The sequence below is a fragment of the Brachyhypopomus gauderio genome, chromosome 6 (assembly GCF_052324685.1).
Source record: "Brachyhypopomus gauderio isolate BG-103 chromosome 6, BGAUD_0.2, whole genome shotgun sequence".
NCBI lineage: Eukaryota > Metazoa > Chordata > Actinopteri > Gymnotiformes > Hypopomidae > Brachyhypopomus > Brachyhypopomus gauderio.
Genome location: NC_135216.1, coordinates 19,684,324 through 19,810,713, shown reverse-complemented (window position 1 = coordinate 19,810,713; position 126,390 = coordinate 19,684,324). Strand labels below are relative to the sequence as shown.

Here is a 126,390-nt window from a genome sequence, read left to right as displayed (position 1 = left end):
GCAAGCTGGTACTTAGAAGCACAAAAACAACCATCAAAAATCTGTAGATGAGGATGATGACCCTGTCTTTTGAAGTGATAAGCCAGGTCCTTCAGGTGCAGTGTTCATAGCAGGTGGAGGTTCCAGTTCAAGCCCTCCTCTACCATTACTTCATCAAGGTGTTTCCAGCAAGCAGATTTAGCAATTTACCCAGATCTGTGTGTATTGAACATTCCTTAATCACACAAATGTGCGCTGTGGGAATATGTTGGTAAAAGCCATGATTGCTATTTTTGTATGATATCAACACTGTGGACCTTTGCTATGCGCAGCTTGTAATTGTATGCAATCGTTTTATCTCTTACCTGGATTTATTGTCTGAATACTGAACATCCTTGTGTTACTTCCACTAATACCTGGTTTATAAACACCTGTTTCATGGATCAAAGGAACAAATGATTCAATGAAAACCAACATAGAGGATCTGGGTTGTGTTACACTGTGTTCTTGATTACCCAGAATGCAGCGGGGAGGGTGTTTGGGTTGTGCTGGGCTACACAGTGTTCTTTGTTTATACTAATCATATCACTAACTAAATTTCACCCCTAACACTTAAGCCTAGCTCTGTCAGCTACAGAAAAATTCCACCATTGTCTGAGTGTTCGTTGGTGAGTACCCACATGGAACTGTGAAATTGGTAGAGCTGAGAAGAACACGCGCAATAAACATCTCTTTGTAATTGCACTTGCTAACAGGCACTGGTAAAAGTGCAGTTTTGTTTACTGATGGAATCAATATCTTGTGAAAGACCAAATCTGCTTGCATAGCATCAGATTTGTCACAAGTGAAGTCAGTTCATATCACACAGCTGTGTATATATAGACACAAGTGTACTCTGACTGTCAGAAGTGTCCTGTGTGATCACATCGTTGGAACAGGAAGAATTTATGTAATTGATTTCTTAAACTTGATATATGGTAAGATCATATGAAGTATCTGACCTTCTATCTAATGTTATGCTGTCAATGCCCTCGTTTCAGGATGAAGATCATTCTGGTCCTGCTGAGTTTTGCTGCACTTCTGTCTAGTGGTGAGTGGTGTCACAGTTGATGAGATTCTATCAGTCATGCCACTTTCATTTTGCCCTTCACAGATAATGCAGAACGATCCATTTCTTGGTGCTTTGGTGAATATTGTATATTCAGTTTAATATCCAGGGGGCAGTCATGGCCTGGCGGTAGGGAACTGGTCTTGTGACCGGAGGGTCATGGGTTCGATTCCCAGACCTGAGGCCATGACTGAGGTGCCCTTGAGCAAGGCACCTACCCCCAACTGCTCCCCGGGCGCCGGGCTAGGGCTGGCCACCGCTCTGGGCATTTGTGATCCACAGCCCCCTAGTAATCACTAGTGTGTGTGTGTGTTCTGACTGCACAGATGGGTAAAAAGCAGAGGACAAATTTCGATTGAGGTGAAAAATCACAATTGACAAAATATGGCACATTTACATTTTTTTTTTAACAAAGTTTATCAGTTTTAAAATGAACTAAAAATGGTCAATTTCATTCTGATAATTGTTGTCTTGCTTCCATCTTGTTTGTGTCATTTGTTTGTATAATGTATAAGTATAGTTATTCGGTATATAATATATACTTTAAAGTAAAATCTGTTACACCTGAGTCCTTCTGTATATACGTACCTCCTCCTCCCCATTCCAGCATGGGCGGGAAATGCACGAGACTTTGACCTGTTGTCTGTCTCAAAATAATAAATGCAGATGCCGTCATCTTTTAATAAATTAGGAGGAAACACAGAAGCTATTGTGGGACAATCTAGAGAGGAACTAATTATGATGGAGGATGTTGCTTAGAGATGATAGAGAACGGATTAGCGGATCCAGTGTTAGATTACACTAGAGTGTCAAAGCTTTATTAGGTATATTTCTACAAAAGGGCTCGCCTTGGTACATGAATATTAAAGAGCAATTAAATTCCTTTCGTACCGTCTTGAATTCATAAACTACTAACTTCATTTATAGAATATATTTTGTCTAATTGGTTCATATAAAATTTCTTAGAAACACAATTAACAAATTTAACAATTTATTGGTTGTCCTGGTAAATGTTCCTTAGATGTCTCACTCTGTAAAAGAATTAATGTAATGCTGGAATTTATGACATTTAGGAGTTTTGGAAGAGAAAGACGAAGGTCAGACAGGTCAGGTCAAAATCCTTCAGCTGGAACAGCCCTGGACATTGTACAGCCCGTGGGCCACACCTGGCCCTCTAACTATCTCTGACTGGCCCGTGCAAGATCGTTGATAAGTTAGAAGTCAAAAGTAAATGTGTGACTATGTCACTATGTGTGACAGTTACTGATGTATATGTGGAGAGTGGTGATACAGCCCAGTTACTGATCTATATATGTGGAGCTGTGGTGATACAGCCCAGTTACTGAACTATATATGTGGAGATGTGGTGGATATATACACTGCTCAAAAAAATAAAGGGAACACTCAAATAACACATCCTAGATCTGAATGAATGAAAACTTTGTTCTGTACAAAGTTGAATGTGCTGACAACAAAATCACACAAAAATCATCAATGGAAATCAAATTTATTAACCAATGGAGGCCTGGATTTGAAGCCACACACAAAATTAAATGCCTGGGCATGCTCCTGATGAGGTGGCGGATGGTCTCCTGAGGGATCTCCTCCCAGACCTGGACTAAAGCATCCGCCAACTCCTGGACAGTCTGTGGTGCAACGTGACGTTGGTGGATGGAGCGAGACATGATGTCCCAGATCGGATTCAGGTCTGGAGAACGGGCGGGCCAGTCCACAGCTTCAATGCCTTCATCTTGCAGGAACTGCTGACACACTCCAGTCACATGAGGTCTAGCATTGGAGGAACCCATGGCCAACCGCACCAGCATATGGTCTCACAAGGGGTCTGAGGATCTCATCTCTGTACCTAATGGCAGTTAGGCTACCTCTGGTGAGCACATGGAGGGCGGCCCTCCAAAGAAATGCCACCCCACACCATTACTGACCCACTGCCAAACCGGTCATGCTGAAGGATGTTGCAGGCAGCAGATCGCTCTCCACGGCGTCTCCAGACTCTGTCACGTCTGTCACATGTGCTCAGTGTGAACCTGCTTTCATCTGTGAAGAGCACAAGGCGCCAGTGGCGAATTTGCCAATCCTGGTGTTCACTGGCAAATGCCAAGCGTCCTGCACGGTGTTGGGCTGTGAGCACAACCCTCATCTGTGGACGTCGGGCCCTCATACCATCCTCATGGAGTCGGTTTCCAACCGTTTGTGCAGACACATGCACATTTGTGGCCTGCTGGAGGTCATTTTACAGGGCCCTGGCAGTGCTCCTCCTGTTCCTTCTTGCACAAAGGCGGAGATAGCGGTCCTGCTGCTGGGTTGTTGCCCTCCTACGGCCTCCTCTACGTCTCCTGGTGTACTGGCCTGTCTCCTGGTAGCGCCTCCAGCCTCTGGACACTACACTGACAGACACAGCAAACCTTCTTGCCACAGCTCGCATTGATGTGCCATCCTGGATGAGCTGCACTACCTGAGCCACTTGTGTGGGTTGTAGAGTCCGTCTCATGCTACCACGAGTGTGAAAGGACCACCAACATTCAAAAGTGACCAAAACATCAGCTAGAAAGCATAGGTACTGAGAAGTGGTCTGTGGTCCCCACCTGCAGAACCACTCCTTTATAGGGGGGTCTTGCTAATTGCCTCTCATTTCTACCTGTTGTCTATTCCATTTGCACAACAGCAGGTGAAATTGATTCACAATCAGTGTTGCTTCCTAACTGAACAGGTTGGTTTCACAGAAGTGTGGTTGACTTGGAGTTATATTGTGTTGTTTAAGTGTTCCCTTTATTTTTTTGAGCAGTGTATGTATATATACACTGTATATATACACTTGTATATATACAAGTGCATTGAAATGTAATGTAATAGGGCGTTTGCATTTCATTTTGGCACGTATTCTGCATGTTTGTATGGAAAAGCAATGCATTTTGTGGATTGCATTTCCATTTTTGCCTAGTAGGGATTACATTTCAATTTGGCACTGTTTCCTCCCCATACCCAATGGTCTCCTTCATCCTTTCTTTCTTCAGTGAATTAGCTTAACTGAGAAGTGGTCCAGCTGCAACATGAATTTTAATTGCATAGGATTTTCTCCATTAATCTGGAAAGGTTTTGACAAAAATACTGCTGTTTTAAGTCCATTCATATTCATTACATATTGTAACGGCGTCGAGTCAGAAGGACAAGAATGAGCCATGACACCAATGTTAGCAAACTGTTATTTTATAAGCAACACACTAAAAGCATAAACAAGTGCCAAATACACTGATTCTAAGGGGAAAAGGGAGGGGGAACACTAACGCACATACAACACACATCCAGGGAAAAGGGGAACTCACCGCGTGGCCTGCTGAGAGGCCTGTAGACTCCACCCCTCAACGCTGCCCATTGGCGAACAGTACAATATTCAACCACCGCAGAACGTGATGGGGGCGGAATAATAAAAAAAAAACCCATTAATGTCTGCCACCCAAAATCCAGATCCAGAGTGCTAAAAATGTAGAAATGACGTCAACTACAAAATGCGTCATCAGTGGCATATGGAGAAAGTTGAACTGTTAAGCACATTGATTTGTACATCATTTAATGTGACTATTAATCATTAGCGATAGAATAGTCGGCGACGTTCCTAGCAAATTAGACTTAACGTTACCTCAGGAAAATGCTCAACTATTTCAAGGTTCACCTCACCTTGAAACCAATTCAGAATGAGACCGAGACCGAATTTGAGTAACTAGCTATGTTGCTAGTTAGCTAAATTTCAATGAACTTTATAACCAAGACTTGATTACCGCATAGAGCATTATTTAACCCATTATGTATTTAACAGTGACCGAATTAAAGTATTTTAATGCATCGGAAAATATTAGATATTAATATTTTATTGTTTACATCTTTATCAAATGAAACATTCAAGTGAAATGTGTTTTTTGACTGGGCTAACTAGCTAGTTAACTAGCTAATGTTGGCTTACATAAATTAAGGACGTTTTCTTACCTGATGTCACCAATAATGCTTCACTTAAATTGTCTAACTCTGTGCCCCGTTTCAATCTTATTTTGTGGAATCATCCAACGATAATCTGCTCAAAATAATAATTTGGCAGGCAGATGTAAAATAATCCAGGTAGCTAGCTAGCCACCATATCTCGTAGGCTGACCGAATGTAATGTCTATCGTCAGCACACTCACTGAAATTTTCAAACATGACCTGAGAGGCGCAAACAGTTGTCATTGGCCAGTTTCCTGGTTAAAAACAACACGTTGAGCTCAAATCACATTTATGCCTCTAGCCTAGAGATAACATTTATATTTAATTGGTTGTACATGTTGTGTTTTCATTCCAGTGTGTAACTATAGGCACACACATTTTTAAGTTTAAAAGCCTGTTCCATTACAATGTACGTCTACCAGTATCAGTTCATCTGTCTCTCAGTGTGTTACAGGTTATTTCCTTGGTTATGTTCAAGTATAGACCCAGTGTTTAGAAATGTTTCTTTTAAAAGTCCAGCACCCAAACAAACTGCCATTTTCTATTGCCATTGACTGCACAAGAACTAAAATGAGAACCGACATCAATAGAGATGGAACAATCAACAGAAATCTCCTACAGCTATTACTACAGTTACATACTTTAGATATGCCAATGTAAAAATATGTCTGAACTGACATTACAGAATGAAGAGTGACTTCCTAGTCATCATAAAAATGAGCATAATCATGATTTTCAATTGCAGAATTTATTTATTTTTTCTTCAAATCAATTACCATCACGTTCTGTGGCAAATTAATATGTCCGGACCCTATATGTTTTGATCTGTGTATATTTTTCTCCTGAACATCAATGGATCCTCTGAATTACAAGGACGCCTAACAACAGGGTTCCCACACCTTGGTTAACATCAAATTCAAGGACCTTTAAATGACTTTTCAGGACCAACTTCCTCAAATTCAAGGACAGCACCTGCCAGCATTTACCTACTGTTACCCCTGAATATGTTATCAAAAAACGATGTTATTACAATGCAAATTCAAAAGATTGAAAGTCATTTCAAACCATGCATCCTGAAATTTTCTGTGCACGACATTAAGCGCTGATTCAACAAAAACTTCACTCACACTCAACATGACTGGCAATTTAGCAATGCACCTGTGAGAAGGTGATGTTCACGTAAAGCGGCTACATAGAGGAAACACTAGCTTTCGGTGCTGAACAAACAAACAAATTTCTCTACAGGAGAATGACCAAACTTTTGCAAAGTAAAAGTCAGCATAGGCCCTGTAGAATCAATGTAATTTTAAATGAACTTATGCTGGCAAAATAATGGCATGTTGACAGTAGACAAATAATAATAACAATAATACACATATGCATATACACATGTAGTACGAACATAGAACAGAGGCGCAAAGCCATATAATATTCAAGGACCTTCAAGGACGGCTGTCTTTTATGCCTGTTTTCAAAAACTTTCCAGGGCCTTGAACTTATTTTTCAGATTCACAAACTTTCAAGGATTTCAAGGACCCGTGGGAACTCTGTAACAATCAAATTACGAGTATTGTTACGCTTTTAACCTTTTTTTACCTTAGCACAGCATGTTCGTTGATTGCAAAAGAAAACATTACCAGTCTTGTCTTTAACCTTTTATTAAAAGTATACATATTTATAAATACAGAGCGCTCTGGAGAGAGTTCATATACACTACACTACCCTGTAGTTTCTGTGCAGGTCTCTGAACCTGTCTGCTTTTCTTCCATTATATATGCTTCCCTGCTAAACATAGGAGCTGCACGTTCCATATGTTAAACATACACCTGTTTCTCTTATTTTGGAAGTGAGGTCTCCTCCTAACCTTACCAAGTCGGGTCACAGTGAGCCTTCTCTCACACATCCCATTTTTAGCCTACTGCAAATGCATAGAGTATTGGAAAGAGCATGCAAGCACTTTCCCAGTCATTCTTGATAATATGCAATTTGATTAATAGTATAATCATATATGTGATATATATCACATATAGTGATTAATATTAGAAATTTGATTAATACTTTATGACTAGTCAAATTATATATGGATTATGATGAGCTGTTTGATTAATACTGTAATGCAAACAAAATATGAAGGGATTAAAATGTAATTCTCAACAATTCCCCCCTTTTGATCTCCAAATAGATCAAACCTTAGGTTAATCCAAAACTACCTTCTCATCTTCTGACTCCAACTATGACATCATACCCAATCATCTTTGTGGTTCCTCCTTCTCAATCTTACTGCTGATTAAGCTTCCCACTAAGCTTCTTCTGCATTGGAATACAACAACATTCACATGTAATCATAATAGCCAAAAGTATGCCCACATAAGTTAACGCAGACATAATAAGACAGTTAATTCAATTATCTGCTGTCGCTTCCATTTAGTATAATTTGATCCACGAATGGCTTATATCTTAATTTCTGACGTATTGTCCAGTGATGGTCCTAGTGTTGGGGCAGGTCTAAACCATGCTATGTTTATCCTAATTAGGCCTAAGGGGTCTGAGCCCGATTGGCCCACTCCTATTACTAGATATACAGTACGCGACCTGTACTAGGGATGTGCCAGTACTCAAGGTGAAACATCCCAATTCTATTGATAGAGTAACTAGGTTCTTGGTAGGATGTGCGTCTCTCTGAAAAATAATGCTGAACTTTGAACTTTATTCTTGCTAAATGGCCATTCCAGCCGGCCAGTAGTATGATTATCAACTCCTGAAGCTTTATGTGAAACTCTCCAAGTGCACTCCGTTATGCAGCTGCTATTAAAACAATATTGGCCTTGACCCACCATGGACCCACATGCACAGGGGGCAGTCCCCTGTAAGGTCCTGGTGACCATCACACTGCTACTACTTTCAATGATAATACAAAAACATATAGTCAAATAAACAATGTTACACAAGGCCTGTAAAACAACATTATAAAATATTAAGTTCTCTCTGTGTCTTTGAATGGACTGGTCCACCTGGGCTCTGACCACTTCCTTCTGATGACCTTGAGCAGGACCCATTTGGTGACGGGCAGGTCTGCTCATGACGTTGGTTCTGACTCCTCTCCTTGTACCTGGACAGAATAAGCTTCACAAATTGCTTTTTTAGTTCATTGTAACCTTATTTGTACGACCCCGAATGTACCTGTCAGGTTTCGCAAGCGCATTGGGGGACCCCCGAAAACTTCTCACTGTCATGAGCTCAAACGGAGTGAATCCTGTAACAAAATTCACTGAAGATCTTCTGGCCAACAATACAAATACATTTGTGCACATACATTTACCTTTATCTTTACCATTTTCCATTTTAGCCTGAGATTGAGAATGATAAACCAACCCATATTTGTGTTTCAAATCCAAATTTTGTTCCACAAATTTGAGCTCCTAGCTAGTGTAGTGCATCCCATTATCTGAGCACACTTAATTTAATATACAATGGTGCAGTATCCAGTAATTTTATCAACATTTTGCAGACTGACCTAGAGTCCTCTGTCCTGGTGGAAATGCTTCTACCCAACCTGAGAATTTATCCTCAGCCACTAACAAATACCTTAGTCCTCGTATTGGTATTACCATACCCATGTAGACAATCTGAACTTCTTCTCCTATATCCATTGCATTTGTACATAATCTTACATATGTGTATTTCCTTACACTATTCTCTGCTGCCATAACAATGCAAATTTCCCTACTGAGTGATAAAGAATTATCATATCTTAGCTTCTGTGGTCCAGGGAGCTTGCTTAGACCTTTTCTTAAAGCATGACAGCTGTTATGCACATTGCAAATATCACATTACTCTTTCCAGTCTGATATTACATAAGTATGGGTGCCATCAGTAACCAAAGTTTTCCTTCATTTATTTTTACCCACGTGCTACCCCGTGTGCCTCAGTTAACACTGGTTTGATCAATTGAGTCTGTAAAATTGGTTTCCCATTTGGTCCTATCCAGACTTCCTTATTTCTTACCATATTTACTCAACAATGCTATTTTATTTTATCTATTTATTTATTTAATTTTTTCTCTGGGGTCAATTTTTCCTGTACTTTAAGTAGCTCTGTGTCCTGTGGTCTGCCCTGCAAACCATCTAATGGGCTCCTACTTGCCTCTGTCTCTCAGCTTGCCCCCTTTTGTTATCTTGTCACTGTGTGCGTACGACTTCTGCTTCATGCTGTGTGCATGGTGTTGTCTAACAGGTGTATCTCCCCCTTTTACTGAAACACCATTCAGGAATGTGTTTCAGAAACTTCTAAAAAGAATAATAAGTTTTAATCAGTAACTGCTAAGTCCACTGCCTGTGCCAATGCCTGTTTTAATTCAAATTTTTAGTTGAATTGTCTTTCTTTGTGATGGGAAATACTAGTCAAATGAAGTTGTTTTAATAAACTAGGGATTACAAGATTTAAATTAGCTTACAGTTAGAAAGTTAGTTGTTACCCGATGCCTTGTTGTACTGGCTTTCCTTATCATGCTTACCTACTCCTTACCCATGTGACCAGGGTGTGAAGCTAATTAGATGTGTGGAGTGGCTGAACCTCCCACTATCTACCAGCACTGCTGGGCATGTCTCAGCTTTGCAGGGGTTGCCGCACCCTCAGGTGTGTGTGTGCTATTTATAACTATCTCCATCCAAGTCTCTTTTAAAACGCAGTTAACACTTCACCCCACGGCCTGAGTTCCCCTTTTCAACCTTAAGTATTACTATCCAGTGTCAAGGGTAACTCGCGCATTTTAAACTCCACGTCGTCGGTTTTATCTATTTGTATGGTTCCTGCTTTTTACATTAATTCCTGGATAAATTCCTTTTTACCTCTTGCTGCACGTTAATAGGCGTTACAGAGTTTAACTCATAATAAGATTTTGATTAAAATAAAAGAGAAAAAAACTTTTTTGTTCTTACAGACATAAACCTTTATATAATCAACCAAATGTTTAATTGCAGATAATTGCTGTAATTGTACATGAATCTGTATATGATTTAAGAAAGCAGAAAAATACCGTATAAATAATACTGTATTTTTTCTGTAGAAAAAGAGAAAAGTGTGTAACTTGTAATTATTATCGTACTTGAAAGATATTTTGTCAAATTACAAATATCTGTAATTTTACAAAGTTTTGTGTACAATTGGAAAAAAATGTTAAACTACATTGAAATATTTACAGTTATTTTCCATAAAATTAGGATTTTTTTTTACAGTGTAATTGTTAAATTACTTGGGAAACCGCGGCTACGCGATCAAGATGTGGCTAATGACCCTTTGTAATCCACAAGCTGACCGGAAGCAGAGATACAATTCTCTACATTCTCGCACCCGGTCAGTCGTGGAAAGGGCGATTGGGCAGATGAAAAGCCGGTGGCGCGGGCTGGACAGGACCGGGGCAATGCTCCTGTATGGGCCAGAGAAGGTGTGTCGTATTGTGAGGGCATGTGGGGTTCTGCACAGTGTTGCACACACGTATGCCGTGCAATTGTTAGAGGTGGTGGAGCAACCAACGGACCCAGAGCCAGGACAAATTAATGCACAGTCTAACCCAGGTGCCATACAAGCAAGGCAACAAATCATAGCTACAATATAAAAAGGTAAGTGACAGCATTCAGATTTTAATTTCAATTCTTTTATTGAGTCGCTGATGCTAGTGAGTGCATCACTGATATTTTTGGGTGCATTATATTATTCTGCCAGTGTGCATTGTGCTGAATCCACAACATTTAAAGCTTCACACACGCCGTCCCACTCAGACCTTTTGCGCTTTACCGTAATGCTACAACGTGCCAAACAAACATTTTTTCCACATCTCTACCTCATTCAGGAGCGTCTCCACTTTCACATTCGGTGAAGTTCCTCTTCTTTCCCCCGTTTAGACATGGTTTGTGATAGATCAGAGAGCCTTGCGGTGCAGGGCAAATTTAAATGAATTTGCATATTTATAGGGGGGCATGCCACAGGAGAAGTCCGCCACTTGGGATGTACAAAAGAAATGTGCGTGGATTTGTATGTATGCCAATTTTTTGTAAGAAATTCATGCAAGTCTTTGTACATGAGGCCCCTGGGGATGAACCTTCAGCTAGGCTGTTGGTTGTAGTTTGGCAGCATAGTTCTTGTCATGTGTTGTGGGTGAGAGAAAGCACAAGGACCTCAAAACTTGTTTGCGACAAAATATTAATGGTTTAGCACCCAAACATATTTATTTGAATCCTTCTGGTAACATTTTAGGGAAGACTCTTTTCTGTCCTTGCATGACCCTGCTCCAGTGCACAAGCATGGGCCATAAGGTCATGGTGGGGTGGGTTTGTGTGGAAGAACTTGACTGGCCCATGGAGAGCCCTGACCTCACCCCATCACACCCCTTTGGGATGAACTAGAGCGGAGACTGTGAGGCACACATGATCTCACAGATGCTCTTCTGGACGAATGAGTCAAAATTCCCACAAATGTACTTCAAAATCTTTTAGAAATCATTCCTGGCAGAGAAATTGCAATAGTGGTAAAGGGAGGACAGAATCCATATTAATACCAGTGGAGTTAGAATGGGATATCATAGAAGCTTCTGGGTAGGTTTCCTGATGTGTACCTTTCCCAGTACTGCTGTGCATATAGAATAGCTGCTTTTTCATCACTTTCTTTCCATTGACAGCCCAAAACTTTAAACTGTTTAGCTAACAATATGGTACAGGGCTAAAAAGGATCTATCTAGCTTAAAATACCTTTACAGTTTTTCCCAGCAAAATGAGAAAAAGTAAAAATGTTTAAAGAGTATTTCAGCAAAACTGACATAAAAAACGAACATACATTGATCTCAGGCATCTTCTATGACCCCCAACATTTAATTACCTATATGCCAGTGGAGAATCGTCAGGGCCCTCTATGCCCTCTCAGAGGGCCTAAAAATATTTTTAAAACATAAATATGCTGTATGTAACAGGGTTGCCAACTTTTGAAGATCGCTTGGAGTGAGATTTGAACCTGGAGGAGGTGGCGAGTGTAAATTGTTGACGTGGGGTGGGGGAGGGGGGAGGGGGGGCGAACGTAAGATGTTGACGGGGGGGGGGGGGGGGGGGGTGTGACAAACGTAAAATGGTCACAAATTATATCGCGATCAATTGCCGGTGGTTGGCGCCAGAGCGAACTAGTAACTCATTGAATCATAGATGTGGATAAGAGGTAAATTAACTAGATTTTTTTTTGGCGTGAGATATCGGAAGTGTGGCATGAGAGCGTGTGAAAACGGTCAAATGCGTGTGTCTCACGCTCAATACGTGAGAGTTGGCAACCCTGATATAATTTATCCAAGTTTATTTTATCTACTTACAGTTTGACAATCGACAGCTAAACAATTACATAAATATAAGCAAATAAATGGGAATGGGGGGGGGGGGGGGGGGAAGCTGGCCCAGGTTTAATGGTCATGGTTCGCTACTGCTATATGCACTTTAAAAAGTAATAAGTTGGCTTTACTTAAAAAAATATGCATACTAGTTGCCTCAAAAACTTAGTATTTTGATTTAAAGTAACCAGATTATTCTGAGTGGGCAATACTTTGATAAACTTGATTTATATAAGTAGTCAGTAATTACCATACTTGTGTTGTGACGGGCAGGGTGAGCGAAATAAAATGGAAGCGATCACGCCAAGTCTAAGGGAAAATGGATGGATTAATAGAGACAGTGCGCAAACCAAAAACCCGTGACATGATCCGAAATAAGGATATAATAACCAGCGGTCAACTGGGACAAAGACAAGATGGCGTCATTTTCGCCGCTCGGACCCTCACGCCGCTCCAGTCTTTAAGAGTTTTTTCACAGACACTCGCGCCGGTCGCGACGCAACCTTACCGGGGGGGCGCGCCCCCCACTTTGGGAACCACTGCTGTAAGGTAAACAAAATATGAAGGGATTAAAATGTAATTTTAACAGTAAATAAATAAATAAAAGCTGAATAAAGCCAACCTACCATGTTTATTCATTTATCTGAGTGTTTTAGGTTTTTACTTTGAAGTGGAAAAAAGTCCTGAATGAGAACAGGATCCCATTTAAGGTGCTCTAGGTAACCCAGATTCGACTATTAGTCGACTAAAGGGAAAATCTGATGAATCAGATTTAACTATGAAAATCCTTAGTTGGACACCTCTACTTTGATCCATTCTGTAATTCATCCAGAAAAAGAGATTTATTTGTGGTGATCATTTTTTTCTTCTTCTTCATCTACCCAGGTCTACCTCTCCTCCTCTTGCCTGGAAGAGGGCCATTTTTATCACTCAGCATAATATGTACCGTTTAGGTACAACAAACTGTTTGCCTCTAACTTTGTGACAAGGGAAAAACATCATTTAATTCAAACAATTCATTCACACAGAGTGTGGGAAAATGGCTGTTACAGAGCTCATGTGCTCGAAGATTCCCATCATACCATGATGTCATAAGTCTGCAGACAAATACTATGTCAGTATTTATCACCACAATCAATGCTATTTGTCTGAAATCTGGGAGCCCTGAGCAAGATCCAACTGAAATTACCATGTCAGCACTGTACTTAATATAATCTATGCAGACAGTAGGTGTCACTGTCTCCCGATGGCAATTCTTCTGATAAAGATAGGTCTGCATATTTTCAGAAAATGAAGAAACCATCATACCTGACTTCGTGTATCTCAACAGATGGCTTGAAAAATGAGGTGGTAGCTAAATGGAAGGCTACCATTTTCTGGTGTCGGACAGCTAACGTAAGGGAATGTTCTTGAAGTTGCGAGCGTGACGTACATCTTTAAAAAACTTGTGCTTACTCTCAAAATGCATTGTCCAAACATCAGATAGTGGACCAAAAATGTGTATTAACTGAGGGTAGTGCTCAATGTAGTAGTGCTTTGGTTGTATTTTTTTGCTTGGGAAAGCCTTTTGGAATAAATATCCATGTTCTGCAATCAAAAAAGCACATAGAATCCTGTGTGAAGCTTGCAGACAGTGACATTTCAACTACATCTTTTAGGATCATTAAAACCTCCCAAGTTTCTTCCCTCTCTGGAATGTGATGACCAATCATTAGAAGTCGGAGAAGTGTCAAATTTTCATGCCCATTTCCTCCAATTGTTCCCTTTGTGGAAAAGTTCTGTGATGAGCTAGGGTTGGTTTGTTCGGTCTGAAAAATATATGGTAGAAAAATAACTCAGCGTCAGGTTTTATATTTATTGTGTCATTCTATGTCAAATCAACCAAGAAATTGTGTAAATTTGTGTAAATGAATTTTTTGTGTAAATACTGCATTTTAGCACTGTCACTGTGAGGCGGCCCCCTACCGGTCGCCTCCATCCACAGCGGCTGTTGTTGTTGTTACATCGTGTGCATCCCTTAGGTGGCCGAAGCCCGTGATCCGTCTCACCTGAGGGTCGTTTGTTTGCCTATATATGTCTTGTCTTTGTACCAGTTGACCGCTGGTCATTATATCCTTAATTCGGATCTATGTCACGGGTTTTTGGTTTGCGCACTTTCACTTAAACCATCCTTTTTCCCTGAGACTTGGCGTGATCGCTTCCATTTTATTTCGCACTCCCTGCCCGTCACAAGCACAACATAAATTTTGTTTTGCTTCTTTTTTTAATGTTATTTTTCAATTATATTGGTGATTTTCAGTGGTGAATAAAACCACTATATAAAAAAAGGCCATTCCAATTTTTCTACCATATAACCAGCACATATCAAAGTATATAACAGAACAAAAAAATTGAAAAAATATAGTATTTTGTGTGGTATTTTGTGAATCAGTGTCCAAACAAGGGTACCGTACGTGTGAAATCGGATTTTTCACAGCAAATTGTGCAAAAACTGGACCACATACAGGCAACTTAATTATTACTTCAACATTGCTACTGGAAGTACTTTGAAACATAAAACAGATCAGCCTTCTTCTACTCCATCCATGAGATAATGACAGGTGACTCTTAGTTGATTTTTTTTCCAACTTTGGGAATTTTTTCTATTGACACAACAGAACTTACAGCACCAGAAATCTAAATATTTCTAAATAGTTTCTAAATATACAAAAAATATTTCAGCCTTCTAGCTTTAATAGTTTTTAGAGATATTCACATTCAAATATTGCTATTTAGCCACTTTCGCAAAAGATGCATCTGAGGGGGGGGGGGTGGGGTTACAAAAACAGCTGTAACTCTTGAAATATTTAACATGGATACAAATGGGGAAAGTTTGAATGGATTCTGAGATGGTCAATCTAAATTTTGGTTGATTTGACATGGAATGACCTGGGTCCCTCGATCCTCGGTTGTGGGCACCCTGGCATGGGCCGTCTGGTCATGAGCTGATTGATTGATAGAGTACTTTATTCATCCCCAAGGGGAAATTACAATGTTTAAGCAGCTGTACAGATAACAAACAACACAAATGTAATTATTATTACAAATAATTTGTAATTAAAATCTTGAAATATTAGGTATATTACAAAAAGTGCTCTACAAAAATAGCCCTGTATGTGCAGTTGTTGTGTATTTACATACATGGCGTGGCGTCTAAATACTACTATCGGGACAGGGACGCGGGGAGAGATTGTATTCTCCCATGGGGGTCGCTCTCATGGAAATCAGCACTAGTGTTAGTGCCTGAACCCAGTCCATGTCCCCCTTTGCGCATGCTTTAGCTAGCTTGGTCTTAATGGTCTGGTTGGCTCTTTCCACCAACCCCTGCGACTGGGCGTGGTAAACAGTGCCAAACTTGTGTTAAACCCAGTCTTTGTTCTGTCGTGGTCTTTATAAGGAAAATGCTTGTGAATTTATGAATGCCATTACTCCGTGTATGGTGCTGATTACGAGGGGATGACATATTACTAAGTGTGCGGGTTTTTTTTTTTTCTATTGCCGTGGTGAGTCCTGCCATGTAGTCCTGTTCCTATCACTGGTTGATCCAGCTTTAAACTATGAAAAAAAAAATTTCTTGCTTCCTTCACCCTCCCCCTTTTTCTGTAAGAGGCAATCATGAACAAAATTGTCTCTTACAGAAACATTAAGGTGAATTGTTTTAGTGTAATCTGGTGCAGCTAATTCAGTGGCGCTAGCAAGTGCTTGTTTCAAAGTTATTAAGTCCCGCTCTGCCTCAACCGTCCAGTCCAGCGCCACTTTCCCGTTGTTCTGGTTGTGCATATTGTTTCAAGAACCTTTTGTTATCAACCCGCTGCACCCCAAATGTATGAGTTTTTAAATCAGTGTTTCTTCAAATTAGTATTTGCAACATTGTCAGCTTTCAGTTCATGTTTAGTTAACGCTAATTTATTCTTACCGGTTCATATATCGCTATAATGTGTCTGACATTCCCATCCGATCAGAGTTTAACTATAAACCGTAATGTTTAAATATGTTTTCTGACCGTTCAGAGTTTATGGTTAAAATTATAATTTTAACTATTAATGTTATTTATTTATAGTGCTTGAGAAGCATTATATTGTTATTCCTCGTACTTCTTATTATTATTATTCTCCAAATTTCTGCAATTAATTCAGCCCGAACTGCTTAATGTACACTCTGTTCCAACTGTGTTTCTAAGGTCTCTGTTCTGACAGGTGTGCTATCTGTTTTTGGAGTCGATTATAGTTGTAGATTTTAATAACATTGAGTAAAAAAAAAAAACCCATTAGAATTAATGGTGTAATGTTCATAATTTCAAATATTAACTGCCAGAGTCTGCTGGCACAAAAAATGATCAAAACTCTCCTGGATAAACTGCTTAAAGATCCTTACACCTTCACCTATAAGCTCCATTTTAAATTTTAAATGGGAGAGAAACTTGTCCTTTCTGGCACGCAGAGATATCTAATCTGATCAATTCGTTTTAGAGTTATGAGCATTTGTTTGTCACTAGACACAGAAAGCTGCCCCATTAGCTCCCATGTTAATTTCTCACAATCAGAATTGGCTTTTTCACAATTTGCCTCTGTGTCTAACTTGTCATAAATCAGACACTATTGGGTCAAATCACACAAAAATACATCAAAATCATCAGCAAGCGGTTCTCTCTCACACAAGCTCTTCAGTTAAGCGATAAGTTTAATGGGTCCCAAATTACGACCGTTTGTTTGTATGGTCCAAATCACACTTAGATTCTCCACTCAGAGACAGTGAGTGTGTCAGTTATTTTTTAATGTCTCTGTCCCCCACTCAAGCACTCGCACATGCATACATCTCTCTCATACCTACTCCACACAGACACACACACACACACATACATACTGTACATCTCTCTCCCATACTCACTCACACAGACACACACAAACATAAATACACTTTTCTCACACGCAAACGCTCACATACATACTGTTCATCTCTCTCCCATACTCACTCACTTCTCCCACAAACAAAGGCGCCATCAGCGCTACACGCGGCGAGGAGCACTGCGATTGCACGTTTTTTTCTGTTTAGCGAGGGGGCCGAGGAGTTCCCGGAACGATGGGCTACCTGCTCTTTAACAGATTACTGCAGTTACAGGGCGTCCTCCTATCGACTTTGAGTCATAGGGCAACCCTCCTGTCTATATATCGAGTTTGTAACACGTATACAATTTTAACACTAAATTTACAGAGAGTATTTCGCCTTGACCATTCATTGACTGAACTTTAATTTAGCCTAAGATATATCAGCCAATAGGAGAGAATGGCTTCTTACCTTTTTAACAGGCCACGCGGCTTAGTTCAGTCACCTCATGGACGGTTTGACCTCCTCTCTTGTCCTAATTGTTGAATTTGACTCCAGTCAACAACCATCCTCTGCTACCATTTGGTTGAATATTTTCTCCTGACCCAGATAGGTCCCAACACTGCCCCGATGAACCGATTGGTTTTGACTGAGTGACCCAAGCACCCAAGTCTTGACACCAAAAGTTCTTTTAGATCAATTTATATGGAATATAAGCAAGTACAAAATAGCCAAAGTATACGTGGTACAAACTCTCCAGTGCACTGGTGCTAGTTGCCTAGGGGTGAGTTTCCCGAAACGTTTTTAGCGCTAAGTACTTCATAACCTCGTATGAAACGTATGAGATTACAAAGTACTTAGCACTAAGAACGTTTTGGGAAACCCACCCTAGAACTCTACCTAACCCAAGTGGATCTCAGCAGCATCCGAGCAAAAAGTCTCCCATGCTGGGTGATGTCCTCCCTTTCATGCTCTTTCTCTCCAAGTTTCGATAACTCCCCCACCTTTGCTGCTCTCCATCGAAACCCCCCCTGCTCCTCTTGAGTTGTCTGCCTACTTATCTAAAAACTGCTTGCCTTGCATTTTGCACTGAATGGGCTCATTCTGTTCTTCTCAAGGCCACTGTGGCCTCTTCCCTTCTGCTCTCCCTCAGTCTTCCAAGAAAACATTAAGTTTCATTTCGCATTTAAGTTTCTTTTTTCCTACAGCTCCATAACTGTGAATTCAACGTCATCAACTTCAGAGTGTTTATCCCCAGGTTCAGCATTTAGACAGTGGCGATTTTTTCCAAGTGAAGTTATGTAAATTATTTCTGGTTTGAAAGCCACTTTACTGTATATTGAATGTACTTTGCTTTTATGAGCATTAAAGGTTGAATAAAAGTTACTCTGAAAATTACACCCTTGGTATGGACAAGTAACCTTTTGCTTTAGCTTTACATGTCTTTGCAAATGGGTGAAAACTGAGTTTCATTGCAAGCCTCCACAAATCCACACAGCTGACAGTGGAAGGTTTCACAGAATTTCCACACATCCTTTTGGCTGTGCCATGTTAAGTGTACTTTAAGTGCATTAAAATATTTAAAGATACACAGGAATTCCATATGTAGGCATGGGAGTAGTGATATCAGAGTGTAGGATCCATGTTTTAAGCGGTAATGCTTAAGTAAGCAGCCTCTCTTTTCAGTGCTGAATGTGCAGTACTTCAGACCCACTGCATTGGAAGATGTTGATTTGCTCGATAAATCTGGAAAAAAGAAAATGCAATTTTAGCATCACACACTATGGAACATCAAAAATTATCAAAAACATTAGGTATATGGGTGATTCCGCCGAATCAGTACGTTTTGGGGTTTTGGAATTTTTATCACATTTTTTTAAATATCAGCTGAAAGAAGACATCTTAAAGTGTCAAGAAATGACATGGGCCAAACTCAGGCTATCTATTTTATTTACATTATGACATCTTTCATCTTTCATTTTATTTACATTATTTACATCTTTCGTCAACCCTGTTACGGACAAAGTGGTTGTCCATATATTTAGGAGTACTTATGCATAACAATTTACACATGAGTGGGTAGTGAATCTGTCCCTTTTTTTTTTACTGTACTGTCTTCAGATCATTAATATATTCTTAAACATTAAATTTTTGCTATCATTTGACCATCTACAGCTAGATTGTGCAAGTAGACCACATATTATGGATATATTAGTGCTTTTATGACAATAAAAACGGATAAAAGCCATTTTCCAAACTGTTATCTAATGTTAATCGCAATGGTTATACTTGGGTTATAATTGTTTTTGTAATTCTTTATATTTTTATGAAATTCATAGTGGTAACAGGACTGACATGCAAGTAACAGGGTGGACAGAAGTAACAGGGATGATGGGACACATTCTGCTGAACACTTCACATGTTTATTTCTTTAAATAAAATACTGAAATGTTGTTTTATTATATTTTAATAGTAACAGAACAGTTACAGAATCACTGACTTTTAAAACGTAGAAAAATGTATCACAATGAATGCTATTAAGGAACAAATCTTATCGACTCACAAAAGAAAAGTGAATGTGAAAATGATGGAACATGTTCTTCAGAATTCATGAATTTTGCTAAAGCATTTGTTGTTTTCTAATTTCATAGTAATAAATCGGTAACAGTATCATTGAAATGTAACACTTGGAATGTAAATTAATGTAAACGAGAAACAAAACTGTTGACAAAACAGAAATGAATATGTAAACAAAAATAATAAGTGCCCAATGCACAGGCCCTAATCATGGCACACATTCTTCAGTACATTTAACACTGTGTTATGACAACCTTAAAATATAACTTCCAACCATAGGCATTACTGCCATACCACTGAACAATGAACCAACCAGTCTAAACTATCTGGAATGTGGTGTTATCTGCATCTCAGCACATATATGCAGTACACACACATGTGCATGTGCATGCACACACACAAAATCGACTTCGTAAGATCCAGCCATATATCTCCTTGGATTGCGACATGGCGACTAATGATTGGTAGGGGGGCTGGGATGAAGCACAGTACATCATAGAGGTACCAGAGAATGTCGTCACAAATGGGCCAAAAGAATTTGTTTGGACCTCCTCTGTGCATACATTTGACCTGGACGTCAGTGTCATCTGTTGCAATGACAATGCCTGGGTAGATATCCTTGTCATATCTGACCACGCACCATTTTCCAATGATGTCTGTGCTACTGTGCCAATCAATCTCAGTAGATGTGCTTGGAGTTGGGTCAGACAGAAAGTTGAAGACCTTTGACCCAGGGCACGGGCAATCAAGTTTCTTCATGGTAGCTGCACACATGCAACTGACATCACGGCAAATCAGGGTGCCTATCTTCTGTGTCACAATCTGATGCAGGCACATTGTTGAGGGAACTCTTGGGATATTTGATGGCATGGCCTGCATTGACTTGTCAACATCCCCCTCTTCCACATAAAACAGCTTTATGGAGGTGTTGGTACTGACTAGGGCTGAAAACAAAGATTTTGCATCTGAAATGTCAGTGCCTTTGCTGACACTGCAAGTAACGCATTCAATGAGCTTTGGACAACTCACCAGTTCATGTATGAACAGTCAAGTAGTGCTGGAGCCCAGCTTTATTTTGGTCAATCAGCAAATAAACGGACTAAGTGGAATAGCACCAGCGCGAGTACGAGTCAGCGATTCACCTCTCCTCTGTGTGCTTCGTGTTTCACTCGTCTGTTAACTGTCCGAGTTCACTTCTATCCAGGACAGAGTGGATATTTAAGGTTGAACTAACTCCGAAAAGCGTTACAAGCATAGAATTTGACTGAATAGATCTGTTTTTATGGATCGGTCACATTGTCACCGATACCCGAGCTAGAAATTTTTCAGATATTAATATCAGAATCGGTGCATCCCTAATATTGACACATGTGCACATGTTTTACTTCCAAGCTCCGTGCCCCCCCTGCAATAGCTCCGCACCCCACCTAGGGGGCGCACCCCCCACTTTGGGAACCACTGCTTTACAGGGTTTTTTTTTATGTCAGTAACAGGGTTGACTTGAACCCAGGGGACACGGATAAGAAATTGCATGTATGCATATTCAAAACATTTCTTACCTACTAGATTACTCCTAGAACAACATAAAAATGTGGAAATTATATAATTTTACCAATAATTAACAATTAAAAAGACCCCTTGAAAATAACTTTTGCTCTGAGGGACAGGCCAAAATACCCACCTTGTCAACAAAAATGCAAATTTAAAATGGGAAAATAATAATCAATCACTTAATTTCTAAGACCAGCTTGATGACAAAAGATCATGCTACAATCATGCTTGTATTTGTTATTGTAATGATTTATTTCTTTGGGACGCAATATATATGCAATTTGTACCGATTTGGCGGAATGACCCATATAATAATTTTCTAACTACAAAAATACATATCTTGATGCATTTTATTAGAATGGCAATACACAATACATGATGTAGAAAGTATAATGTCAAAAAATTGAAGGCTGAAAACCTGTCCTTTAAAATATTGTAACATTTTTGAAATATGCATTTAATAATATTAAAGTAATAATAATAATTAGGGGTGACCTGCAATAGTCGCAAATTCAACTATAGTCGACTATACCCCTTGTCGACGTCATAGTCGAATGTACCATTCTAACTGCATGGGGGTGCCCAAGGTTGCTGCTAAGCATTAGTTTTTACATGAAATGTCTTTGTTTTCGTTATATATAGCCTATTGTCAAATAAAATCATCCTAATTTCTGTTAGTAAATATTTTTAAATTGTGTGCGCATTAATAGGCATCTTCCTTACTACACATTAATAAATCACACCCTGCAGTTGCACAATCCAAATGAGTGGAGCTGAACATGCTACAGTATAGTCGGCGTCTGCTGAGATTATAATGGCTACTAAAAAAAAACTTCAAAAGTGTGGGAGTATTTTGAAAAAGATAAAGATTAATCAAACAAAGTAAAGTGCAAGTTATGTCATCAACGTCGTTCATTTCACATGACAACAACCAACATAGCATACCATCAGTTTTGGGAATAACGCCGTTAAAAATAACGTCGTAACGTCGTCATTTTGTCAGTTACGGGATAATATAATTAGTTACTTTTCCTGTCGTTACAACGCCGTTTACGTTACTGGTCATTAAAAGTGGTGCGTTACTATATATTGATATACTAATGCGAGCGGACCGCTGCCCAGGCTAGTGAGGAGTAACAGATCCCGATAGGTCACAGTTCTCGGTGTAACACCTGTTTAACTTAACAAGTCAGTAAGCGATTGGCTAAGGCAGCGTTATGATAGCCAATCAGAGCCAGTGTTTTTACACGCGCGCCGAAGCACGCGAGTGACACGACACAAACGGAGAAGAGGCCGAAATGGCGTCAGGTGCAAGCCGAAGAAAACTAGAACTTTCAAGGCGATATAAACATTATTTAAGAAAATACTTGAAGTCCCTGAATGTCTACCAGACTGGGTATTTGATTTATTTAATTAAGAATAGAGGTTTTATTGTTAAGTTTACTTCTGTTGTAAACAAACCAGTTGTCTCAGGTTGAGAGAATTTAATTTTATTTCATAGATGTAAATGCACTTTATATAGTGTAACTGTTTACTTTTACTTTTTTTCCCCAAAGATTTGGGATTTTAAAGGATTTTATCCTGCACTGGTCTGTGGATGTGCAATAAATATCAAAAGTTAAACAATTTTCTGATCTACTCATTTCAACTGACTGTGGAAAAAAAAACTTAATTGATTGGCATATAACCTTTTTTTAACTAACGCAGATAGTTACTTTCCCTGGTAACGAGTTACTTTTATTATAGAGTAATTCAGTTACTCAGTTACTTTTTTGAACAAGTAACTAATTACTTTTTTAAAGTAACGTTCCCAACACTGCATACCATTTAAAACGCGTAAGGCGAAAAAAAACAGTTCAGCTGTTTGTCGTTTGTCGTGTCGTGTCATCGCGTCTCGGCAAGTAGGCCTATAAACATTTTTTGTTGTTGTTTGCTTTTTAAACGCCGTTACTTGAACTTTTACTTATAATTTTTTGCTGTCGTGTGGCAATTTTTTAATATTTTCAGGCAGGCATATTTTATGTAAAATGGACACAAATTAAGTGTTATACCGCAATCGATCGATCACCTGTGGTTGGCGCCAGAGCGAACTAGTAACTCATTGAATCATATATGTGGATCAGAGGTAAATAAACTGGATTTTTTTTTCGGCGTGAGATATCGGAAGTGTGGCGTAAGAGCGTGTGAAGACGGTCAAATGCGTGTCTCACGCTCAATGCGTGAGAGTTGGCAACCCTGCCATTATATCTTATTAAACATAAAGTTAGGATTTACAGTGTGGAAACCAACTTGACACAAACCTCTTAACTGTCACGTGTGGCGCACGGCGACGGACGAGACAGAATCCGGCATTTCTTGACACACACGTAACTTTTATTTTCACATAAAGTAGCACAGACAGCGCACAACAACACTTAAACATCCAACGTGAACTTGACTCAAACATGAAGACTCTGACAACAACGAGCACAGGACACTTCGTGAACGCACATTAAATAGACAAACCACATAAACCCCAAGTGATGACGAGCCGAGCCACAGGTGAGACGGATTATCACAAGATGTAACCGCACCCACGGAGATACACAGACGATGTAAACACATGCCCAAAGGGAGGGTTTGGGTACCGTAACGTGACATTAACCACTGATATGTTTACAGATTGACAGCTGAGTTCAGTGACTTGTATCTTAATTTTGTTTTTGAAACCCAAATGTGCAGACTAGAAAGGGTTAAGAGTATATACTGTATCTCCATAGCTATGTTCACATTATAATCTTGAGATTTGTCATTGCTGTTATAAAAATCAAAATCATGGATTTAATCCTGCAAAAGAATGATTAGATATAGAGGGAAGCAGTGAGATATTGCGAGTTTTGTGACATATAATTGCTATAACCGCTTTATTGGTTTGCCTTAAGGGACTTATTACATAATTTGTTAAATTTACTATATTGCACTTACTTAAGGGCAAAATTGTGTGGTTGGCTTTAATTTTAATAATATGAAATATGAATTTATCAAGGAGTGGAGTGTTTTAAGGTGTCAGCCAAAGACTATGAGAACTTTGATCGTATGTTGGAGTTTGGAGCCCAAGTATTTTTGAGTTACTTGGACAAACTCAGAGAAGTAACTGAGAGACTGGTGAGAGATAACCAACTGAGAACAAACAGGTAAGACCTGTATGATCTAACAAATTGCTGCGTGGCGTTTAACTAGTACACTGATAATACTTCCTATTGGGTTGTTCTACAGAATTGCAGTCCAAGGCTACTGGAACTCATTCAAAGAGACAGCCAGTAAAATCAGTGTTGAGGAAAGAGGTAATGGTGAGCAGGACGATGTAATCGTAGTAGTGCGGTAAGTACAATGAGTAAGATCAGATAAAACTTTGCTACACACCTTTTAGATTTGAACCTAACAGAACACAACAGGGTTATTTTCCTTCTTGCCAACACTTAAATGGTAATGTGTAGGTTGTCTCTCACTCCTTAACACCAGATTAAATCACTGCTCAGTTTCTGTCCACAGGACAGGACAGCTGGCCCCTCGATTTGCAGGCTAATCAACAGCCCCTAATTTTAACTGAAAATGTTTGCTTTCTCTTTATTCTTGTTTGTTTGTTTCTGTTTGTTTGTCTGTTTGTTTGTTGGAAGGGAGCTGAACTCAATTGCCATTTCCTTGTCTTGTCATAGTTCTGCTATTTTTCTGAAAAGTGAAAGCAAACTAAATTGTTTATTCTGCTAAATTATAATAAAACAAAATTAATAAACAGGAAGATCTTAATAAGCTTAAGATAAGTATTTACTTCTAAGTATGTATGCTTTTTTGTTTGTATTTACTTACATACTAACATATTTACATACATATCTTTGTGTGCTTAGTTTACAAATTGTATCCACTGAACCCATAATCAGAAGTCTTTATAGGCTAACTAAAACACTGTCTGATAGCATTGGTGTGTTACATTTAAAAATGTTGCTATAAAAATAGTAGTAGTATAGTAATACTAGTAGTATTAATAGTAGTAATAGTAATAATAATATTAGCAATAATACTAGTAGTAATATTAGTAATTAAAGTAATAATAGAGTAGTTATAATAGTAATAATAATAATAGTGATAATACCTGTAGTACTAATAATATTAGTAATTATAGTAGAGGTGTATTCAACTAAGGATTTTCATCTACGAATCTGATTCGTCAGATGTTCCCTTTAGTCGACTAATAGTCGAATCGGGGTTTTTTTTTTTATCCAGAGAACCTTAAACGGAATCCCGTTCTCATTTAGGACTTTTTTCCACTTCAAGTAAAAACACTCAGATAAATGAATAAACATGGTAGGTTGGCTTTATTCACCTTTTATTTATTTACTTATTTATTATATGCGCAGTGCGCATATCGAACTGTCAGAAAGGCACTGTGCAAAATGTCAAAAATATTTTAAATAAAATATGCCTGCCTGAAAATATTTTTAAAAATTGCCACACAACAGCAAAAAATATATAAGGAAAGGTTCAAGTAACGGGGTTTAAAAAGCAAACAACAACAAAAAATGTTTATAGGCCTACTTGCCGAGACACACCGTGACGAGACAACATGACCGAAACGACAAGCGGCTGAACTGTTTTTTTTTCTCGACTTAGGCGTTTTAAATGGTATGCCATGTTGGTTGTTGTCGTGCGAAATGAAAGTCGTTGATGACATAACTTGCACTATACTTTAATTCATCTTTATCTTTTTCAAAATACTTTTGAAGGTTTTTTAGTAGCCATTATTATAATCTCGGCAGATGCTGACTATCCTGAAGCGTGTTCAGCTCCGCTCATTTGGATTGTGCAACTGCAGGGTGTGATTTATTAATGTGTAGTAAGGAAGATGCCTATTGTTAATGCGCACACATAATTTAAAAATATTTACTAACAGAAATTAGGTGATTTTATTTGACAAAAGGCTATATATAACGAAAACAAAGACATTTCATGTAACTAATTCTTAGCAGCATCCTTGGGCACCCCCATGAAGTTAGAATGATACATTCGACTATGACGTTCATAGTCGACTAGGGGGTATAGTCGACTATAGTCGAGTCAGCGACTATTGCAGGTCACCCCTAAATTATAGTAACGAGTAATAATACTAGTATAGTATTCTGAGTGTATAATATAATGTTATGTTCATGGAAGACTTTCATTTATTAATTTCTAATTGGCAGCACTATCAGAAGGCTGGCAGGGTTCCCGCGGGGTCTTAAAAAGTCTTAAAATGTCTGAAATTCAAAACTTTAAATTTAAGGCCTTAAAAGAATTTAAAAACAGCCAGATTTTCATCCAAGGTCTTAAATTTAATTTAGTCAGGTCTTAAAATTTTACCTTAGTTAATTTTAGAAAAGTGTAGTTTAATCGAAACGTCCGGAAGTCAGTTCTGTGTTGTCTGTGTTTGTGCAGGGCTACAGGTGTTGGTACGTGTTAATTAATTAAACTACAAAACCCATAATAACCGCAGGCAGGAAACGGCCCTTGTCACGAAAAGCCTTCACGCAATTTTGTGCCTCATCCTCGCCGTCTTCGCTATCGTCAGTGCTGGGTCCCGCCGGACTCCACCGCAGTATCACTAGTGCTTCGGCTAATGATATTCGGGCTACGTTAGGATAGAGTGACGGCAATGTTCCCTGGTTCGAATATCGCGAAAAAGTTTTCGTGTGGGCTAAACAAATCGCATATATAGCTAGATTTGGCTTGGCAGACTTCATCAAGAGAGAGTTGATACGCTCTTACCGGGCCGTATGTGTTAATGTTCGATGAAAGCTTTAATTCAACCACAAAATCCAAACAGCTGGATCTTCATGTTCGGTTCTGGAGCAATGGATATGTGCAATCGAGGTACATGGGCTCTCATTTCATGGGCCATGAAACAGCGCAGGATCTACCAAAATTTATCAAAGTAAGTGATCCTTACTTATGCTCCACAGTCTTCTTTTCAATGTGTTAACCATTTATTATACAATTAGGCTACAATACAAAAACATCTCAGAACCATGTACTGTCCATGGCATTGAGTTAGAGAAATGTTTCAATGCATGCTAAATCCCAGCTAGAGGAAATAAAAATATATTTACTGTGTTAAATCATGTAAAATGTAAAAAAAAAAAACAACTATGCCCTGTAGATGGGTTATGTCATGTTTTGAAACATGTTCCACTGTCCCATGCTCTGTTTCATGGATTGCACATGGTTTTATTTACATTGTACTGATGTATTGCCTTTTAGTGGGCATATATACATAGGGTAAAAACAGGTAGTGTCCCAACGTTTTCAATGTTAACATTCAAATTCATATTCAGCATGGCTAGACAAAGTAAGTTGGTTTCATCGGGATAATAAATAGAAAAGAAGGTAGGGGGTTAAAAAAGTTTTGTGTGTTTTAAGATACAGATGGCCTGGGGAAAGAAAATTCTGAGCCTTTATTTAATTAGTTAATTTTATAATTTCATTTATTTCAGTAATTTAACCAAAATGTAACATTTAATAAATTTTATCAGCTGCAGGGTGTGAGGATTTTGGTCAAACCATGCCTTAGACATACTTGAAAATAGGCTGAGTCTACATGTTGTTAAATGTATAATGTGTGTATGATTATTTAATTTGATGGTGTACGTCTATCTTTTTATTTCTTATTTTCCAACAAGGAGGTGGAGGCAGAAAACATGCAAGAGGACACAACTGGCACACACAGACTCATATGTGACTGTCACAATGCATGGAGGTGTCACAGGTTCCCCTCACCAAGGAGCAATTAGCATCTGTGGGTGCAGCACGGTCAAAATACTGACTCTTTCTGGATCAGGAATGAATCAGGAAAGAAAAGGAATCCCAGAGCCAGAAAAGAGAGCTGACTGAGCAGTCTTTAGAGGACCTTAAGAAAAGGAAGAAAAGCTTGGAAGACGTATCCACTTGTCTTGCTAGAGTGGCAGATTCTCTTGCAGAAGAAGCTGAGGGCAAGGCTGGATCCAAGATGGCTCAGCTCCTTTCCAAGTCAAATGCTGAGATTGGTACTGAAAAGGAAGAACTCGGAGATATGTAGGGTGAGGTTGTATGTAGATATGCTAGTGTTGTGTTGGTAAGGTTGCTTGGGTTGAGAATATTTCTATTTTGATTATCTGTTTTAATATTGAATTAATGTAATCCTGTAACTAAATTAATCAAAATAAAATGAGTATCTGGGATCATTGGATTGTTTGTGGTAATATGTTGTGTTGGTCTTAAATTTCACTGAGAATGGTCTTAAAAGGTCTTAAAAAAGTCTTAAATTTAACTCACTGAAACCTGCAAGAACCCTGGGCTGGTTTTACACTTCAAGGATGATGTACGAAACACAGTACATCTATTAACAACAGAGAAGAATGTTCAGCAGTATTTTCCGTAAGTGCACCTGCCTTTCACTTCATATACACAGATTTATATATGTTAACATGTTGGTACATTGGACATTAAAATAAAGTATATTGATATATTTGAATCCCAGAATTAAAAATCCCAAACATATTTGAAATATGAAATATTTTTTACATAAACCTCCAAAGTCTGTGTGTGTGTGTGTGTCTTGCCTCACATCCCAATGCATTTAATGTCTGGTTAGCCTCAGTAGCTTAATAATAAATCATTGTGATGTGCCCGAAGCTCAAAATTAATAGAGTTGTTTAGAAGCAGCATGATGCTTTATGACATTTTCAACATTTTTTTGCAAATATATAAAGGGACAGTGTTTTGATCATGCTGTCATTATTTTTCTTCAACTTAGTAATTCACTGGTATTTCTACTCACAGCTTTTGTTTTTCAAACATTACAAACTAAAATAATAGACGTGGAAAGCAATTCTAAAATCACAAACTTCAGAAGAACCTAAACTTCTAAACTTCTGAACATCTGTCTGTATTTTACACAAGTATACAGAAAAAATATATACTTTATATGTATATAGTATACAGAATATTAATAAAACTCTACTTAGAACTGCAGCCCACAAAAAATAAGTACTTGCATTACTGGAAAAAAGGACAATAAGTAAATGTGCTGAACGTCAGTACAGAGCCGTTTCAGAACATGGACCTGGTGTAGGGCAGATTATCTAGGTTCTAATGGAACTATAATAACTATATAGTTGGAACTATAATATATCTTTTAAAACTTACTAACAGGAAGGACATATAGTTGGGCAATGGCCAGTGACCCATTTTTAACATGTATATAATTCATGAATAGATAAGAGATTAACAGAAGGCACGCTGTCTTTTTGAATAAACAAGTATTAATATCATTGCCATGTTCCAAGTTGTTTCAACTAAGAATTTGCATATGATTATACAGTGTTACATTGCGTTTTTGCTTTACACACATTATAACATGACACATAATGGGTGTTTATTATGTGTTACCCCTATAGTATTTATAACAATCCCATATATAAAAAAAGTTTGCAATTACAGCCTTTGCTTACATCAACAGGACTGTGGACATGTTTGAGGGTGTCATTCACAGAGAGAAACTGAATGAGTTCTGGGGGTGAGCATGTTCTTCCTATTACACTATTACACTACGGCTCATTCAGACAACTTGATGCTATTGTTTCTTTCAATAGTAGTTTCACTTTCTCTTTTTCACATCTAATACTATTCAACATTGTTTTGTGTATCACAGAGATATGGAGTCACACTACTTTCCTGATGCACCATCAGTGAGGAACAGTCCCTGGGACTTCCTCTGTTACATTCTCTCCACCACGTAAGAGTGAACCTTTTACTCCTTAAAATGTTATACATTTGTTTAATAATGACATGTAGCACAAGAGAAGTCTAAAAGTAGTGCAGTTCTGATCCTGGTTGGTTCTGCCTTTCTCCAGTGTGTTCAGTGCATTTAGCTATTCGTCATTATCAGTAGTTTTGTGAGAAGTGTAGCTGAATCACTATGCAGCAGGCAAATAGTCTAAACCTCTTACAACTACTGACCCTGACTCTAACCCTGACCCTGATCCTAAGCCTGACCCTGACCTTCCTGAGCACTTCTGATGGCTTTTGTGACGAATGTCACAAAATGATGAATATTTACTAAAAAGGAAATAACATAACACAAAACTACAATATAGGAGGCTAAGAGGGACCACACTAATTATTAAGGGGGTAATATAGTTGGGAAGGAATACGTGACAACTATAGAAAGACGACAGGTACAGGATCATAACACCAACGTAAGACTAAAGGTAAAAGGGAGAACCATTAAACAACAAGGGAAGCAGCGACTAACGGGAGAGAGGGGAGAGAAACAAAACCAGACAATGGATGAGAGACTTAACTTGGCTACAACTGAACATGACGAGGGAAAAGACTACAATTTAAAACAACAAAGGAAAACGTAACCGAATAAGCAAACTAGATACAAAGGAATACAACCTGAGTTTAACATAAGCGATAGGGAAAACAAACCACAATACAAATGAGACAGGCAACACGGAGCGGAGCAGAAGGACAATGGGGGAAAAAGATAAACTAGTAGAAGCAACCAGAGAACAACTAGGAACATTAAAAGGTCAATCGAAAAGCAGGGAATACAACAGATCATGAAGGGGAGACTCACGTACCATGACCGATGAGGGTAGACAGGGCAGGGGAAACTAAATACACAAAAATCAGGGAAGTAAACAAGACACAGGTGGAACACTGAGGACGGGGGCGTGGCAGGCAGAAGGGAAACCAAGGAAACTAGGCAGGACAAGGGAGGAGGGCGGAGCTGGACGTGACAGCTTTGAGATTTTGGCTACAGATGTGTATATCGTCCTCATCTAACTGGCTGCAGAGGTTGTTTATTTATATGAAATGTCATTAGGTGTAAACAGAACAGTGATTATAAGTTCCTTTGAGATCATTATGGACTCCTTTGAAAAGCGTTTTATTACCATAACTAATGCAGCCAGCCGAAAAAACAACTTTTTGAGAACATTTGACTTCATGCCAAAATCATAGAGTAAGATACTAGTTGTGGTGATAGCATTCTTAAAATGCATTTAGACTACTAATTTTATTTAAGTGCACTCCCTAGAATATAAGCGTACTTCACAGTTAATATAAGTGAATATAAGTGCACTCCCTAGAAAATACGTGCACTGGCATCTGCATCTAGTTTCCAAGTGTATCTAGTGTCCAAGCATCTTTCCCGAAAGCAGAAATATCCTGATGAGAATCAGCAGTAAATGGGCCAGTGAATGCTGAGTGCACTGTAAAAAATGTTTGTTGAATTTACGGTAATAAACTATAAAATAGCAACAGTAAAAGATCATAAAGTAGAAAACAGTATATCACTGTAACAGATGCAATAGTTTACTTTAAAAAAAAACGGTATATAAAATTAATTTTTACAGTCATAATATGTAGAAAGCACACATTTTTAATGTTAATTTCAATATTTTAGATAAAATATATTGGAAAATTCCGTAATGTAGTAAACAAGGAATTACCCTAAAAAAAATTTATATATTCAGTCTAAATTACAGATTTTGCTGATGAGTAGCCTACATTTCAATTTACAGTGAAAACCATTCATCAATCAGCAAAATCGCACCTTGATTTCTACAGAAAGAAAATGCTAAAAATATGGCCAGTGCTGAAAGGTAAAGCATGTTGAAATATAGGACAATGTACTGCCATTTTAGAAATTGTCTTTGTGAATATGGGTCAAATATTTATACATATAAGGAATACTGTGTTCTAAATGATGAAATTTACGGTTGTCAAAAAAGATACCGTAGTGTTTTTTTACATTGTCACCATTTTTTTACGGTGAAGTTCTGGCAACCACAGGTGCCAGTCTTTTACCGTAAATTTAACGCATTTTTTTTTTAAATATAGGACAATGTACTGCCATTTTAGAAATTGTCTTTGTAAATATGGGTCAAATATTTATACATATAAGGAATACTGTGTTTTCTGGAACATAAGGTGCACTTAAAGTTTTCGATATTCAAGTCTTATGCTATCATTGCTGCCTTCAGTCGAATGGTGACTGTAGAGACGCTTCTCCCGGCTGTTCTTTACTCAATTACGTTTTACGTAATGTTCTCTGGTTAGTTTATTGCTGACAGCGTACACATTACGTATCTGTGTCAGGGACAGATTTTTGAATTCAGTGCACATACAAGGCGCACTGCTGATTTTTGAGAAAATTTAAGGCTTTTCTGCTTAAAGTCTGTAAAATTGTGTAGCGTCGGTCCACTGGGGGCGGCGCTACTTCCCATGAGCTCCCGCGGCTCCGTTATTGATACCCGTTATGTGTAAGTGTTATGACATGCTGTTGTTGATTATGTATTTGATTATATGTTTTGATAGTCTCCCTGTATTAGTTTATGTAGTTGTACATTGTCTGAGTCTACCTACCGTGTTTGTGTAATGTTACAGTGCTAATGACCTTAAAATGTGGCAACCAATGATCTATATTATAGATAATAATATAGATCATTGGTGGCAACAACTGGGAGGCCCGAGTGATGGCGGCCTGCCAGTAATTTACTGTGAAGTTGGACTTTACAATCAAATACTGTAAAATAATAATGGTTGTAATGTGTTCATCATAGAGATAAACAGTAAAACAGTTGTTTTTAAAATTATTCACCGTAAATACGTTTATTTTAAAAAGTTGTTAATTTTACAGTGTATTATTGTAAGCTGTAAAGTCATTTTCCGTAAAAAGAACAGTTCTAAATGATGAAATTTACGGTTGTCAAAAAAGATACCGTAGTGTTTTTTTACATTGTCACCGTTTTTTTACAGTGTATTATTGTAAGCTGTAAAGTAATTTTCCGTAAAAAGAACAGTTCTAAATGATGAAATTTACGGTTGTCAAAAAAGATACCGTAGTGTTTTTTTACATTGTCACCATTTTTTTTACGGTGAAGTTCTGGCAACCACAGGTGCCAGTCTTTTACCGTAAATTTAACGCTTTTTTTTTTTACAGTGTGGGACAGGAAGGAAACAAAACCTATTGGACCTTGTGTAGCAGTTGCAGTGTTTTGGGTTTTGTGTGTGTGGGAATGTGAATGCGTCTATAGAGTGTTTTCCATCCACCGAGTTTTTGCGCATTTTGAAAATGCGCATGAAAAAAGCTGGATGGAAAAAGACCAAAATTCGAAAAAAGCTCCAAATATCGCAAAAATATTTTTACGCTAGGAGGAGGTGGAAAAGTTAGACTATCGCATCGCCAAAATCCGGAAAAACTGGATGGAAAAGGGTTTTTCGCATAAACGATGACGTATCATGCCTCAAGTCATGTGGTTCTGTACATGATCGCGATGTAAAGATGACAAATGCATACAAAAACAGTTCTGGAGAGAGCAAAAATTGAATTTAACTTCTCCATGTATAGAAAAGAAAAAGAAAAAAATGTTTCAAAACCTCAACGTACAAAAATGCGTAACTGCCAGATGGACGTAAAACCACTATTGTTTGGCGTCCTCTCACGTGATCTAAAGTTTATTCGCATAACTGTAATGAATGGAAACAAGGCTTAATTCGCATTTATTTCTGCCGAAACTTGGAAATTGCGCATTATTTTTTCGAAAGGTTTGGATGGAAACCCGGCTTATGTGTATATATTGTGTGTACATATATTTCCAATGTATGTAATGTAATTATGGTAATTTATCATAATGTAATATGATATTTAATGTAATAAGGAAATTGATATGATCATTTGTGTGATTTGATTTATTTGTAATTCTTTTTTGTTAATTTTGTACATAACCTTTCTGAACACTGAGCCAACATTTTCTTTGCACCATACAGCACGATTGAAACATTTTTAGTGAATGTCTTTAAAACTGGAATGGAGAAGATTTCACAAATTAGGTCTATAAATTTTGAAGGAATGAAAGAGAGGTAAGACCAATATTTAACAATAACATTACTAATAATGTAGGTGTTTATTTGTATGGCCTTTGACCTTTATAGTATTCAGACACCCTTCCTGACTACATGAGACTAATATTCCAAGTAAACCATGTTTATGTTTGTAAGCCTGTGGTCCACTTGGAATGAGATCGAAATGAAGGCCACGGAGTTTACAGACCTGGAGAGAAGCAAAGGGAATGATGATGAGTTTCTTCTGTCAGTGAAGTGAGCAGTATTTGAGTATTTGTCATGATCGTCTACATTTTTACAATTTAAGCTTTGATGAATAACTGGTTAGTGTCATTTGAATCCTGATTTATATCTTAAAATCTTAATTTATTGGAAGAAGCCCATTAAGAGTAAGTTCCAGTATATAGTATATTTACAATATTGAATATATTTATTTATTTTATAGAATATTAGTTGGTATTATGTACTGTGTTAAAATCATATTATTTGTATTATGTACTGAGTTAAAATCACATAATTGTGATAATAACGGGCAGGGAGTGTGAAATAAAATGGAAGCGATCACACCAAGTCTCAGGGAAAAGGAAGGTTTTAATGAATAAAGTGAGCAAACCAAAAACCCGTGACAAGATCCAAATTAAGAATACAATGACCAGCAGTCAACTGGTACAAAGACAAGACATATATAGACAAACAAACGACCATCAGGTGAGGCAGATCATAGGCCGCGCTCATCTGACGGACGAACACAAAGCATCAACAAGACAACTGCCAACAAGACATTATGTAGTAACTGGTTTATCAATATTCTGTGTATTTACAGATTTATCAGTACTATATGTATTTACTGATTTATCAATACTATATGTAGTTAATGATTTATCAATACCATATTTTGTTAGTGATTTGTCCATATTGTATGTAGTTCAGACCCTCCAGAAAGTCGCGATGTTGCGATTTGCAACTTCAACGCAACTTCAGGCAAACCCCGCGAATTCAGGGTGGTGTTGCAACTTTAGCCAATCACCGCAACTTTCCCGCAAATTTGACCAATCACTGATGTCGTCTTGATGTGACATCGACAAACTCCCGCCTTACTTCCATATATACGTTCAAGAGGACCAGACTGAAAGCAGCATGAGCGACGAAAATAACGGCAAAAAGATCGGGAAAAGCAGTATCCCGGTACACTACATGAAAGTGGGGATAAACTGTTTTTTTTTTTTGTTTTCAGTGTTTTATTGTTTCACAACGATGGGTTCATACATGTATTTCCAACAAGTTTAACATTTCTAGCACTAGCCCATCCACTCCAAGTGATTTTTCATAGTCTTTTAAGAGACGGAAAGTCCAGATCCGGCCCGTGAATTGATTATCTATGGCCCCCTGGATGATATTTAATTACTATTAGAACCGGCCGCCCACAGGCCACAGCCGCCCGATGGTGTTTTGCACGCACAAACACTACATTCCCCACAATGCAACGGTAGCCCGTGAAGTCACTGCAGCGCACGCAAGCGGCGAGGGTCTGAGATAAAGTTTATAAGTTTAAACTGAGATAAAGTTTAAAGTCAGAGATGAAGTTTATTTATCTCTGATCCATATCTATCAGTTACTAGTTCACTCTGGCGCCAACCACTGGCGATCGATCTCGATATAATACTTAATTTGTGTCCATTTTACAGGCCGCCCGGTAACAACTTACGTTCGCTAACCCCCCCGTCAACAATTAATGTTCGCCACCCCCTCCAGGTTCAAATCTCACTCCAAGCGATCTTGAAAAGTTGGCAACCCTGAATAAATAGGTAAATAGATAATTGGACTACTCAATAGAGGAAACCATACAACATTTACTCCCTATTGCAATGTACTCACAAAAAAGCAAAAACACACCGCAACTTCCATCGCAATTTTTTTGAAAAACACCCGCAACATCAAACATTTTAGCCCGCAACAATCACAAAAAAGGCCCGCGAAATCCTGGTGGGACTGGTAGTTAATGATTTATCAATACTATATGAAGTTAATGATTTATAAAGCTCATATGTTGATGCATAATATAGTTTCATAACATTTTGTTGAATTAATATCACGCTTCACATGTTGGGGCTCTATTTTTAACTTGTGCTTTCTTGTCATGTTCAGTGTTGTTGCTAGAGTGTTTATTTTTTATCAGTAAAAATTTTTGAATTACACTCGATCTCCAGAGTTTATGCAGAAAGTTGAACAGAGTGATAAGTAAGTTTCTCTTTTTAAACTGCTACTGTACTAAAGCAAAAATACCCGCAGGATGGAAGCAATAGTTTAAAAATTTGCAAGGTTCCCATTTCTACAGAAATTTCAATTTTCTGTGTGTTTTAAACTCTGTTAAGGTGTAAATCTACCTGAAATATATTTACCTGAATTTGAGGAAAGAATGCCAGAATAACTATTTGATTTTACAGAGTATTTGAAGACAAAAGGTTTGTGGACATGACTGATTATATGTCCTCAGAGCTGGATCAATTATTTACATCAAGTTTAATCGAAGCAGTTTTAAGGTAAGAAATTCTAATAACTAATATTTATCAGTGTCCAAAAAATTCATGATACAAACCTTTGGGGGAAAAGGTCATGTGTGCACTGTGTGATTGTGTGCTTTTGAGACAACATTGTTTAAAGTGATATACATGCACTGTACTGCCAAAAGTATTTGCTCACCCATCCAAATGATCGGAATCAGGTGTTACAATCACTTCCATGGCCACAGGTGTATAAAATTAAGCACCTAGGCATGCAGACTGTTTTTACAAACATTTGTGAAAGAATGGGTCGCTCTCAGGCGCTCAGTGAATTCCAGCATGGAACTGTGATAGGTTGCCACCTGTGGAACAAATCCAGTCGTTAAGTTTCCTCGCTCCTAAATATTCCACAGTTGTTACGGCCCAGATGACCCCAGCTCGCTAGTCGGGCCGCGACATAAAAATATAACAAATAAAGAAGAGAAAAGAAAAATATCGGGCGACACTGAACTGCGTTCATCGGCTACTTGCCAGTCATTTATTTGTTGTGTATATGGATATATATATAATGTGCAATACCATAGTACTTATAATATAAATATAAAATACAACACACAAACTTCAGGCTGGGCCAAGGCCAACATAACACACAAACATCTACAACCCCCACATAAACCTAACTAACCTCGTCAAAGAAAAATCAAACCAAACATACAATAACTTAACCTAACTCCCTATAACTTAAACAGGAGAAAAACAACTCCCAAACGAATCAGCAGCCCAGCCCTACTAACACAAAACCAAACTTCCCCCTTACAAATATAATCCTCACAAATCTTCTATATAGTACACCATATACAAACACTACAAATAAACCGAAGCTAGAAGCAGTATATCTCGAATCGCATAGCGATATTTTAGCAGTATGTCTCAAATCGCGTAGCGATATATTAGCAGTATGTCTCGAATCGCATAGCAATATATTAGCAGTATGTCTCGAATCGCGTCGCGATATATCTAATAGACCCGAAGGATAACCATCGGTCCGAATGATCTCAGAACAGTCAACACAGCTCAGTATCCCCAATGACCAGGTGGAGTCCACTGCTCAGGACACCACAAGGTACAGCTTCTTTCTCAAGACGAGCTTATAAAGACCCACCATCCAATCTCGTCCCGTGACACTGGCACCTGATGTCAACTACGTTGTAGCGCCCTCTTCTGGAGAACCTGCAAACAATACATACAACACAAAAAGAAAACACAGAACCCCTAACCGTAACAGTCAACTGTCAGCTGTATTATAAGAATATGGAAGTGTTTGGGAACGACAGCAGCTTGGCCACAAAGTGGTAAGCCACTTACCAGGCACGACGATCGGGTAATGTCAACATAGAACATTTTAATAGTGCTCAACAAAGTAAGCGTGGCGCGGACAGCGCAAGCACTCACACACACAACACACAATGACATGAGCTTTAGACAAAGACGAGCACAAGACATTGCGCAAACGCGCATTATATGGGTGATTAACACATACCTTCATGATCTCGAGACAAGGGACAGGTGTGACTACGAACACGCTCACAAACGACCCACACCCACGGAACTACATACATGGATATAACGGCACGCAGACAACGTAGCGACACACCCACAGGCAGCCCCGTCAACAGGGGGGACAACCGGAGCTGTTGTCCCGGGCCCCAGGGTCAGGGGGGCCCATCAAAGAGCCCAGCAATTAATTTTTTATTTAAAGTCTATAATTTTAAATAATCTTGAAATCTTTCATTAATATAAAATTCTGTACTCAAAATAATCTCAATGGCTAAAATATTTGTGTAACGATCTGCGCTGGGCAGAACAGGGAGGCGGACACAAACGCTGAGGAGAGCGAGATTTATTCAAGGAAATTCCAAAGGCAGAGTTGAAGTCACGGGCATGGGTCATATCGGGCGGGCAGTCCAGACAAGAAATATACGCAGGCATACTAGGGATAAGACAACTGAACACAACGGAAAACACGGAACAGGCAGAGAACAACGTAACATGAAAAGCACAAAGAGCGAACTCACAACCGGGAAGCACGCTGGCTAACAGCACAAAATAACCGACACCAGACACAGGAGACACCGGGACTATTATACACAGAACTAACTGGGAACAGGTGCTAACAATGACGACAGGGGTGTGGAAGGCAATGGGAAATCACAGAGACAACGAGCAGGGCGGGATAAACAGGCATGTAAATGCAGACACAAGGGAATCCGGAGTGACAGCCAGGAGAGGGGGCGTCTGTGCTGGGCAGAACAGGGAGGCGGACACAAACGCTGAGGAGAGCGAGATTTATTAAAGGAAATTCCAAAGGCAGAGTTGAAGTCATGGGCGTGGGTCATAACGGGCAGGCAGTCCAGACATGAAATACGAACAGACATGGCAAAACAAAGAACAAAACCAGGCAGGGGAACAAAGACTAGGCTGGATGTACTCACAAAGATGACAGAACAGAAACAGCGAACTCCACAAGGGCATACGGAACGAATGAACAAAAAGACCGATACAGACATGGGAGATACCGGGACTATTATACACAGGACTAGGCAAGGACCAGGTGCGAACAATGATAACAGGGGCGTGGCAGACAATGGGAAATCACAGAGACAATGAGCAGGGCGGGATAAACAGGCAAGTAAACGCAGACACAAGGGAACCTAGAGTGACAGCTAGGAGAGGGGGCGTAGCCCTACGTGACAATATGTTTTTTACCTATCTGCATATTTTCCATTAAGTGCATACACCCCCGTCACCCACTGAAAAATGGTTTGATCCAGCACCAACCGTAGCCGGCTGGTACCCGCCCAACAGCGGGAAATACAGTGGTGGATAGTTAAAGTAATTACAGAAATCTGGAGTGCAGAAAAGAAAGGAAAAACATTTACCTGACGAATTTTAATGTTGCATTGTCTTCCAGGTTTGAAAAGTGCTGGAATTTAGGCTAAAGTACTTGAAATTTTCTTGTCATGAAATTTTCTTGTCCCGGGCCCCAGCAAGACTGTCAATGGGCCTGCCCACAGGGAAGGGTCCGGAGCTGTGACTGTGACAGTATTAAAATTACAATGTCACGTCCAGTTCCACCCTCCTCCCTGGTCCCGCCTAGATCCCCGTTTCCTTGGTTTCCCGTCTGTCTGTCACGCCCCTGTCTTCAGTGTTTGCACCTGTGTCTCGTTCTCTCCCCTGTCTCAGTGTATATATTCCCCTTGGTTTTACTCTCCTGTGTCGGCCATTGTGTATTGTGAGCAGTGTTGGGAATAACGGCGTTAAAAATAACGGCGTTAGGTAACGGCGTCATTTTGTCAGTAACGGGATAACATAATTAATTACTTTTCCTGTCGTTACAACGCCGTTGATGTTACTGGTCATTAAAAGCGGTGCATTACTGTATATTGATATACTAACAGTAATCCGAGCGGACTGCTGCCCAGGCTAGTGATGAGTAACAGATCTCGATAGGTCACAGTTCTCGGTGTAACACCTGTTTAACTTAACAAGTCAGTAAGCGATTGGTTAAGGCAGCGTTATGGTAGCCAATCAGAGCCAGTGTTTTTACACGTGTGCCGAAGCACACCAGCGACACGACACAAACGGAGAAGAGGCAGAAATGGCGAGTCAGGAGCAAGCCTAAGAAAAATTTGCATTTTCAAGGTGGCGATATAAACATTATTTAGAAAAATACTTGAAGTCCCTGAATGTCTACCAGACTGGGTATTGGATTTATTTAATTAAGAATAGAGGTTTAATTATTAAGTTTATTTCTGTTGTAAACAAACCAGTTGTCTCAGGTTGAGAGAATTTAATTTAACTTGATAGATATATCAAGTGTTTTAAGTAAACAGTTATATAGTGTAACTGTTTACTTTTGCTTTTTTTTCCTCAAAGATTTGGGATTTTAAAGGATTTTATCCTGCACTGGTCTGTTGATGTGCAATAAATATCAAAAGTTAAACACCTTTAACTGACTGTGAAAACTGCTTTTTCAAAAAATCCTTATTCATTGGCATATAACTTTTTTTTTTACTGTAATGCAAATAGTTACATTCCCTGGTAACGAGTTACTTTTATTATAGAGTAATTCAGTTACTAACTCAGTTACTTTTTTGAACAAGTAGTGAGTAACTATAACTAATTACTTTTTTAAAGTAACGTTCCCAACACTGATTGTGAGTACTCCCTAGCCTTGCCTTGTCCTGCTCTGCCTGGTTCTCTTTGTTGTTTCCTATTAGCATTTTCGTTCATGTTCCGTGTTGGTTTCGTTCTTCTTAGCTCTGTCGTTTTCATGTGAGTTTCCCTTGCAGTTCTCCGTTATGTATGTGTACTTGTCTCCTAGCCCTGATCCAGACATTTTGTTCGGTGTTTCATACTTTCAGTTTCGTGTGATTCATTTCTTGTTCCCTGTCCACTGCTAAGTATTCCTGGTTAGTCTCCTGTTCCCCCCCGCTGTATCCCTAGTGTTTTCTTTGTGTCCATGTAGATCTTGTGTCTAGTTAGCTCCTATGTTTTGGTGTTATACTGGTTAGTTGTGGATGGTCTTACGTTGGTTCTTTACTTGATAGTTGTTGTTTGTATGTTTACTTTAACATGTCTTCCACTTTACCTTGTAGTTTCCTTTTGTTTAGTTTGATTTCTGTTTTATATAATAAATTATACTAAAGCCTGCAATTGCGTCATGCCCGCCCCCTGGGGTTGTTACAGACAAATTATTAAAATAATGTAATAAGCTAAAAATGTAATAAAGTAAATAGGCAGAATTATTAAAATAATTAAAACAGACATAATGTAACTAAAATAATGTAATAAAGTAAATAAGATGTAAATGTTAGTTTCTTAATTAAAAGCAGATCTGAAAAGGAAGGTTTTTGATCCCAAGCACACTGCCAGGGCAACAAAGTAGTGGCTTTGTAAGAAGCATTTCAAGGTCTCCAGATCTCAACCCCATAGAAAATCTTTGGAGGGAGTTGAACGTCTGCGTTGCTGGCCGACAGCCCCAAAACATCACTGACTGCTCTAGATGATTTGCATGGAGGAATGTGCCAACATACCAGCAACAGTACTGAGCATCAGAATGGGAAAGAAAGATGATTTAAGTGACTTTGAACATGGAATGGTTGTTGGTGCCAGATGGGCACCAACAACCAAGTATTTCAGAAATTGCTGATCTACTGGGATTTTCAAGCACAACCATCTCTAGGGTTTACAGAGAATGGTCTGAAAAAGAGAAACTATCTAGTGAGTGGCAATTCTGTGGGTGCAAATGCATTGTTGATGCCAGAGGTCAGAGGAGAATGGCCAGACTGCCGTTCAAGCTGATAGAACGTCAACAGTAACTCAAATAACCAGTTGTTACAACCAAGACATCTCTGAATGCACAACACATCAAACCTTGAGGCGGATGGGCTACAGCAGGAGAAGACCACACTAGGTGCCACTCCTGTCACTTAAGAACAGGATACTGAGGCTACAAGTTGCCTCAGAAAAACATTGCCTGGTCCGATGAGTTCTGATGCTGCCACATTTGGATGGTACCGTCTGAATTTGGCGTCACCAGCATGGATGCATCCTGCCTGGTTCAGGTTTGTGGTGGTGGTGCAATGGTGTGGGGGATATTTTCCTGGCACACTTTGGGCCCATTAGTACCAATTGAGCATTGTGTCAATGTCACAGCCTAGCTGAGTATTGTTGCTGACCATGTCCATCCCTTAATGACCACAGTGTACCCATCTTCTGATGGCTACTTCCAGCAGGATAATACGCCATGTCATAAAGTGCAAATCATCTCAGACTGGTTTCTTGAACACGACAATGAGTTCACTGTACTCAAATGGCCTCCACAGTCACCAGATCTCAATCCAATAGATCAACTTTGGGATGTGGTGAAATGGGAGATTCGCATCATGGGTGTGCAGCCAACAAATCTGCAGCAACTGCGTGATGCTATCATGTCATTATGGACCATGTCACGTAGGGCTACGCCCCCTCCCCTAGCTATCACTCTGGTTTCCCTGCTCCTTGATACCGCCCAGCTTGTCTGTTGCCCCAGTTTCCCCTGTCCGCCATGCCTGTGTTCTCATCGTCTTCACCTGTGTCTGGTTTAGTCCCATGTGTATATATAGTCCCTGTTTCTCCCATGTCTGGTGTTGGTTATTTTGTGCTGTTAGCCCCTTTGTGCTATTTGCCTGTTTGTTCTTTCATGCCCTCGTGGAGTTCGCTGTTTCTGTTTTGTCATCGTTGTGAGTACGTTCAGCCTAGTCTTTTTTCCCCTGCCTTGTTTTGTTCTCTGTGCTACCATGCCCGTATTCATTTCATGTTTGGAGTGCCTGCCCATTATGACCACTGCCCGGTATTACGACCAGGCCCGTTGACAGTCTTGCTAGGGCCCGGGACAAGAAAGTTTCATGTGCCCCCCCGGCTTATGTCATTTGAATTTCCTCTGCAGCAGACAATCCCTGTGTTAGGTCATATAGTATATAATATAGCCACACATCAAAGCTGTTTCTGACAGCTGACTGGTTTATACTTGACACGTTGCGAACGGTGCAAGGGTCCGCGCGGCGAAAACGACGTAATTGCAGTAGCACCACCCATGCGCGAGGACCTCAAGCGCTGTCTATTCGCTAGTTTGTGCACCTCTCGAATTTTGTAACTTTGCACGTGCCACACTTCAGTGCAATGAACAAAGTCAAGTTTACAGGGTTCATACACCTTTATAAGGTGGAATTCAAGCACTTGTACGTCATTTTAAAGGTCAATTTCAATATTTCCCAGCACGTTAAACTTAATAAAGTTAAATATTTATACATATACTCAAAATAATTCGCTTTTTATCACATTATTTAATGGTTGTTTATTTTCTAAACACCCAATCTTAACGTCTTCACGTTCTCTCATGTTTCGTCCTGGAATTACAAGAGGCTTGTATTTGTTAACGTAATACAAGAGAACTGTTCAGTCAGACAGCTATTTGTTGTGAAACGAAGTAGTTACAATTTCAAGCATTTTCAAGTACTTTAGCCTAAATTCCAGCACTTTTCAAACCTGGAACACAAAGCAATATTAAAATTCGTCAGGTAAATGTTTTTCCTTTCTTTTCTGCGCTCCAGATTTCTGTTTACTTTAATTATCCACCACTGTATTTCCCGCTGTTGGGCGGGTACCAGCCAGCTACAGTCGGTGCTGGATCAAACCATTTTTCAGTGGGAGGCGGGGGTGTATGCACTTAATGGAAAATATGCAGATAGGTAAAAAACATATTTTAGCCATTGAGCTTATTTTGAGTACAGAATTTTATATTAATGAACGATTTCAAGATAATATTTAAAATTATAGACTTTAAATAAAAAATAAATTGCTGGGCTCTTTGATGGGCCCCCCTGGCCCTGGGGCCCGGGACAACAGACCCGGTTGTCGTCGTGTCCCCCCCCCCCCCCCCCCCTCCGTTGATGGGGCTGATTACGACTCTGCCTATGGAATTCCCTTCAATAAATCTCGCTCTCCTCAGCGGTTGTGTCCGCCTCCAGGTTCTGCGTCACGCAGTTCGTTACAGACCAGATTCTCTGACAAAAATTTTCAGCTCAATCGTAAAAAAGTAATTTAGTTGCAATTAGTGGTGGGCCGTTAATTTGATAATCTCATCAGGCGATATAAAAATTATCGCCGTTTATCTATTCTTAAAGTTGGGTTGGGAACTGGGTCAAAATGGGTAAGCAAACTATGATGACTTTCAACTTGATAGTTTAGCTCGTCTGTATTCCTAACCAAATTGCACAGTAGGGGCAAGAACGAGTTTTCAAACCTGTGAATTACATATCGTATGTGTGTTTCAGTGCTTCTCAAATAGTGGGGCACTATGTGCAGTGCCTGGGGGGGCGCGCATGTGACCTGGTTATACTTGACGCGTCACGAGCGGCGCGAGGGTCCGCGCGGCGAAAATTACGTAATCGCAGTGGCTCCGCCCGTGTGCGAGGGCCTCGCGCGCTGTCGATTCGCGAGGTCGTGCACCTTTCGAATTTTGTAACTTCGCGCGCGCCGCGCTTCAGCGCAATGAACAAAGTCATGTTTGCAGGGTTCGTACACCTTCATAAGGTGGAATTCAAGCACTTGTACGTCATTTTAAAGGTCCATTTCAATATTTCCCAGCACTTTAAACTTAATTAAGTTAAATATTTATACATATACTCGAAATGATTCGAAATAATTAGCTTTTATCACATTATTTAATGGTTATTTTTTTCAAAACGCCCAATCTTAACATCTTCACGTTCTCTCATGTTTTGTCCTGGAATTACAAGAGGCTCGTATTTGTTAACGTAATACAAGAGATCTGACTGCGGTAAAGTTGGTTTCATGTTCGCATATTTGCATATTCGGAATTCTTTCTTCAATAATTTTAAGACAGTATCAGCAAAAGTGCCAAATTGTGCAGATTCTCATTTCTGGCAAACAAAACAAATACCTACAACTTTGTTTACGCCAGGGATAGACATATTTTAAGTTGTAGACAACATTTTATTTAAAATGTACTATTGTGACCGCTACAACGTCTAAGGCACCGTCTACAAATTACATTAACACGGTTAACACGGATGCAAGTAGCGGTAGTAAAGGCCCCAGAGTAGAGGTCTGCGCGGGACTGCTTTTTTAATCCCGCTCTCGCCCGCTCCCGCTTGTTTTAGACCCGCTCCCCGCCAAAAAATTGCTTGTTTTAATCCCGCACCTGCTTGTTTTAATCCCGCTCCCGCCCGCACCGGCCAAAAAATCGCTTGTTTTAATCCCGCACCCGCCCACCACATACACATTTCTGTCGCCCCCGCCCGCAATCCTAATATGAATTGAATTAATTAGATTTAGTACTTGAAATTTTCTTATGTATTTATTAAAACAGCAATATAGCGATTGATCGCGCAGTCCCATTTCTTATCACAGTCCAAACACATCCCATTAGGTGACGTACACCACCACTTTCTGACATGTATCACAACAAGCCGATTTCCATCTCCATTAATTACAATGGAATATGACTTCCATACATCAGACTTTCCTGTAGTTGGCTTAATTGTGGTGTATTCGCCTGTTTTAATAGAATTTTCCACAGCTGAAACTGGTTGACCGTCTACAGCAGGGGTCGGCAACCTATGGCACGTGTGCCACCATTGGCACACCGAGGCATAGTCACTGGCACGCGACACGCTGGACTAGCATCAGCAAAAATATATATTTTAATATAAATTATTATATTAATGGATTATACTTTCGCGAGTGACCGTAGCGCGTGACTCCGCACGCACACCTCACGCGAACGGCGGAGGCGTTTAAACTTGGCGATCGATCGCGATATAATACTTTGTGTCGATTTACACCCCCCCCCCCCCCCCCCCCCCCTACTCGGTCAACAATTTAAACTCGCCGCCATAGTGGCACACTCATTGACTGGACATGTTAAAGTTGGCACTCCATGTCTCAAAGGTTGCCGACCCCTGGTCTACAGTCTCTGCCATTTCTGTATCAAAATGACAAAATGACGCACACTTCATGTTCACGTGATCAGTTGCTTAGCCAATATTTTGAATTAGTTTATTGCTTACTTACTGAATGATTAGTTGTTTTCGTCCTGTTCCTTATGCATGGAAATCATTGCGTTGTTATTATTATAATTTTCTAGACTATTAATTTGCGGGATTTTTCTACATGTATATGTGGTCCCGCTCCCGCATCGCCTGGACTAATTCAACTCCCGCTCCCGCCAATAACAATTAAATTCTGTCCCGCGCCGCAAGATATTCTGTCGGGACCCGCGGGATTACCGTGGGAGTGCAGACCTCTACCCCAGAGCACTGCAGACTGTTTTTTTCAAGCTATTGAAATTCTTAGATAAAAACTCACCACCACAAATAGGTAAGAGGTAGAAATACCCATATCTGAGTTGTAGGTTGTTGTTTAGGATGCACTTTAACTTATGTGGTCTTCTGATGGACCATTTAAAGTGTTAATATATTGTGCTCCTGAATTAATGTTGGTGATCAAGTTGAATTTATTATTATTTATTGATTTTATTTAATTTCATTTTCAGTATCAAATGCCAGTCAGTTCAAAAATGTTTCTAGTTTAAATAGGGATATCATTTTTTTCAATTTCATGCAAACTGATGCACTTCACTTCATGATGCAATTGTTTCTGTTACAAACTAAAAATCAAAGTTAATAAAATAAATTGTTATTTCTTCAGTGTTAATAAGAACCTTATTAAGGTGTACTTGTAACAATTTTATAGATAAATTATACTACAGTGGGCGTATAAAAACAATTTTTTATCCTATTATGTCATGTATGGGGTTTATACGCCCACAAAGTTATATATAGTCATGGCAGAGAGTAGTGACCATGGTAGTGGAGTGAGTGTGTGGGTACATCCTTTTTTGGGGGGGGAGAGGGGGGGCGCAAAGTGTTTTCTTCTTCCTAGGGGGGGCTTAACAGAAAATAATTGAGAATCACTGGTTTACATGGATGCAGCCACGAAGTCGCCAGGTTTGCTTCATGGAAAATTAAGTGAACGTAAAGTGTTACCGGAGCGGAGCTCGGAGCGGTCGTTTTCTGCATGGTCCTAGCGCTAGATTCGCGCTATTTAAATATTTCTTTTTAACCGTTAAAACTGCAGAGGACCAAAACCGGCTTCTAAAAAAGTGCCCCCCCCCAAATTACGTCCATGAGGTTAAATGTACTAAATGTTGGCTTACATTTCAAATATCATGTTTAGCTGAATAAACATGTTATCAACCCCTTTTAATGTACAGTATGTAGGCTTACAAATTCATGTTTAACTGAATAAACCGTTGAACACGAGTAACCTACATTTTATTGAGCATGTTTTTTTTTCTTCAAGTATCAAAGTAGAACAGCTTTCTCAAGCAGTCATTGATGCATTTTGGAAACAGGAGATGAGCCCCTGGTCTAATGCACCCTCTGTATTAAGAAACCCTATCTCAAAGACTGACTTTTATGGCGCATTTCCACACGGGCCTGCTTGGGGTGATACGGATCGATTCGCAACGGAGCGGTACGGTCGTGTTGTGTTTCCATTACAATGGTGGACCACCACAATGCCGGTGGAGTCGCTGTTGGCGCGCGGGTTGTAGTGTCGTGACATCACTTGTATGCGACCACAACACCGTACAACAATGGATGAGATGGCGATAGCGGAGGAGTCGCTCTCCTGTGACGCAACCTGTGACGACACTCCCTGGCCAATCAGTGTCATGCTGTTCCTCCACGTCACAGAAGTTTTCCGCTTTGGAACGGTTAGAACCTCGAACGAGTAGGTTCCAAAAAAAGTACCTGAAGGTATCGGCAAACTTGTTCCTGGTACTAATGGAAACACTCACAAACCGTCACGAATCGAACCGTACTGCGCCAAGAAGGTAATTAGAAGGTAATCAGTGAAACATTTGGAGTGTTCATGTTGGGTCGGGTTTAATCGTGTAGCGTGTATTGGCTGCATGTTCCTCTGAATCAGTTCATTCTGTGTTTGCAGATCTTGTTTTGCTTCTTAGAGCATGTGGTGTTCATTATTTTCATGCTGTTTTCTTTTTTAGTTTGCATTTGGATTATTTTGAGGACATCTATAAGGACATCTTTTTTGTGCCTGTTTACCTTCTGGGACTTATGGTGCTGGGAAAAGAATGGAATTCTCGGAGGTAAGACGACTTCTCTTTATTCCTTAAAATGTGAATGTACCTGAATAAGTGCAGTTAGTCTCTGACCTCGCTGATTAAAAAAAAAAAAAACAATGCATCAAGCTGTACTGAACCACAGAGCACATCTACTGTCACTGATAAATATACAAGTCGCTCTGAAAATACTGCATGTAAAGTGCTGTAAATGTATGTTTATGGATCTAACATTGTGGTTTTGGGCTCTGTGCAAAATAATCACATGATTCCCTCTCCTTACACAAGCTTTAGACAAGATATTTAAAATTGGCATGGCAGCTACTGCAGAAAAGCTAATCGAAATGGACGTGGTACTTAAACTTAAAACACTCAAGTATAGAGCTTCAAAAATAGCCTACATCTTCAATGAAGACTTTGAGGGTCTCAGGTGAGTTTAATAAGTAATGCACATATAATATTAATGTACTATAATGTAATCACAGTGACAAGATAGCATTTCATTTAATATATGATTTATGATGATATTGCTGCATAAAAGCTCCACCAAAATACTACTGAAATTACTGAGAACATGTCAAGTATTATTTGAGAGAAAAAAAAACCTCTAAAGAAATACCTGTTCACTTCTGCAACACTATGGAAACACTCATTTTAGTTTTCCTCAGATTTGTATTAAAATATTGTACACAACATCTATATAGGCAGGAAGTGGCACGCTTCCCTAGTGTTCATCCTGACACTGATCCAGTCCACAATCTCCTCAGAGACTCCCCATGACTGGACAGAGCTCTGCACCACTTTGCAGTCATTTTACTAGAAATGTCTTTTGATGTATTTGATGTGTGGGCAGTTGTGGCCTGGTGGTTAGGGAACTGGTCTTGTGACTGGAGGGTCGTGGGTTCGATTCCCAGACCTGAGGCCATGACTGAGGTGCCCCTGAGCAAGACCCTTAACCCTCAATTGCTCACTTGTATAAAAAAAACGAGATAAAATATAAGTCGCTCTGGATAAGGGTGTCTGCCAAATGCCATAAAATTTAAATGTAAAATATATCAATATTACGTTTTTGATGAACACATAGGCTATAGGAGTTAAAGAAGTTTATTATGCTTTGAACACTAATTTTCCTTCCTCTAGAGAGCTTACTTTAGACTACTGGAAACCTTTTCAGGATGAAGCATATAGGGTCCTGAATGAAAAGAAAAGGGATTCAATTGGATCTTTCCTTCCAGGAATAAGGTTAGATGACTGGTAATATATACAATGTGCTGGAGCTGTTTTCCATAAATTCCATAAAATAGATTTAAACAGATTACAAACTTGCTAAACTTCAGTTTTTCTCCATTAGAGCTTCAGCACAATTGGTAACAAACTACTCAAACCATCTAATCAACACCCTTGGTGGAAGTATTGATGATGATGCAGCAGAACGCCTTTTAAAGTAAGTGCTGTGAAACATCAAACCACATAGTTCACAGGCACACATTTCTAAAGCTAGAGGAATTATTATAGTGCGGTCTGTATTGAACATCAAGATGTTTGTCTGCTGTTATTTTTGTCTTCTCTGGGTGACTCGCAGAAACTTGGAGAACATGAAGGCTGTCTGCACTGCAAAGCTTCTGGCCAATGGGATGGTTACTCAGGAGGAGCTGGACGAGTCTCAGAGGTATAAAACAAAAGACCGTTGCTGCTTTTGTCTAAAGCTGTTCTAAACCATAGAATGTAAATCCTCAAATTTATCCACATCTACTGAAAACTGAGCTGTCTACTAAGGTCCTGAATGTAGTTTGACTAATTTATTTAGGACTGTGTTTAATGTATAGTGGTTTCAGATTGTATATTCAGACTGTCGGTGTGACGGGCGAGAGGGCAAATAAAAAAGGAAGCGATCACATCAGTTTCAGAGAAAAGGGAGGATCTAATGAATAAAGTGCACCAATGCAAAACAACAGACAGACAAACAACCCTCAGGTGTCGGGTTTCCTAATGGGCCACACCCACCTGAGGGACAAACACAATTTCACAACAACAGGACAACATGAAATACTGCTGCTGTTGACGGGGGTGGCTGGCAAGGGGCCTCCAATGTGAAACAGTCTTTTTCCCAGTTTTCTTGCTTCTCTTGTGTTCTGGATTTATTCTGAATGAATGTAATTGCCATTTTTACAGTCTACACTTGGTCACCTACAATGATAAATTAGGAACATTTTAGAGACTTAAAGATTAAATTAATGAGATTTTAAGATAATTAATTATTCACATAAATATTCAGTCCCTTTGCTGTGATACACCAAATTCTTTTTTCTTTTCAATGTACAGAATCTTTACAGAAGGCTTTTTTGAACCCTTGGAAAAGCTACATTTCAAAGATGCAAATGAGATTAGTGACTCGTTCTGGTAAGAAATGTTTTGATGTTTAATTGTTCTTTTTGGACACCCTGTTAATACGCATGTGCAAGTATTGTTGCTAGAACATTTTAAATGTACAAGACAAAACAAAATGGAGTTATGGAATTACTGAAGAAAAGGAAAAGACACTCTTGAAATGGCGCACTTCCTGCTTCCTGTTCTTTAACCTTTTTTCTGTGATGATGTAACACAAGGTTCGGACACCAGTAAATTGACAACACCACAGGAGAGCAATAAGACAGATCAGACGTACTTGAGGGTTTATTAAAGCAAATAACATCAGACACATGGGAGGATTGGAGGGGTAGCTGCTCACCTACAGGGGCAACTCCACAAACAGGGAGCATAGCAATCATACAACCCAGCTACAAAGCCCACTACAAAACCACCCAACCTTTTGGTGTGAAAAGGGTTAAAAACATTACAGCTCATCAGAAGTAAACCTCTACAAAACCTGGAATAAGCCTGTAGTGAACAGCTAGATTCCGCACCCCAGCCAGTGGCCCCAATGCACAAGCTTAAACCCCACTAATTAAATAGAATTACCTTTATTAGCTTTAAAAACAACGTACATCAACATACATCAAACACACATTGCCAAACCCAAACTACTGTCACATATGACCGTGTCCCCCTCCGTTAGCTGTCACTCCAAACCCCTCGTGTCTGTGTTCCGTATCTGTTCATCCCGCCCCGCTCGTTTGTCTCGTAATTCCCTTGTTTATTGCCACGCCCCTGTATCATTGTCTACACCTGCTCGTAGTTAGTTTCCATGTATTTAAGCCCTGAGTCTCCCTTGTCCTTTGTCCGGTATTTTGAATTTATTTGTGATCGTGTCTGTCCCATCGCTGTTCTCTGTGCCTGACCGTTTCGTGTTTCTCCTGTTTCCCGTGCTCCCTGTGTTGTGATGCCTGTCTTTGCATGTTTTACGGACTGCCCTCCTGTTATCGACCCTGCCTGGCTATCCGACGATGATTACGGTATTCCCCTGAATAAATCTCGCTCTTCTCAGCACTTGTGTCCGTCCTCTCGCTCCGTGGCGCGAGCCACGTTACAACTACTGCCTGTGCTAAGCCACTGGCTAGAATAATTGGTGGCACACAGTGTCTCAGCACCGCTTGGCCACCCAGTCGGAGACAAACAAAAACCAACTGAAGTAAATACACACACACACACACACACACACACACACAACCATGCACCAAATCACACGTTGAAACGGCACCCACTCATACACACTCCCAAATCCCAGCGAAATCCAACCCCAGAGATCAGGCAAGTCACTGATAAGTTAAGCAGACCAGTCAAACAGCCTCAACACACACACACACACCAACGATACCTCAGACACAGCAAAAGAAATCAACCTGTACGCCACCAACCTTACCCCTGCACAGAGGAGACCAAAAAAACCCTGCCAGTACCTCAAACTTCCTGCTTTTGAAGGGGAGCAATCATTTCAGACTGGGCACTTCCTGTCACTCAGCGCCACAGCTCCCCTATTGTTCCAGCCCAGGCATTACACCCACCCTGAACACAGTCCATACTGTTACAATGATGTTCACACTCACTCTGTCATCACTCACCGCTTACATATTCTGAATACTTTTTTCACCTTGTGGTTAATTTTCTGTTTGTTCAACCTCCATGGGTTTTATTTATCATGTATTTGCTGTGCTAATTTAGTACTTAAAAAGTACTTAAATACTTTTCTATCTTTCTTTCAGGGCCTTGTATAAAGTGACACTGGCATTTCTAAATTACATATATTCACCGCTGAGTCATACTTGGAATTTCATATCTGTGTGATTTTACAGCTTGGACCATAATGTCCAGCTGGACTATAATCTGTTGTTTATCATGCATCAAAGATGATTGACACAAACCATTGAAATGAATGTACTGAAAAATATAATAAAATCATATCACAAATAATTTCATTTTATTACATTTTGTAATATTTAAATTTGTTAGTCTTTAAGTATTGTGAATTTGTGACAGAGATACAGAATGCACACATAATAGTTGTAAAAGTTCTGGAACAAAATATAAAAATCAAATGTAAATAACAGGTAAACCTATTGTATATGATCATGGTGGACAAAACCATACAGAACACAGTCTACACCAGGGGTGCCCACAAGTTTTCGGCTTGCGAGCTACTTATAAGATGACCGAGTCAGAAAGATCTACCGGGGTGGCGGGCGAACGTAATTTGTTGAGCGGGGGGGGTGGCGAACGTAATATGTTGAGCGGGGGGGGGGTGGCGAACGTAATTTGTTGAGTGGATTGCAGATTGGCTACCGTGAATGTCAATCCAAATACAACCGTCACTGCAGATGTGCGATTCATCTACTACTATTTTATGTGACGAGATCTATGCACGTTCCTTCGCGATGATCGCGATCGACGTAATGAGCACCCCTGGTCTACACAGAGTGGAAGAATATAGTGTGATAATATAAAATGGCCAAATATCTATGCAGTGTGATGCATGTTGGTATATCTTTGTGGAGTATGTCAGTTTGTAGCCTCTTCCCATGTCAGAGAGGCTGGGGTCAAAGCCCCACACAGAAAGGCTGGGGTCAAAACATTGCAGGTTGTTGTTGCCTTCCCAGTACAACAAAGAGCCACATCATACATGGGCATGTAAATTGTTGACGGGGGGGTGGAGGAGTGGCGAGTGTAGATTGTTGACGGGGAGGGGGGGGTGTAATGGACAAAAAATAAGTATTATATCGCGATCGATCGCTAGTAGTTGGCGAATTAGTAACTCGTGTGAGCGTGTGAAGACAGTCAAATGCGTGTTTTCCACTACGCTGGTTTAAAAAGTATTAGAGGCTCGCTAGGCTTGTAAACAAACCGCGCAGCACGAAGATGTAGCAGTGTGTCGCCCTCAGAGCTGATGAGGTAACCGGGCCACGGCACAGATCGTTAGTGCAGGTGAGCGCGCGGACCGGCTGGGGAGCCGCACAAAACCAGGCAAAGACGCGAGCCGCAGGTTGGCCACTCCTGCAGTAGACCATTGTGGGGGACAACAAACAAAATATATTAAGAACAGTTTCTGACTACACATACACTACACTTACACTTAGATTACACTTTGAATACTCTTACACTTCAGCTAAGTTTCTCTGCTGTGACGGGCAGGGTGAGCGAAATGAAAAGGAAGCGATCACGCCAAGTCTCAGGGAAAATGGATGGTTTAATATGAAAAGTGCGCAAACCAAAAACCCATGAGTCGATCCAAATTAAGGATATAATAACCAGTGGTCAACTGGTACAAAGACAAGACATATATAGACGAACAAACGACCCTCAGGTGAGACGGATCGCGGGCCCCGCCCACCTGAGGGACGAACATCACATGACCACAACAGGACAGCTGCCGCTGTGGACGGGGGCAACCGGCAGGGGGCCCTCCACAATGTGACAGACCCCCCCACCAAAGCCGCACTCCCCTCCGGATGTGCGGCTCACAGCGACAGCACACAAAACAGAGCAAAGGGGCGGGAGGGGGGGACAAGACAGGGACCCGTTCCCTGCCGTCCTGGAGCTACAACACAAAACACACACATTAGCTCCCCTTCACTGGCCGGAGACAAGGCAGGAACCCGTTCCCTGCAGTCCTGGTGCTGGAACATAAAAAGACAAACAGGTTAGCTGCCTCCTGGGTGGGACCCTGGACCGACTGGGCCGTCAACAAGATGAAACCACGCCCCGGTCGGTCACAGGGCCCTCACGCCCTAACTGGCCTTAGGCCGCTTGAGCCCCACCACTGTGTGCAGACTGGGAGCACCTAGCTCACCACACGTCACAGGTGTGGATGTGTGCAGGCTGCCACACTGGGGTGCGGCCACAGCACCCAACGACCACCTCCCGAACCTACCTGTCCACTCGGAGCTGACCCCTGCCTTCTGCTAGGGGTCACCCCAGCCTCCTGGGGAGTCAACCCCTCCCAGGGCCCCTCATCGCAAGGTGGACTCCTCCACCCAACCCAGGAGCACCAGAGACCAGGGCCCTGGCAAATCTGCCACAAGAACATGCTGGTCACCCCGAGCTTGAAGGGGAGGGTCTCCTTAAGGAGATCCCCACAAGGTCCGGGAGTGCCGGAGTCCACCACCAGGAGCAACCTGCAACACATTACACACACACGCACACATACTACACACAACACAAAAGCGCACTTGCCCTGACTGTTTACAAGCTCCCTTTACCCAGGGGGGAGGAGACCCCTTCTTGGCATGAGGAGACACCCTGCCACTAACACCCCAGGCATCCTCTGCCTAAATAAAGGGGTTCAGGGGCTCCTACCTGCTCAGGGGTCCCTCCCAACAGGTCAGGTCTCCTTGCGGAGCTACGCCTTCCAAGCCACATTCCGTGGCTCAGGAACCCCATAGCCCCCCCCCCCCACCCCCCCCAAATATATTTAGGGGCGGCCCCACCGGGGAATAACAAAATAAATGTTCTAACACAACACAAAACGCAAACACGCACTTACCCTGACCATCTCGGCACCCCGCACCTGGGGGGAGGGATATTCATCTCAGCAGGAGGGGACACCGAACAGCTCACCTGCTTTAACAGGCGAGGGGCCCCTACCAGCTCCGGAGAACACCCTTGAATCCCTGGTCAGGTCCCTCCATGCCACCCACTGTAGCACAGGACTTCATCTGGACCCCCTCCCAACACACATTAAAGAGGGAGGTGCATGAGAGGAATTACACAAAACAAAACGCGCTACACGCTAGGACAAAACGTACACGCAAAGACAAAACACAAACAAACGGACAGGACCTACCAATGCGCGCGCTCTGTAGACCGTGACGCGCCTACTCTAGCTCTCTCTCTCACCATTTTCGCAATGGGATCCGCAGATACCTGGAGAGAGAGCTATAAACGAGCGGCATACGTGTCACGCCTACAGGGACGCGCCTCTCCGGCTCGCAGTCGCTCACCCCCCGTCACCACGGGATATCTGGTGAGCGAGGAGAAAAAGCCGAGAAGCCCTCGCGTCTCACACACTCGTGCGTGCAGCGCACACCAGTCAACCCGTCCACACACACACACACACACACAAACACAACCAGCGAAACATTCACACACGGGCAAACACTCGAACTTGCTCAAGTCCGCGTCGTTATTTTAACAATACAACGTACACACATACATACACACGATAATGAACGCCGGACGTGCATAATGCGAGGCACCAGCAGTTTCACTGGGAGAGAGCGGAGTTCAATGGTCCCCAGCTCTAGTCACGAGACGAGCGGAGACAGACTCGGCACACTCTCAGACAAACTATACGACAAACACACACCACGTAGACAAACACTCACCACGAGACATGACCACGAATGAGGGAGAAAGTAGACTGGCGGCTTCCGAAGGGTGGCTAGTTATTCTGTGACGGGCAGGGTGAGCGAAATGAAAAGGAAGCGATCACGCCAAGTCTCAGGGAAAATGGAAGGAAAAAAAATAAAAAAGTGCACAAATATAAAAAAGTGCGCAAATCAAAAACTCATGACATGATCCAAATGAAGGATATAATGACCAGCGAAATGACTCATTTCAAAATAATAAATAAGATATATCCTGTAGCCAGAGGTGGGTAGGAACGCATTACATTTACTCTGTTACATTTACTCAAGTAGACAAAAATGTACTTGTGAGAGAAAGTATGATGACAAAAAAACCTCCCGAGCATCCATGGCCTCACACACAGCCAATGTTTACATTACAAATGTGTAAAAAGGACAGTTATATAATGCGCTGTCAGTTGTGTCTGCCAAAATGTGTGGACATTTCAGCCTACAGTCAAATTTGAGGAAACATGTTGTGATAAGTTTGCCTTATATAAAATTTTGACTTCTTTGTGTCATGCTATATATCTGTTACAACTGGAGGCATAATTTTGTATGATGTAATTATTCAATGTAACACAGTGCAATACTAAAAACCAGTTCGAATCTGAGTGTACACACTAGCAATATACAATGATTAAGTTGAACAAAAGTTTACTACAAATTGATTCAGTTGGCATCAAGTTGTAGCTACACGCATTTGCTGACTGTCTCTTCAGTTAGTGCCTTTGTGGAACACACTAAAAAGTTACACAGACCTAATAATTAAGAACAAACAAAATACATATTATTTATAATAAATAATATTTATATATTATATTTATAATGAATTCTTTTTGTTATCATTAAGTCTTTGTTTTCTAAATTATATCATGTTTTCCATGATGTAATTTACTGACACGAGACAGTACTCACTCTGATTATAAGTTACTCAAGTAGTGAGTAAATGCAAAGTACTTTTTAACTTTTTAAATTTTTGGATGCATACTTTTACTTGAGTAAAATTTGGTTCAAGTAACAGTACTCTTACTTGATGATGCTGATGAAGAGGGTACAACAGGAAGGATCTCTTCCAGAGGAACAGGGGCCCACAGCAAGGCCTTGTATTTAAAGGTAAGAAAGTTAAGTTGCCACATTTTGCACACACTCCGTTTTAGTGTTAGTTGCACGTAAATTATGAGTGGGATGTTCTGTGTTGAATACATAGTTGGAGTTTTTTCCTCTGAATAAATATATGTGGATGTGTGTGTGTGTGTATTCTTTTCAGTTATTGGAGCAAGATTTCAGTTGGTTCAAGTCAAGACCCTAAAGTGAAAACCCGTTATGAAGGAATTTCCAAGGTATTTAATATGAATTTCTATCCCTCCACCCATTTGTATCCTCTTATCCAGGTTTAAGAGTGCCAGACTGCATTTATAGTAAAGATCTGAAGACTTAATTGCTGGACACACTGAAGAACATGTATACTACACATGTATACTACACATGCTTAATTAACAGTAGGTAGTGACTTGCATATCTTATTGTGCACACTTGCAGCTGTGACAGCTGATCAGTATGTTTCTGTAGTTTGGATTAATATGTTTCTTTAGTTCTGATCAATATGTTTCTTTAATGCAGGCTCTCTACAGATTCACAAATTAGGTGTGCTGACAGAGTTGTCTGCTAATACAGGAAAATTTTATCCAGTGGGTTACCAGTAAGTAAAATTAAGCATGTACAGTTGTGATCAAATTTATTCAACCCCCACTGAAATAAAGTGTTTTGGCCAGTTTGACATTGATTTTGATCATTTCAGTCATCTTATTTACAATTATATCAAAGAGGCACTTATAAATTAGACAAACATAACATAATATTTATGATGGAATAACCACAAATGTCTTTACTGTGCTCACATCATTATCAGTTTTATTCAACCCCCTAGTGACATTATTTTTTAGTACTTAGTACAACATCCTTTTCCAGTTATGACAGCTTTCAAGCGTGAAGCATAGCTTGACACAAGTGTCTTGCAGCGACCTATGGGTATCTTAGCCCATTCTTCATGGGCAAAAGCCTCCAGTTCAGTCACATTCTTAGGCTTGCGCACTGCAACTGCCTTCTTTAGGCCCCACCAGAGGTTCTCAATTGGATTTAAGTCTGGTGATTGCGATGGCCACTCTAGAATGTTCCAGCCTTTCATGTTCAACCATGCTCTAGTGGACTTGGATGTGTGCTTCGGATCATTGTCCTGTTGGAAGGTCCAACGTCTCCCAAGCCGCAGGTTTGTGACTGACTCCATCACATTTTCCTCCAAGATCTCCTGGTACTGAAGCGAATTCATGGTACCCTGCACACGTTGAAGCTTTCCTGTACCATTAGAAGCAAAACAGCCCCAAAGCATAATTGACCCCCCGCCATGCTTCACAGTAGGCAAGGTGTTCTTTTGTTCATAAGCCTGGTTCTTCCTTCTCCAAACATAGCGCTGGTCCATTGTCCCAAACAGTTCTAATTTAGTTTCATCTGACCACAGTACACTGTTCCAAAACCTTTGTGGCTTGTCCACATGACTTTTGGCATACTGCAGTCGACTTTTCTTGTTCTTTGGAGTCAGCAAGGGGGTGCGTCTGGGCGTTCTGGCATGGAGGTCTTGGTTATGCAGTGCGCGCCTTATTGTCTGAGCTGAAACTTCAGTGCCCACATCTGACAGGTCTTTTTTCAGTTCCTTAGCAGTCACGCTGGGATTTTTCTCCACATTACGCTTCAGGTAGCGCACAGCAGTCGCGGTCAGGATCTTCTTTCTGCCACGACCAGGTAACGTTTCCACTGTGCCCTTTAACTTGAACTTGCGAATGATACTTCCGATAGTGTCTCTTGGAATATTTAACAACTTCGCAATCTTTTTATATCCATTGCCATTCTTGTGAAGAGCAATAACCTCTTCTCTTGTCTTCTGGGACCATTCTCTTGCCTTCACCATGCTTGGAAACACACCAGTAGATGTCTAGAAGGAGCTGAGTATCACAGTCCTTTTAAATCTGCCTAATTGGTGCTTATCATGCTTGATTGCTGCTCGTTGACATCCACAGATGTTTTCAATACCTGATGGAAAACACTGGAATGAACCTCTGTTCTTAGGAGTGGTAGTCGTAAAGGGGTTGAATAATTGTGTCAATGAAGAAATCACAAAAAGGCCATTTAATACTTTATGACAAAAAAAATTGATGCTATCTTAGTTGCATTTAGTTCTTTAACAAGTCCTTGTAAGATTTCATTATGAACACAATTACAAATGTGCACTGAATTCCATAAAACCCTTCGCAGCATTGGGGGTTGAATAAATTTGATCACAACTGTAGTTTACATTGGCTTATTTTGCAAATGCTGAATTCATCTTTAATTGAGAAATCCAGTTGACAGCCTTTCCAAATCATATTCTGCTGTTTGGAGGGTTTGTATATGTATTGTATATGTATATCTGTAGCATCTTTGTATGTGATAAATATTATCATACACTTATCATACACCAAAATCCATGTCATTACCTGGAAATGGCTTTTTTTTTATCTAAATGTGTCCCCCCACACACACTTCATAAAAGCTTTGTTCTCCTCTATAGGCACTGCAGCTTCAAATTCTCATCACATCCTGAACGTTTGTGACCTTGATGAGACGCGCCGGTCCAGGAGACTTTCCCTTCGAAGTCGCAGTGGTTCTCCCACCCGCTCCTCTCCTGGTCTGATGAGCCTGCGTTCATGGCGAAGGCACGCGAAGGCACACTGCACCCTAGATCACTTCCATTTAGCTCCCCTGTCTCTCCACTTAGTGCTCCTGAGGACCCCACAAGCTCCACGTCCCCTAGACGCAGGGGGCGCCCTCCTTCCTCCCCCTTTGGTGCTACCTCAGTGTATTCCCCTCGACAGGGAGTCACTGCAGATCCTACCTCAGGGGTTTTCTTATCCCCGGGCCACTCTGCCAGGATTCATCAACATTTCAAGGTCACATGAATCTGCAGAGGTACCTCAAGACTTCTCTGCTTCCTTGGAACCAGATGATGCTGCAGGAATGCCGGATGAGGGTGTTTCCATGGTTACGGTCATTACTGATGACACAATCCCATCTTCCTCAGATCAGGAGCTGCTCTCTACACATGATGCTGATGTGGAAGTGGCCTCCATGCTGAATGCAAAGCTGGAATTTGATGAAGTTCTGCTGAACGAGGATGTTCCTTTGCACTGTGGTCCACACGCCAGTGGAGTAGTGCGTCTTGAGGTCGTAGAATATTCTGAAGGTGACAGACGAGCTCCAGTTACAGGAGCTTTACTGGCTTTGCAGCTCATGAAGGACAGAGTGAGTTGGACTCGGGCGATGAGGACTGTGATCATTACATTAACTTCTCTCGCACAGTAGTGGTGTGTGAGTCTAACTTTTTCTACTGTTGGGACCAATCTAGGCAAAGACATAAAATGTCAAGTAAAAAAAAATAGCATTTTGTGACTTTTTTGGGGGGTTTTAACTAGGGGTGGGCATAGATTAATTTTTTAAATCTAGATTAATCTCACTGAAATCTTGAAATTAATCTAGATTAATCTATATTAAAATGGCTCATATGCGTGCTACCCAAGTAATGACTAAAAGTCAGTTTTTGAGATAGGGTTTCTTAATACAGAGGGTGCATTAGACCAGGGGCTCATCCCCTTTTTCCAAAATGCATCAATGACTGCTTGAGAAAGCTGTTCTACTTTGATACTTGAAGAAAAAAACATGCTCAATAAAATGTTTGAGCATTTGAGCAGAAAGACGAACGGTTTATTCAGTTAAACATTAATTTGTAAGCCTATACTGTACATTAAAAGGGGTTGATAACATGTTTATTCAGCTAACATCCATCACTCCCCCTGCAAACCCAAACCTTTAGGACCTATTGCACTACACTATTAATATAAGCACTATTGCACTCATTGCATCTCTCATTTGCAGCTTTGCACCAAAAACTTGTATTGCTGCTATTAATATTTTTAGTTTAGTTATAATACTTTAATACTATACATAATGTAAATAGACTAGATGTTATACCATGCCACATAATCAAAACAGTCATACCATCATGCCATCATTGCCTCACCTACACCATGGTGCTGATATAAACCAATGTCAGTATCTGTCCCGACAGACTACTGAAATGTTTTATGTATACATGTTGTGCCTCACTGTTTTTATTCTTTTAATCGTGTTATGTGACTAAGAGGTACCACTCAGAATCTCGTTGTATCATGTACAATGACAATACATTCTACTCTACTCTACTCTACTCTAAACATAATATTTGAAATGTAAGCCAACATTTAGTACATTTAACCTCACGTACGTAATTTGGGGGGGGACTTTTTCGAAAGCCGGTTTTGATCCTCTGCAGTTTTAACGGTTAAAAAGAAATATTTAAATAACGACGAATCTAGCGCTAGGACCATGCAGAAAATGACCGCTCCGAGTTCCGCTCCGGTAACACTTTACGTTCCTAAAAATGAATTTTCCATGAAGCAAACCTGGCGACTTCGTGTCTGCATCCATGTAAACACACGTACGATTTGTAATTCACAGGTTTGAAAACTCGTTCTCGCCCCTACTGTGCAATTTGGTTAGGAATACAACCGAGCTAAACTATCAAGTTGAAAGTCATCATAGTTTGCTTACCCATTTTGACCCAATTCCCAACCCAACTTTAAGAATAGATTAACGGCGATAATTTTTATATCGCCCGATAAGAGTATCAAATTAACGAACGCCGTTAATGGCCCACCACTAGTTTTAACACAGTGGCAGGTCATTTTGACCCGAGGAAACCCGGAGGGTTTTAACCACTTCTGCCCAGCGCGTTCATTTAATGCAAAAGATAGCAGGAACAGCAGACCAAAATTATTGCAATACCAAAAAGGCCTTTGATACAGAGATATCGCCGGGGATCTCATACATTCAAAACATGTACATCAGAGTGATCCGAAAGTTACTGGTAACAGGCAGGTTTTATATGCTACTGCTCCACCCCTACAGTCTTCTTCCATGGTCACAGTGTATCAGCCTGATAGGGTGTCATTACAGGCACTTGTTGCAAGTCACCTTCTGTGGAGCTTATCAGTAGGCCTATAGAACATATTCTACAGACACTTCACTCCCTATAGACCAAACTGTTCTCTGTTGCAACAATATGCTATATGGCCCTTGTGAGGCCCTTCTAAGATTATGAATACACTTTTATAGCTTAAAACATTTAAGGCAGCAATTATTTATCTAATTAGCACTTATATATCTAATTTTAATATCAATTTTACTGATGAGCAAAATGTACTTTTACTAATGTTATTGCTAAGCAAAAACTAATTTTCTCAACAATACTTATACAAATTTTCATTTTTTTAGCGGACACAGTTGTGTGTATCATAAGCTACGAACCCTATCAGCTATACCCGGTTTAGCTTTGAAAAATATCAAAATATAAAAAGGAATATACACCTGTGCTAATTTGAAATGGTCAATCCTTCTGCTTCTTATAGCCATGTGTTTTTTTTTTTTTAACAAACATCCAAGCATATTCTTCACAGGTCCACTACCTCAGCGGCTCATGACCAGTGTTGGCTAGTATAATACAAAGAACTGTAGCACAAATGTACAGAGTTCGCTTTGGTTTTACAGCATTAACGTCTGCACCATGACTGCAGATGATTGGTTTCTGCTTTCAGGCTTTTGCTCCGCCCACTTTGTGCTTTTGTATTGAATGGTTTCTTTACTTTACAGGAAGGAGGACTGAGCCCCACACTCAGCATCAACAACTCTTCCATGTTATTTAGCACGTGTGTATAGTTGTACAAATTTTTTTAAACCTGTTAAATTTTTCTACACACTTTTTTATTTATTTATGATGTTCATAATAAACAATGGGACACAATAAACATAATAAAGATCCTGAAATGTTTGACCAAAAGTTATGTAACTCTGAATGGCACTAGTATTGTGCCTTTGTTGTATAGCGCCTTAGTCTTGCCAGTTAAGTAGCGTGTTTTCAGTTATCTATTGATCTAGAAGAGTGTACCTAAAATGGCCTCTAGAGTGCGCTGGAGAACAGTTCATTTGATTGAGCAGTAACCAATGTACTTGTAAAAATGTAGGATCAAAGGATGAAAAAGCTATTTGAGTGCACTGTGCATATCAGTGTAGGTATGAAAACCAGAACTGTAGTGGGACAACTTTACACAAACCACAATCGATGGACCGATCAAAGGCCACATCACACAACATTAATCAATTATTCACTATTTGCAGATTTCCAACGTAACGCAATAAAGGAAAATGCATTTTCTTTACAAAGAAGCTGTTACTACTTAAAACAGATTTGTTTTTACATTTGCCACATAATTGAATGCATTATTCTGACAGGACAAAGACCTGTGAAAGCACATGCAAGCTGGTACTTAGAAGCACAAAAACAACCATCAAAAATCTGTAGATTAGATGAGGTCGATGACCCTGTCTTTTGAAGTGATAAGCCAGGTCCTTCCAGCCCTGTGCAGTGTTCATAGCAGGTGGAGGTTCCAGTTCAAGCCCTCCTCTACCATTACTTCATCAAGGTGTTTCCAGCAAGCAGACTTGCAGCAACTTACCCAGATTTGTCTATTGAACATTCCTTAATCAAACAAATGTGCACTGAGGGAATATGTCAGTGAAAGCCATGATTGCTATTTCCATCAGTACTGTATGATATCAACACTGTTAAGCAGGTGGACCTTTGCTATGCGTAGCTTGTAATCGACTGTTTTATCTCTTACCTGGATTTAATGTCTGAATACTGAACATCCTTGTGTTACTTCCACTAATACCTGGTTTATAAACACCTGTTTCAATGATCAAAGGAACAAATAATCCAATGAAATCCAACAGAGTGAATCTGGGTTGTGCTACACGCCATGGTGTTCTTGATGACCCAGAATACAGCATCGGTAAAAGTGCAGTTTTGTTTACTGATGGAATCAATATCTTGTGAAAGACCAATTCTGCTTGCATAGCATCAGTTTTGTCACCAGTGTAATCATGGACCTGGCCATGTTCCTATCACACAGCTGTGTATATATAGACACAAGTGTACTCCTGACTGTCAGAAGTGTCCTGTGTGATCACATCGTTGGAACAGGAAGAATTTATGTAATTGATTTCTTAAACTTGATATATGGTAAGATCTTATGAAGCATCTGGCCTTCTACCTAATGTTATGCTGTCACTGCCCTCGTTTCAGGATGAAGATTGTTCTGGTCCTGCTGAGTTTTGCTGCACTTCTGTCTAGTGGTGAGTGGTGTTACAGTTGATGAGATTCTATCAGTCATGGCACTTTCATTTAGCCCCTCACAGTTAATGCACAATGATCCATTTCTTGGTGCTTTGGTGAATATTGTATATCCAGTTTAACAAAGTTTATCAGTTATAAAATGAACTAAAACATTGTCAGTTTCATTCTAGTGTGTTATCTTGCTTCCATCTTGTTTGTGCCATTTGTTTGTATAATGTATAAGTAGGTATTAGGCATATAATATACTCTTTGAAGTAAAATCTGTTAGATCTGAATACTGAACATCCTTATGTTACTTCCACTAATACCTGGTTTATAAAAACCTGTTTCATGCATCAAAAGAACAAATGATCCAATGAAATCCAACAGTTGGGCTCCATGGTGTTCTTGATTACCCAGAATGCAGCGGGGGGGGGGGGGGGGGGGTTGTGGGTTGTGCTGGGCTACACAGTGCTCTTCTGTAGATAAGATGACACAGACAGATTGCTAACCATATCACTAACCCCTAACTTTAACCATTAACACTTAACCCTTAACCCTAGCTCTGCCAGCTACAGAAACATTCTATCAGTCATGCCACTTTCATTTAGCCCCTCACAGTTAATGCAGAACAATCAATTTTTTGGCACAGCCGACAAGATAAAAATGAAAAATAGGTGCTTTGGTGAATATTGTATATCCAGTTTAACACAGTTTAACCACAGCCTTCAGCTATAGGAAGAGTCAGACAGGTCAGGTGATGAGCCTTCAGCTATAGGAAGAGTCAGACAGGTCAGGTGATGAGCCTTCAGCTATAGGAAGAGTCAGACAGGTCAGGTGATGAGCCTTACGCTATAGGAAGAGTCAGACAGGTCAGGTGATGAGCCTTCAGCTATAGGAAGAGTCAGGTTAGGTGATGACAGCATAGTTCTTGTCATGTGTTGGGGGTGACAGAAAGTACAAGGACCCTAACACACACGTTTGCTACAAAATATTAATGGTTTAGCACCCAAAGATATTTATTTGAATCCTTCTGGTAACAGTTTAGGGAAGAATCTTTTCTGTCCTTGCATGACCCTGCTCCAGTGCACAAGCATGGACCATAAAGTCATGGTTGGGTGGATTTGTGTGGAAGAACTTGACTGGCCCATGGAGAGCCCTGACCTCACCCCATCACACCTCTTTGGAATGAACTAGAGCGGAGACTGTGAGGCACACATGATCTCATAGATGCTCTTCTGGATGAGCCAAAATTCCCTCAAATGTACTTCAAAATATTTTAGGAATCATTCCTGGCAGAGAAACTGCAATATAGTACAGGGCTAAACATGATATATCTAGCTTAAAATACCTTTACAGTGTATCTAGAAGGATGTAACTAGCAGTAAATAGGTTAGGATTAGAATGCATTAGCTTCATCTCAGCTATGTTGTGCCAGAAAGTAACACGTCATTTCTTACAGAGAAAATGAATTTTCCCAGCAAAATTAGAAAAAGTTAAAATGTTTAAAGAGCATCTCAGTAAAACTGACATAAAAAATTTACGTACATTGATCTCAGACATCTTCTATGACCCCCAACATTTAATTACCTATGGAAACCAACTTATGACACAAACCTCTTAACCACTGATATGTTTACAGATTGATAGCTGCTGAGATTCAGTGACTTACATCTTAATTTTGTTTTTGAAACCCAAATGTGCAGACTAGAAAGGGTTAAAAGTATATACTGTACCTCCATGGCTATGTTTACATTATAATCTTGAGATTTGTCATTGCTGTTATGAAAATCATGAATTTAATGCTGCAAAAGAATAATTAGATACAGAGGGAAGCAGCGAGATATTGTGTGTTTTGTGACATATAGTTGCTATAACCTCTTCATTGGCTTTCCCTAAGGGACGTGTTACATAATTTGTTAAATTTACTATATTGCCCTTACTTAAGGGAAGACTTGTGTGGTTGGCTTTAATTTTAACAATAATATGAATTTATCAAGGAGTGGAGTGTTTTAAGGTGTCAGCCAAAGACTATGAGAACTTTGATCGAATGTTGGAGTTTGGAGCCCAAGTATTTTTGAGTTACTTGGACAAACTCAGAGAAGTAACTGAGAGACTGGTGAGAGATAACCAACTGAGAACAAACAGGTAAGACCTGTATGATCTAACAAACTGCTGGGTGGCGTTTAACTTAGTGGTGTCAATTCTAGGTTCAGAGATTAAAAGTCCTCACCAGGATTTTGCTCAAGCTTGCTAGATTTTCTAATTAGCAATCCAGGTAAAATTAGTGGAATCAACACAATCCAGGAAGCCTGAGCAAAATCCTGGTGAGGACTTTTAATCTCTGAACCTGGAATTGACACCTCTAGTTTAACTAGCACATTGATAATACTTCCTATTGGGTTGTTCTACAGAATTGCAGTCCAAGGCTACTGGAACTCCTTCAAAGAGACAGCCAGTAAAATCAGTGTTGAGGAAAGAGGTAATGGTGTGCAGGACGATGTAATCGTAGTAGTGCGGTAAGTACAATGTGGTAGATTTAAGATTAAGATCAGATCAAAACTTTGCTACAAACATTTTAGATTTGAACCTAACAGAACATAACAGGGTTATTTTCCTTCTTGCCAACACTTAGATGGTGTCATGCAGGTTGTCTCTCACACCTTAACACCAGATTAAATCACTGCTCAGTTTCTGTCCACAGGACAGGACAGCTGGCCCCTCGATTTGCAGGCTAATCAACAGCCCCTAATTTTAACTGAAAATGTTTCCTTTCTCTTTATTCCTGTTTGTTTGTCTGTTTATTTTTGGCTGTTTGTTTGTTTGTTTGTTGGAGGGGAGCTGAACTCAATGTCATATGTCGTCTTGTCATAGCTCTGCTATTTTTCTGAAAAGTGAAAGCAAACTAAATTGTTCATTTTGCTAAATCATAATAAAACAAAATTAATAACCAGGATGATCTTATTAAGCTTAAGCTAAGTATTTACTTCTAAATATGTATGCTGTATTGTTTGTATTTACGTACATACTAACATATTTTTCATACATATCTCTGTGTGCTTAGTTTACAAATTGTATCCACTGAAGCCATAATCAGAAGTCTTTATAGGCTAACTAAAACACTGCCTGATAGCATTGGTGTGCTATATTTAAATATTTTGCTACAGAAATAGTAGTAATATTAGTAGTAATAATAACAGTAATAATAATAGTAATAATATTAGCAATAATAACAGTGATAATACTAGTAGTAATAGATATAATAGTGATAATATTTGAGGTAATAACAGTAGTGATAAGTGATAATACTAGTCAATACTAGTAATTTTAGTCAATATAGTAATAATAAGTAATTATAGTAATAATAAGAGTAGTTATAATAGTAATAATAGTGATAATACCTGTAGTACTAATACTATTTGTAATTATAGTAACTAGTAATAATACTAGTATAGTATTCTGAGTGTGTAATATGTTATGTTCATGGAAGACTTTCATTTCTTAATTTCTAATTGGCAGCACTATCAGAAGGCTGGTTTTACACTACAAGGATGATGTACGAAACACAGTAAATCTATTAACAACAGAGAAGAATGTTCAGCAGTACTTCCCGTAAGTACACCTGCCTTTCACTTTATATACACAGATTTATATATCTTAACTTGTTGGATACATTGGACATTAAAATAAAGTATATTGATATATTTGAATCCCAGAACTGAAAATCCCAAACAGTGAAATGTTTTTTACATCAACCTGCAAAGTCTGTGTGTGTCTTGCCTCACATTCCCAATGCATTTAATGTCTGGTTAGCCTCAGTTGCTTAATAATATATCATTGTGATGTGCCCGAAGCTTATAGTTAATAAGAAGGAGCATGATGGTTGATGACATTTTCAACATTTGTTTGCAAATATCTAAAGGGACAGCGTTTTGATCATCATGACTGTCATTATGTTTCTTCAACTTAGTAATTCACTGGTATTTCTACTCACAGCTTTTGTTTTTCCAACATTACAAACTAAAATAATAGACGTGGAAAGCAATTCTAAAATCACAAACTTCAGAAGAACCTAAACTTCTGAACATCTGTCTGTATTTTACACAACACTCATTCTAAAGATTACTAAGAATTCTACTTAAAGTATATAGAAAATATATATACTTTGTATGTATATAGTATACTGTATTATACAGTCTGTAGTAGGGATGCAAATGATTAATCGACTTTCGATTAATTGTCGATTAAGACGTTACTCGATCAAAATGTATTACTCACGATTAATCATTAGAGAGCGCTCCTGTATTAACTTGAACAGAGCGTAAGAACGAGAGGTGAACACGTTTCGCGAAAGACCAGAGTGGAAAACAAAATGAAGCGGGCGAAAAGACGTGCGGTGTGGAACCATTTTGAAGCGTGTTCGGGAAACGAGGCAGAAACTGCGTAATCCAGAAAATCCCAAGGAGGGAAACTTTATTTACCACGCAACTCAAACAATAGCACTGTTCTCTTCCCCTCCCCTGGCGCGCGCAGGCGCCGCTCTCCCAGTGTCACTTAAAGGGCCAAGTGCCTGTCTGTTAGGGAATTCGCTGCGAGGAGTAGTAGTCGCTACAATTTCAACATTGTTAATTTAGGCTAAGAAGTTAAATGTTCTGTGTGTAATGCGGTATTGAAGTACAACAGTTCCACTAGCTCACTCAATTATCATTTGAACACCATGCATGCAGCTGTCCTGCATATCACCAGTGCACCTGGTCAACCTAAAATCACAGCTACACTGGGAAGGCGAGCGTTTTCGAAAAGTTACATTACTGTGACGTGCCACTACGCTGACGAGAACTGGCAGCTAAAATCTGCAGTGCTGATTACGACGAACATGTCGGATAGACACACCGCTGACAGTTTAACTGACAAGCTCAATGATGTTGTGGAAACTTGGGCACTCTCCGGTCGCGTTACAGCATGTGTTCACTACAAAGCTAGAAACATTGTCCAAACATGGGCTCAATAATATTCTGTTTGGTTCTCTATTTAATTTCTTCTTTTTTTTTAAACATTTTTTTAAATGTCTAATGTTTCAAATTGAACTGAGCCAGTCCTTAATTTATTCCTTTTTTTAAATGAATTATTTTGTTATACCATAAAAATTTCCTCATGCATAATTACTTGAGCAATATATAATATAATACAATATAATTATCATAATATAATATATACTTTTTGAACAAAGTGTTTTAACTACACTGCTCAAAAAAATAAAGGGAACACTTAAACAACACAATGTAACTCCAAGTCATCCACACTTCGTGTTCAGATAGGAAGCAACACTGATTGTGAATCAATTTCAACTGCTCTTGTGCAAATGGAACAGACAACAGGTAGAAATGAGAGATTTTCAACTGATTTCAAAGATTTTTATTAATTGAGATCTAGGATGTGTTATTTTAGTGTTCCCCTTTTTTTTGAGCAGTATATTTAGCTGATATTTTTAAAAGCCCTATCGAAACACTGAAATTCAGGTGAAAAACGCCGCTTATCGATTAATCAAAAGTCGATCGATAAGATCAGTCAACTAACGATTAATGAATTAATCGATAATTTGCATCCCTAGTCTGTAGCTATATAGTATACAGAATATTAAGAAAACTCTACTTAGAACTGCAGCCCACAAAAATTAAGTACGTGCATTACAGAAAAAGGACAATAAGTAAATGTGCTGAACGTTAGTACAGAGCCGTTTCAGAACATGGACCTGGTGTAGAACAGATTTGGAACATCTAAGTTAGTACTATAATAATATAACTTAAAAAAATTACTAACAGGAAGGACATATAGTTGGACAATGGCCAGTGACCCATTTTTAACATGTATATAATTCATGAATAGATAAGAGATTAACAGAAGGCACACTGTCTTTTTGAATAAACAAGTATTAATATCATTGTCATGTTCCAAGTTGTTTCAACAAAGAATTTGCATATGAATATACAGTGTTACATTGCGTTTTTGCTTTACAGACATTAGAACGTGACACATAATGGGTATTTTATTATGATACCCTTATAGTATTTATTTATAACAATCCCATATATAAAAAAGTTTGCAATTACAGCCTTTGATTACATCAACAGGACTGTGGACATGTTTGAGGGTGTCATTCACAGAGAGAAACTGAATGAGATCTGGGGGTGAGCATGTTCTTCCTATTACACTATTACACTACGGCTCATTCACAGCCAGACAACTTGATGCTATTGTTTCTTTCCAAAGTAGTGCCACTTTCTCTTTTTCACATTAACACTATTCAACTGTTTTGTGTATCACAGAGATATGGAGTCACACTACTTTCCTGATGCACCATCAGTGAGGAACAGTCCCTGGGACTTCCTCTGTTACCTTCTCTCCACCACGTAAGAGTGAACCTTTTACTCCTTTAAATGTTATAAATTTGTTTAATAATGACACGTAGCACAAGATAAGTCTAAAAGTAGTGCAGTTTTGATCCTGGTTGGTTCTGCCCTTCTCCAGTGTGTTCAGTGCATTTAGCTATTCATCATCAGGCCTGTAGCCAGCACTGTGATGGGGGGGGATCTTTTCCCCCCAAAAGTGGACTTCATTTGGCTCTCTACTCCAATGCCCCCTAAATACGCGAGCACATGTCAAACCTTTTAATTTACATATATTTTATTCATTATAAGCAAGGTTGCCAACTTTTCAAAATCACTAGGACTGAGATTTGATTTGGGGGCGGGGGGGAAGGGGGGTGGTGTGTGTGTCAAACGTTGACGGGGGGGTGGGGGGGGGGGGGGGGGGGGGGGGGGGGGGGGTTTATGTCTTATATGTTTCCTCCAGTGGCGGACTAAGCAATTTGGAGGCTCAAGGCGAATTTAGCTAGGGGGCCCATCAACATTAATATGTAATATGTAAAAGCCAGGTTCACACTACACGATTTTAAGCTGGTTTTTCAGTCGCCGACTGTTTTTTGTAGATCGCCGACAGAAACAGTGGTCAGAGGCAAATCGGGGATCACTCGGCACTCGCTCAGTCGTGTAGTGTGAACTGCTGAAAGACGCTCGCCGAGCCGTCGCCGAGTGGTCGCCGACTCATCGCAGACGACCGGCAGATATCTAGCATGTTTAACATCTAGCCCAGTCGGCGACTGAGTCAACAGCAGCGTCTAGATACAGCCAATGGGAACAGGGGCTAGCTACAGCCAATGGGAACAGCGGCTAGCTACAGCCAATGGGAACAGCATCTAGCTACAGCCAATGGGAACAGCGGCTAGCTACAGCCAATGGGAACAGCGGCTAGCTACAGCCAATGGGAACAGCGGCTAGCTACAGCCAATGGGAACAGCGTCTAGCTACAGCCAATGGGAACGCGGAGAGAGAACCGCGGCACCGCTGAAGATATCTCTGAAGAATGTAAAAAACTTTCAAGAATGCTTTCAAAACAGTAACCCAGCAAACACACAAAATCCTCACCTTTCTTACAACTTTACTACAACACTGTGTTTAAGTTATTGTGACAGCACTGGAGAAATAGTGTGATTGATTATATCTATGTTCACTGCAACGGAGAGATGAAATAAGTCTGGCAATTTGGGACTATGGAGTGTTTAAACTATGGAGTGTTTAAAAATAACAAAAATGTGGAGTACATGTACATTGTTTTTTCTTCTACGTGGTGTTGCTGGTTCTCGCGAGAGTTTCGTTTTCGTGTTCCCGTGTTTTTGGATGGCAGCCAGATGAGTCGGCGATTCCCCAGTCGTTTAATTCGTGAGCCCGCGTCGCTGATCAGTCATGTAGTGTGAAAGCCACAACAACTGAAAGACTCGCGATTACAGCACAACCATTCATGTAGTGCGAACGGCACAATAACCTGACGACTGAAAAGTCGTGTAGTGTGAACCTGGCATTAGCTAGACAAAGGGGCCCTACAGTGGGAGGGGCCCAAGGCAACTGCCTAGCAACACCTCTATGCAAAGACCGCCTCTGGTTTCCTCGATCGATCGCCGGTGGTTGGCGCCAGAGCGAACTAGTAACTCATTGAATCATAGATGTAGATCGGAGATAAATAAACAGGATTTTTTTTTTCAGCGTGAGAAATCGGATGTGTGGCGTGTGAGCGTGTGAAAACGGTCAAATGCGTGTGTCTTACGATCATTGTGTGAGAGTTGGCAAAACTGTTATAAGTTTGGTGTGAGTCTGTTGTTGCTGTCCTTATTTGTTCGTCTGTATATTCACCGGAGATGAACAATTCATTCATTGAATAGCCTACATATCTTGAGGGGCATGTGTGTACGGAGGGAGGGTGCGGGGGCGGGATCGAACGAACCCTTCGATCCCCCCTGGCTACGGGCCTGATCATTATCAGTCGTTTTGTGAGAAGTGTGTAGCTGAATCACTAGTCTGATCATTCCATCGCTATGCAGCAGGCAAAGAGGCTAAACCTCTTACAACTCCTGACCCTAACTCTAAACCTGACCCTAAGCCTGACCCTGACCCTCCTGAGCACTTCTGATCGCTTTGAGATGTTGGCTACAGATGTGTATTTCGTCCTTGTCTAACTGGCTGCAGAGTTTGTTTATTTATATGAAATGTCATTAGATGTAAACACAACAGTGATTATAAGTTCCTTTGAGATCATTATGGACTCATTTGAAAAGCAATTTATTACTATAACTAATGCAGCCAGTCGAAAAAACTACTTTTTGAGAACATTTGACTTCATGCCAAAATCGAGTAAGATACTAGTTGTGGTGATAGCATTCTTAAAATGCATTTAGACTACAACTGGTCATTTTAGAGAGACACATTCTGTCATCACTGCTCTGTGGCCTACCTCTGACAAGAACTTATGTTTAGTGCGTTTTACAAGTGAGTGTTCGGTGACCCATAATCTATTGCCTGGTGGAGAAACACACAGGTCCAGAAGGCTCCAGCAGAGGAAACATACCAAGGTTATCATTATTAACGAAACTGAACAAAAAACCTAAAACTGAAATTGAAAAAACATTTTGTTAATTCAGTTTGTGGTACCAGGTATTATAGGAAATTGTAACTACTTCGTTTCACAACATATATCTGTCTGACTGAACAGTTCTCTTGTATTACATTAGTAATTCCAGGACGAAACATGAGAGAACGTGAAGACGTTAAGATTGGGCGTTTTGAAAATAAACAACCATTAAATAATGTGATTAAAAGCGAATTATTTCAAATCATTTCGAGTATATGTATAAATATTTAACTTAATTAAGTTTAACGTGCTGGGAAATATTGAACTGGAACTTGAAAGTGACGTACAAGTGCTTTAATTCCACCTTATAAAGGTGTATGAACCCTGCAAACATGACTTTGTTCATTGCGCTGAGGCGTGGCACGCGCGAAGTTACAAAATTCGAGAGGTGTACGACCTCGCGAATCGACAGCGCGAGACCCTCGCACACGGGCAGAGCCACCGCGATTACGTCATTTTAGCCGCGGACCCTTGCGACGCTCGCGACGCGTCAAGTATAAACCAGGCTTAAATCGATCGATCACCAGTGGTTGGCACCAGAGCGAACTAGTAACTCATTGAATCATAGATGTAGATCAGAGATAAATAAACTAGATTTTTTCAGCATGAGAAATCAGATGTATGGCGTGTGTGGCAACCCTGCAAACCGCAGCTCCGAATCAAGCTAATCACCGCTGATAGCATGCTAGCCAGCAGTACTATGGAGAAATGTTCTATTTATTCTGCATGAAGCAGTACGCCACCATAGCTTGTGCACTGGTAAGGGTGTTTATCATCTCCTCCGTACTGAGGATTGCTGCGACCACATTTCTAGCTGCCTCTCTCATAACGCACTCATAAAGCCTGCTGCCATACCCGGTACCACAAACTGAAAGCACAAAATGGCACGAGTGCGTCGATGACATCAGGTTTCATTCCATATATTCAGACTTTCATTCCATATATTCAGACTTTCGTTCCATATATTCAGACTTTCGTTCCATATATTCAGACTTTCATTCCATATTCTCAGGTTTCATTTCATATATTCAGACTTTCATTCCATATTCTCAGACTTTCATTCCATATATTCAGACTTTCATTCCATATATTCAGGTTTTCATTCCATATATTCAGACTTTCGTTCCATATATTCAGACTTTCGTTCCATATTCTCAGGTTTCATTCCATATATTCAGACTTTCATTCAATATTCTCAGGTTTCATTCCATATATTCAGACTTCATTCCATATTCTCAGGTTTCATTCCATATTCTCAGGTTTCATTCCATATATTCAGACTTTCATTCCATATATTCAGACTTTCATTCCATATTCTCAGGTTTCATTCCATATATTCAGACTTAGCAGTCATTCTATATATATAGTTTTTTCCTGAACGGCTTGCCATAATATATATATATATATATATATATATATATATATATAATATATATATATATATATATATATATATATATGTGTGTGTGTTGATGACCCCTCCTTTTTTCATAATATTTTCACTGCACTCACTGATCACTCTGACACCAAACTAATAATAGGAGGAGACTTCCAACTTGGTACTTCATCCAGATATCGACAGGCTCAGTACAGCAATGAATCAAAGGAACTGGCAGTCTGCAGACACCCTAAAACAATATATTGTCGCGTCCGTGAACAAAGGAGTCTGACGAGAGGAGCTCATTCTCAACAGCAAGTGTCTTTTATTAACAGTACACCACTCATTTCACCTCGAACCCTCTGCTCGTGCTGACAGCCACCTCACTCAGCCACGTTCACTTCACGGTGAAGGTGTCAATTTCCACATATCAGACACTTCAGCATCCCCGAGCGTGTTCCCCATGCCCCCATAACTTTCAACAACAATGTCAATAACTAGTTTCCACACATTGGCCAGCATCCTCTCTGATGAGGGCAGGGCCTGTCAGTCCACACCATCACAATATGAACGAATTTGGGCTCTCTGGCATTCACATCTCCCCACTCTCCACACCTTCTTTTTGGCAGTACACCTCTCACATTCTCGTTTAGACAACTTCTTAGCAATTCCATTATGACAGATGTCACAGACACTTCATCCTATCACTATCAGTGATCTCTCTCTTTGACACAGAAAAAAACCACACCAGAAACTAGGAACTGGAGACTAAATACATCATTACTTAAAGAACAAGATTTCATTAATTACTTCAAAAAAAAAAAAAGGGCAACATATTTAGAAAATAACGATCTGCCAGGAACCTCACCGTGTGTTCTTTGGGAAGCAGGGAAGGCAGTAATGCGGGGGGAAATAATATCCTACTGCACACATAAGAAAAATAAAGAAAAAGCATTGGTATCAGAATTGGAAGAAAACATCAAATCTTTAGAAGCTGCCCATGCTGCTTCACCACAAGAACACACACTGAACAATAGTGATGTGTCGGTCGCGAACGAATCGGTTCAAAGAGCCGGCTCTTTTAAGTGAACGACGAGAGCTGGTTCCCCTCTAAGACCGAGCCGGTTCCCCTCTACATTCAGCAGCAAAATTAATTTTTCCAATACTCACTTTATTGGAAGTGCATTTTTAACAGTAACAATGTATTGAAGCAGGTTCGGTAACCGAGGCAGAAACTGCTTAATCCAAAAATCTCGAGGATCTCAAACTTTATCGATAACGCAACCCTGGCGCGCGCAGGCCCCGCCCCCCCAGCGTCACTTAAAGGGCAGGCTCCTTGAGTGGCCAAGTGTCCGTTAGTGAATTCACCGTGAGGAGTAGTAGTCGCTACAGTATCTCCTGACATTACGTTTTTGTAGCTGCGCTGTATTATTTGTACATTTATTTGTAAACGTAATACAAGCGAACTGTTCAGTCAGACAGCTATTTGTTGTGAAACGAAATACCATTACAATTTCAAGCATTTTAAAGTAGGCTATGTTAGTCAAAATTCCAGCACTTGCAACACAAAGCAACATTAAAATTCATCAGGTAAATGTTCATTCCCCTGTTTTGAGGGGTGTTTCTTTATACTACCACATATCGTTACGGGAGGACACTGCAAAGAATGTCTTGTAAAACGTGCTCACGCTCTCACAGGGTCGCGCGCAGCGTGCGGAGTCGAGCACTACGGTCAGACGCAAAAGTAGAATTGAGACAAGAAGAAAGCAAAATATATATATTTACTAGGGAAAATAAAAATAGTAACGCACAGTTACTTGGATAAGTAACTTTAATCTAATTACTGCACTGGAAATAGTAGCCCAACCCCCCAGCCCCCCCCCACCCCGTCAACAAAGTATGTTCGCCACCCCCCCTAATAAGGAGCCATTTGGGAGCCGAAAGCCGACTCTTTATGAGGAGCTGAGCCAAAAGAACCGGCTCCCTAAAAAGAGCCGAAATTCCCATCACTACTGAACAAGCTGAGAAAACTCAAACTGGAATTAAATAAAATAATAGATAACAATACACAATTGTTACTCCTCTATTAAGAACTCAACAGGTTACATTATTCATGATCCACAACAAATAAATAAAGCTTTTAAAGAGTTTTATAAAGCTTTATATTCATCACAGATTAATCCATCTGACTCAGCTATTGAAGAATTTATTAATAATATAAATCTCCCCAAGCTGGAAAATGAACAAGTTGTTGCACTGGATTCACCACTTGCTTTGCCTGAATTACACGAAGCCCTACAGCATCTACCAAATAATAAAGCTCCTGGCCCAGATGGATTTCCGGTAGAATTCTACAAAGAATTATGGGCTGTGCTAGAACCAACCCTTTTTAAAATGGTAACTCAAATTCAAAATGATCATATACTGTCCCCAGACATGAATTCTGCTAACATTAGCGTACTTCTTAAGCCAGGCAAAGACCCTACACTTCCTTCCAGCTATCGCCCCATTTCACTCATAAAAGTAGATCTTAAAATTATTTGCAAAGCACTTGCCAGAAGATTAGAGAAATCATCCCACTTATAATACATCCAGACCAAACAGGTTTTATCAAGGGTAGACAATCAGCCAACAATGCACGCAAACTAATAAACATAATAGATTACTGCACAGTAATTAGAGTCTACCATTGTTGGATTTGGCTCATCCTTCATAAACTGGATCAAAACCTTACATATCTCTTCTAATGTACGCGTTAGGACAGATGATATCACCTCACAAAGCTTCACTCTGCAAAGGGGCACCAGGCAGAGCTGCCCACTATCACCCTCACTTTTTGTTCTCTTCATTGAGCCATTAGCAGCAGTAATTCGACAAAATGCAAATATTACAGGAATTAACACAGGAACCACAAACCATAAGATACGTCTCTACGCAGATGATGTATTACTTTTCCTACAGAACACACAAGCACCTCTTCCAAATACAATCAAACTTAGACAGCTTCTCTTCTATATCAAAATATTCCATCAACTGGGGTAAAGCAACAGTTTTGCCTATAAATTGTAGTTTCCAGAATACGACCACCACTCCACTAAAATCACGCAATATTAGATATTTAGGCATACATGTCTCTGCTAAACTTTTAGACTTAGTGCAGTTAAATCATATCCCTCTATTAAAAACAATAGAAGATGATCTCACACGCTGGAACGCTATACCTATATCACTCATGGGGAAAGTAGCTACCATTAAAATTATGGTTGTAACGATCTGCGCGATGCAGAGCAGGGAGGCGGACACAAACGCTGAGGAGAGCGAGATTTATTAAATGGAATTCCATAATCAGAGTCGTGATAACAGGCACGGGTCATATCGGGAGGGCAGTCCATACAGGAAATATAAACAGGCATACTTGGACAGGGAAACTATACACAAAAACAACAAGGCAGGTTAACTAGAGAAGGACACGGATGACGGAAAACACAAAAGAGCGAACTCACGAACAGCAGCAATCACAAAGAATTCTACAAATGGCAGCGATAACAAGGAACAGGCATGAACAAAGTGAACAAAATAACCCATACAAACATGGGAGACACAGGGACTAATATACATAGAACCAAACTAGAAACAGGTGATAACAATGATGACAAGGGCGTGGCAGACAATGGGAAACCAGGGCAACAGACAAGCAGGGCGGGATCAACGGGCAAGGAACAACACAGACACGAGGGAACAGGGAAACCAGAGTGACAGCTAGGAGAGGGGGCGTAGCCCTACATGACAATGGTTCTACCAAAAGTCAACTATTTATTCTCACTAATCCCAAATAAACCCTCTTCTGCTTGGTTTAAGTCCTTAGACTCAAACATCTCAAAATTCCTATGGAAAAACAAGCCATCAAGAATAAGTCTGAAAACCTGGCAAAAGCCAAAACTCAATGGTGGCTTAGAACTACCAAATTTTTATCATTATTTCTTAGCCAGTAAAATACAGTACATTTAAAAATGGATCAAATACGACTTAATAGACAGCCCATGGTTGGACCTAGAACAAGCATTCTGTGGGAAAATGAAACTCTCAGACCTACCTTACATTAGCTCTAATATTAAGCGTCATGCCTGTTTTAAAAGCCTTAGTGTTACGGTGACAGCTCCGGACCCTTCCGTGTGGGCGTGCCGCTACGTTGTCTGCGTGTCGTTATGTCCATGTATGTAGTTCCGTGGGTGTGGGTTGTTTGTGAGCGTGTTCGTAGTTGCACCTTTGCCTTGTCTCGAGATCGCGAGGGTCTGTGTTAATCACCTATATAATGTGCGTTCGCGCAATGTCTTGTGCTCGTCTTTGTCTAAAGTTTCGTGTTTGTGTGAGTGTCAGATACCTGTACTCATCCTCCGCACGGAGCTCACGTCTGTTGATTGTATTAAAACGTTTCATGTGCACCGTTCGACGCTCGTCGTGTCTCCTCCTTCGAGCGTGTTACAGAAAGACGAGCCACCAAAATGCCAGGGTACACGTCGGCACAAGAAGGGAAAGAAGAAGGCCAAGCGACACCATGCCTCTTCCCCTGCGCGTCGCCGCGATGTGCCGGTCCCAGTCGAGGGGATGCAGCAGGACCCCGTGTGTGCCAGCCTGCTGCGCCAAGCCCAGGCGGCTGAGACCGAGGTGGAGGCAGAGTGCTTCCGGCTGGCCGCACTGAGAGTGTGGAGCGAGCTGAACGGCGCCCCGACCCTGGCATACTCCGAGGAGGAGAATAGCGCACCGCTCCTGGTATTCCCTGAGGAGGAGTCCAGTGAGCGGGGAGGAAGAGGAGGGCGTTAGTCCTTCTCCATCCGTGTACTCGGCTCTGACCGAGTATTACGGTGAGGGACACGAGGACGTCAGCCCTTCTCCCTCCGTTTACCTGCTTCCCTCGGACGGCACCGTGCAGTCCGCTAAGGACATTCCTCGGGGCCTCTTGGAGGGGAGCAGTATGGACTGCTCCCGCTGCCCGACCCCGGGGGAACCCATGTCGATTGGGCGGAGCATCTCTGAGAGTGAGGAGGAGATGGAGACGTCGAGGGGTGAGGCGACTGAGTGTCAGATTCCTGTACTCATCCTCCGCACGGAGCTCACGTCTGTTGATTGTATAGATTGTTTAAATACTTTACTGACTTCTCCACTCATCCCATGCAAATTAACACCCATTTGGAACAATCCAGACATTTGTCAGAATAAGTACTACATTTCATATCATGGCATGATACGGGAATAAAACATTTTGAACATGTTATTAAAGATGGTAACTTTGTCACATTTCAGGAACTTGTATCAGAATATGGAATAAACAACAGTAGATTTCTTGAATATCAACAATTGAAATCCATCATTCAACAGAGATTCAACTGCAATCAACTGAATTTAGAAATATCAGCATAGGTAACTGAATTTTAAAATTTATACACTCCTAAATTATTATCAAAACTGTATAAATTATTGTTAAAATTTTATTACATTTACATTTACATTCATGGAATTTAGTAGACGCTCTTATCCAGAGCGACTTACAAAAGTGCTATGTAGTTGCTTGGAATCTCCAAGGTAGTATAGATAGTCCTGAACACAAGGTACTCTAAGCTGGAAAAACCACTAGATGAAAGTCAAATGATACCTATATTATACCTGAATATACACATCACCTGAGGAAAAAGACAGTAAGCAATACCTGTAACAAACACCTGAGGAAAGAGACGATAAAGCACAATAGACGAACATTTTATGACTCAGTCTCCCTCCCGATAGCCAAATGGGAATGAGATATTTCTATTAATCCAGATCAAAACTTCTGGACAGATATATGTACAAATATCTTCAAAATAAGTAAAAGCCCCCACTTTCAACTTATACAATACAAAGTCTTTCATAGAACACATTATACAGGACAAAGGATGTTCCAAATGGGCCTAGTACAGTCAAACATATGCACCCACTGTACAGGCAGTGTAATTGATAACTATATGCATGCTGTATGGGACTGTAGGCCTGTTCAGGAATTCTGGCAGAAGGTATGTGTAGACTTGTCCACATGGTTTAAATGCTGCATCCCAACATCCCCCAGACTATGCATCCTAGGAGACGTCAGTGAATTGGCTATGGAGGCAAACACATCACACATAGTTCTTACTGCTCTATGAATCGCCAAGAAAACCATTCTCATTAATTGGAAAGCAAAAAAGGACCTGCATATTACTCATTACAAAAATTTATTACTCAATCACATTTGTCTGGAGAGAATGTCTGCTTCCTCTAAAGACCAGTTGGAGGAATTTAATTCTCTTTGGTTCCCACTGATCAGTTCTATTAGCTAGTCGAGGTGGTTGGCTGGGGCATCAGCTCCCGGGTGGCCTAGTTGGTGGCTGGGGGGGCCTAACTGGCCACTCTGGGGGGACTGCTCGTGCCGGCCACTTTCTAGGCTGGAGGGCCGGGGCTGCCGACCCGGGATGTTTGTGTGTTTGCCCTGGTTGGTGGTGGGCGGGGCTCGGGGGGCACTGCTTCTGGGCTCTGGGATGTGGGGCCGGGGGTGAGGGGGAAGCAGGTGCTGGCTCTTAGCAGGGTGGCTGGCCTCCCTTGTGGGGCCAGGTGGCGAGACCCAGGGCCTAGTGCCTGGGACCACCCGACCTCGTGCTGGGGCCCTGCCCGCGTGGGGGGACCTGTGCCACTGTGGGCGCACCGCTGGGAGGGGTGGGTCGGTCGGCCATGTGTCGGGGCGTCGGGTCTGGGCTTAGGGGCTCTGAGGTGCCTGGGCGGTGGCTGTTGGGGGTATCTGGGGTGGGCCGGGGACGCTGGGTTCCGGACTCAGACCAGCATGTCTTCAATCCTGTTGATGTCTGTTGTTGTTTGATCATAGTGAAGCTCGGTGCCCAATGAGCCAGCTAGCAGGCAGACTCTCCTCTTCCAGAGGACCATTTCCTCTGGACCTATGCATTCCCACCCACCCACCCCCCACACATACATACATACACACACACACACACACACACACACACAGTCCTTTTACATTTAGGGTCCTGGGGGGCAGGCATGTTACGTGTTGACGAGGTGGGCCTGCTACCATGATCTCAACCGTCTCCTCTCCACTGTCTGTCCCTTAGTTTTTACTGCACTTTAGACATTGAGGGCCTTTGAGGGGACGGTGTGGACAAACACTGACCAGTGGCCCGGGGCTTTGCCCACGTTTGTCCCAGCACCTGTCCCCTCAATTTTAACTACACCTTAGTATCATACACTACCATACATGCATATACACCAACACCTACACACAACACACCACTGGGGGTGGAGGGGTGGGAAGGCCCGTTTCCTGCTCCCTGAAGGGACTGGGCTGGTGGCATGCTGGGGCTGCTGCCGATCCTTGCTGGTCCAGCCATTTGCCCCCGCCGCGGAGGGTGTGTTAGTTTGGATGAATGTGTGTCATGGTAAGGGTGTATATAAGGGGTTGTGTGCATGTATGTATGGGTGTAGATATGGGGGTAAATGTAAATATGAGTTTGAGTGTATGTGTGAGGACAGCTGGTTCTGGGTCAGGAACTGGTCATGCAACTAAGCATTAAATTTATTAAAACTATCAAACTCGCTCTAAAAAACAAATTAAAATGAACTAAATTAGAAAAGAAGTCACAATGAAATAAAACTAAACTATAATGAAAAATCCAGAACTATTCTAACCTAATTTGAGAGATAGAAACTGACTGTGAAGATGACATTTAAAGATGTTTATTTATACAGCACCTTTCATACTGGAACGGAGCAGCAGTGTTTGAGAAGTTAGGGAAACAGAATGCTGCCAATAGCATAGCTAAGAGCATCTAATGTCCAAGTGCATCTAGTGTTCACAAGCATCTAGTTTCCAAGTGCATCTACTGTTCACAAGAATCTAGTGTCCACAAGCATTTAGTGTCTAAGTGCATTTAGTGTCCACAAGCATGTAGTTTCCAAGTGCATCGAGTGTCCAAGCATCTTTCCTGAAAGCAGAAATATCCTGATGAGAATCAGCAGTAAATGGGGCAGTGAATGCTGAGTGGGACAGGAAGGAAACAAAACCTGTTGGACCTTGTGTAGCAGTTGCAGTGTTTTGTGTGTGTGAGAATGTGAGTGCGTCTATGTGTATATATTGTGTGTACATATATTTCCAATGTGTAAATATGTAATGTAATTATGGTAATTTATCATAATGTAATATGATATTTAATGTAATAAGGAAAATTATAATATGATCATTTGTGTGATTTTATTTATTTGTAATTTTTTATTTGTTAATTTTGTACATAACCTTTCTGAACACTGAGCCAACATTTTCTTTGCACCATACAGCACCATTGAAACATTTTTAGTGAATGTCTTTAAAACTGGAATGGAGAAGATTTCACAAGTTAGGTCTATAAATTTTGAAGGAATGAAAGAGAGGTAAGACCAATATTTAACAATAACATTACTAATAATGTAGGTGTTTATTTGTATGGCCTTTGAGCTTTATAGCATTCAGACACCCTTCTTGACTACATGAGACTAATATTTCATGTAAACTATGTTTGTTTGTAAGCCTGCAATCCACTTGGAATGAGATCGAAATGAAGGCCATGGAGTTTACAGACCTGGAGAGAAGCAAAGGGAATGATGATGAGTTTCTTCTGTCAGTGACGTGAGCAGTATTTGAGTATTTGTCATGATCGTCCACATTTTTTACATTTTAAACTTTGATGAATAACTGGTTAGTGTGACTTGAATCCTCCTGATTTAAATCTTTAAATCTTCATTTAATGGAAGAAGCCCATTAAGAGGAAGTTTCAGTATATAGTATATTTACAATATTGAATATATTTATTTATTTTATAGAATATTATTTGGCATTATGAACAGTGTTAAAGTCTTATTATTTGTATTATGTACTGTGTTAAAATAAGATAATTGTGATAATAACAGGCAAGGAGTGTGAAATAAAATGGAAGAGATCATGCCAAGTCTCAGGGAAAAGGGAGATTTTAATTAATAAAGTGAGCAAACCAAAAGCCTGTGACAAGATCAAAATTAAGGATACAATGACCAGCAGTCAACTGGTACAAAGACAAGACATATATAGACAAACAAACGACCGTCAGGTGAGGCAGATCATAGGCCGCGCCCACCTGAGGAACGAACACAACACAACAAGACAACTGCCGCAGTATACGGGGTGACCAGTAGGCCCGCCGTACTGTGACATAATGGGATTTCCTGTTTCAATCACTTTTATCAATACTTTATATAGTAACTGGTTTATCAATACTCTACATATTTACTGGTTTATCAATACCTTATGTATTTACTGATTTATCAATACTATAGACTATGTAGTTAATGATTTATCAATACTATATTTAGTTACTGATTTATCAATACAATATGTAGTAACTGGTTTATAAGTACTATATGTGGTTAATGTTTTATCAATATTATATGTATTTCCTGATTTATCAATTGTCACGTTACGGCGGGCCCCCTACTGGTCGCCCCTGTCTACAGCAGCAGCTTGTCCTGTGGGTGTGGTGTTGTGTTCGTCCCTCAGGTGGGCGGAGCCCGTGATCCGTCTCACCTGAGGGACGTTTGTTCGTCTATATAGGTCTTGTCTTTGTACCAGTTGACCGCTGGTTATTATATCCTTAATTCGGATCAGTTCACGGGTTTTGGTTTGCGCACTTTACATATTAAACCATCCTATTTCCCTGAGACTTGGCGTGATCGCTTCCATTTATTTTCGCTCACCCTACCCGTCACAGAATAACCAGCCACCTTCGGAAGCCGCCAGTCTCCTTTACTTTTTCCTTCGTTCGTGGTCATGTCTCGTGGTAAGTGTTTGTCTACGTGGTGTTTTGTGTGAAGAGCTCCGCCGTGCTTTTGTGTTTTGTGTGTGTGTGTGGCATGGCGAGGACCAGGGCAGTCTGCCCTGGGAAAGCTCTTCATGTCCGTTGTTTGTTTGTCGGAAGAGTTCCGCCGTGCGTTTGTGTTGTGTGTGGCACGGCGAGGACCAGGGCACAACTTCCCTGGGAACAACTCTTCATGTTGTATGGTTGTTGTGTTGGGGTGAACGGTCGGAGTGATCTGTGTGCGTTGCTCGTTTGGGTTTGTGTTTTGTGTGTGTGACGCAGCTGCCGCTCGTCACCGTCGCCTCGCTCCCCGTTCGTCTCGTGTTTATGTGGGGAGCGACTGCGTACTTGAGCGGCGCGTCACTATTGGGGAAAGGAGCGCGCACAAGTGTGGGTCACGTCCGTTCATTGTTTGAACACGATAATTTTTTGTTTGTCTGGTCTGCATGTTTGTTTTGTCCTAGTGTGTTTGTGATTTTGTTGCTTGTAATTCCACGCATGCTCCTCCCCTTAAGTGTGTGTTTGGGGGAGGACCGGCTGTGGTCCCATGGCACGGAGGGCGTCGCTCCAGAGGGTGGCCCTGACCAGGTAAGTGGGGGGTTCTCCTGAGTTAGGATGGAGACCCCTCCCCCCTGGAGGAGGGATCAGGGTAGTGCGTGTTTGTGTTCTGTGTTGGTGTGTGTGGGTGTGTGTGCATTTGTGTTTTATGTGCAGGTGCTTCTCCCTGGCGGTGGATCATGGCGTTCCTGGGCCTTGTGGGGGTCTCCACCTGGCAGGAGCCCCCTTATGTTGTGGGGTGACCGGAGCCCAGTCTTAAAGAGCCCCTCCCTAGAGGGTTGGGGCCCCCGGATGTTTGGGGACCATGGGGCTCCGGTCTGAAGAGCTCCTGCACAGGACGGAGACCCTTCCATGGGGTCCTGGAGGTGACGTAGCCACGCCCCAGGGAGGTAACCTGCACACACATACCCGGACGAACAAGGAGCCGTAGCCCGTCGTCCTCGCACCTTGGGGCTAAGCGGCTTAATGCCGGTTAGGGCGTGAGGGCCCTGTGACCGACCGGGGCGTGGTTTTGTCTTGTTGACGGCCCAGTCGGTCCAGGGTCCCGCCCAGGTAGGTGAGCTGACAAGTGTTTGTTTTTTGTGTTGCAGCTTCAGGACAACAGGGGGTGTGTCCCTTGTCCCTGCCTTCCTGCCCCTTTGTTTTGTGTGCTGCCGCTGTAGGCCGCACAGCCAGTGGAGGGGAGTGCAGCTTGGAGGGGGGATCTGTCACGGTACGGCGGGCCCCCTACTGGTCGCCCCCGTCTACAGCAGCAGCTTGTCCTGTGGGTGTGGTGTTGTGTTCGTCCCTCAGGTGGGCGGAGCCCGCGATCCGTCTCACCTGAGGGTCGTTTGTTCGTCTATATAGGTCTTGTCTTTGTACCAGTTGACCGCTGGTTATTATATCCTTAATTCGGATCAGTTCACGGGTTTTGGTTTGCGCACTTTACATATTAAACCATCCTATTTCCCTGAGACTTGGCGTGATCGCTTCCATTTATTTTCGCTCACCCTACCCGTCACATCAATACTATATGTAGTGACTGGTTTATCAATACTATATGTAGTTAATGATTTATAAAGCTCTTGTATGTTGCTACATAATGTAGTTTCATAACATTTTGTTGAACTAATATCATGCATCACATGTTTGGGCTCTATTTTTAACTTGTGCTTTCTTGTCATATGCAGCGTTATTGCTAGAGTGTTTATATTTTATCGGGAAAAATTTTTGAATTACACTCGATCTCCAGAGTTTATGCAGAAAGTTGAACAGAGTGATAAGTAAGTTTATCTCTTTTTAAACTGCTACTGTACTAAAGCAAAAATATCCGCAGGATGGAAGCAATAAAATAATTTGCAAGGTTCCCATTTCTACAGAAATTTAAATTTTCTGTGTGTTTTAAACTCTGTTTAAGGTGTAAATCTACCTGAAATATATTTACCTGAATTTGATTTTACAGAGTATTTGAAGACAAAAGGTATGTGGACATGGCTGATTATATGTCCTCAGAGCTGGATCAATTATTTGCTTCAAAATTAATCGAAGAAGTTTCAAGGTAAGAAATTCTAATATACAACATCATAATTGATCAGTGTCCAAAGAATTCATGATACAAATGTTTGGGGGGGAAACAGCTATGTGTGTGTGTGTGTGTGTGTGTGTTTATACACAGTGGGGAAAAAAGTATTTAGTCAGTCACCAATTTTGCAAGTTCTCCCACTTAAAAATATGAGAGATGCCTGTAATTTACATCATAGGTAGACCTCAAATATGAGAAACAAAATGAGGAAAAAAAATTCAGAAAATCACATATGATTTGTAAAGAATTAATTTGCAAATTATGGTGGAAAATAAGTATTTGGTCAACTGCATACAAGCAAGATTTCTGGCTGTCACAGACCTGTAACTTCTTCTTTAAGATGCTCTGTTGTCCTCCATTCATTACCTATATTAATGGCACCTGTTTGAACTGCTTATCAGTATAAAAGACACCTGCCCACAACCTCAGTCACACTCCAACTATGGTGAAGACCAAAGAGCTGTTGAAGGACACCAGAAACAAAATTGTAGACCTGCACCAGGCTGGGAAGACTGAATCTGCAATTGACAAGCAGCTTGGTGTGACGAAATCAACTGTGGGAGCAATAATTAGAGTGAGGTGTATTTTCTTCTTTAGCAATGCTGTGATGATGAATGAAGAAGTCTCCGCCGACACTGTCTTAGTTGTCAATAATAAGTTTATTATAAAAAAGAACAGCATCAAATCAAGCACCTAGGTCTTGCTTGAGAGAGGTCTCGGGCCAATTGTGAATCTCCTCTCTCGAACACTGCCAGTCTACCCATATTTATATGCAAGTTAAACAAAGAAGTCGTAGAGTCCCTCACATCTGTAAACCATTATACATATTGATAAAGAAAGGCGAGTAGGGCGAGAAGGGCCTCAATACTTAGTCTAAACAGAGACAGGAAAAGGGCCCACCAGACCTTTGACCCCTGGACTAGGGCCCCTTTTCACCTAAACCAAACCCATATGTAAACCACATTTCTTCAACCTCTTTGTCCTGCTCAACTCACCATAAGCAAGAAGAGAAATAAATTTTAGACCAGTTAGTTTAAACTTAAAACACTACATAATGTATTACATAGGCACAGACACTACATATTTCCCCCCTTCGAGACTACGCAGAGTCTCGAAAAACAAAAGAAAATGTCATATTTGTTACATGTCATACATTTTTGTATCAATCCCATTATAACAACTCTCCTATAGTGCTTCCTACAGCACACTTAACAATACAACATCTTGTGGAGTGTAAGAGCAAAAAACCTGTCAGGCAGAAATCTTTCTTGAAATGTCCATCAAACAATCTAGACAGGAAAATTCTCTTACGGCCCCTCTGCCTAGGCGACCACATAAAGTACTCCAACCAATTTGAAAAAGGAGAATATTTCAAGCAAATGAAGTAGTTATATAGCTTAACAAATACATATAGAAACCTCAGAAAATAAAGTCAAAATGTTCAAATCCAGGCTGGTCGACCCATCGGACCTGAAATTCGAACCTTTCCTTACCTAGTTACCCCTTTCCCTAGCATCGAGGAAAAAACAAAACATCTGAGGTCCCACATGTACTCATCCAACTAACAGAAACATCATTCTATATCACCATCAACCATCATATTTGCTCATAGAATACATTCAAAACACATGATTATACTTTATTCAGATTAATATTATCACACAATCTACTAGTATGCAGATGTATATACGAAGGAAACCATATTGATGTGACACTCTGCAGCTCCTCAGCAGCTTGACTCTCAGTGTAGTGTCGACAGCCTGTGGACTCTGGACACCATCTCTCAGCATCCTTGTTCAGAGTCCTTCTGTATTGTCCTTTTTTTAGCTCCTGAACCCCTCATAGCAGCCTTCCCCACTATTTGTTCTGGAGGGGAAGAAAAAACACAAACCAGTATCTTTGCAAAAACAACAGATGTATGTGAATTAAACATCAAACACAGACTTAATCCTATATGGAATGCAAAATTCACCATATCATACTTTCACACTCCAAATTATAAGTCACCTGTTCCATTTCCCCCCTACACACACTCACACACACTATTGTACTAAAAACTACTAGAATACTAAAAAACAACAAATGTCAAAACAATAAATGTGAATAAATATCAAAATGGATACTTTTCCACTAATTCACCTTCTATCACCACCTCCTCGTCATCACCTATATCAGACCTCTGCAACAATGGCATCTGAACTGAATCTCCAGGCATCACAACTCCAACCCATCTCAATATCATAGCCTTCGCAAAGGTCAACACCAGCGTACAACCACAAAACATCACAAACAATGATAGGAGAACCGCTATCAAAATCTGAACCATTGCTGCTCCCATAGATCCTAATCTCTCTCGCAACCAGGCATTCGCAGACCATCCAGCTCCTTCAGATGGACCAAACGCATCCCTAATGTTCTTCAATGCATCAATAACACTAGTCATATTATCAGAATTATCAGGAATCAAAGTATAACAGGCATCTCCAGTTAAGTTTAAAGCTACACACAAACCTCCCTGTTTGGCCAAAAGATAATCAAGAGCCATGTCATGCTTCAGCAACGTCAGACGGTGACTCCTCTGAGTATTTGTCAAATGATCAAACCCCTTTATAGTTTCATCTGCAAAACCCTGTAGGGTATATGTAATATTATCAATATGATCTGCCAGAAATGTTACACCATACCATGGAAACAAACCTATACCCCACTTCTCTCCTAGACTTATCCTCCAATGGAAGGACTCCACCTCGTGAAATTGTGCTAGTTCTCTTCTCGGCCTATCTCCAGAAACAGCATCAGAGTGATCCTCATCAGATCTATTCCCTCTCTGAACAGAGAAAACCTCATACGGAAGCTTTAACGTCGCCATATAACAGCATCCTGTCCATCCATGCGGCAAAAATATATATGCCTTATCACCACAAATCCACCAAATATCTCTGAAATTTCCTATGGTCACATTTACAGGCAAAACTTGATTCTTTACCATTAATGTCATACCCCGTCTATGATGTGGAACCTGAAAAGTTACTTTATGCAACTCATCTTTTGTCTTTCGTTTATAATTACTCAAATCCATCATATAATTATCACAGTCTGATATGCCCATAAACCTTCCCGGTATGTTATGCGTAGCATTAGAACAAAAACAATCTTCAGCCGCTACCTGTTGCACATCCATAGCATCAGGAACCGCTGTCATCACACTATCATCCTCATCAAACCAATTCACATATGGCAACTCTTCCAGCCAAGAGCAATCATACCTAGGCTTAAACAAATACTTAGACAATGCCAGCATAGTAACTGTAGATGAACGTTGTTGAACTAACAACCATGATAGCGCAAAAAACTGACACTCAGCAAGTAGCGGTTCCGGTACTGTCTCCAAAATTGAAGGCCATGTGCTTGGCGTTGGCACTTTCACCACACATGGACATTTCAATCTCCTTACTGATTTTACAGAATGAGTTAATTGCTGAAACCATAAGTTCCTACCTGCCCATTTGTCTGCAATTTTTAACACTGAAGAATCAAATCCAAAAGCCTTCCACTTAGCCTCTCTCCTCTGTACTGTACGATACTGCTCAACCCAATCTAAATCGAGTGACTCATCTTCTATGTCTAAATAAGCTTCCTGAGTTGAAATAGACAAATCAACACCAACTTCTTCTACATTACGGTCTCCAATGTCAGAAACACCTGTAACATTATTCTCTAACATAGACATCCGAGTCTCATTTACTTCCAATATCACATTTGTAGTCTGTGTCACATTTACAAACTTAGTAGGCAACATGAATGTTATTGCTGCCTTTATAATAGCACTCATCCCTTTTATAATCATAGCTAAAGTAGGAGTCTGAATTGATGTATTAAAACTCCTCGGTGCCTCTGGAGCTAAAGTAGTATGCTTCAGTGTAGTATTCAATACTTCAGTAGTTGCTGTAGTTAAATTTAACCCATTTTTACTCACAGCAGCCTCTAGTAGCGGAAGAGTAGCATTACTTAGAGTTACATCTACTCTAGTCTTCGTAGCGTTTTGGTTTGACCTTTTTCCGAATTGGTCTTGGACTTCGTAATCTAACTGAATCTCTGACTTCACATTCTGCTGAGATTGGCTCTGCTGCTTCTGGGACATATTGGACATCGACATGACTAAATCTTCTTTCTTGTCCATCAGCTGCAGAGTCACCTCTGGCATCATCAGAAAAATGCTCAGAATCACCAACATTGTCCATGCTCCGGACAATTTCTTCGTCTGGAATTTCTTCCACATTTTCTGCTGGCTCTCCTGAGCCTTCAACGTCTCCATTCTGTAAGTGTGGCACCTCGTCACTTGGCGCCTTAACACAATGTGACAAATGATACCAAGTTGGAGACCCCTTCACTTGGACTGCAGTTCCAGTACTGCGAACAACTTCAAATGGACCTTCACGCCGTTCGTTATACCACTTTCTTCTGAACACCTTCACAAATACCTTGTCTCCAGGTTGCACTGTACTCCTCTTTTGCTCATCAAGCCTCTCTTGCACCTCCTCTTTCCTTTGCCTGTCAGAAACGTACGCAGATATTCTTTTATGCAAATCAGCCATATATGTAACATATGCTCTCATTTCATCTTCCAGGAGAGACAAACTTGGACCTTTCCCACTTGTACGCAAACAAGGCGTCGGCATTCGCCTTCCTGTAACCAACTCATGCGGTGTCATATGCAAATCACGCAGCTCACTCGAGCGACACACCATCAGTGCCAACGGAAGCGCCGCTATCCAATTTAAACCAGTGTGCTGACAGATCTTAAGAATACGATTTTTCAACACACCATTCATCTTCTCACAAATGCCTTGACTTTGCGGATGATAAACTGCACCAAGACGCTGTTTAATTCCCAATTTTTGCAAAATCAATTTCACCGTCTTATCCACAAACTCCTTTCCGTTATCTGAGGATATCCGATCTGGAAGTCCCCATCTGCTTATAACCTCTCTACACAAAAATTTTGCAACCGACTGCGCATCCTTTCGCTTAGTTGGACAAGCCTCAGGCCATCTTGAGAATCTGTCCACAACAACCAGCATATATCTCTTCCCTTCAACTGGCTTTATCATGTCGACAAAATCCACAACTAACTCACGCATAGGACCTCTTGGAGTTGGAATGTAACCAGGAGGAACTATCACACCCCTCCGAACATTATTCTTCAGGCAGATAGTACACCTACCTATAACATAATCAATCTGTTCAAGCAGACATGGAGCCCAAAAACCATACTCCTTTGTAATCTTTCTTCTAACTTCCCCCCTTGCAACATGGGCCAACCCATGAGCCTCTTGAATCATCAAACCCAACAAATCTGGAGGTGCTATTATCAGCCCTTCATGGTTTCTCCAAAGACCAGTAGAGTCTTGTGTAGCTCCTCTATCTTGCCACAACTGCTTGTCTATTGTAGGAGCAGCTTCCTGCATTAAAATCACATCCTTAAGTGTAACGTTCTCCTCCAAGTCTACCTCATGAGTGACTAGAAAAACTTTAACCAATTTATCTGCTCCTGTAATTGCCTTTGCAGCTTCATCAGCTGCCTTATTCCCTTGTGTGATCTTAGATGCATCTATTCTATGTGCTGCACATTTAGCTATTGCTATTTCTTTAGGCTTCATCATAGCATGCAACAACTTCATTATCTGAGTATGATGTTGTATTGGAGAACCATCCGTTTTCTTAAACCCTCTGTTTTTCCACACAGATCCAAACAAATGACACACATTGTGTGCATAGGCAGAGTCAGTATATATTGTCACTCGCTTACCTTCTGCCAACAAACATGCTTCTGTTAACCCCACAAGTTCAGCAAGCTGTGCAGATGCAGGCTGTGGAACTATTCCAGCCTTCTCCACAACAAACCCAGCTCCTTGGGCTTTCACTATTGCATAACCAGCACTCAATTTATCTCCTACACGATAACAAGACCCATCAGTCCAATACTCTAGATCTGCCTCATGCAATGGGAGGGCTTGCAGATCCGATCTAAGTCTTGAGTATTTCTCTGCTTCATGAACACAATCATGCGGCTCACCATCTTCAGGAGTCGGCAAGTTTTCTGCTGGATTCACCGTGACACATCTTGCTAGTGTGATATCCTCCTGCTCCAAAAGCCTATGATAGTCTCTAAGTCTAGACATAGTCAATGTATATTTGCCATAATTCAAAAGATTTCTAATGCTATGGTGGGTAAGAATTGTCACCGGATATCCCATTGTGACAGATGATGCCTTATCATACATCAAAGACACTCCTACCAGTGCTCTGTAGCATAGAGGTAGCCCCAACTCTACTTCTGAAAAACCAGTAGAATAGTAAGCAATAGGCTGCGGGCTTGTTCCTGTACCTGTTGGCTGACAAAGAACTGCACAGGCGTATTTGCCCCCAGTAGAAGTAGACACATACAACAAAAAGTTCTTAGAGTAATCTGGAAGTGCTAGTGCTGGAGCCTCTTGTAGCCTCTGTTTGATTGTCTCAAACGCCAAAAGGCCATCCTGTGTCCAGGTAAGATTACAATGTAGTTGAGCATTCCCAGTATCTTTGATCATAGCTCTCAATGGCCCTGTTAGACTAGCATAATCCTCCACCCATGCTGAGGAATAGCCAGCAATACCAAGGAAAGTCATCATCTCTCTGACTGTTCTGGGCTTAGGAGCCTCACGAATAGCTTTTAAATGATTATCTGAAATACTTCTATGTCCCTGTGTTATTGTCTGACCCAAATAGACTACTTGCTCCTGACAATACTGCAGCTTCTTCTGAGAAGCCTTGTGGCCTTTTTCTGCCAATATCTGTAACAACCTAATTGAGTCCTTATGACATGTCTCCTCATCTGGTGAACAAATAACAATGTCATCCATATACTGAATAACAGTGCTCTGTAAGAGCTGATCTATCCCAGCCAAATCATCCTTTAACACTTTATTAAAAATATGAGGACTATGTTTAAACCCCTGTGGTAATCTCTTATACTCATAGAACTGCCCATTATATGTGAACCCAAACAATCCTTGACTCTCTCCACTAAGTGGAACACTAAAAAATGCACCACATAGATCTAAAACTGTAAAACACTTAGCATCTGGAGGGATTTGGGCTAACAAAGTATGTGGATCTGGCACTTCTGCTGGATAATCAGCTACCACTTCATTTACTGCTCTCAAATCATGTACCAGACGATAAGAACCATCCGGCTTCTTCACAGGCAGCAAAGGCGTATTACTTTGAGGGTTCTGTGTTATCTTCAAAACTCCTGCTTTCAAAAGTCCTTCAATTTGTGGTCCAATTCCTAGAATTGCCTCTTGTTTCAGTGGATACTGATTCTTCCAAGGAGGTCTAGCTCCTGGTCGGAGCTCAACTTTCACTGGTTGGGCTGACTTCACAAAGCCAATATCAGTACTATGCCGAGACCACAGACATTCTGGCACCTGTTGCAGCATCTCCTCTCTTTTGGAGTTTGAGTCCAATTGAGCACTACAAATTGACTCATGTGTCATCTGTACAGCTTGTGGCTGTCCGTGTCCTTGAGCAGTGATCATAATCTTAATAAATCGCTGATCCTCACTCCTCCAGATTACAGGATTTTCTTTCAGAGGTACAAAGACAGCTTTCTCTGCTTCTGCCATCATTTCTCCTACATGCTTCTGCTCATATTCTTCAGACACCAATAGTGTTACGTGTGGCACACTCTTCTCTACTTTAAATTCGTCCTGCAAATATTCATCTTTGTCTATTTTCATAGCTGCTCCTTGTGGTCCCAAAATAATGCAGCACGAACGAAGTTGAACTTGCTTTGGTTGACGACTTAACCATTCTTCTGAGTTTGATTGAGCAGCATTCTTGAAATACTTGAGCGTACAGTGAAATGGATATTCTGGAAGCTTTGCATCAGGCATGTTGGCTACAATAAACTTTTCCCACAGATTAGCGGGCTCTAAAAAATCTGCACTAAGGTCTCCAATCCAAAATACTGAAGAAGCTTCAGTTTCCGTTTTCATCAACAGTTGGTGAACTACTTCATTTGGCACTTCCACTAGACAGCCGTCTGGTGTGCATTTTATTGTACAGTTCAATCTGCACAAAGCATCTCTTCCCAGGAGTGCAATAGGCGTATGCTCTGAAACCAGTATAGGTATCTTTGTCTTCAAATTTTTATAGCAGAGCTCAATTGGTTCCGTGAGAGGAATCAGCTGTTTCACTCCCTCAAACCCGATTGTCCGAATCCATTGACCAGACATGGGGAGATGTATAGCATCTTCAGGTCGAATACAGGTGAAAGCAGCTCCGCTATCCGCCATCATTTCCAATGGTTGATTATTTACTTTCACTTCTATTGTTGGATCTCTCTCCGGCCCTGATGCTACCAGCTGACACCCCCCTTTCGGATTCTCTGGGCACCTCTAGAATCCTAACTCCGGACCCCTATAAGGGTTTACCGGTCCCCTAAATGGCCTTGGCTGGCCTCTGAATCCTCCTCTAAAATTTCCTCTGAAGTTTCCTCCTGGTCTGTTGCACTCACGGGCAAAGTGGCCAAACTGTCCACAATTATAGCATACATCTAACTGTTGAGAATTTGGATCGAATCTTCCTCCTCTTCCTCTTCCAAGGTTTCCTCGACCTCTTCCTCTCCAGGCCTGCACTGGACTATACCCTGGCTGTGGGTAAGGAACAACAGGAACCCCTGGTGATGGCTGGAGCACTTGAGTTTGAACCTGGTTTGGCTGCTGCTGTGACTGTGGTTGATTAATTGGAGGCTGACTTTGTATAACCAGAGCCTGCTTCTTCTCCTTCTTTTTGTTATCCAGCAGCTGTATTTGATTAAGTTTTCTTAGAATCTCTTGATCTTGTTCTTTCTGGTCATGGTCTTTCTTCCTGTATAGCTCCACTTGATGGGCTATATGATCTGTATAAACACCCTTGGTCATACTTCCAAGACCAACTACTTCTGCCAGTTTGCTTCTTACTGGTAAGGGCAGCCCCTTCTGTATTTTTGCTCTCAGGATTGACTGCTCCATTTGATTCATATCTGGATCACGTCCTGTGACATTCCTCCACACTTGATGTGCTCTTGACACATAGGCTCTTGGGTTCTCTTCCTGTCCCAGTGGCTCAATGAGAATATTATCAGGATGTACGTTTGTTGGAAATGTATCTCTCAGTGCTCCCCACACTCGTCCTCTATTTGCAGAAAACAACTCAGGATCATTCACAGCAGTTCCCACATATCTATTCAGTCCAGCTTTCAGTATGATCTCTTCCATAGCTGGAACCCCTAGGAGATTAGCCAAAAGTCTCTTAATGTCTCCTATGGCAGGCTGCGTCCCCACCATGATCTCTTCCAACTTTGAAATCCACGGATGTGCTCCATCTTGAAGAGTAGGCAACTTCTCAAGTATGTCTGACATGTCTGTATTCTGCCAGGGCTTGTACTCCATACTCTGCCCTCGAATGATGACTGGACACATCTTCTCAGGTCGCTTCCCTTTTCTTGAGCGCAATACATATTTTGCTTCTGATCTTAGGGAGCCTTGTCGCTCAACCTCCCTTGAGGCTCTCCTCTTATCTTCTTTTGTCCCAGTACTAGATGCTGCCAGACAAGACCCTCTTGAATATGAAGAACTCCTACACTCAATATCTCCATCACTGTCTCCATTCTCACTTTCATTTGAACTTTCATCTTCTGAATCTTCTTTCCTCCACATTCTGTTTCCCTTCCTTTCCGCTCTTTCCAGCATTCTTCTGACCTCAGGGTCATATCCACCCCTGATTTCCTCCAGGTCACTTTCATCATCTTCAGAAACCATCTTCTTAACCTTCATTTTACCCTTAGTTTCCAGACTTACCATTTTCTTCTTGCTTTTAGAACTTGGATACATCTTGATAATTGTCTCCGCTTGTCCAGTTTCTATTATTTTATCATCTTCATCTCTGACATTATAGACGCCTTCTTGACTGATCACTGGGAGCTGAGGATAGATTTCCTTAAACTTCACTTCCTTCTCATAGGGAGGGGGCTTCTTTACCAGATCCGTGTGAGAGAAAGGTGTCTCAATTTCTGACGTCAGCCGTTCAGTTTCTCTTTCACTTTTTGCTATATCTTCTGCACTTCTTTCTCTCTTTTCCTTTGCAACTTTTATCATCTTCTGTCCTTCCTTTTCAAACAACTGAAGAAACTCAAGCTCTGCATGTCTCTTCTCTTTGCGGTGTTTACCTTTCCTACCCTTCTTTTGTCCTGCCTTGTATGTGGACACAAGCACTTGCATTGTTTTGATCACATCCGGGTTAAGAGTCCCCTCCAGTGGCCATGGTTGATCTATATCAGGCCAACGCTTATTCCATTTCTCTGACATCTTTGCAATACCTTTAACTAAAGGATTATTCTTCTGCACTACATCAACAGGTGTAAGTACTTTTACCGCTTTACTGTCCTTATCCGACATTGCAACAGCTCCCTTGATTCCCTTATTATAGGTTAAACTGACTAAAAATACTGAGACTCCTTTAAAACTATTAAAAATTTACTGACTTCCTCCTTCTCTCTTTTGTCAAATTAATTTAATTTAATTATTTAAATTTATTTACGTACTTATTTATTAATCTTCCTTTTTCAATAAGTATTTATAACTAATCAATTAACCAATCAATTTATTAAATTTATTTGCCACTATTTTGCTGCAATCAAAGAGAAAAAGAACACAATTTGCCAACTCCAGAGGAATCAAACCACATTAATGTACATTCACAATACTGGTCATTCCCAATCACTCTATCAAACTGTAAATAAAAGCACTTCAAATATCCTAGAAAGAAAAACAACCCCCAAGGGAGAGGAACATAGACTCCAGCTACAGACCAACTATCACCAATGGTATTCTCATCCACTGCAAGACAATCACCTACTCATTACCAATGCACAACTCCCATACACCTCAAACCACCAAATAAACACAAATGGATCTCCAATACAACTCAAATAAGAAGTAACCAATGCACAGAGATAAACTCTCACCTACAACTCCTTACAGAGTCTAAATCAAAGTAGCCTCAAGTAACTAAAGCATCAACTAGTCAATCTGTTGCCAAGGTTTGTTCTATAAAAAGACTACACAGCATGTAGTATCTTACATACACAGAAACAAGAGATGCATCTATTAAACCCCAAACTGAAAATTTTCCTTTAACAGCTTAAATGTGAAACTGGACTAGATATATCAACATTAGTGACTTTAAATGGTTATACACATATATATTCAGGAAGCAGGTATTGGTCAAAAAGTTTGTCAGTAGACACACTGGCCTTTGTCAGGCTGGAGTTAGCAGACCTCAAGCAGTGGCCCCTCCTCCTTCTCCTTCTCTGACACACACACCATGAACAAACAAAGGAACAGACCAGAGTTTTAATGTCTCAACTCTCCGAGCAGCTTAACACAGTTCGCGCCGAGTTATCTTCCAACACATATATCATATGTCTACAAAATATCCACCTCTATTAAAGTTCTATACCATACATGAAAAACTTCATTTTATTTTATTTTACTCCAAAAACAAAATGTTTCTCTATGCTTGTGCACACAAATGATCCTCCCTGATCTTTCTTTCAAAGAATAAATGTCCTTCTTTGGGGCTCATATAATTTACTCAAATATCCTACGTCCACTCAAAAGAGGCTCATAGATTTTAACAAAGTCCCTGGAAAGAGGCTCATAAGTTCTCATCTTTATTCATAAAGTCCTCTTTCCAAAGGCTCATACATTTTTATTTATTAATTAATTAATTTATTTTTTAACAACTCAAGTCCCCCAAAAAGGCTCATAAATTTTCTATATCATATATAACTCAACTACTAACATTTATATAGGCCTTTATTTAATATAAAATCATATAATCCATGGAAACCAACTCACTCAGCTTCTCACACCCATCTGGCATTCCACCAAGATACGCACACACACAGAGAGACCAACTCAGCTCGCACACACACACAGACAGACATCCAGGCAAAGGGACAACTCTCCCTCTAAGCACAAAACAACTCTCAACCCTAAACCAGGCATAAACTTACGAACCACTAAATCTCAAACACTCAGAGTCGACTCATTCATACACTTCCCTATAGCATGCTTTATAGCCGCTCCTTTTCCCATTTATCTTTTCTCTTACATTAAAAATTTTTGCTACCATATGAGGTGTAGACAATTCAAATGTCAGGCTGCTTCGAACACAGCTCGTCAGCTAATGTTGAGTGGGAACCCACAATGAATCTTAAGGCTACACCACCAGTTCCATTGAACTGACCTGAAACTCACCTAGTGACTTTCCAGGATTTTGGCCCATCTAACATCGCCTCCCAGAGGGCTTTAAACCAAATCTGCGGCTTTTCCTTTAACTTTTAACCTTTAACTCTTAAACTCATTTCTCATTATCTCTTTACCTTTTCCTCTTTAATCCTCTATTTATGCTTATTAGTAGCCAATTGCCCTGGGCCCAGGGTTACCACTAGTCTCTTTACTTTTAACCAAATCAGACTATATCACAAAGCCAACTTTCATGCAGTGACTAATGTACACATGTCTTACTGTTAAGGAGTCAAGGGCCCAAACAACTTACTCTCGCATGGTGTTATTTAGCACACTGTTATCATTACTAGTTACGCTATTCTACACTTAAACCATTTCCTATTCTTTACTTCAACTTTAAACCTTTATCTTCACTATTTCCCATTCATCTCTATTCCCATATTTCAACATATGCACCACCATAATCCCCAAATTTAGAACCCAAATTTAAAACGGAGAGTTTCTCTAACAGCAACACAGCATGGCACATAAATGATTCTTCTCGGTGCAACTAGACAGCAACCACACAACAGCCCTTACGAATAAACCAACACCCAAAACACGTGAGAAACCAGCTCACCCGTTTGCCGGCTTGGTGCAGGAATAAATGCGCAGAGGTCGTCAGCAGCGCTGTCAGTCACAACACGGTCCCATCTGGGGTGCCAACTCTTGAGGTGTATTTTCTTCTTTAGCAATGCTGTGATGATGAATGAAGAAGTCTCCGCCGACACTGTCTTAGTTGTCAATAATAAGTTTATTATAAAAAAGAACAGCATCAAATCAAGCACCTAGGTCTTGCTTGAGAGAGGTCTCGGGCCAATTGTGAATCTCCTCTCTCGAACACTGCCAGTCTACCCATATTTATATGCAAGTTAAACAAAGAAGTCGTAGAGTCCCTCACATCTGTAAACCATTATACATATTGATAAAGAAAGGCGAGTAGGGCGAGAAGGGCCTCAATACTTAGTCTAAACAGAGACAGGAAAAGGGCCCACCAGACCTTTGACCCCTGGACTAGGGCCCCTTTTCACCTAAACCAAACCCATATGTAAACCACATTTCTTCAACCTCTTTGTCCTGCTCAACTCACCATAAGCAAGAAGAGAAATAAATTTTAGACCAGTTAGTTTAAACTTAAAACACTACATAATGTATTACATAGGCACAGACACTACAAGAGAATGGAAGACCTACAAGACCACTGATAATCTCCTTCGATCAGTAGCTCCACGCAAGATCTCATCCCGTGGGGTCAAAATTATCACAAGAACGGAGAGTAAAAATCCCAGAACCACACGGGGGGACCTAATGAATGACCTGCAGAAAGCTAGGACCAACCTAGGCTACCATCAGTAACACACTACACTGCCAGGGACTCAGATACTGCAGTGCCAGGTGTGTCCCCCTGCTTAAGCCAGTACATATCCGGGCCCATCTGAAGTTTGCTAGAGAGCATTTGGATGTTCCAGAAGAGTATTGGGAGAATGTCATATGGTCAGATGAAACCACAGTACAAACACAACTTGTCATGTTTGGAGGAGAGTGAATGCTGAGTTGCATCCAAAGGACACCAAATCTACTGTGAAGCATGGGGGTGGCAACATCATGGGGGTGGCAACATCATGTTTTGGTGCTCTCTGCAAAAGGACCAGGATGACTGATCCATCTACATGAGAGAATGAATGGGCCCATGTATTGTGAGATTTTGAGTGCAAACCTCCTTCCATCGGGAAGGGCATTGAAGATGAAACGTGGCTGGGTCTTTCAGCATGACAATGATAATAATAATAATAAATATAGCCGCAAGCGGCAATTGCGGGTTCACACACGAAAAAGGCAAAAAAGCCCAAAAAATTGGCAAAATGATTCAGATCAGAAGTAAATCACATGCTGTGAGTAGCTTTGTGTGTATGTGTGTTTGTGCTTGAGCCAAGGAATACAATAGAAGTAGTATTTTGTTTCTAGACCCTACAGTGTGAAAGATATTGGAAAATAAAAGTGAAAAGAAGCTGTTTGGGTTTGGCCAGTGTGTACTCTACAGATAGTTTGTGATGACATCTGCATGTGTCAGAAAGGGAGACACAGAAATAGCACATCTGGCTAGGGCTGCATTTATGTGAACAATATAGGAAGGCCTGCATGTGTCTATACATGATTGGGCCTGTATATTACCGACAGAGAGAGATTCAGGGAGCCAGAGACTATGCTTTGTTAATTCACTCCTTGCACACCTTGCACGCCTAACATGACTGTCCGTGTATTCAAAGTATGAACGTAGTCTGCAAAGCCTGCCATAACATGACTGACATGACTGGCATGACTGACATAACTGATATGACTGGAATGACTTCACTGGCATGATGAACAAAAATAACATGACTGATATGACTGACAACTGGCATGACTGGAATGAGTGACATGACTAGCATGACTGTAATGACATGACTGATATGAGTGACATGACTGGCATGACATGACTGATATGACTGACACGACTTATGTCTGACATGACTGGACTGACATGACTGACATCTGCTTGTGTCAGAAAAGGAGACACAGAAATAGCACATCTAGCTAGGGCTGCATCTATGTGAACAATATAGGAAGGCCTGCATGTGTCTATACATAATTGGGCCTGTATATTACCGACAGAGAGAGATTGAGGGAGCCAGAGACTATGCTTTGTTAATTCACTCCTTGCACACCTTGCATGCCTAACATGACTGTCCGTGTATTCAAAGTATGAATGTGGACTAACATGACTGATATGACTGACATAACTGGCATGACTGTAATGATTTGATTATTTGACTTATATGACTGACATGACTGATATGACTGATACGACTGACATTGCTGGCATGAATGACATATACTATACATTAACTATAAATATGCATACAAACTATACATACATTTAGGTAGAAGTGTGTGTGTGTGTGTGTGTGTGTGTGTGTGTGTGTGTGTGTGTGTGTGTTTTAGTCAAAGAGTAATAGGTATACATGGCTAGGGCAGTGTGTATGTTAAACCTATAAGTAGGTGTGTGTGTGTGTGTGTGTGTGTGTGTGTGTGTGAGAGAGAGAGAGAGAGAGAGTGTGTTTTCAAAAACAGAAGCTAAACGTCAGTTTGTGTGTTTGTATCTGGGTTACTCATAGCGAAATGGGTAGGTATGGCAAGGGCAGTATGAAAGCTACAGAGGCCTGTGTTTTTGTAAGTGCATGTGAAAGAGAGGGGGGGGAGGTAGAGCCCATGGGTTGTAAAGTGTTGGAAGCAAGGGGGAGTGTGAGGGGAGTGGAGGAGGGGGGGGCAGAGTGTGTGAGAAAGGCACGTGCGTGTGTGGCTTAGCAGCTGTGTATGCCTCCCTCCACTGCTTTGTATGGAAAATGAAAATATTCACTGTAGAGCTGTTTGTGGACGGATTTGGCTCAAAATTGGCACATCGCACCACAATGGTCATGTGAATGTGGATTTCAATTTGCATAACAATCAGACATACTATGGCGTAGTTATTGAACTGGGAATTTGATGTGTTATGATGGTAGCATTGTGATGCATATGAAAAATATTAATTTGTCAAAAACTTAGGATTTTTTCGCTAATCTTAGCATTTCAGAGTCTGCTGAGTATTACAAGGTGTGATTTAAGGTGATGGAGTTAAAATGCTAGGACTAGTATGAAAATGACAAGTTATATATATTTGATAATAGTGAAAAAGTGGTACATTTTTGCAAAGCATATGTAATTAGAAAGTTGCTAGGAATTCTGCATACAATCATATGAGTCCAAGCTTTTCTTGATAAGTGAAAATATGTAGGAGAAATTCTGGATGTTCTAGTATAGCGCCACCTAGTGGTGCAATTCCCATCTAACATGAGTATGTCTTAGAGGGTGTGTACATGAACATACCATGTCAGTTTCATGTGTATGTACCTATGGTAAGTCTGTCAAATGGCCAATAAATTCAAATTAAAATTAATTGGCTTATGGCGGCCATGTTTTTTGAGTGATGAGGTCATCATTGTGTGTCTTGATACCACTTGACCCCATGATGATGCCTGTAAAGTTTTGGCTTGATGTGACTAATGGTTCCTGAGAAACAGTTTTTCCCATGTTATAGCGCCCCCTATTGGACAATCGTGGCCAGCTTTGACCTGTGACCTCAGAGTCATGTGCTCTAACAACTGATAAATTTTCATGAAGATTGGTCAAAGCATTGCTGAGATATAGCTGCTGAAGTCAATTTGGCCACGCCTCAGAGCTATTGATTGACATGTGACAACCAGACTGTATGCCAATGTCACAATGTTGTCGATAAGTTTTGATAATGAGATTCTTTTGAGTAGTTTGATACCAAGATTGTGGTGATCAGATGAAAAACCAAGGAGTAGTAGGCAAAAGTAGGTTTTGCATATTATGCAAATTAGCAAAAAATCTAAGTAGGCGGAGCTTCATAGTTGTATATGAAATGTCCTATTGAATTGAGCCAAGGAATGCATAGGAAGTGGAATTTTGTTTCTATGACTTATGGTATGGGAGATATGGGCCAAAAAGTCACATAGTGTGCTATAGCGCCACCATCAGGCCAATGTGGGTCCCTATAAGTGAGTGTGGTCCTTTTGACCTAGAGAACAAGTTTGGCAAGTTTGGTGTGTCTAGGCCTTACGGTTTAGGCTGCAGTATCATTTTTAGACAGCAAAATGGGCAAAAGAATAATAATAAGAAGAAGAAGAAAGAAAAATACCAGCAATTACAATAGGGTTCCCACACTATGTGTGTGAACCCTAATAATCTTTATTTGTGTAGCTCCTTTCATACATACATGTAACTCAAAATGCTTTACAGAAAAAAAAAACATTAAAAGTGTCACGGTCACAGCTCCGGACCCTTCCCTGTGGGCATATCATTATGTCGTCTGCGTGCTGTTATGTCCATATTAGTACGTCCGTGGGTGTGGGTTGTTTGTGAGCGTGTTCGTAGTCGCACCTGTGCCTTGTCTCGAGATCACGAGGGTCTGTGTTAATCACCTATATAATGTGCGTTCGTGCAGTGTCTTGTGCTCGTCTTTGTCTAAAGTTTCGTGCCTGTGTGAGAGGTGTGTTTTCTGTTCGCACTCCGCATTTGTTCACATTAAAAGTCAAGTGTTGCAGTTCGACATTCGTAGTGCCTCATATTTCGAGCGTCACAAAAAGGAAGCAAAGAAAAAACATTAAAAATTAAAGATAAAAAAAGAAACAAACAATAATGTAATAGAATGACAAATTATTAAAATTTCTAATGTAATAAGTTAAAAATGTAATAAAGTAAATAAGATTGAAAACTGTTAAAATAATTAGAACAGAGTTAGAGTTTCTTAATTAAAAGCAGCTCTGAAAAGGAAGGTTTTTGATCCCAAGCACACTGCCAGGGCAACAAAGTAGTGGCTTCGTAAGAAGCATTTCAAGGTCCTGGAGTGGCCTAGCCAGTCTCCAGATCTCAACCCTCTAGAAAACCTTTGGAGGGAGTTGAAAGTCTGTGTTGCTCTCGGACAGCCCCAAAACATCACTGACTGCACTAGAGGAGATCTGCATAGAGGAATGTGCCAACATACCAGCAACAGTACTGAGCATCAGAATGGGAAAGAAAGGTGATTTAAGTGACTTTGAACAAGGAATGGTTGTTGGTGCCAGACAGGCTTGTCAGAATATTTCAGAAATTGCTGATCTACTGGGATTTTCACGCACAACCATCTCTAGGGTTTACAGAGAATTGTCTGAAAAAGAAACTATCCAGTTAGTGGCAGTTCTGTGGGTGCAAATGCCTTGTTGATGCCAGAGGTCAGAGGAGAATGGCCAGACTGGTTCAAGCTGATAAAACGGCAACAGTAACTCAAATAACCTGTCGTTACAACCGAGGCATGCAGAAGAAAACCGCTGAACGCACAACACGTCGACCCTTGAGGCAGATGGGCTACAGCAGGAGAAACCACACCAGGTGCCACTCCTGTCACTTAAGAACAGGATACAGAGGCTACAGTTTGCCTCAGAAAAACGTTGCTTGGTCTGATGAGATTTGATTTCTGCTGCCACATTTGGATGGTACCGTCAGAATTTGACGTCAACAGCATGGATCCATCCTGCCTGGTTCAGGCTGTGGTGGTGGTGCAATGGTGTGGGGCATATTTTCCTGGCACACTTTGGGCCCATTAGTACCAATTGAGCATCGTGTCAATGTCACAGCCTAGCTGAGTATTGTTACTGACCATGTCCATCCCTTTATGACCACAGTGTACCCATCTTCTGATGGCTACTGCCAGCAGGATAACACTTAATGTCATAAAGCACAAATCATCTCAGACTGGTTTCTTGAACACAACAATGAGTTTACTGTACTCAAATCACCACAGTCACCAAATAGATCAACTTTGGGATGTGGTGGAATGGGAGATTCGCATCATGGATGTGCAGCCGACAAATCTGCAGCAACTGCGTGATTCATTCATGTCATTATGGACCAGAGTCTCTGACAAAAGTTTCCAGCTTCAATCGTAAAAAGTGATTTAGTTGCAATACTTTGTTGTTTGTTGTTAGGGCTTTAACTTCTATCAACCACTTTAGCCCAGCGCGCATTTGTTTGATGCAAAGGAGATAGTAGGAACAACATACCAAAATTATTACAATAGCAAAAAGGCCTTTATTAAAACAGATATATCTCTGGTGATCTCTCACATTCTAACATTTACATCAGAGAGATCCAAAGTTCTCTGGTAACAAGTAGATTTATATACTACTGCTCCACCCCTTCAGTCCTCTTGCATGGTCATACTTAGAGTTCTCAACATACATGTATGACTGCGTTATTTCATGTTCACTGTGTCCCAACCTAATAGGGTGTCCTTACAGGCAGTTGGTGCAAGTCACCTTCTGTGGAGCTTATCAGTATAGAACATATTCTACAGATACTTCACTCCCTATAGACCAAACTGTCCTCTGTTGCAACAATATGCTATATGGCCCCTTGTGAGGTCCTTCTAAGATTATGAATAAACGTTTATAGTTTATGGCAGCAGTTATTTATCTAATTAATATTTACATATCTAATTTTAATATCAATTTTATTGATGAGCAAAAACCTATTTTCTCAACATAGTTTATTGACATTGCATGCAAATGTAACTATTCTGATGTTTTTGTTTCGCCAGCCCGTTCTGCCTTTTGAGCAAGAGATGCATGATTCGCTCTTAAATAGGTGAAGCAAACACAGCTGTAGTAGCAAAACACAGCTGTATTGGCAAAACACAGCTATAGTAGCAAAACACAGCTGTAGTAGCAAAAAAGCTGTAGTAGTAAAACAGCTGTAGTAGCAAAACACAGCTATAGTAGTAAAACAGAAGGTAAGAAGGTAATCTGTGGAACATTTTGAGTGTTCATGTTGGGTTGGTTTTAATCGTTTAGTGTGTATTGGCTGCATGTTCCTCTGATTCATTTCATTCTGTGTTTGCACGTCTGTTTTGCTTCTTAGAGCATGTGGTGTTTATTATTTTCATGTTGTTTTCTTTTTTAGTTTGCATTGGGCTTATTTTGAGGACATCTATGTGGGCATCATGTTTGTGCCTGTTAACCTTCTAGGACTTATGATGAAGGGGAAAGAATGGGATTCTCTGTGGTAAGATGACTTCTCTTTATTAAATAAAATGTGAATGTTCCTGAATAAGTGCAGTTAGTCTCTGACCTCCCAGATTATTTTTTAAAACAATGTATCAAGCTATACTGAACCACAGAGCACATCTACTGTCACTGATAAATATGCAAGTCGCTCTGAAAATACTGCATGTAAAGTGCTGTAAATGTTTATGGATCTAACATTGTGGTTTTGAGCTCTGTGCACAATAATCATGTGTTCTCCTTACACAAGTAGGGCTTTAATCAAGATATTTAAAATTGGTGCGGCAGCCACTGCAGAAAAGCTAATCGAAATGGACGTGGTGCTTAAACTTAAAACACTCAAGTCTAGAACTTCAAAAATAGCCTACATCTTCAGTGAAGACTTTGAGGGTCTCAGGTGAGTGTAATAAGTAATGCACATATAATAATAATGTACAGTAATGTAATTGTACAGTTACAAGATAGCTTTTCATTTAATATATGATTTATGATGATATTGCTGCATAAAACATCCACCAAAATAATAGTCATAACCTACTGAAATTTGATTTCATTTCATCTGGTTATATTGAAGCCTGCAATATAATTTAGGCTAGATTTGTTGTTATAAAACCTTTCTGCAGATTAGGGACAGGAGTTACAGACTCTCCCCTGATGTGTTTTACAACTGTTCCCAACTGGGAATAGCTCGTTGCCCCCGGTATATGCATCGTGGCACTCGATCCACTCCATCTCTGAGCTATCACACTGCTAAACCTAGATCTATTCCCTGCATCTGGAGTTCTAGTCGCCGCTGCTCTAAAACCCGGCGCTATGTGGATCCTTCAGTACTGTTGAAACTCCCTAAAACCTCTGACTGGTCAACTACACATGACCCTGCCTCATGTAGGAATACAAAGTTTACTTTGCTTAATGTGCGGTCTCTCAATAACAAAGCGACTTTTATATCTGATATTATTACGGACAATAACATTGACTTTTTATTCCTGACTGAAACATGGCAACAACCAGATGATTATCTGGCACTGAATGAAGCTTCACCCCCTGGTTTTCAGTACATTGATAACCCCCGTACAACTGGTCGTGGAGGTGGACTGGCGGTCCTTTATCGTTCCACCTACAAGGTCCACAAAGTGTCTATTCCCCCGACATCTACATTTGAGTGTCTTGGTCTGAAGATAGCTGGATCAAAGCCATTGTTGATCTTGTTGGTTTACCGTCCACCTAAATCCAATTCTGTACCGCTCTTTCTGTCAGAGCTGTCTGAACTGCTAGCCTTGCACTCTCCTCTGTTTCCTTCTGTGTTAGTATTGGGTGATTTTAACATTCATATGGACTCCAGTCAATGTGCTCACTCTGCTGATCTTCTTAACCTACTGCATTGTTTTGATCTCACTCAACATGTAGCCTCAGCCACTCACTCTCATGGTCATATTCTGGACCTTGTCTGTACTACCCCCTGTATTTCTCCATCTAATTTGCAGGTTACAGAATTTAATGTTTCTGATCATGGAGCTGTTGTATTTTATCTACCGCTATCACTCCCTTCCAAGAGAATGCATACACCTCGCAGCATTACTTTTAGGAATTTTAGAACTGCCAGCCCTCTTGCTCTTATGAATACGCTAGCCCAGTTCACAATTCCTCCGATCCTGTCGTCTCCTGAAGTCCTGGTCGATCACTATAATAACATGGTCTCAGCCACACTTGATCTCCATGTTCCTCTCCAGACACGGGTTGTGACTTTCCGTCATTCTGCCCCTTGGTTTACTCCTGAGCTCAGGTTAATGAAAGCTAGAGGCCGGCAACTGGAGCGTCTCAGCAAAAAAACGAAATTGACCGTCCATGCAGTTGCTTATAATGATCATATTCTTGAATATAAAACTGCGTTGAAAATGGCTAAGGCAGATTTTCATTCCTCCAACATCGCTAACTGCCAGGGAAATCCCCGAGCCCTGTTCTCCACAATAAATAAATTGCTGCAGCCCGCTAGTAAGTTTCCATTAACCCCCTCATCATCTCTCTGTAGTGAATTTTTGTCATTCTTTACCAGGAAAGTCAGGAATATTCACTCAGAATTTCAACATATAACCTGCCACTTGGACTCCTCTAAACCTCAACCTAAACTATATAATGCTCTTTCCGCTTTTCACCCTGTTGAAGAGAGTTTTGTTACCAGGCTTATTAAGGGATCAAGAGCATCCACTTGTGTCCTTGACCCCCTGCCTACTCATCTAGTTAAAGCATGTTTGACAACACTCTGTTCACCGATCACCAAGATCATTAATGCTTCTCTCAGTACCGGTTCAGTTCCTCTCAGTTTAAAGCTGGCCGCTATTACTCCTGTACTAAAGAAGCCAGGACTTACCCCTGATGATTTTAATAACTACCGTCCCATATCTAACCTGCCTTTCCTGAGTAAGGTGCTCGAGCGTGTAGTTTCTGTTCAACTTAAAGAACATCTCATCTCTAACAACCTCTTTGAACAATTTCAATCTGGTTTTAGAACAAATCATAGCACTGAAACTGCCCTGGTAAGAGTCATGAATGACCTACTGCTGGCAGCTGATTCTGGACTAGTGAACATCCTTGTCCTCCTTGATCTTACTGCAGCATTCGATACTGTCTGTCATGACACATTGCTCCACAGACTGGAATCCTGGACTGGGATCACCGACATGGCAATGGCCTGGTTCCGGTCATACCTCACGGACAGGCAGCAGTTCGTTTCACTGGATGGTTTTAGATCAGACACTTTGTCTCACTCCCACGGTGTCCCTCAGGGTTCAGTTCTAGGCCCCCTTCTTTTTATCATCTACATGCTTCCACTTGGTAATATTATCCGACAACATGGTCTTCAGTTCCATTGCTATGCAGATGACACACAAATATACATCAGCACGAAGCCTTCCGACCCATTGCCTCCTGATGCATTGGTTAGCTGTTTAACTGACATTAAAAAATGGATGAATAACAACTTCCTGAAACTGAACAGTAATAAATCTGAAGCCATTCTTGTGGCATCACCCTCCACACTCATGAAGATTGGCCAACCAACTATATCTCTTCCCGGTTTCGTCACATCCTCGGTGGCACAGGTTCGCAATTTGGGTGTTATTTTAGACTCCACACTCTCTCTGGATGCACACATAAAGAACGTCACCAAAATAGCCTTTTTCCATCTTAAAAACATCGCCAGACTGCGCCCCTCCCTTACTGACTCAGTGGCGGAGACACTTATACATGCTTTTATTACTTCTAGACTTGACTACTGTAACTCTGTTTTAATTGGGCTCCCTATGAGTAGCCTCAAGAAGTTGCAGTATGTCCAGAATTCGGCAGCTAGACTACTCACGCACACCAGGACATGGGAACACATTACCCCCATATTAAAAGACCTGCACTGGCTACCGGTTCATTACCGTATCCAGTATAAAATACTACTTTTGGTTTTTAAATCCCTGCATGGTTTGGCTCCTTGTTACCTTTCTGGCTTACTCTCTACATATACACCATCACGCTCACTTCGGTCTGCAGATGCTCACCTTCTATCCGTACGCACTGCAAAACTCAACACGTATGGTGGAAGAGCATTTAGTGTTGTTGGTCCTAAGTTATGGAACTCTGTCCCCCTCTATCTCCGCACATGTACATCCCTAACTACTTTTAAGAAGCTCTTAAAAACTTACCTTTTTAGTATTGCCTTCTTGAATATGTAGGTTCACATGTGTCCGTGTTTATGTATATGTGTGTCCCTTTTCTCATCTGCTGCTTCTTTCTAATGTTTTTAGTTATTTAATGATTTATTTTAAATTGTTGTGACTTTTTCTAATCCTTTTTAGTTTATTTAATCTCTTGTTGCCTATTCCCTTGTAAAGTGTCCTTGTGTGTCATGAAAGGCGCTTATAAATAAAATTCTATTATTATTATTATTATTTCTAATAAACTGGCCCTACTAGTAAGGAACTGCAGACTAGCCTGTATGTGTCAGTCAAAGTGTTTAATGTAGAGTCGTGGAAATACAGTGTATTTACAATACAGTGGTGTAACGATTTAGATCAGCAGGAGTGACGTAATTGCTGTTATTTGAATATTTATTAAGAAGGAAGTAACAAAACACTAAACCACAACACAAAAGGCAGAACGGGACTATGCTAAACACAGAGGGGAAGATACAGACAAACGTAAGCTAGACGACAGGGTAACGATAATACACGAGAACATACCAACCAAACAAGCCACATAAACATTACGGGGAGAATAATAACACAATGGAAGTAACGACAAAAGGGGTAGCGGGGCACAAACACCAACCCATGCACAAATAACTAAACGGATAACAAGGGTTAGTCCCGATAATCATGAATGATAGGGAGAACAACATACACAATACATACATGAGTGCTAAACGGAGCGGAGGAAGGTGCCAAGGGAAGAGAAACATACACTAACAGCAATGACGTAACCGAGAACATAAACAGACGTAAGGATCACTAGAAATAGATGGCAACCAGAGAAACAAAGGAGGACTCACGTACAATGACCGACGGCAAGGGGTAGAACGGAGGGGTTTAAATAAACAGAAAACAAGACGGTGAAGCGAGACGCAGGTGGGAACAATGAGGACAGGGGCGTGGCAGACAGAGGGAGAAACCATGGTAATGGGGAAACTAGGCGGGACCAGGGAGGAAGGAGGAGCTGGATGTGACAAGTGGACACAGTTTGGCAGCTCCACATATAAATGGCTTTTAGATCTACTTCTGGCATATTCTGTATGGATGATTTGAACAGTAGTTTGTAGTAAAATGTCTGCCATAGAGTTTATTGGTGTCTGACTGAAATAACGTTGCTTGTTTCTATTTTGTTTTTTTTTTTTGCATATTTTGTCCATTAGCAGCTGCTAAATTCCTGGTTTGTGGTTTATGATTATTCATAGCTATAGCTGGAAAAATTGAATTGAATTGAAAAAAACTGTCTTGTAATAGGTGTTCCCCAATGACAGCTGTGGTTTCAACCAACAATACTGCCATACAGTCACATAAAAATGGAGAACATGTCAAGTATTATTTGAGAAAAAACCCTCTAAGAAATACCTGTTCACTTCTGTAACACTATGGAAACACTCACTGACAAATGTGCTTTTCAGTTTTCCTCAGAATTGTATTTAAATATTGTACACAACATCTATACAGGCAGGAAGTGGCACGCTTCCCTAGTGTTCAACCTGACACTGAGTCAGTCCACAATCTCCTCAGAGACTCCCCATGACTGGACAGAGCTCTGAACCACTATGCTGTCATTTTACTAGAAATGTCTTTTGATGTATCAATATTGTTTTTGATGAACACATAGGAGTTAAAGGAGTTTATTATGCTTTTGTGACCCGTAGTAATATAGCAAACCCCACTACGCCACCTAGGGACTTTCACCCCAGGACATCTATTAATCCAGTGGTTCCCAAACTTTTTCTGCCGTGTCCCCCTTTAGTAGATGAGCATATTTTTGCGCCCCCCCCCCCCCTTACATACACCCCCCCCATATTGACACATGTGCACATTTTTTACTTCCAAGCTCCGCGCCACACCTAGGGGGCGCGCCCCCCACTTTGGGAACCACTGTATTAACCCACTCATAAAGTCACTTCATTTATTACTATTATTTAAAAGCTAAATTAACAAGACAAAGCAGAAAAAAACATAAACATATAGTAAAGAAGTATACAAAAGCTCCAACGAACTGGCCTACTGGCCGTGGGTGTCCAAGCACAAGCGGTCTAGCATGGTCTATATTCTAAAGTCTCCAATACACACTCGCACGCAAAAGTGCAGTGCACGTGAACTCATACGACAGCAAGTACGGGGAGGACCACGAGTGCCAAACCACGAGTGAACGGACAAAAAGAAGAGACACAATTAGAATTTACAATTGCTCTGACCACTAGACCCACGGGACACCCCACAGCCAACAACATTTTCCAGAAAATAACAAATAAAAATAATGTGTTTAAAAACAATCCCACACTAAACCAAAAACTGCAGCCAAAGTAAATAAAACAGTAAATCAGGTAAACAGAAAAACACATCAAGCAATAAGTTAATAATCAAATGCAAAATATAATCACGTCAACTAGAACAAAACAACAAACAAGAAACCGTCACGGTACGGCGGCCCCCTACTGGTCGCCCCCGTCTACAGCAGCAGCTTGTCCTGTGGGTGTAGTGTTGTGTTCGTCCCTCAAGTGGGCGGAGCCCGCGATCCGTCTCATCTGAGGGTCATTTGTTCGTCTATATATGTCTTGTCTTTGTACCAGTTGACCGCTGGTTATTATATCCTTAATTCGGATCAGTTCACGGGTGTTGGTTTGCGCACTTTACATATTAAACCATCCTATTTCCCTGAGACTTGGCGTGATTGCTTCCATTTATTTTTGCTCACCCTACCCGTCACAGAAACTAATTACACAAAATAGATACAAATAAGTAGAAAACCAAATGGAAACGCAAGAAACCCAATCAACGGCATATCAAACGCAGCAAAACAGCTCACACCCTGTTAGCTGTTGCACCAATCCACGTTACACCTACAATGAACAGGCCTAATGCGTAAACCACCAATAACCACCAAACTATGCGGAATACCGCGTACCTACCTACGGATAGGTGCTGCTCCAGCACAACCTGGTTACAGAAGTGATAAACCGCAATGAAGCCACAACAAACGGCTACAATGTGTAAGCTGTTTTAGGGAGCTCTGCGCTAATGCACCGTCGACACAGAGTGGAGGAGAGAAGCTTGCATAGACCAGCACACCTGCACAGGGACATTACCCATTAATGTTAAACCGCAACCCAAAGTAACACCACCTTTAGGAGCAACCTACCGTTCAATGACCAGTCAGCCCAGTCACAACAGACCACAACAAAGTGAGGATATGCCTACCCCCAGCACCACCGTACGTATATATATGCTATGGCTAACTCACTCCAAATTGTATCCACCTGGCGCTTACGTAAAGGGAGGGGAAGGGGGACAACACATCACCTTGACTACGGTTGCTGTCAAGACTCACAACCCACTCGTAGCCAGGCACGGGCTTCACTTGTTACACTTTGAACACTAATTTTCCTTCCTCTAGAGAGCTTACCTTAGACTACTGGAAACCTTTTCATGATGAAGCATATAGGGTCCTGAATGAAAAGAAAAGTGATTCAATTGGATCTCTCCTTCCAGGAATAAGGTTAGATGACTGGTAATATATACAATGTGCTGGAGTTGTTTTCCATAAATTCCATAAAGTAGATTTAAACAGATTACAAACTTACTAAACTTCAGTTTTTCTCCATAAGAGCTTCAGCACAATTAGTGACAAACTACTCAAACCATCTAATCAACACCCTTGGTGGAAGTATTGATGATGATGCAGCAGAACGCCTTTTAAAGTAAGTGCTGTGAAACATCAAACCACATAGTTCACAGGCACACATTTCTAAGGCTTGAGGAATTATTATAGTGAGGTCTGCCTGTTTAACTAGAATTGAGTATCAAAATGTTTGTCTACTGCTATTTTCGTCTTCTCTTGGTTACTCGCAGAAACTTGGAGAACATGAAGGCTGTCTGCATTGCGAAGCTTCTGGCCAATGGGATGGTTACTCAGAAGGAGCTGGACGAGTCTCAGAGGTATAATACAAAAGACCTTTGGTGCTTTTATCTAAAGCTGTTCTAAGCCATAGAATGTAAATCCATTATATATACTGAGCTGTCTACAAAGGTCCTGAATGTAGTTTGACTAATTTATTTTGGACTGTGTTTGACGTATAGTGGTTTCAGATTGTATATTCAGATTGCCTTTATTCAGACTGTCTGTGTGATAGGTGAGAGAGAGCAAATAAAAAAGGAAGCGATTATGTCAGTCTCAGAGAAAAGGGAGGATTTAATGAATAAAGTGCACCAATGCAAAACAATAGACAGACAAACAACCCTCAGGTGTCGGGTTTCCTAATGGGCCACACCCACCTGAGGGATGAACACAATTTCACAACAACAGGACAACATGAAATACGGCTGCTGTTGACGGGAGTGGCTGGCAAGGGGCCCCCATAGTGGGACAGTCTTTTCCTCCAGTTTTCTTGCTTCTCTAGTTGTGTTGTGGATTTAATTCTGAATGAATAGAATTGCCATTTTTACAGTCTACACTTGGTCACCTACAATGATAAAGTAAAAACATTTTAGAGACTTTAAGATACAATTAATTAATGAGATTTTATTATAGAATTTTATTATTCACATAAATATTCAGTCCCTGTGCTGTGGAAAAAATTCTTTTTTCTTTTCAATGTACAGAATCTTTACCGAAGGCTTTTTTGAACTCTTGGAAAAGCTACATTTGAAAGATGCAAATGAGATTAATGACTCATTCTGGTAAGAAATCTTTTAATGTTTAATTGTTCTTTTTAGACACCCTTTTAATACGCATGTGCAAGTACTGTTGCTAAAACGTTTTAAATGAACAAGACAAAAAAATTGAGTTATGGAATTAATAAAGATAAAGAAAAGACACTCTTGAAATGGTGCACTTCCTGCTTCCTGTTTTTTAACCTTTTTTCTGTGATGTTCACACTCACTCACTGGGTTTTATTTATCATGTATTTGCTGTGCTAATTTAGTACTTAAAAAGTACTTAAATACTTTTCTATCTTTCTTTCAGGGCCTTGTATAAAGTAACACTGGCATTTCTAAATTACATATATTCACCGCTGAGTCATACTTGGAATTTTATATCTGTGTGATTTGACAGCTTGGACCATAATGTGCAGCTGGACTATAATCTGTTGTTGTTTATCATGCATCAAAGATGATTTACACAAACCATTGAAATGAATGTACTGAATAATATAATAAAATCATATCACAGAATTATTTTATTACATTTTGTAGAGGTGTATTTAACCAAGGAATTTCATAGTCGAATCTGATTCATCAGATTTTCCCTTTAGTCGACTAATAGATAAATAATCAGGTTTTTTTTTTTAATCTAGAGCACCTTAAACAGGATCCCGTTCTCATTCAGGACTTTTTTCCACTTCAAAGTAAAAACCTAAAACACTCAGATAAATGAATAAACATGGTAGGTTGGCTTTATTTAGCTTTTATTTATTTTCTTATAAATTTTTTTATGAAACGTTAGAGAACATTAACAAAAAAAAGTCACAGTCAGTGCGCATATTAAACTGTCAGACAAGCACTGTCCAAAATGTCAAAAATATTTTAAATAAAGTATGCCTTCCTGAAAATATAAAAAAATTGCCACACAACAGCAAAAAATTATAAGTAAAGGTTCAAGTAACGGGGTTTAAAAAGCAAACAACAACAAAAAATGTTTATAGGTCTACTTGCCGAGATGCACCGCGACGACACGACACGACCGAAACGACAAACGGCTGAACTGTTTTTTTTTTTCGCCTTACGCGTTTTAAATGGTATGCCATGTTGGTTGTTGTCGTGCGAAATGAAAGACGTTGATGACATAACTTTACTTTGTTTGATTCATCTTTATCTTTTTCAAAATACTTTTGAAGTTTTTTTAGTAGCCATTATAATCTCGGCAGATGTTGACTATCCTGTAGTGTGTTCAGCTCCGCTCATTTGGATTGTGCAACTGCAGGGTCTGATTTATTCATATGTAGTAAGGAAGATGCCTATTGTTAATGCGCACACATCATTTAAAAATATTTGTTAACAGAAATTAGGATGATTTTATTTGACAAAAGGCTATATATAACGAAAACATAGACATTTCATATAACAACTAATTCTTAGCAGCATCCTTGGGCACCCCCATGCAGTTAGAATGGTACATTTGACTATGACGTTCATAGTCGACTAGGGGGTATAGTTGACTATAGTCGAATCGGCGACTCTTGCAGGTCACCCCTACCATTTTGTAATATTTTAATTTGTTAGTCTTTAGGTATTATGAATTTGTGACAGGGAGTTACAGAATGCACACATAATAGTTACAAAAGGTCTGGAACAAAATATAAAATCAAATGTAAATAACAGGTAAACATATTGTATATGATCATGGTGGACAAAACCATACAGAACACAGTCTAGACATAGTAGAAGAATACAGTGTGTTTACAATATAAAAATGGACAAATATCTAGGCAGTGTGATGCATGTTGGTATAGCTTTGTGGACTATGTCAATTTGCAGTCTCTTCCCATAGTACTGTCAGAGAGGCTGGGGTCAAAGCCCCACCAGGTCTGGACTGGTAATCTGGCGTATCAGGCATTTGCCCGGTGGGCTGACAGTCCTCAGTCCTTTTTCCTTCCCCTTTTTTCTAAGAGACCGGCCCACAATTTAGAGGGGGCGGTCCATTGGCCCATCTTCAATATAGACAGTGGACTGAACCAATCAGGATATAGGATAAATGCCGCCCCACTCTTTCTCTGCGTGGTCTGCTGTAACTCCGCTACATTCAGTGTTGAGCGCGTTGTTAAAGGAGAGGCAGCATGGAGCAACAGAAGCGGCAGAAAGGGGTGCGGAGAAGTTACACGTGAAGAAATTGAAGTGTCTCATTAAGTAGACAAACCACATAAGTCCCACGTGATTACGAGACGAGCCACAGGTGAAACGGATGATCACAAGACATAACCGCACCCACGGAGATCCACAAACGCAGACTAGGAGACGTAGACGACGTAAACACATGCCCAAAAGGGAGGGGCCAGGGTCCTCAACGTGACATGTTTAAAGGGGGGAGCACCTTTAACCTGAACAAAAACACATGAAGACGCAGACAACATAACGACACGCCCACAGGGAAGGGTCCCGAGCTGTGACCGTGACAGAGCGCGCCACCAGGGGCTCGCTACTCCCGGAGCGTCCCGCGCAGCTGGAAAGCCCTGAACCTACACCGACTGGCAGGTCTGGAGCCGCCGGGAATACGAGCCTCCGAGAGCCGTTTCCCCCGATGGAAAATACATTAAACACGGGCACGTTCACACACACACACACACACTGGAACATTAAGCACGAAAGTCACAAGAGGGAAAAGGGGATTAGGGAAGAACATTGGGACAGACAGACAGGCACAGGCAGCCACTACAACATTCTGGCTGCCTGCCACAGCGCAAGCAGTGGCGTGACCCCTCCTGGGGACGCCGGCGAGGCAGGCAAGGTAGGCGGAACAGGCGGCTGAGTCTCTCTGGTCCTCGGAGCCGCCACTCCGACTGCGCGTTGCGCTGCTTGGTTTTCCCGTCGACTGTGCGCCCGGTGGCCTCCCTCGGGGAGCTTCGGCCGCCTTTTTGGGCGCTACCGGAGTCCAGACTCCGCGCCATGCGCTGACGGGTATCCGCGGCGTCTCCAAGGGCACGCCGAACCCCCACCTCGGACCGCTGGCTACGCAGAGACCCTCTCGCGCTTCACCCCTCGACATCTCCATCTCCCCCTCCGACTCAGAGACGCTCCATCCCACGGACATCGGTTCCTCCGTGGTCATGCAGCGGGAACGGTCCATGCTGCTCACCGCTGAGGGGGACCGAGGAACCTCCTTCCCGGAGTGACCGGTGTCCCCCGAACACCCAGAGGCGCTGTCCTCCTCCTCGCTCTTGTTGTCGCACTCCGAGGGCGATGAACAAACAGACGGAGGGCGGCTGACTTCCCCTCCCTCCCCGTAATACTCAGTGGGGGCAGAGTAAACGATGGAGGTGGGCTGACGTCGTCTTCTCCTTCCCCGTAATACTCGGTACGGACTAAGAAGATGGAAGGGGGAGGGCTGACGTCTTCGTCCGCACCGTGGCGCTCGGTGGGGGGCTGATCTTCTCCTCTTCTGATACCCGGGAAGCTGCAGAAATGGAGGGGAAGCAGCTGGCCTTGCCCTCGCTCTCTTCCTCCGAATAAACGGAGGGGGGAGGACTCTCCTCCTCTCCAGACTCGCCGCTCTCGAACTCATACTCGGGAGGGGTCAGGGCGAAGGCACCTACACCCACCACAATAGGCGCATTTGACTTCTCTTCAGGGAATGCCAGGAGCGAACCGCTGCGCCTCTCGCTCCACACACTCTCAGCGGCCAGCCAGAAGCACTCTGCTTCCGACTCAGTTTCGGCCGCCTGAGCTTGACGCAGCAGGCTCGCATACACTGGGTCCTGCTGCATCTCCACATCTGGTTCCTGCTCTTCGCGGTGATGCGCAGGGGAAGAGGCGTGATGGCGCTTAGCCTTCTTCTTCCCCTTCTTCCAAGCAGAAGTGTAACCTGGCATCCTACGGCTCGTCTTTCTGTGACGCTGGAAGGAGGAGGCACAATGAGCGTCGAACAGTGCAACATGAAACGTTTAATATGAACAAAAACACGAGCACAAGACATTGCGCGAACGCACATTATATAGATGATTATCACATACCCTCGTGATCTCGAGACAAGGCACAGGTGCGACTACGAACACGCACAAACGACCCACACCCACGGAACTACAAACATGAACATAACTGCACGCAGACGACATAACGACACGCCCAAAGGGAAGGGTCCGGAGCTGTGACCGTGACTGTGTGTAGCAATGGATAAAGATTATGAGTTATTATTATGAGGTATTCTTTTGATGGTGAATCACCCTATAAATATGTAAATAGAGGTTTAACAGGTCCAGGTGAAATAATGTTGTATCAGTCACATTGCCAGTGGAGGGTGGAGTTCTCATTCTCTCAATGTTAATACAAAATTTCCCACATGTGTTGATCTAAATTATCTCCAATAAAAACAACTTAAGTTGCTGGGCATGTTTTGACCTGTTTCAGAACCAGTTTAGAACTTCTGATGGACATTCTGAATGGTAGGATTAGACTATACCATTCAGACTATATTAGGCAAGTTATCCAGAGGTTGACGAGGTGGGCCAGCTGCCATGATCTCACCCGTCTCCTTACCACTGTCTGTCCCTCAGTTTTTACTGCACTTTAGACATTGAGGGCCTTTGAGGGGACGGTGTGGACAAACACTGACCAGTGGCCCGGCTTTGCCCATGTTTGTCCCAGCACCTGTCCCCTCAATTTTAACTACACCATAGTATCACACACTACCATACATGCATATACACCAACACCTACACACAACACAGCACTGTGGGTGGAGGGGTGGGAGGGCCTTCCTTCACCCGATTCCTGTCGGTGCGGGGGTGGGTCGCTAGCACGGGGCTGGGCTGGTGGCGTCCTGGAACTGCTACCGATCCTTGCTGGTCCAGCCATTTGCCCCCGCCGTGGAGGGTGTGTTAGTTTGGATGAATGTGTGTCTTTGCCCTTGTCTCTTTTTGTGTGGGTAGATGAATGAGTACGTGTTGGGGGGCAATATATGGGTATCTGTGTATATATTGAGGTGTGGGTACATTTGGGGGTGTGTATATGTGCGCAGGAGTGTATATGGGTGTGGTCAAATGTGTGGAGGAATTTATGTTGGGGTGCATGTGCGTGTAGGTGTATATGTGTGAGGGTGAGTTTGGTGGTGTATGTGTATGGGGATGGGTGTGGGTGTGTGCATGGTAGGGATGTATATAAGGGGTTGTGTGGGTGTATAGGGGCGAATGTAAATATGAGTTTGAGTATATGAGTGAGGACAGCTGGTTCTGGGCTGGGGGCTAGTCGTGCCCCTCTGTTTCCTCTGGTTCCCCTGGACCTGCGCTCCTTGGCTGGGGGGGCGCTGTCCGGGGTCTCCCTCTCCCGCCTGCAGGGGCGGGCATGCGAGGGTCACTGGGAAGTGCGGCCCTGGGATTCCACAGCTCCTGGGGGGGCCGTGGGCGGATGGGATTCCCGGGTCTTTCTCTGCCTACCTCTGGCCTCTGGGGGAATGTTGTCACAGCTTTCTACCCTTGCTGGTAAGTATATTCCGTACATTTATCCTATGTTGCACTTTTAGGTTGCACATAAACACACACACACACATACACACACACATACATCACACTCATTTGTACTATATGTCTTGGGTACACTTTCTGCTCTTCTTTGCAGTGGTCATTTGAGCTGGTTGTTTTTTTTTTTTTCCTGCCCTTTACAGATCAAAAGCCCTGTTGATGAGCTGCAAAAGTGTGTGTGTATTCATCATACATCGTCTTGTGCATCATAGGTCTGCGTGTTGTGCATTCAGTGTAAGAATTGCGGTGTGATGCCGGGGAAGTCATGGGACGTGTCCTGGAACCACGACCTGGACCTCTGTCCTGACTGCAGCCGCCTCTACACCCAGGGTGAGCTCTCCATCGGGCCACGCTAGTCCATAAGAGCCTGGCTGCTTTCAGCATTTCTTCTTGGGAATCCATTTCTTTGTGCGAGTGTGTTGGCCTGGAGTTGCATTTGTGTGACTAGTGCAGAAAAGCCTGTGAAATTGAGTTTATGCATCATCACGGCGTTATCGGAGTGCACGCTGTCAATCGGCTGGAGGGAGAAGTGGCAAGGAGCAGCAGGTTTTGATGAAGATGTACGCTCGCAACAGGGAGGCCGCAGATGCCCTACTTTTATTCCAGACAGTGTCAGGATTTTGGGGGAATACTGAAAGGATACATGACTGCTATTTTCAAAGCATGTTCTGTTTTAATTGTCAGCATGTTGTTCCTCTGCTCTGTACATGTGTGCGATGTCAGAAGTAGTTCTTTGTTTCGCCTGGTTCTGCAGGTAACTTCTGCGTTGTGTGTCTGAAGTGCTACGAGGAACACAAATTTGACAGCAAGATGCTGCAGTGTGCTCGCTGTGCTCATTGTGTACATCCTGTGCTTATTGTGTACATACAAGTGTGAGGGCCTCACAGGTTAGTGTCTCACCACATTTTCTTTGTTTTTTTGCACTGTATTATTCCTATAATTATAATGCATTTCCTGCAATAATGTGCAATAATAGTACTTTTCATTTTTCGTCCTCCCCTCCCTATTGTATGAGATCTTGAGCTGCCTGCGTGGGAAGAATCTGGTGTTCTCCTGCGCGTCCTGCAGTAAGAACTTCCCGAGTGTCTGGCAGGATGTGATGCAGGACGTGCTTCGCGCCGGCCTAGACAAGGTGATGAACGGCTTGCGGAGCTCCACAGCCACCTGCCACCTGCAGACCTGCCCCCAGGTAAAGTTCTCCACTAACTCAGCTTCTGGGCTTTCAATTCATCTTTCAACACCACAGCTCAGCTTGATGGCTTTCTGGCATAATTTACAAATTCGCTTTGTGTATCCGAACATGGCAAGGCCTGTCCTGGTGCTTGGGGTGTGAAGGCTAGGAAGATAGTGTGCGACCGAAACTTGAAGATGGCTAGTATACGTCTCTTGTTAGTGAGCCCAGGGACGTTCGTGCACATGGCAACCGGTCTCCAGAACCCAGTAATGTTTGCTAACTAGCTATCTATGACTACAGATGTAACATTATGGTGATCTTATTTAAAAGCTTTTATTTTGTGTGACTGTGATTTTGACTGTCCCTTCTACCAACCACATTATGTATCTTATCACATTATGTATTATGTATTTTATTTTCTGGAATTGTTCATTTGGATATAGCAACTGATTACTCAGAATCAGTTTTATTGGCCAAGTGTATGTACATACACAAGGAATTTGACTCTGGTAGTTGTTGGCAATCTAAACAATACACAACAGACATATACTTAGTAACAGACATACAGTATTAACAATACTATACAATAACATACGATATATACAGATGCACAGTGGTAGCAGTACTATACAAGTAACATACATTATGTACATTATAATACCCCCATATATTTTTACTAAACAGAAAGCATTTCATGAAGATGTGGTGATGATGCTGATGAAGAGGATACAACAGGAAGGATCTCTTCCAGAGGGACAGAGGCCCACAGCACATGTCAAGGCCTTGTATTTAAAGGTAAGAAAGTTAAGTTGCCACATTTTGCACACACCCGGTTTTAGTGTTAGTTGCACGTAAATTATGAGTGGGATGTTCTGTGTTGAATATATAGTTGGAGTTTTTTCCTCTGAATGAATATATGTGGATGTGTGTGCGTATTCTCTTCAGTTACTGGAGCAAGCTTTCCGTTGGTTCAACAGTCAAGACCCTAAAGTATGAAAACCTGTTATGAAGGAATTTCCAATGTATTTAATTTGAATTTCTATACTTCCATCCATTTGTATCCGCTTATCCGGGTCTGGGTCGCAGGGGCAGTAGCATAAGTAAAGAGGCCCAGGTGTCCCTCTCCCCAATCACCTCTTCCAGCTCTTCTGTAGGGATACTGAGGCGTTCCCCAGACAGCCAAGATTCCTGGGCTACTAAGAGCTCATGACCATAAGTGAGAGTCAGAACATTGATTGACCAGTAAATTGAAAGCTTTGCCTTTTGGCTCAGCTCTCTCTTCACCACAATGATCCGGTACAGCATCCAACACTGCAGTGGCCACACTGATCTGCCTGTTAACCTCCCATTCTGTCTTTCCTGGCCGTTTCACTCTCAGCTGCACACTCATCCAGCAAGAGCTGGATGTCCTGGCCTGATGACACCAACAGGACCACATCTTCCACAAAAAAAGAGATGTGGAATCCTGAGGCCACCTAACCGAACTCCCTCTGCCACTTGGCTACGCTCAGAAGTTGTCCATGAAAGTTATGAACAGAAAGGGCATCCCTGACGGAGTCCAACCCCAACTGGAAACCAGTCTGACTTACTGCCGGATATGTGAACCAAGCTCCTTTTGTACAGGGATTGGATAGCCCATAGCAGCAGGCCCCCTTACCCTATACTCCCGGAGCACCACCCAGTAACCGGGTAAACATTAGGTTGTTATAAGTAACACACTAACTGTGACGCTAAGCTTGTTTGTAGCAGATGCTAATAACCTTTCAGGCAGTGACTAACCTTTCCGGGTGGGACTTCAGGTGGCGAATAAAATTAGATATGGTGGAACCAGCGTCCTGTATTTTTATGCCACACATAATGCAGTTTGCTGCTCTTCTATTTGCTACTTGTGCAACGTTTTTGTACCCAAAACTTATGATGAATGGTGGAACAGAACAGAGCACCCTCACCGGCGCTGCCAGTATAGCGATGGTTTGCGGCGCGCAGATTTGTAAGGGTCCGCGCGCCAAAAACGTTACGTCAGTGGGAAGTGAAAAGCATACAGACAGGCGGAGAAGAAAATGTCAAATGAAACACAAAAGAACATTACTAATAAAAGATTGTTCACGAGTCTCAAATCACAAGTCCAGGTCGAGTTGGAAGTCTTTTGAATGCAAGTCAAAGTCGAGTCTGAAGTCACTGTATATGCGACTTAACTCGAGTACGAGTCCCAAACTCGAGTCCCCATCTCTGATGTACCCCAACATGGGCGTGGTAGTGGGGGGAAAAGTGGACCTGACTACCCAGGGCCCGAGTAGGGAGAGGGGCCCATTTTGCTCATGTGCCTCGTTTACTGGCATTTATAGGGGCCCACTGACATTGAGAGTGTACAGGGCCCAGAATTTGCTGCAACGATCCTGCACCCCAATATATACTGATGTACACCATCTTCCTGACCTCAAGATTAAGTACATTAAAGCACAACCTTAAGAGTGCCAGACTGCATTTATAGTAAAGAAGAAGAAGAAAGAAGACTTAATTGCTGGACACACTGAAGAACATGTATACTACACATGCTTAATTAACAGTAGGTAGTGTGGAGTTTGTACTCACATGAATAAATAAACATCATATAAGGAGTCAGTGGTAGTTTTATTAGGTTACGTTCCATACAACAATGACAAAGTTAATCTCGCGTGTACCTCTCTGCTGTTCTACGCATGCGCACTTCAATTACATCTTCTCATGGTGCGTTCATTAAGAGTCCATTTCAATGTATTTGAGTTTTACACATTACCAAAACATTACAGGTAGTGCACAGCATGTTTCTTTAGTTCTGATCAGATCAATATGTTTCTTTAGGTCTGATCAATATGTTTCTTTAGTTCTGATCAGTATGTTTCTTTAGTTCTGATCAATATGTTTCTTTAATACAGGTTCTCTGCAGATTCACAAATTAGGTGTGCTGACAGAGTTGTCTGCTAATGCAGGGAAACTGTATCCAGTGGTTACCAGTAAGTAATAATAATATAATAATAATCTTTATTTGTATAGCACCTTTCATACATGCATGCAACTCAAAGTGCTTTACAGTATAAATAAAAAGAAACATAAAAAGGAGATAAGACAAAAAGAAAATGTTAAAGAAATTAAAGGTAAAATATTAAAATAACATAAAATGTTAAAAAGTAAACAATATAATAAAAAGTAAAGTAAATAAGATAATATTAATCGGGCCCAAAAACCCACATTTAAATATCCCAAATCAGTTTAAACACCTCAAAAAAGGTCCTCAAAATTTAGATCTGCTCCGCATACCAACGTAGCAACAGTTCCCCCCACCCCTATCGGATATCTCTGCCGCTCCGGAGCTAGCCAACACTGTATTACGTCTAATCAGTGGGCTTCTGCCCAGCTGGATCTCTGGCCAGAGCTAACGGGCACTAGTCCTATCTCGCATGGGCGATATCGCAGTATCCCCACCTTATAGACTTTCTGTAGGCGATATCTCACTATATCCCTATCATATAACAGAGATCATCCCGCGGGCGGACACTGGCGGATATTTAACACTCAAAGAAAAGGAAAAATCCTCGAATTTTTTATAAACTAAAAATGAAACTGAAAAATTCCCACTTACTGCGGTTTGTTAGATCGGGCTGAGAACACCACCGGAGACTGGCGGTGACGTCACTCCCAGGATAGGTACTTTCCTTTTGCTCGTGGGGTTCCCACTTTTCCCAGCCCAGCCAGGGATCTCATCCCCCGGGGAGCATCCTCGAAGATCAGTCACCGCCTTTCCGGGGTGCCTCTCGCCGACCCCTGTTCGTGATACCAAATTGTCGTGGAAATTTTCTAATAAATGGATGAGGACTCAGACGTGGTTAAATGATTAATTTGTTTCAAAAATATAAATATATAAAAATAAAATATTAAAATTAAAGATAAAAAGAAAACAAACAATAAAATAAATAAAGTGACAAATTGTAAAATAATAGAATAAAGTAAATAAGATTGAGAGTTTCTTGACTAAAAGCAGATCTAAACAGGAATGTTTTGAGACTGTTCTTGAAACTATTCAGGGATGAAATGCCTCTGAGCTCTTCAGGGAGAGAATTCCGGAGCTTTGGGCCATAGTGGCTAAAAACACCCTCGCCAATCTTTAATTGGCTTTTAGGAATCACCAGTAGATTACTGTTTGAAGACCTGAGAGACCTGACTGGAACATATCTAACCATCATTTCACTGAGGTAAAGAGGGGCAAGACCATGAAGACATTTAAAAACCATGACT

At 41.1% G+C, this 126,390-nt stretch overlaps 4 protein-coding genes across 4 annotated transcripts; all 4 read left to right on the top strand.

Annotated features, from left to right (window-relative positions):
- Positions 1-29,551: 29,551 nt before the first annotated feature.
- LOC143516354 (uncharacterized) lies at positions 29,552-34,596 on the top strand. Its single transcript, XM_077007906.1, has 4 exons — positions 29,552-29,997; positions 30,133-30,216; positions 34,263-34,355; positions 34,494-34,596. The coding sequence occupies exons 1-4, from the start codon at positions 29,951-29,953 to the stop codon at positions 34,594-34,596; spliced, it is 327 nt and encodes a 108-aa protein (XP_076864021.1). The 5' UTR covers positions 29,552-29,950.
- A 1,989-nt stretch (positions 34,597-36,585) lies between these two features.
- On the top strand, positions 36,586-52,843 carry LOC143516260 (uncharacterized). The gene is made up of 8 exons (XM_077007818.1): positions 36,586-36,877; positions 48,477-48,578; positions 48,840-48,981; positions 49,692-49,793; positions 49,903-49,995; positions 50,134-50,220; positions 50,874-50,951; positions 52,691-52,843. Exons 3-8 carry the CDS (start codon positions 48,866-48,868, stop codon positions 52,770-52,772), a joined length of 558 nt encoding a protein of 185 aa, XP_076863933.1. The 5' UTR covers positions 36,586-36,877; positions 48,477-48,578; positions 48,840-48,865; the 3' UTR covers positions 52,773-52,843.
- Positions 52,844-64,481: 11,638 nt separating this feature from the next.
- Positions 64,482-115,886, top strand: LOC143517220 (uncharacterized). The gene is made up of 18 exons (XM_077009465.1): positions 64,482-64,504; positions 64,596-64,645; positions 66,626-66,773; positions 67,040-67,144; positions 68,145-68,237; positions 70,757-70,813; positions 70,952-71,035; positions 83,374-83,466; positions 83,603-83,701; positions 86,630-86,722; positions 86,902-86,997; positions 106,938-107,039; positions 107,292-107,435; positions 114,173-114,274; positions 114,384-114,476; positions 114,628-114,714; positions 115,378-115,455; positions 115,742-115,886. Coding segments are annotated over exons 1-18 (1,608 nt in total). The 5' UTR covers positions 64,482-64,502; the 3' UTR covers positions 115,824-115,886.
- A 5,309-nt stretch (positions 115,887-121,195) lies between these two features.
- LOC143516353 (histone-lysine N-methyltransferase 2B-like) lies at positions 121,196-123,139 on the top strand. The gene is made up of 5 exons (XM_077007904.1): positions 121,196-121,274; positions 121,699-121,814; positions 121,960-122,133; positions 122,803-122,913; positions 123,064-123,139. Exons 1-5 carry the CDS (start codon positions 121,196-121,198, stop codon positions 123,112-123,114), a joined length of 531 nt encoding a protein of 176 aa, XP_076864019.1. The 3' UTR covers positions 123,115-123,139.
- The last annotated feature ends 3,251 nt before the right edge of the window (positions 123,140-126,390 follow it).

Coding starts and splice junctions, on each gene's coding strand:
- LOC143516353 (XM_077007904.1), top strand. CDS start 121,196: ATGCCGGGGAAGTCATGGGACGTGTCCTGGAACCACGACCTGGACCTC. Junction 121,275..121,698: donor CAGCCGCCTCTACACCCAGG/GTGAGCTCTCCA, acceptor CTGGTTCTGCAG/GTAACTTCTGCGTTGTGTGT. Junction 122,914..123,063: donor TCAAGGCCTTGTATTTAAAG/GTAAGAAAGTTA, acceptor TATTCTCTTCAG/TTACTGGAGCAAGCTTTCCG.
- LOC143516354 (XM_077007906.1), top strand. CDS start 29,951: ATGTTTGAGGGTGTCATTCACAGAGAGAAACTGAATGAGTTCTGGGG. Junction 30,217..34,262: donor TGTTACATTCTCTCCACCAC/GTAAGAGTGAAC, acceptor TGCACCATACAG/CACGATTGAAACATTTTTAG. Junction 34,356..34,493: donor TTTGAAGGAATGAAAGAGAG/GTAAGACCAATA, acceptor TATGTTTGTAAG/CCTGTGGTCCACTTGGAATG.
- LOC143517220 (XM_077009465.1), top strand. Junction 67,145..68,144: donor GATGTAATCGTAGTAGTGCG/GTAAGTACAATG, acceptor TCTAATTGGCAG/CACTATCAGAAGGCTGGTTT. Junction 114,275..114,383: donor TCTCTCCTTCCAGGAATAAG/GTTAGATGACTG, acceptor TTTCTCCATAAG/AGCTTCAGCACAATTAGTGA.
- LOC143516260 (XM_077007818.1), top strand. CDS start 48,866: ATGGCAGCTACTGCAGAAAAGCTAATCGAAATGGACGTGGTACTTAAA. Junction 48,982..49,691: donor GAAGACTTTGAGGGTCTCAG/GTGAGTTTAATA, acceptor TCCTTCCTCTAG/AGAGCTTACTTTAGACTACT. Junction 50,952..52,690: donor GAGATTAGTGACTCGTTCTG/GTAAGAAATGTT, acceptor TCTTTCTTTCAG/GGCCTTGTATAAAGTGACAC.